Source organism: Canis lupus, chromosome 16, assembly GCF_048164855.1.
Source record: "Canis lupus baileyi chromosome 16, mCanLup2.hap1, whole genome shotgun sequence".
NCBI classification, from domain to species: domain Eukaryota; kingdom Metazoa; phylum Chordata; class Mammalia; order Carnivora; family Canidae; genus Canis; species Canis lupus.
Genome location: NC_132853.1, coordinates 60,627,578 through 60,746,110, shown reverse-complemented (window position 1 = coordinate 60,746,110; position 118,533 = coordinate 60,627,578). Strand labels below are relative to the sequence as shown.

At 63.9% G+C, this 118,533-nt stretch overlaps 15 protein-coding genes and 1 long non-coding RNA gene across 41 annotated transcripts; 10 read left to right on the top strand and 6 right to left on the bottom strand.

The window, feature by feature from the left end:
• Positions 1 to 386: 386 nt before the first annotated feature.
• LOC140607341 (carbonyl reductase [NADPH] 2-like) lies at positions 387 to 2,782 on the top strand. Of its 2 annotated transcripts, none has more exons than XM_072782077.1 (8): positions 387 to 535; positions 1,055 to 1,152; positions 1,277 to 1,431; positions 1,524 to 1,566; positions 1,654 to 1,753; positions 1,884 to 1,948; positions 2,234 to 2,351; positions 2,449 to 2,782. In XM_072782077.1, exons 1-8 carry the CDS (start codon positions 484 to 486, stop codon positions 2,550 to 2,552), a joined length of 735 nt encoding a protein of 244 aa, XP_072638178.1. In that variant the 5' UTR covers positions 387 to 483; the 3' UTR covers positions 2,553 to 2,782. The 2 variants fall into 2 exon arrangements, with proteins under 2 accessions (XP_072638178.1, XP_072638177.1); XM_072782076.1 differs by having other exon boundaries at positions 429 to 535; positions 977 to 1,152.
• Positions 2,783 to 4,970: 2,188 nt separating this feature from the next.
• On the top strand, positions 4,971 to 7,030 carry DCXR (dicarbonyl and L-xylulose reductase). Its single transcript, XM_072782040.1, has 8 exons — positions 4,971 to 5,104; positions 5,403 to 5,500; positions 5,903 to 6,057; positions 6,153 to 6,195; positions 6,273 to 6,372; positions 6,463 to 6,527; positions 6,617 to 6,734; positions 6,861 to 7,030. The coding sequence occupies exons 1-8, from the start codon at positions 5,053 to 5,055 to the stop codon at positions 6,962 to 6,964; spliced, it is 735 nt and encodes a 244-aa protein (XP_072638141.1). The 5' UTR covers positions 4,971 to 5,052; the 3' UTR covers positions 6,965 to 7,030.
• A 1,745-nt stretch (positions 7,031 to 8,775) lies between these two features.
• Positions 8,776 to 10,945, bottom strand: RAC3 (Rac family small GTPase 3). Of its 4 annotated transcripts, none has more exons than XM_072782038.1 (6): positions 10,810 to 10,945; positions 10,485 to 10,556; positions 10,226 to 10,343; positions 10,026 to 10,088; positions 9,434 to 9,597; positions 8,776 to 9,289 (listed from the first exon to the last, which is right to left on the bottom strand). In XM_072782038.1, the coding sequence occupies exons 1-6, from the start codon at positions 10,842 to 10,844 to the stop codon at positions 9,229 to 9,231; spliced, it is 513 nt and encodes a 170-aa protein (XP_072638139.1). In that variant the 5' UTR covers positions 10,845 to 10,945; the 3' UTR covers positions 8,776 to 9,228. The 4 variants fall into 4 exon arrangements, with proteins under 4 accessions (XP_072638139.1, XP_072638136.1, XP_072638138.1 ...); XM_072782035.1 differs by having other exon boundaries at positions 9,438 to 9,597; XM_072782037.1 differs by having other exon boundaries at positions 9,438 to 9,587.
• A 428-nt stretch (positions 10,946 to 11,373) lies between these two features.
• LRRC45 (leucine rich repeat containing 45) lies at positions 11,374 to 19,153 on the bottom strand. The gene is made up of 17 exons (XM_072782025.1): positions 18,658 to 19,153; positions 17,917 to 17,978; positions 17,735 to 17,805; positions 17,301 to 17,479; positions 16,906 to 17,034; positions 15,791 to 15,903; positions 15,417 to 15,475; positions 15,075 to 15,152; positions 14,672 to 14,807; positions 14,512 to 14,589; positions 14,054 to 14,165; positions 13,881 to 13,951; positions 13,405 to 13,497; positions 13,073 to 13,165; positions 12,369 to 12,542; positions 12,141 to 12,288; positions 11,374 to 11,953 (listed from the first exon to the last, which is right to left on the bottom strand). Exons 1-17 carry the CDS (start codon positions 18,875 to 18,877, stop codon positions 11,757 to 11,759), a joined length of 2,013 nt encoding a protein of 670 aa, XP_072638126.1. The 5' UTR covers positions 18,878 to 19,153; the 3' UTR covers positions 11,374 to 11,756.
• A 112-nt stretch (positions 19,154 to 19,265) lies between these two features.
• Positions 19,266 to 22,621, top strand: CENPX (centromere protein X). Of its 3 annotated transcripts, none has more exons than XM_072782034.1 (5): positions 19,266 to 19,402; positions 21,519 to 21,570; positions 21,762 to 21,815; positions 22,060 to 22,148; positions 22,237 to 22,621. In XM_072782034.1, the coding sequence occupies exons 1-5, from the start codon at positions 19,373 to 19,375 to the stop codon at positions 22,249 to 22,251; spliced, it is 240 nt and encodes a 79-aa protein (XP_072638135.1). In that variant the 5' UTR covers positions 19,266 to 19,372; the 3' UTR covers positions 22,252 to 22,621. The 3 variants fall into 3 exon arrangements, with proteins under 3 accessions (XP_072638135.1, XP_072638134.1, XP_072638133.1); XM_072782033.1 differs by having other exon boundaries at positions 22,057 to 22,148; XM_072782032.1 differs by lacking the exon at positions 21,762 to 21,815 and having other exon boundaries at positions 21,891 to 22,148.
• Positions 22,622 to 23,620: 999 nt separating this feature from the next.
• ASPSCR1 (ASPSCR1 tether for SLC2A4, UBX domain containing) lies at positions 23,621 to 46,695 on the bottom strand. 5 transcript variants are annotated; one of them, XM_072782026.1, is made up of 16 exons: positions 46,531 to 46,691; positions 45,706 to 45,761; positions 44,154 to 44,268; positions 42,450 to 42,550; positions 36,095 to 36,152; positions 35,179 to 35,252; positions 34,612 to 35,023; positions 29,019 to 29,158; positions 28,731 to 28,812; positions 28,256 to 28,322; positions 27,514 to 27,576; positions 27,052 to 27,104; positions 24,316 to 24,367; positions 24,049 to 24,118; positions 23,796 to 23,971; positions 23,621 to 23,718 (listed from the first exon to the last, which is right to left on the bottom strand). In XM_072782026.1, exons 1-16 carry the CDS (start codon positions 46,630 to 46,632, stop codon positions 23,705 to 23,707), a joined length of 1,635 nt encoding a protein of 544 aa, XP_072638127.1. In that variant the 5' UTR covers positions 46,633 to 46,691; the 3' UTR covers positions 23,621 to 23,704. The 5 variants fall into 5 exon arrangements, with proteins under 5 accessions (XP_072638127.1, XP_072638129.1, XP_072638128.1 ...); XM_072782028.1 differs by lacking the exon at positions 46,531 to 46,691 and adding an exon at positions 46,039 to 46,394; XM_072782027.1 differs by lacking the exon at positions 27,514 to 27,576 and having other exon boundaries at positions 46,531 to 46,695.
• Positions 46,696 to 60,145: 13,450 nt separating this feature from the next.
• On the top strand, positions 60,146 to 66,893 carry NOTUM (notum, palmitoleoyl-protein carboxylesterase). 2 transcript variants are annotated; one of them, XM_072782024.1, is made up of 11 exons: positions 60,146 to 60,498; positions 61,425 to 61,477; positions 61,555 to 61,650; positions 62,064 to 62,124; positions 62,253 to 62,311; positions 62,643 to 62,745; positions 63,318 to 63,509; positions 63,603 to 63,703; positions 64,203 to 64,350; positions 65,266 to 65,313; positions 66,588 to 66,893. In XM_072782024.1, the coding sequence occupies exons 1-11, from the start codon at positions 60,161 to 60,163 to the stop codon at positions 66,772 to 66,774; spliced, it is 1,386 nt and encodes a 461-aa protein (XP_072638125.1). In that variant the 5' UTR covers positions 60,146 to 60,160; the 3' UTR covers positions 66,775 to 66,893. The 2 variants fall into 2 exon arrangements, with proteins under 2 accessions (XP_072638125.1, XP_072638124.1); XM_072782023.1 differs by lacking the exon at positions 66,588 to 66,893 and adding an exon at positions 65,536 to 66,164.
• Positions 66,894 to 71,311: 4,418 nt separating this feature from the next.
• Positions 71,312 to 73,372, top strand: MYADML2 (myeloid associated differentiation marker like 2). Its single transcript, XM_072782022.1, has 2 exons — positions 71,312 to 72,411; positions 73,183 to 73,372. The coding sequence occupies exon 1, from the start codon at positions 71,425 to 71,427 to the stop codon at positions 72,346 to 72,348; it is 924 nt and encodes a 307-aa protein (XP_072638123.1). The 5' UTR covers positions 71,312 to 71,424; the 3' UTR covers positions 72,349 to 72,411; positions 73,183 to 73,372.
• A 2,458-nt stretch (positions 73,373 to 75,830) lies between these two features.
• Positions 75,831 to 80,258, top strand: PYCR1 (pyrroline-5-carboxylate reductase 1). Its single transcript, XM_072782021.1, has 8 exons — positions 75,831 to 75,894; positions 76,283 to 76,399; positions 76,593 to 76,663; positions 77,376 to 77,555; positions 77,771 to 77,992; positions 78,175 to 78,267; positions 78,441 to 78,604; positions 79,433 to 80,258. The coding sequence occupies exons 2-8, from the start codon at positions 76,333 to 76,335 to the stop codon at positions 79,596 to 79,598; spliced, it is 963 nt and encodes a 320-aa protein (XP_072638122.1). The 5' UTR covers positions 75,831 to 75,894; positions 76,283 to 76,332; the 3' UTR covers positions 79,599 to 80,258.
• Positions 80,259 to 83,634: 3,376 nt separating this feature from the next.
• Positions 83,635 to 92,533, top strand: MAFG (MAF bZIP transcription factor G). 10 transcript variants are annotated; one of them, XM_072782011.1, is made up of 3 exons: positions 83,638 to 83,730; positions 87,635 to 87,697; positions 87,791 to 92,533. In XM_072782011.1, exons 2-3 carry the CDS (start codon positions 87,662 to 87,664, stop codon positions 88,241 to 88,243), a joined length of 489 nt encoding a protein of 162 aa, XP_072638112.1. In that variant the 5' UTR covers positions 83,638 to 83,730; positions 87,635 to 87,661; the 3' UTR covers positions 88,244 to 92,533. The 10 variants fall into 10 exon arrangements, with proteins under 10 accessions (XP_072638110.1, XP_072638112.1, XP_072638118.1 ...); XM_072782017.1 differs by lacking the exon at positions 83,638 to 83,730 and adding an exon at positions 84,098 to 84,259; XM_072782015.1 differs by lacking the exon at positions 83,638 to 83,730 and adding an exon at positions 84,646 to 85,045.
• Positions 92,534 to 92,587: 54 nt separating this feature from the next.
• Positions 92,588 to 98,804, top strand: SIRT7 (sirtuin 7). 4 transcript variants are annotated; one of them, XR_012009405.1, is made up of 11 exons: positions 92,588 to 92,746; positions 92,820 to 92,957; positions 93,033 to 93,137; positions 95,136 to 95,206; positions 95,315 to 95,387; positions 96,097 to 96,195; positions 96,271 to 96,507; positions 96,665 to 96,745; positions 96,913 to 97,019; positions 97,460 to 97,545; positions 98,160 to 98,804. XR_012009405.1 is itself a non-coding variant. In XM_072782007.1 (10 exons), exons 1-10 carry the CDS (start codon positions 92,654 to 92,656, stop codon positions 97,199 to 97,201), a joined length of 1,038 nt encoding a protein of 345 aa, XP_072638108.1. In that variant the 5' UTR covers positions 92,588 to 92,653; the 3' UTR covers positions 97,202 to 97,402. The 4 variants fall into 4 exon arrangements, 3 of the variants coding, with proteins under 3 accessions (XP_072638108.1, XP_072638109.1, XP_072638107.1); XM_072782007.1 differs by lacking the exons at positions 97,460 to 97,545; positions 98,160 to 98,804 and adding an exon at positions 97,168 to 97,402; XM_072782006.1 differs by lacking the exon at positions 97,460 to 97,545 and having other exon boundaries at positions 92,589 to 92,746.
• On the bottom strand, positions 97,583 to 98,931 carry LOC140607324 (uncharacterized). Its single transcript, XR_012009406.1, has 2 exons — positions 98,637 to 98,931; positions 97,583 to 98,559 (listed from the first exon to the last, which is right to left on the bottom strand). It is a non-coding gene; the product is annotated as an uncharacterized lncRNA (long non-coding RNA).
• Positions 98,932 to 99,127: 196 nt separating this feature from the next.
• On the top strand, positions 99,128 to 105,606 carry PCYT2 (phosphate cytidylyltransferase 2, ethanolamine). The gene is made up of 13 exons (XM_072782004.1): positions 99,128 to 99,281; positions 101,092 to 101,180; positions 101,628 to 101,789; positions 101,940 to 102,006; positions 102,536 to 102,620; positions 102,802 to 102,846; positions 103,493 to 103,631; positions 103,826 to 103,908; positions 104,182 to 104,259; positions 104,358 to 104,423; positions 104,503 to 104,568; positions 104,787 to 104,875; positions 104,961 to 105,606. The coding sequence occupies exons 1-13, from the start codon at positions 99,193 to 99,195 to the stop codon at positions 105,061 to 105,063; spliced, it is 1,161 nt and encodes a 386-aa protein (XP_072638105.1). The 5' UTR covers positions 99,128 to 99,192; the 3' UTR covers positions 105,064 to 105,606.
• NPB (neuropeptide B) lies at positions 105,393 to 107,822 on the bottom strand. Its single transcript, XM_072782005.1, has 2 exons — positions 107,585 to 107,822; positions 105,393 to 107,358 (listed from the first exon to the last, which is right to left on the bottom strand). Exons 1-2 carry the CDS (start codon positions 107,816 to 107,818, stop codon positions 107,230 to 107,232), a joined length of 363 nt encoding a protein of 120 aa, XP_072638106.1. The 5' UTR covers positions 107,819 to 107,822; the 3' UTR covers positions 105,393 to 107,229.
• Positions 107,823 to 109,394: 1,572 nt separating this feature from the next.
• ANAPC11 (anaphase promoting complex subunit 11) lies at positions 109,395 to 114,457 on the bottom strand. 3 transcript variants are annotated; one of them, XM_072782003.1, is made up of 3 exons: positions 114,304 to 114,457; positions 113,344 to 113,463; positions 109,395 to 109,719 (listed from the first exon to the last, which is right to left on the bottom strand). In XM_072782003.1, the coding sequence occupies exons 2-3, from the start codon at positions 113,450 to 113,452 to the stop codon at positions 109,574 to 109,576; spliced, it is 255 nt and encodes an 84-aa protein (XP_072638104.1). In that variant the 5' UTR covers positions 113,453 to 113,463; positions 114,304 to 114,457; the 3' UTR covers positions 109,395 to 109,573. The 3 variants fall into 3 exon arrangements, with proteins under 3 accessions (XP_072638104.1, XP_072638102.1, XP_072638101.1); XM_072782001.1 differs by having other exon boundaries at positions 114,399 to 114,448; XM_072782000.1 differs by having other exon boundaries at positions 113,742 to 114,313.
• Positions 114,458 to 114,549: 92 nt separating this feature from the next.
• ALYREF (Aly/REF export factor) lies at positions 114,550 to 118,291 on the top strand. Its single transcript, XM_072781999.1, has 6 exons — positions 114,550 to 114,832; positions 115,153 to 115,284; positions 116,793 to 116,940; positions 117,538 to 117,601; positions 117,704 to 117,881; positions 117,966 to 118,291. The coding sequence occupies exons 1-6, from the start codon at positions 114,596 to 114,598 to the stop codon at positions 117,978 to 117,980; spliced, it is 774 nt and encodes a 257-aa protein (XP_072638100.1). The 5' UTR covers positions 114,550 to 114,595; the 3' UTR covers positions 117,981 to 118,291.
• Positions 118,292 to 118,533: the final 242 nt, after the last annotated feature.

The window sequence follows — 118,533 nt, the reverse complement described above, 5'->3', positions numbered from 1 at the left end:
CCAGCGCGCCTTGGCCACTGTCTCCAACCAGCCAAGAACAGGCATGGCCCCAGTCTAGGATTTATTTTTATTTACTTTTCCAAAACTCAGCGTTGAGCTTTGGGCCAGCACCTGTGAGGTATGGGTGAGGAGGGCAGCAGATTCCTGTGAACAGTGGTGAAGCGTCTGCCTTCGGCTCAGGTCATGAACAAGGTCCTGGGATCAGCCCAGTGTCCTTGCTCAGCAGGGAGCCTGCTTCTCCCTCCTCCTCTGCCCTTCCCCCTACTTGTGCTCTTTCACACCCACAAGCTCTCTCTCTGTCAAGTAAATAAAATATTAAAAAAAGAAGATTCCTGTGAACAAGGAAACAGAGCTGCTGTGATGCCCCACCCCTGCCCTGTGCCCCCAGCCCTCCTTCCTCAACGCCCCCACAACGGCCCGCCCCAGGCCTTTAAAACCTCCATGCCTTCCTCTCCCGCTGGAGGGAGGCTCTGAGTGAGCACCATGCAGCTGAATTTCAGCGGCCTGCAGGCCCTGGTGACAGGGGCAGGGAAAGGTGGGTATGTGTAGAGCAGGTGAGGGTGCGGGAGGGGCTGAGCTGGAGAGGAAGGTGGGGTCTTCCCTGAAGCCTCACAGGCCTGTGTTGGGGATCCTGGGAGTCCCTGCATGCCTGTCACAGACCGCCCCGCCAGCAATTATCGCCCCCCTGCACTCCTAGCAGCCCCTGGACCTGAGCCCAGGCTGATGTCCACCACCTAGCAGGCTGTGTTGGAACAGGACACTGGCCACTCCCTGGTCAGTGCAAGCAAGTCCCCCGCCCCTAGATAGTGGCCCTCAGGCTCAGAGATCCATCTGGGACCTCTTCCCCCGGCCCAGTGGGAAGGAGCTGCTCTCCGGGGCCTCCCGTGGTCAGATCCTGGCTGGCAGAGATTCTGACTCAGACGGCCTCTTGCCCCATGGTGTCCATCCTCTGGCCAGCACCTTGTTCTTTCCTCAGTGAAAGGGGCTGCAGCCCTGGCCCTCAGCCTTGAGCTACATGTACTGAGCCATCTGCTCACCCACTGCACCCCTGCAGGGATCGGGAGAGACACTGTGAAGGCCCTGCATGGCCTGGGAGCCAGAGTGTTAGCCGTGAGCCGCACCAACACTGACCTGGTCAGCCTCTCCAAGGAGGTGAGGCACATAACCTCCACCCCACCCCCTCACCCCCAGCGCCAGGGCCAGAGCCTGCTCCCACACACCTTTGTGAGCCTGCTGGGACCACCTCCTTTGGTCACCAGCCAATGCTTCTCCACAGTGCCCTGGGATAGAGACCGTGTGTGTGGACCTGGGTGACTGGGAGGCCACGGAGCGGGCGCTGGGCAGCGTGGGCCCTGTGGACCTGCTGGTGAACAACGCTGCCGTGGCGCTGCTGCAGCCCTTCCTGGAGGTCACCAAGGAGGCCTTCGACAGGTGGGGAGTAGGAGAGCTGGTAGACTGGGGCAGGGTTGCTGAGATCGTGGGGCAGATGTGGCCACGCACTTGACTCTATGCCCCTCCCCCAGGGCCTTCAACGTGAACTTGCGCTCGGTGGTCCAGGTATCCCAGGTGAGCCAGGGGGAGGACAAGGCCCAGCGATAACAAGGCCCAGGTGGGAGCACGGTGGGGTCAGATTGCCCCTCTCTTGGCTTCTAGATTGTGGCCCGGGGCATGATCCACCGTGGAGTGCCTGGCTCCATCGTCAATGTCTCCAGCATGGTGGCCCATGTCACCTTCCCCAACTTATCTGTCTACAGTGAGTCCCTCTGCCCAGCCTGTAGCCCCGCCCCCCACATTCCATGCAGGAGATGCTGGGCTCCAGGCTTAGCCTCTGTGCAAAGAAGGCTGAATCCCTAAGTGTCCTCAGCACTGCCCTCCCTCCACAGGCTCTACCAAGGGTGCAATGACCATGCTCACCAAAGCCATGGCCTCAGAGCTGGGGCCATACAAGGTGGGCGTGGAAAGGGGGCCCTGAGGGACAGGGGTGGGGGGGGCCACAGGAGGTGGGTCTGCAGGCACAAGGTAGGTGCTGGGGAGTGGGGCTTGCAGCTGGCAAGGGTCATGGGCAGCATGGGGCGTGGGGTATGGGAGAGGCCTGAGGGGGATCCGAGGCTCTGGCAGTGGGGTCAGAGATTGGACACGGAAAGTAAGTTCTGCGGGGCGGCGGTGGGGGGGGTGGGGGGGGCAAGGGGGGCTCACCTACCTGCTGAGGCCGTCGTTGGCCCCCGGGCCCTAGATTCGGGTAAACTCCGTGGACCCTACGGTGGTGCCGACGGCCATGAGCCAGAAGATCCTGACGGACCCCGAGTTAGTCCGGAAGCTGAAGGAGCGGCACCCGCTGCGGAAGTTCGCTGGTGAGCGGGGCTGCGGGGAGCGGGCACGGGCGGGGCGGGGCCGGGGCTGCCGGGACGCGCCCCCGCTGACCCCGCCTGCCCCCGCCGCAACCCGCAGACATGGAGGACGTGGTCAACAGCATCCTCTTCCTGCTCAGCGACCGCAGCGCCTCCACCAGCGGCTCGGGCATCCTCGTGGACGGCGGGTACCTGGCCTCCTAGGGCGCCGGCGCGGGCGAGCCAGCGGGGCTCAGCTCGGTCCACCGGGCCCCGCCCCCGCCCGCCCCGGCCCCGCCCCGGCCCCGGCAGCCCATCTCCGGTGCAGGCTCCGTGTGTGGCCGCGCTCCGCACCCACAGCCGCGCCGCCGTGAAACTCGCCTCATCGCCCCCGCCCGCTGTGTCCTCCGTCGCTGGTGGGATTTGCCTAAATAAACGGAAGCCATTGTCCTGGATCCGGTGCTTGCCGGGTTTGGAGGGAGGCGCCGGGAGGTGAGGGGGCGGATCCCCGGCCGCCGGGACTCCCCGCGACCTGGCTCCTGGCTGCAGGGCTGCGCCTTGTTTGCACAGAGAGCCTCGCGGCCCATGCTCTTCCCCAGAGCAGCGCAGCAGCCCTGCGCGGAGGCCAGAGGGCAGGGCAGAGGGCGGCTGCGGCCACCTTCCCCACCCCGCAGCTCCGACCGCCAGCAGCCGGGCGGCTGCGGGTCTGGGAGCTGGGGAAGGTGCCCTGGACTGGACCAGGCCATCCCTCGGGAAGACGGGACCGGCCCCCAGCCGCTGGGACGGGGCGGTGCTGGAGCAGCCCAGTTTATCCCGCACACTTCCCTCCCCGCACCAGACCACTGGCCGGAATGGGTCCGCAGTGGGGCCTGCCTGCTGTCCCGGCAGAGTCCAGACCCAACAGGTCTGCGGGCCCTGTGGGGTTTCACTGGAGCTCGCCTGAGTGGAGCCCCCACATGGCAACCGCGGGGTGATGCAGCCTGTGGTGGTCCCTCAGCTAGACTGGGAAAGCGTCCCTCCCTGGCCCAGGAAGTGGGGAAGAGGGGTTGGGTGGGTACTGCGGGGCTAGGAGAGCCTCCGGCCCTGGCGGTGGTGGGCACAGCTCGGGGCATTTCTGGCCAACCTGCAGGGCCCTCCCGCAGCAGGGCTTGTGGCAGCTGGACTGACCCACTGGGGATCACAGGACAGGTCAGAGGGTTTGGACACCGTTCTGAGGTCAAAGGAAAGTCACAGAAGGGATCTAAGCTGATGTGCCTTCCCAAAAGGACCTCAGGTGGCCTCCGGCAGGCAGAGGACAGGGTTTGCTGGGAAGCCACAGGGTGTGCACCTCAGGGCCAGGCTGGGTGGGGAGGACTCCCTTGGCTGTTCTCCAGGGGCTTCTCAGGTCTGTGCTGTATGCTGCCCTGGCTACCGTCTCCTCCAGCCTGTCCACTCCTCTGGGCCCAAAGCCCCAGCGACCCAGAGGCCCTGCAATCACCGAGTCCCTATTCTTGACCACAGAAGGGACTCCAGGCAGTTCTAGGCTTTCTCACCATGACCCACATATCAGCTTTTATGGGTGAGGCAGTGCACACGCAGGCTCATATATGTCTGTAAATGACCCCACAGCCTCAGGAAGCAAAGCTTGCCATCGCTGGACACCACCCCGACAACCCCAATCCCATGTCTCCTTATCCTGCCCCAAGTGTTTTATTTTTTTTTTTAATTTTTTTTTATTTATTTATGATAGTCACAGAGAGAGAGAGAGAGAGAAAGAGAGGCAAAGACACAGGCAGAGGGAGAAGCAGGCTCCATGCACCGGGAACCCGACGTGGGATTCGATCCCGGGTCTCCAGGATCACGCCTTGGGCCAAAGGCAGGCGCCAAACCGCTGCGCCACCCAGGGATCCCGTTTTATTATTATTTTTTAAGATTTTATTTATTTACGAGAGACACACAGAAAGAGAGACAGAGAGACAGAGACAGACACAGGCAGAGGGAGAAGCAGGCTCCATGCAGGGAGTCCGATGCGGGACCCATCCAGGGTCTCCAGGATCACGCCCTGGGCTGCAGGCGATGCCAAACCACTGCACCACCGGGGCTGCCCTGCCCAAGTGTTTTAAACAGCTGGTGGTCTCGGGCAGCCCAGGTGGCCCAGAGGTTTAGAGCCGCCTTCAGCCCAGGGCGTGACCCCGGGGTCCTGGGATCGAGTCCTGCCTCGGGCTCCCTGCATGGAGCCTGCTCCTCCCTCTGCCTGTGTCTCTGCCTCTGTCTCTGTCTCTCTCTGTGTGTCTCTCAGGAATAAATAAAATCTTTAAAAAAAAAAAAAAAGGAGCTGGTGGTCTTAAGTGGGCAGGCCTTTACACTGGGGTTCAGCCCCCTGGAAGTTCGAGTGGACCTTTGCGGCAGTGGCTTCTTCAGGCTGACAGTTGTCCAAGTGAAGCGGCTGAGCCACGCCGGGGGCGGGGCAGGAGGGCCAGGCCGTCCTCCCGCGCCGCGGCGCCTTCTCCGGCCGCCACCGACCACCCCTGGGTCTGCAACCGCCCGCCGGGAGGAGACGCGCGGAGGTTGACCGGCCGCCCCGCCGCGCCCGCCCCCTCGGCCCGCCCCTCCCCCGCCCCGGGCGGTGCTCTCGCAATGTCCCCGCCCCACCGGACACCGGCCTGTGACTGGTCCCCCGCGCCCCGCCCCGCCCCGCTCCCGCCTGCGGTCGGGCCGCGCCGCGCGCAGAGTCGGAACCGCGGCCATGGAGCTGGGGCTCGCGGGCCGCCGGGCGCTCGTCACGGGGGCGGGCAAAGGTGGGCCTGCGGGGCTGCCGGGCTCCGGGGGTCCAGGGGGTGGCCGGGGTCCGGGAGGAGGGGTCTGGGGGTTGCCGGGGTCCAGGGGACAGGGTCCGGGGGTCCAGAGGGTGGCCGGGGGTCCAGGCCGTGGCTGGGGTCCGCGGGTCGGGCTCCAGGTGTCCAGGGGGTGGCCGGGGTCCAGGAGGAGGGGTCCGGGGTCCAGGGGGTGGCCGGGGTCCAGGAGGAGGGGTCCGGGGGTCCAGGCGGCGGGGGTCGGGGGGCAGCGGTGCGCCACACCCACCCACACTCCCTGCAGGCATCGGGCGCAGCACGGTCCAGGCGCTGCACGCCATGGGGGTGCAGGTGGTGGCAGTGAGCCGGACCCAGGCCGACCTGGACAGCCTGGTCCGTGAGGTAGGCTCCACCCTGTCCCCCCGCCACCCCGCCACGGGCCACGAGCCACGCGCAGGCGCCAGGCGCTGAGGCTGACCGGGGACCCTCAGCAGCCCCTCCCGGGGCACAACCGGATGTCCGTGGGTGGCCAAGTGTCGGGGGAATGGCGCTGCCGCCTGGGCTTGAAAGGAGCCAGAAACGGCTGCCCTGCAGCCTGGGGTGCGGGCAGTGGACCGGCCAGGGGCCCAGGGGCCGTGTTGGTGCCTCAGCCACCTCCTTCAGCGGCCTGGGGCGCCGGACCCTCCGGGACCTCTAACCCCTCCCGGTCGGCCTGGAAGGCCTCACGTGGCAGAGGCCCAGCTGTGCGCCCCCCCCTCCCCGGGCATGGAGCCTCCCCCAGCTGTGCCCCCCCCATACACACAGTGTCCCGGGGTGGAGCCCGTGTGTGTGGACCTGGGTGACTGGGAGGCCACGGAGCGGGCGCTGGGCAGCGTGGGCCCCGTGGACCTGCTGGTGAACAATGCTGCCGTGGCGCTGCTGCAGCCCTTCCTGGAGGTCACCAAGGAGGCGTGTGACACGTGAGCCGGCCAGGGTTGGGGAACCCTAGGGCAAGGGCTGGCCCCTGCGGCAGCAGGCCCCAGTCCCTGACCAGGGTCTCCCCATCTGCCTCCAGGTCCTTCCACGTGAACCTGCGGGCCATCATCCAAGTGTCCCAGGTGAGCTGCCTTCAGGGCAGGGGTGGGAACGGCCGGTGGGTGACTAGTTCTGCCTCACGTTCCCTCTGCAATTCCAGATTGTGGCCCGTGGCTTAATAGCCAGGGGAGCCCCAGGGTCCATCGTGAACATCTCCAGCCAGGCCTCGCAGCGAGCAATAGCCAACCACAGCGTCTACTGTGAGTAAGCCCCCCACTCCGCCCTCGCCTGACCCCACGGACCCCCAAGCCTGTGGCCAGCTCGGACTCCAGGCATGCCGCTCCTCACAGGCTCCACCAAGGGTGCCATGGACATGCTGACCAAGGTGATGGCTCTGGAGCTTGGGCCACACAAGGTGAGCCCTGTGGGATGCCTCCTACCACCCAGCCCACATACCCTGGGCAACTAGTCTGCCTTGCTGACCTCCCTATCCTCCTGGTGCAGATCCGTGTGAACACGGTGAACCCCACAGTGGTGATGACCCCCATGGGCCAGGCCAATTGGAGCAACCCTCAGAAGGCCAAGACCATGCTGGATCGAATCCCACTTGGCAAGTTTGCGGGTGAGTCAGGCAGGAGCCCAGCTGGAAGTTGCACCAGTAGCCCCAGTGCCTGCCTAGATGAGGGGTGGGAAGGGAGGATGGAGGAGCACCCCCTCACCTGTGCCCTGACTCCCACCCTGCCTGCAGAGGTGGAGAACGTGGTGGACACCATCCTCTTCCTGCTGAGTGACCGGAGCAGCATGACCACGGGTTCCGCTGTGCCGGTGGATGGGGGCTTCCTGGCCACCTGAGTCTCTACCTGACACCCCTCCCCCCCCGCCACCCAGTTTCTCCAATAAACATGAGTCTTCTGCTCAGCCTGCACATTGATTCCTAGGCTCTGGCAAGTGGCCAGACGATGCAGAGTCCCGGGCTGCGTGCAGGAGTGAGTCCCCGGTGGACTCACACCCCAGGCCGGGTGGCACGTGACTCCCTTGCCTGAGGTTTTCAGGCCTGGGAAGTGGGACCTTCCAGAAGGCCAGCTCTTAAGCCTGGTGGTGAATTTGACCAAGGATGACCTTTGGCCCTGTCCAGAGGCCTTTGGGGTACAGGCAGCGGAGTCTTTAGCAGCCGGCTCTGTGGGGTAATCCTGACGTAAATGTTGGTTGATGTTCCTCAGTTAATGAGTTAGACAAACGAGAAACGAGAAAGATGGACATGGGAGCTTCGCTAATTGTCAGGGATCTGAACAACTTCCTTGTTGAATTAGATGATAGTTCTCAGATACTGGAATAACATTTTTTTTCACCTTTTTAAGAGTTCCTCACAAAGTACTGAGCACATGGGACGCAGCACGGGAGCTTGATCTGCACTTCTCTGTTGCTTTCCGTCTAGACAGTTCATGGTAAATCAAGTCCCGTGGGAGAACCTGCCTGTTGCAGCCGTGTAGACACGCAGCCATTTGATGGCATTGAGGACAGGGCTGGGGAGAATTGCGTGGTCTCCCACTTTTTTTTTTTTTACTATTGACTTATTTTTTAAAAAATATTTTTTAAAAATATTTTATTTATTTATTCATGAGAGACACACAGAGAGAGGCAGAGACACAGGCAGAGGGAGAAGCAGGCTCCATGCAGGGAGCCCGATGTGGGACCGATCCTGGGACTCCAGGATCACGACCTGAGCCGGAGGTGTTCTCTCAACCGCTGAGCCCCCCAGGCGTCCCTTGATTTATTTTTAGAGACACAGTGTAGAGGGAGAGGAAAGGGAGAGAGGACCTCAAGCCCCCTCCCTGCTGAGTGCGGAGCTGACCGCTCCACACCGTGCTCGAGGTCATGACCTGAGCTGAAACCAAGGGTCAGAAGCTCAACCAACGGCCCGCAGGCGCCCTGAGGGCTCCCACCTTTATCCTTACCACAGGGACATGGACGATAGTGCTGCGTACGGGATCAGCTAGGGGTGTTTGCAGTATTCGGAGTTGATTTTGCTTTCAATTCGGCTACATGTAATCATACGATGATCAATAAAGGCTCTCTGGCAGCTGGCTAACTCCCGGCAGCCGCAGCTGGCCCTTCAGACTCGGCTCGGGCCTGCTCTACGCACTGTGGGGAGCGGTGCAATCACGTGTCTGCCTGGAGGTGCCCTGTGGCCTCAGGGTGAAGTCTGAGCGCCGGACCAAGGCCCCCCCACCCCCCCACCCCCGGCCGACCGGCCCCACCTCTCAGGATTTCTCAGCCCTGCCAGACTGTACCACCTGCCTCCCCTCTTGAGTGTTGCCCAGGCCCGGCGGGGGCGGGGTTGGGGGGTGCTGCTGCACAGTCCTGACGGGCTCTGTGGGGCTCAGTGGACCCCGACCACATCTGGCTGCTCAGTGAGTGTGCCCCTCTCAGGACCTGGAAGTCAGTACTGGGGGGACTGGCCCTCTTCACCCCAAAGGGGCTCCGTGCCCTTACTCCCACTTTGGTCTGGTCACATCCTTTGTCCCCGGACACAGCTGAGCGGGGTCTTCTTCTCATCTTGCCCAGTGTGTGGGGTCAAGCTTCCCCCTCTGTGTTCTCCCTGATGGAGGTGAGGGGCGAAGCACCCCGCGGAAAGAGGCGAGTACCCAGACAGGCGAGAGATGTTGGTGGAGAATGTTTATTGTATAAAAGAAGAAAGGGCCACCCCATCCTGGGGCGCACGAACAGGACCCATCCCCCCAACCCCCCCCATCAGGAAGCCCATCCTGGGGCTGCCCTGGACCCGCCCCTGCAGCCCGAGGGAGACCCTGCTCCCTTCCAGCCTCCCGTGGGGGCCAGGCAGAGCTGGAGCTGTGCCCCCAGAAAGAGGAGACAGAGCAGACAGGACTCTGGTGCCCCAGCCCCGTCCCCAGGAGCGGTGGCCGCGTCCCCATGCGTCTTCCCCCTCCCCACCCACACCACTCCCCCACAGCGGACTCAGAGACACCAAACATCTCAATACGACAGCAAACAGGGCCGGGCGGGGCTGCTCCTGCAGAGGCAGGCTCTAGAAGACCGTGCACTTCTTCCCCGGCTTTTTCACGGGGGGTGGGCAGAGCACAGCCCGGATGGCCTCGTCAAACACGGTCTTCAGGCCCCGCTGGGTGAGGGCCGAGCACTCCAGGTACTTGACAGAGCCTAGGGGGAGCGAGGGACGGGGGTCAGCGACGGAGGGGCTGGTGGCGGTGGGAGGGACAGTGCAAGCGGGGTCAGCATGGCGGGGGCCCGCTCTGTGCCCTCCAGGGCACGCCCCCGCCCCCTTCCTGCCCCTGTGGTGCCCGCTCACCAATCTCCCGGGCCATGGCCAGGCCCTGGGGGTAGGTGATAGGGGCCAGCTTCTTGTCCCGCAGCCGCTCGATGGTGTCCTTGTCGTCGCGGAGGTCCAGCTTGGTGCCCACCAGGAGGATGGGCGTGTGGGGGCAGTGGTGTCGCACCTCTGGGTACCACTGTGGGGATGGAGGCTCTGACCCCTACACCTGGGGCTTTGTCCTGCAGCCATGTCCACAGCAGGCCATGGCCCCCAAGGGTCCCCTCCTCTCAGCCCCTGCGCCACACTGAGCCCTTCCTGCTTCATGAAGTGGCCAGTGGGCTTGGTGGGGAAACCGCCAAGGACAAAAATACCCACCGGGAAGTTTCCATGGCCCTCGTAGTTGGCCCCGAGCGCCTCACCCAGCACCCCTACCCTGCCTCTGCCCCCTCATCGCTCCCCTGGGTCACCTTCAGATCCAAGCAAAACAGATCTCCTCTGCCTCCCAAGGACACGTGACCTAAGGTCTTCAGGCAACACTGTCCCTGCCCTGCCGGGAAGGTGCTCTGGGCACCCCCCCACGCCCCCTGCTCCTGCACACGGGTCCTCCCAGCGGCACAGGCCTACCTTGGCTCGAACATTCTCAAAGGATGCCGGGCTCACCAGCGAGAAGCAGATCAGAAAGACGTCCTTGGGAGAAAGGCGAGGGGGGCCCAGGTGGGAGCGGTCAAGGCCCTCCACACGGCCCCCATGACCCCCGGCAGGACCTCAAGCACCCCGCACCCAAGCGCCCCAGCCCCCCGGGGGCTGGCCCCGTTGTCACCTACAGTTTGGGGATAGGACAGTGGCCGCAGCCGGTCGTAGTCCTCCTGCCCCGCGGTGTCCCACAGCCCCAGGTTCACCGGCTTGCCGTCCACCATCACATTGGCCGAGTAGTTGTCGAAACTGCCAGGCAGAGCGGGCCTGTCGGCGGGGCCGGGCCGGGGCCACACACCCCGCGTGGCGCCGCCGCCCAGGGGAGCCCCGGGGAGGGAGCGCGCGGAGGGAGCCCGCGGAGGGAGCCCGCCGCCCCCGCGCAGCGCTCACACGGTGGGGATGTACTCTCCCGGGAAGGCGTTGGTCGTGTAGCTGATGAGCAGGCAGGTCTTCCCCACGGCGCTGCGGACACAGGCCGAGCCTCAGCCCCCGCCCCGCCCCCGCCCCGCACGGCGCCCCCTCCCACGGCCCCGCCGGGCCTCCGCGGGGGGCGGCCGCGGGGCTCCGTGCAGGTGAGAGGCCCGGCCCCACCCCCGGAGGCCGCACAGCATCAGGTGGGCCGCAGGCCCGCGCCCCCGGCCCCCGCCCGCCCCGCCCGCCGCGCCCGCCGCCCCGGGGTCCGGCGCCCCCGCCCCGCCCCGCGCCCCGCGCTCACCCGTCGCCGACCACCACGCACTTGATGGCCTGCATGGGCGCGGGCCGGGCGGGCGCGGCCGCGAGCCGAGCTGCGGAGAAATGCCCGGCGCCGGCGCCGCAGCGGCCGCGGACCCGAGCCGAGCGCCGAGCCGAGCGGCCGGAGACAGCCGAGCGCCGCCGAGCGCCGGGCGCGGAGACAGCCGAGCGCGGCCGGCGGGGGGCGCGGGGGGCGCGGGCCCGCCCCGAACCCGGCGCGCGCGGCTCGGGGACCGCTCGGTGGGGGGCGCCGGCGCCCAAGCCCCGGCGGGCTCCCCTGCGCCCCGGGACCCACGCCACCCGCCGGGGGCAGCGCGGGCGGGGGGGTCCTCGCCCCCACCACTGCCCCCGGGGCGCGCAGGGGCGTCCGTGTGCACGCGGCGTCTTGGCGGGAGAGCCCCGGGCCGCAGCCGGGACACCGTGTGCCCGTGTCCCACCACCCCCGCCCCCCGCAGTGGCCCCGGGGTCCTCCCGCCAGGGTCGGGGCAGAGGGTCCCCTCGGTGTGGGGCGCACAGACACGTGTGGGAAAAGGCACCACCCAAAATGTATCACAAAGTGTAAAAAGTGTATTTTAGAAGCAGGAGATGCGGGCCAGCCTCCCGCACCAGGTTACAGGTGAGAAGGGTGAGATGCAGGGGTGCAGCGTGGGCTCCCGCAGGTCTTTTACATTTCCTCGCCCTGGGGGTGGGAGGGGGGCTTTCCTGCAGATGCATCCAGCAAATTCCCCGGACTGGAAGGGCCTGGGAAGGGCCGGGGGTGCCCACTCCCCACCATATGGCCAGCCCGCCCTGGGTCTGACTGATCCAGCCTGGCCCCGGACCCCCGAGTCCCCAGCTGCAGACCCTGCCTCAACTGCCAGGCTGCATCTTGAGACGAAGGGACGGGCAGGGACGGGGCACGGTGTCTGGGAGACGCTGCCTTGCCGCCCTTCACTTCTGGGGGCTCGTGGCCCTTCGAGAAGACCCCTGCACATAAGCCAGGACAGCATTTTGCAGGAAGTTGGCCCTCTGGGCCTCCTCCTCCCGGATGCGGGCGATCTCGACCTCCTTGAGCCTAAGCTTCTCACGGAGGGAGGCGTTCTCGCTCTCCCTGTCCAGCAGCGCTTCCCGGTGGTCACCTGCGATCACTGCAGAGGGGAACACGGGCTGGAGGTCCACTCGGAGGCCTGGTGGGGCGCGGGCAGGCTCCCCGATTCCACACGATCCCACAGATCCCACACCACCAGGCACCGCTCAAGCCTGCAGCCCTGCAGCCCGGCCACCTGTCGGCTGACCCCCTGCGAGAAGGCCCCGGGGGCTCTGGGCCCAGCTCACCCTTCAGCTGGCGCTCCAGGGCCGCCACCTTCTCTTTCAGCGCCTCCTGGGCTGTCAGTTCGGCCTGCAGGCGGCCGTTCTGCTCCTGCAGCTCCACCCGCACCCTGGTCACCTCAGCCACCTTTTCTTGGTCCTTGTTGCTTAGTTCCTGCCAGACACGGGGGTGAGCGTATGGCTGGTGTGGGGGAGCCCGGGGCACCGTGGGGAGACCCTCAACGCCCCAGTCACCTGCTGCAGCTCCTCCAGGCGCCGGCGCAGGCCTTCCGCCTGCAGGCCCAGCTGGCTGGCCCGGGCCTGGGCGTCGGCCACCGTCTGCCTCTGCTGCAGGCAGGCGCTCTGAGCCTCGTCCCGAGCCTGCACTAGCAGCCGCAGCTTCTCCTCCAGGTGAGCCAGGCGCTGTTGCTGGGGTCACGGGAGAGGGGCTGGTGAGCAAAGTGAGGAGGACTCAAGGCCTGCCTGCTGCTGCCCTGCACGTCGCCCCAAGCACCAGGGAGCGAGACGGACACCCCACCCCGCTCAGCCGGAGTGGGGATAACCTGTGGAGACAGCCTCCTAACCCGAGTTACCCAAGTTACATGTGCATATTCTCAACAGGCTCAACTTGAACTAGCCTGTAAGTAGTACCCTTGCCGGGCTCCCCCCATCTCCCAGGCTGACCACTCTGTTCCGTGGTTCCGGCTTGGGCCAGGCCATCACAGGCTGCATGTGGGTGAACCCCTGCCCCCATGCCAGGGCTGGACGCCAGCAGCTCTCTGTAGTGGTTGGGATGTGATCCTGGGCCTGTCCTGCTGGGATCCTACCTGCCCCCGGCCCCTTATGGCTCCTGTCCCCCCACCTCCCCTCACTGAGCCGGAAGCCAGCCTGAGTCCAGCCTATGCACCTCAGCCCCCCAGGCCTCACTCCCTGGTGGGCGCTGCCAGCAGTGGGCTCACCTCTTCCAGACGGACTTGGTTCTTGGCCTTCATGAGCTCCTCCTCAGCCTGGCCACGCTCACTGAGAGCTGCCGCCTTCACTCGGCTCAACTCCTGTAGCACAGACGGTGACCCCCGGGCCTGTCCTCCCAGCCCTGGCCAGGGACCCCTCTGGCCCCACCCAGCTGCTGGGCTGGGGTGACCCCTGCACCAGCCTCCTGAGAGCTTCGCTCACTAGGCAGGGATCCCATGTCCCACCTCATTAGGTCCTCTGGCCTCAGAGGGATGTCGATGGGTGGGTCCTGATGAGGTTCTGAGACCGAGAGCCTAGCACCCAACCAGCATGTGCTCACCTCCTCCAGGGTCAGCCGCGAGGCCTCCAGCCTCTGTACCCTCTCCTGCATGGCCCTCTCACTCTCTTCCAGGTGGCGAGTCATGTGTTCCACCTGCCAAGGTGAGGGGCAGGAATGGGGCTGGAAAACTAGCGCCCCAGCTTACATCCCCCATGCAATCTCCACCCTGTGGCAGGCAAATCGTGGTGACACTTCCTCCTGAGAAGGGGCTGCCCCCCTGGCTTGGCAAGAAGTAAAGATGGAGGGCACGTCCCAGGGCCACGCCCAGACGGCACGGAGCACCTGGCAGCCTGTGCTATGGTCCTTTCTAGAGGCTGGTCGGGAGTTTCTGGGTCTGTCACTTGCTGGGGCTGGCCGAGATCTACCACGCAGCACCCCAAGGCTGCCAGGGAGCACAGCAGGGGTGTGCTTTGGGGACACCATGCCCCTGAGGTTCCCGTGGGCCCTAGGCAGTCACAAGGGACGGCAGGTGGCACCTCCTTGGCTCGCAGCTGCTCCAGGTCCTCCGAGCTCTGTCGGGACCTCTTCTTCTCCAGTTCCAGACGCTCTGGAAGCCCAGGGGAGACAGCGTGGGTGGGACTCCCCGGGTGCCCTCGCCACCCATCCTCCCCTCTCTGGGCCCCTCCACTGTGGGCTTGCATGTGCCCACCCTCAGCCTGGATGGCCCGCGCCTTCAGCTCAGCCACCGTGTTGGTCAGCTCCTGCCTGGCCAGGAACAGCTGCTCCTGCTGAGATCTCACCTTCCGCTCCAGCTCGTCCACCTGGGAAGCCAGCACCATGGACGGAAGCTCCGGTCTGGCCCCTGCCCGTGACCCTGTCCCCCTGTGGCCCTGCCCCCTGCCTGTGGCCCTGGCCCCCTGCCTTTGCCCCCTTCCCCGTGGCCCCAGCCCCTGCCCTGGCCCCCTGCCCCATGATCCTGCCCCCTGCCTGTGGCCCGGCCCCCTGCCTTTGCCCCCTTCCCGTGGCCCGGCCCCCTGCCTTTGCCCCCTTCCCCGTGGCCCCAGCCCCTGCCCTGGCCCCCTGCCCCATGATCCTGCCCCCTGCCTGTGGCCCGGCCCCCTGCCCCCCACCCCAGTCTCCCCAGGGCCCTGGCCCACACCCCCATACCTGGTTCCGCAGAAGCAGGTTCTTCTCATTGGCAGCAGATAAATCTTTGAGGAGCTTAGACTCCCGTTCTGCAGCCTCCTGAGGGGGAGATGGGGCATCGCTGGTCACCCCGCCTGCCCGCCCTTGCCCACCCTGTGCCCACCCAGCCCTCCCTGCTCACCTGCTGCTCTAGCCTGTGCTCCTTTGCCTGCCTCTGTGCCAAGCTTCTCTGCTCCTGCTCTGTGGTAGCCAAGAGCTCCCCCAGGCCCTGGGCCTTCTGCTCTGACAGGGCCAGGGCAGCCTCGGCCATCTGCAGCCTGGGAGGAGGGGAGAGCCAGCCCCGTCCCAGCTTCGCCTTGAGCCTCGCACACGCGGTGCCGTTCTCACTTTTGCCCACCACTCTTCACCTCAGCTAGAGCTCACCTCCTCCAAGACGCCTTCCGGGGTTACCAACCCAGGGATCTACTTTGTATACTGGGGACTAGTTCTTGTGTGTGTCACTTTTCTACCGTGGGTCCATCTCTAAAATGTTCCAGAGCCCCCCACTCCTGCCCGCCCCCACTCCTGCCCCCAGCCCCACTGACTTGGCCTTGAGGGCATTGATGATGGAATGTCTCTCGTTCAGGGCTTCCTGAAGCTGACCCATGCGTGCTGCTGACGCCCTAGAAGCAGAAAGGAAGGTCCGAGAAACCTCAGAGCACTCCCAGGCCCCCTCGCTCTGGCAGCAGCGGCTGCTCCTCATGCTTCCACGACGTCCCAGCCGCGGCTAGTGGTATTCTCAGCGGCCGCCCCGAACCCGCCAGCCCGTGTCCTTGGGAAGCACACGCCACCACCTTGGCGGGCAGGTGACGAGGCTTGGGGTCAGTCATCCCACAAGGCCGAAGCCAGGACCCAAACCGCAGGCGCACCGACGGGGCTGCACTCACCTGCTGCTCCTGGCCATCTCTTTTCGCTGCTTGTCGATCGTCTCCATCAAGTCCAGAAACTGGGGGCAGAGGTGGCCAGAGCCCTGTGAGGGCCCGGAGCCCGCCTGCTGGCCCTGCTCAAGCTGGAAGGGGCGCCGACGCCCAGTCAAGCAGCAGAGCGGAAGGGCACTGGCCTCACAGGAGGAAGGAGCTCCCGCACTGGGGAGCGCAGAGGCCCCAGGGATGCCCACCTGCCCGCCTAGACACGGGCCAGACCAAACTGGCCGAAGTGCTGGCCAGTCAGAGGAGCTTGGGGTCCTGCCGGCCCCCCGAGGCCGGCCCCTTGCCCCGGCGGCTGGCATGAGGCTCCGCGGTCAGAGCAGTGCTGTCCTCACCTGCCGGGATTTCTCTTCCTGGAGATGCTGCACCTCCTTGCTGAGCACCTGGGTGCGGGCCTGATTCTCCCGGGAAGCAGCCTGCCGCTGCTGACTGTGGGCTATGGCTTGCTCTGTGGAAGGAGCCCCGAAGGCCAGCATTAGCCCAGCCCCGGGCCCCGAACCCGTCACCCGTCACCCGACAGTCGACACTGTGGGCAGTCTTGCCCCACACGTCAGAGCGCGCCGTGAGGCCAAGGGCTGTGGAGGCATAGGGAGGGGGCAACGGTGGGGCCAGGAGCCCGGGAGGGGGGGCATGCCTGCGAGAGGGGCAGGGGAGACCGCTCAGCTGCCGCAGATGGGTATGGTCCTGGGGCATCTGGGCTCACCCCAAGGGTCAGAATCCACCGCATGACTTTCAAGAACTGAACGTCACGCTCAACTCCCGTGTTCTGGAGATCTGGGCAGCAGCTGGGGAGGAGCCAGCCCAAGGTGGTGCCAGAGGCAGTGAGGAGTGCTGGGGACGACACGGGCGGGGCAAGCCCAGCCAGGGTGGAGGCCACGAGCGGGACTCCTGCCCACATTCAGGCCCTTGGGTGCCTGGTGCTCCTGAAGGACAAGCAGCCGCGCTGAGTGGCAGGGTGTTCAACTGGGCCCGGGGCTGCGTTGTCGGGGTCACGGATGGCAGGGGACCACAGAGGCCGGGTGGCCCCGCTCCCACATGGCTCCCACGCACAGCCGTGACCTCTGGGGTGTCGGGGCAGGGCCAAGAAGCCCCTTTTCCAGCTGTGGCTGGGCCACCAAGGTATTGGCATAACCATCAGGGCAAGACCACATATGCCAGCACCTCTGCTGCTCCGTCTGCCACCGGTGACCCCCCACCTCACGGGCCTAACAAGCGAGTGCACACGGGACAGCTCAGAGCGCCACAAGCGAAGTCCCCCACGAGCTCCCCGCCACCATACCCTTCCCTAGACACCTTCTCCCTCTTCGTCCCATTTCTGGTTCGGGCCACCCTCCTGATGCTGTTCCATGTCCCCGTCCTGGGCCTGGAGCCGCCCCTCCCTCGGTGGCTAGCCCAGTCAGAAGGCCAGCTCCAAACCGTGCGGGCCATCGGCAGCCCCGGGTGCCCATACCCACAGCTCTGAGGATGTCACCGGGGATGTTGTTCCCAGCCAGCTCCAGCCTCCACAGGCCTCTGTTGCGGGGGAGACAGTTCACCAGGGCCCGGCCTCCCAGGAGGCCGATGCTGTTCCAGCGCAGGTCTGGAAGGAAACCTGTGGTCACCAGATGGGGTGCACCCGGACAGAGCTGGCCCAGCCTGAGATGCTTCCTTTGGGAAGAGTGCTCCCCGTGATCCCTAGCCAAGCAGGACCCCAGCTCCCCAGGCCCCTCCCCACACCCTTCCGCCCCCTTGCTTCTAGAAGAGGACAAGAGCAGCAGAAAGGCGGAGGGGAACAGTGGGATAGAGCCCCAGGTCTCCAGGACTGCAGATCTGGAGAAGGCCGGGGGGTGGGGGGGGAGGCCTCACCCAGCTGCTGGAGGCTGGTGTTGCATGCCAGGGCCAAGGCCAGCTCCTCTGCGCCCTTGTGGTTGATCTGGTTGTTGCGGAGGTCCAGCTGCTGCAGGGCACTGTTGCCCGCCAGGGCCCCGCAGAAGGTGGCAAAGGCATCGTCCCACGAGCCCAGATTGTTCCACTCCAGGGTGATACTGCAGGAAAGGCAGACCTGAGGTGTGCGGCCCCAGGGAGCACCCTGCTGCCACAGGAGCCAGAAGACAGGTGCAGGCTTCGGGGTCTTCGGCAGAAAGGCTGGAGCCTCGTGAGGAACTTACAGTTGCCAACACCCTGCCAATGGACGACTGGCCAGGAGATGACTCTCCTAGGCTGCAGGACGGCCCCTGGGCCAACCCCGAACCACTCATAGGGTGCTGGTGGACAGGGCGAGGTCCAGGATCACACCTCACCTCTGGATGGACTTGTTCTGTCGGAGGAGTTGTCCCAGAGCCTCAGCCCCTGCAGCTTGAAGGTTATTGCCCTAGGGCAGGAGGAGGCAGGCTGGTGACTCGCCATTGTTACAGGCTGGGCTCCAAATGCCCCATCTGCACCCCACAGGGCCCCGGCCAGGCAGCGGATGGGGCCTGCTCACCTTGAGATCCAGAAACCGCACGATGGTGTTGGCACACAGCCCCTGGAGCAGCAGTGAGGCCCCTGTGAGGGGGCAGGGCGGTCACTCCTCCCCGTGGGTGCCAGCGTGGGGCAGCTCCACAGAGGAGAGATGACTGTCCCAGTGGCCCCAACGGTCAGGATTTGTGCCCGAAGAGAGTTGCCCTGCTCCCTATTTGGTGCAAAACACCTGTAACCTCTGCTAGGCGCAGGGCCGGGCTGCTGACCTCACGCCCCCAGGGGAAGGGAAGGTCTCTCTTTCACAGAGAGATTGCCCGCTGCCGCCAGGGACGCTGCTGCCTGCTTTAACCACACGCAGCGCGCGACGGAAGCCTCAGAGGGGCGCCTGGGTGCCTTGTGGGTGAAGCATCGGTCTTCAGTTCGGGTCATGATCCAGGAGTCCTGGGATCGAGCCCCACGTGGGGCTCCCCGCTCAGTGGAGAGCCCGCTTCTCCCTCCATCCCTCCCCCTGCTCCTCCTCTCTAGTTCTCTCACTCGCTCCCTGTCTCTCAAACAAACAAAATCTTAAGGAAAAGAAGAAGACCCCTCACAAAGACGAGGTCTGGTGGAAGGGAACAGCTCTCCGCCAGGGGCTGCCGAGGCACCCGGACCCCGCGCAGCGCACCAGGCCGAGCGGAGCCAGGCAAAGGGCGGGACCCCAAGCCCAGCTCTCCAGTTGCAATGGTTGCAACCCCCGCGGCGCCCCGCAGCCCGGGGTGCCCACCTTCCTCGCTCAGCATGCAGTCGCTCAGGATGACCTCCGTCAGCAGCGCGTCCTTCGGCAGCAGCTTGCCCAGGGCCCTGCAGGTGTCCACGGTCAGGCTCTGCGCGGCCAGGTCCAGCCGGCCGCGGGGCAGCTCCTGCAGTCGCTGCAGGACGGCTTCCTGGGGCTCAGCCCCACCTTCCTTGCACAGCCGGCTGTAGGCGAGCCGGAGCTGCTGCATGGCGCTGCCGGAGGGGCCGGCAGCGGACGGAGCCGGGTCCCCCGGGTCCCCGGGGCCGAGCACAGGTCCCAAGTGCTCAGCGGCCGAGCGACGGGGCTCCACGGGAGGGACACCCGTGAGCGCAGCGGGGGCGGGAGCGGCGGGGTGAGGGCCCACGCGGAAGCGCTCGCCCGCGGGGGGCGTGACCCCAGGCCCCCAGCCCGCGCGCTCCGGACCCTCGCTCTCCCGCCGTGGATGCCCGCGGCCGCCGCGAAGCCTCAGTATCCAGGAAGAGCGAGGCGCGCCGGGAAGGGCGGGCGCAAACTGCAACTCCCAGGAGGCTTTGCGGAGGCGGGCGCTTGCCTCCGGCCAATAGGGACGAAGGGGCGGGGCCACGGAGGGCGCGCCGCGGGCTGATTGGCTGGGGGCGCGGGGGCAGGGCCACGGAGGGCGCGCTTAGGGCGGACCGGCCGGGGGCTCCGAGGGCTCCGGAGGGCGCGTGTCGGGGCCGCGGTCATGGAGGCAACTGGCGGCGGCTTCCGGAAGGTGAGCGGGCCGGCGGGGCGGGCCGGGGCGCGGGCGGGCTGCGGGGTGCACAGAGGCTGCCGCCCGGCCCCACGCGGCGCGGCACTCACCGTCCCGGGTCGCGCCCTCCGCGCGGGGCCCTGCAGCCGAGCGTCCGCGGCCCGCGCAGGGGTGTGTGCGGAGACCGTGGGGCCCCGCTCGCCGGTGGGCCCTGCCTGCAGACCCTTGGCCCGTTGTCTCGCGGGCCTGTGCTCGGGGCCCAACCGAGGCCCTGCTGGTGCGAGTTCCGGGGGCCCCGGGACCGGGGTGCGCGTGTGCCTCGCGTGGACCTAGACACCTCCACTCAGGCACACTTGCGTGCTCTTGGCAGAGGCTGATCGGTGAGGATATGGGTCTAGTACTATCCTCACTTACCAGTGGGGAAACTGAGGCCGAGTGAGGGCTTCATTCAGGCCATTCCGCTCTGGAGCGGCAGCCGTTTGAGGTTCTGGGTGGGTGGCTGGGTACGGAGGGCCCCGGCCCCCACCCCTGCAGGCTGTGAGTGGCTTCTGCGTCTCACTGGGTGGGCCTGTCCTCGGGTGAGATCAAGCAGGTGCACCAGGTAGGCCTGAGGGCCGTGCTCCACCCGTCCCAGGGCAGGAGTTTCGGCCTCACAGAGGCATCCATTCTGTGCCTCACCTGCCTCAGCCTCCTTTGTCATCCAGGACGGAGGCTGGGCCCTGGCCCAGAGGGGTTAATGACGGGAAAAGGGAGGTCACCGAGGCCAGGGTGACTTGACCAAGTGACCAGGAGAATCCCCCCATCATCACTGCTGCACAGAGGGTCCTGGAGGGCGCACCCCGGGGCTCTGCCAGAGCCGAGGCCATGATTACCCTTGGGCAGGGCTGTCCCTGCTGAGGGTGGTGGGGACGGAGAGACCAGAGCCCCTGCAGGCAGCGGGGCGAAGGCTGAGTGCATCCAGGTCCTGTCCTGCCCTCTGCGAGTTGAAGTCACTGGTCTGACTCCTTTGGGGTCACAGCCCTGCTCGGTAGCTCTGGGGGCAGGAGGGCGTCTCCTCCCCGGCAGGTGGCGCCAGGCTCTCACGGTCGCTGCCTGGAGGGCGAAGCTGCGTTCCAGTGGTCCCAGTGACCGGGTGGCAAGTTCTTACCCCCCTGAGCCTGGGCCCGTGGCGTCCACGCCCTCTCCTGCCCCTCTGCTCTGCTCCTGGGCTTTCCCGAGCTGCACCGGGCTGAGACGGCGAAGGCCCCATGGCTAAAGCTGCAGGGCTGGTCAGTCCCCAGTTCACCCTCCCTGCGTGACACCCCACTTCTGGGCTCCTGTGGCCACACTCCTGCCTCTCTGCTGGCTCCTCACTGACAGCCTCTTCCGGCCAAACCCTGCTCTCCGTACCCGCCCTTGGCCCGCTCCCCAAATCCTCATCATCCTTCCCCCACCTGGCAGCTCTGCCTGGGTGCCTCCCAGCCCCCAGGATCTCTCACCCACAGCCCTCAGCTCTGCAGAGGGGTGTTGTCCCTTATGGGTTCAAGCCCCCCCCCCCCCCACCTTGGGGAGTCCCGGCTAGGACCCATCCTTATTTGTCAGGAGGCCCTGTAGATGTGCCCAGGCTGTGCTCCCCTCCTCCTGCACCCACCCTGGCAGCCCAGCCCCCATCCAACTCTGTGGTTCCCAGTGTCCATCCCGTAACAGGAGGACTCCCTCCTGCACTGCAGCCTCCTGGGGGTGGGGGGCACACCTCCGATGGACCACCCACCACCTAGACCTGGCACCTAGCGCAGGGTCTGGCACAAGCTAGGCAGTGTTGCCAAATGTGTCCACACCAAGAGCAGCTACGTCCTGCCCCGCTAGGAGTGCCTCCGCCCAGGGGCGGGAGCACAAGACCACCCTGGATCCCGCGGACTGGAGCCCAGACAGCAGCAGGTGGGCGCCTGGACTGCTCCCGCCTGTCCCCTCCACGTGCCAGACTTCTGATCCTGGAGGCATCTCGGGGCTTCTCACTGCCCAGTCCCCCACCCTGGGAGAGGCCACACGGACGGAGGACCTTTCCAGCAACCAGAACTAAATGCCTGAGGGGTCTGGCAGGCAGGGTGCCATGCGGGCCACTGACCTCGCTCCCCCACCCCTTTCCTCCCACCCCCAGGAACTGGTAAGCAAGCTGTTGCAGATGCACTTTACGGACAGTAAGACCAAAGGTGCGTGGGCACCAGCCGGTGGGCAGGACCACACCTGGGGGCTGCCAGGCACCCGTGACTTGGGGGAAAGGGGTCACCTGTGTGAGGAGCTCCGATTAGTGAGGAGAGCTGTGGGGTGCAGGCCGGGCCTGGGGCCCCAGGGCAGGGGCGGGCAAGGCGTGGCCCGTCACCTGCTCCCTCCCACCTTGCAGTCAGCGGGGATGCGCTTCGGCTCATGGCGGAGCTGCTAACCATCTTCGTTGTGGGTGAGCCCGAGGGCCCTGGTGTGTCCTCCGTGTCCCACGGGGCTGGTCCTGACCCTGTTCCCCTGGCTTTCTCAGCGGGGGGATCAACACGCAGCTTGGAGCCATTTCCCCACCAGCCCTACGCCCCGTTGCTGGAAAACCCCGTGTCCCAGGGGCCCCCCCGAGCTCCATCCTCTGAGCTGCCAGCCAGCGCTTGGGGGAGGGGGACCTGGGATGCCCCGTCACTTCCCCCGTGTCGCAGCAGAAGCGGCTATCCGCAGCGTCCGACAGGCCCAGGCAGAGGACCTGGCTCTTGTGGATGTGGACCAGCTGGAGAAGGTGCTACCTCAGCTGGTAGGTGCCTGCGGCCCATCCTGCATCCTGCGCTCCCGGGAGCAGGGCTGGGGCCCGTGGGCTGAGTGCTGCTCTCCCTGCCTCACAGCTCCTGGACTTCTAGGGGCTCCCACCCCTACCGCGCCTGCTGTCCCAGTCAAGACCAAGCCCTGCGCACACATTTCTGTGGCCTCTGGCCCCAGCCTGAGGTCCTGGCAGATGCTCTGCTGCTCCCGGGGTTCTCTGTCCTGCTGCTGACCCACTGGACACAGCAGATGGGGTGGCTGAGGGGAGGTGGGGGGCAGGTGCCCTCCCCTCACCCCTCACATCCACCGGGGAGAAAGCAGGTGCGGAGAAGCAGCAGGCCTGACACCCCAACATCGAAGCTTCCCTGCAACCTCTTAACCACTCGCTGCCCCTCGGAAGACGCTTCCCTGAACTACGTGTTTGCTCTCCCAAGGCAACATCAATAAATCAAAACCGCCTGCCAGGCACACCTCCGTTGCCATTAATCACCCAAAGTCCGGTTGCTTCGAAGCCCATGGGCCTGCCTCTACCCTGTGGAAGGATGGCATGGAACTGTGTGCGAGCGCCCCGTGGAGGGCCACGGCAAGGGCCAGGGAGACCTGAGGCCCCACGCGTGGCTGGGAGCATGGATGGCGCTCCTGCCGCGGGATGCTCGGCTGTGCGGCTGCCACTGGCCCAGCAGCATCACTGTGGGCAGGGTCAGCGGGGCCTGGAGGCCGGAGGCCTGGCCTCAGGCCGAGCCCCCAGTGGAGATCCGGGGCTGCACGGGACCCTCAGGAGCTGGGCCGGGTGGTATGGCTGCCCGTGGATGCTCATGGGCCTGCCTGCCCAGCCCCCAGCTGCTCCCTCCGCACCCTGCAGCACCTAACTCGCTTCAGCTCCAAAACCTGCTCAGGGACTGTGCAGTCTGGACACAGCCGCAGGATGTCCACTGGGGAGGATGCCTCACCCACCCCGGGAATTGGGAGCAACCCTAGAGGACCTCCCGGGGGCAGCCTTGTCCACACCTGAGCAGGGCATGAGCTGCGGGGGCCAGCCTGCCCTCCCTGATTCACCCCGCTGGCTGGCTCCCCAACTTTCTCCTCCCGCCCAGCTCCTTGGGGAGTCGCAGGGGTTCAAAGTGCTGGAAGGACGTGGAAGTGATTAAACCCGGAGGGGCGGCTGGGAGAACCCGTGCCCCGAGGCCGAAAAGTGCTCAGAGGGGGCAGCAGCCTGCCTTCCCTGTCCCTCCCGTCCGGTGCCCTGGGTTAGGGTGGCCCTGCTCACCTGGGGCCTTTCCCACACGTGGGTTCTCGCGGGAGGGGTGATTCCTGGGGTCAGTTAGGTAAAGTCGCGGCTCACAGTAAGACCCATGTGCCTTTGTCCACAAGCATGAGACCTGGGCCGACACGTGCAGGCCAGCGGCAGGACCCATGGGCCCAGGGGACAGTGGGGCCCTTTGCTGTAGAAAGGACAACGGCGGGGGCGGGAGAGCAGCTCACACCTTTATTCCTGCTCGGGGTGGCGGGGGGGTCCTGTGGCGGCAGATGGTGCGTCCAGGCTGGCGGCCCTCACCTCTTGCCGGCTGCAACGGGAACACCAGGATGACCACGGGGCCCTGGGTCAGCAGCCCCTTCCCTCCGCCACGCCCTGCTACGGTACCTGGCAGCTTCAGCCACTTGGGCACCTTGCCCAGGTCCCTTCTGACCGGCTGGGCCGACCCAGGGCTGGGTTCAGGGAGCCTCACTGCCTCCGCCTCAGCCGCTGGCTCCAAGTCAAGGGGTGCAGGGTCAGGGGCCGGCATTGGGGGTGAGGTCCCAGCAACCCTGGACATGCACCTGTGGACAGAAGGCCGGAGTGCAGAACGGCCGACGCGCCACGGCAGGGGCTCCCCCTTCACAGCGCAGGCACTCACCTGGCCACCAGCACGTCAGCCGCAGACGGGGAAACCGTGTGTTCCAGCAGCCTCGGCGCTAGGAAGAGGCCTGCGGACACCCAGCCCACCGTCAGGCCACAGCTGCTGGGCCCTGGGAGGGGAGCGGCCCAGGCGGGGGGCTGTCTGGGCACAGACCTCCCTCCCACGTGTCCACATGTCCCTTATTCCAGGGCATACGACAAGCCAGGATGCTCGGGGCCCGGGGCTGGCCAGCTGCACTGGGCAAGGGGAGGGGCCCCTACTCACCTGTCGGTTCCTCAGCTCCAAGATGCACAAGGGCAGCAGGGAAGAGATTTGCCTGTGGGAGAAAAGGAGGCAGCTCAGGGGACAGGTGGGGGGGCTGCAGCCCACGTTTGTGGTGGCCTCTTGCAGGCTGCACGTGCAGCTACGTGCACTCCCCAGGACCAGGGCTCCGCTGAGAGGGGCCACTGCCCAGCCCCGCTCTACTAGCTCCCCCTCCCACCAGCCCTGGTGCAAGCTGGGGCGAGGTGAGACCCAGGAGTCCCTCCAGGAGCCCCTGAGCACTGGGTCCTAGAGCGAGCACTCTGGCATTTCTACTGACCTCTTCTCCCACCGGCCTGGCTCCCTGGGGAACCTGCCTGGAAGTCCCCCCCCCCCCCCCCCCCCCCCGCAGAGACTGCAAGGGGCCAACAGGGCAGGGACAAAGATGGACACAGGGAGCGGGAGGTCTGGGGAGCAAGAAGGGGCGGTGTTCCTCAAAGAACAGCCAACAGGGGTCTGCGGCAGTGGGGGGCACGCAGACCTGCTCACAGTGGGGACTCTCGCCACCGACCACGGTGCCCTGAGAGTCCTGCGCAGGGAGGGGCCACCCAGGTCAGCCAGACCCCGAACGCCCACACCAGAGTTCCAGTCCCCGCCCCCCCCAACGCGGCTCTGGGCAGAGACCTGGTAGGGAAAACTAGGACCAGGGAGGGCGCTGCACCGGGAGCCCCGCAGGGGTAGTTGGGGGGGGGAGGGGGGGAGGGGGGAGCGGGCAGGGCTCCCGCTAAGGTGTGGGTCAGGGTGGGTCTCGGGGCCCCTCACAGGCCCGGGAGGGGGGCGCGCAGACCCAGCAGGGGCTAAGTGGAGGTGCAGCATCAGGGCTGCAGGCAGGGGGCCCCAGAGTCCACTGGGCCTGCCTCAGCACCTGAGGAGTGGCTCAGTGGAGGGCGGAGGCAGAGGCCTAGGCTGAGGCCGGGGCAGATCCGAAAAGCCCTCTCGCCCCATCCTGACACAGGCCATCAAAGCCTCCTGCGGGGATGGCCTGCGGGGCGTGCAGGGTCCTGGAGGCACTAGAAGATGGGGAACAGGATGGGGACACAGGGATGGTGCTGCCCCAACCCCCGGGAGCCCCGGCTTGGCCGACCCTCCGGGCACCACGGCCCCTCTCAGCGCTGCGTATATGAGAATGTTCCAGTTCGTGGGACTTTGCCCACACCCGCCTGGCAGGGCGGTCTGGGGGCTGCAGGGCCTCAAGCCTCAAAGGCGTGCTGCAGGGCCCTTGAACCCAGCCCCCCACCAGCAGTCCACCCTCGCCCGCTGGCATCTTTGGGGCTCCAACCAGGTGAGGGGTGAGTGGACAGCACAGGCGGCCACGACCACCAGGAAGGAACGCTACCCCTCCGCTCAGGCACACGCCGGACCCTCTCTGCGCAGCGGGTGGGGGTCCCCTGGGCCCAGGACAGCACTGGCACTTGAGCCCACGCGACGGGCACCAGGGGCGCCCGCGCCCACCAACTGCACCCCCTCATCCCCCCTCACCTTGGCCCGGGCCCCACCTTCGCCAGCACGCACCCACCCCAGCTCCCCAGCCCGACACTCCCTGGGCTGAGCGCGGCCCCCGGTGGGCAGCCTCCGGGGCAGCCGGCGGCCAGAGCACGGCCTTGCCAGGGACATGAAAGCAGCGGCTTCCGCGCCCACGCCCACGCCCGCGCACCCACACGGGGCGGAAGGCTTCCTTCCCCGGGCGCTGCCAGCGCTCTGATCGCGGCGGGCGGGGCGGCCACCCCGTGCCGAGGCCCCGCGGCTCCAGCTGACAGATGAAAGGAGACAGCTGCTGGCGGCGGGGGCACAGTGTCACCGGGAAGCGGGCCGCGCCGGTCCCCCCACCCTGGGCATCTCCTAACTTCAATGTTTATCAACAGGCTGCCCGGGAGGGAGGAAGAGGCCCAGTGCCCCTGGGGCTCCCAGGCCAGGCAGGGAGCTGGGGGGCAGCACCCTGCCCCCGCCGTCCTGGCCTCTTTCCTTGCTAAACTCCCAGTCCCTGTGGGCCTTGCCCCGTGTCCCCTCCCAGCGGGGCAGCCGCAGGCAGCACGCAGCCCCCTGCCCCAGCTCAGACCTCGAGGCCTGCCAGCCATTTAACAAGGGCAGCCTCTGTTACTAATTAAAATATCTGAAAAGACTTTGAAGAGGAAACCATTAGGCCGCAGGGCTGGGGAGGCCCCAGGCTACCCTCCGGGGCAGAGGAACAGGACGTTCTTCCTCCTCTGGAAGGCAGGCCCCCAGGGCAGGGCAGGGCACCCCAACCCTGCTCCCCCCTCACCTGCAGGAGCTGGGGGGCCACAGGGAGCGGCAGCGGAAGCAGACCCAGCTCTTGGGGAGCGCACATTCCCCACAGAGGCCTCGGGGTGCAGGGGAAGCAGCAGGGGAGCAGGCCAGCAGCCGCCCCCGCAGCCGAGGCCACCCCTCAGGGGCCCGCAGCCAGCCAGCCGCCACCTGCAGGTGACGCCTTCGCCCTTCATCTTCGGGGCCCCCACAGCCCTGCCTGCTTGGCCCGTCACCCAGACCCCAGGGCGGCCACCAAGGCAGGCCCCACCCCACGGGGGCAGGAACTGGAGGCTGGAAAGCCGCAGAGGTGCTCCCCCCATACCCCTTCTCTGAGGCGTCAGATCTTCCCGTAGAGCTGCCAGGGTGCTCCTCCTCGAGCCAGCGGCCGCACCTGCACCCCCAACCCCCAGCCCCCCCCCCGCCCCAGGGCAGTACCTGAAAGAGGGTCAGCGTGTGGTCATCCAGGACAGTTTTGGGAGGAGTGATGACTGCAAAGAGACAGCTGTCTGGGCCACGGAGCACCTTGCCCCCCACCCCAGCTCACGGCCCCCTGCCCACCTCTGCCGCTATGAGAGCCCTGGCGGGGGCTTAGGGGCAGCAAGGGGGCCCCGGCCTCACACGTTCTCCGCGCAGCCCAGACACCCGGGAGAGGGGAGGCAGGCTGGAAGCAGAGGGTGCAGAGGCGCTGGGGGGGCATGAACCAAGCTCCCCTCCCGAGCCCCTGATCATCTGCCTCGCCCTCTGCCACCAGTGAGGCTCACACAGTCGGGACCCCCGGCAGGACCAACAGCCCCGCAACGTCATTTCTAGGGCAAGGCTGCTTCGAGCCCCAGTTGGGAGGGGTCAGGGGTCACCAAAGGCCACCCGCAGGTGTCCAGGGGGCCCAGGAGAACTCACACAGGTAGAAAGGCAGCTCAGGATTCCCCAGGTGGCTCCTCACAAAGTCCCGCAAGTCCCCCACTGGAGAAGTACAGGGAAAGCAGAGAGGCTCCATGGGATGGGCACAGGCCCCTAACTCAGACCTGGGTTCCACACTGCAGACTCCCCAAGACCTGCGGCCAGGGGCCACCCCAGGCAGCTGGGCACCCCCACCCTCAAGCCAAATTGAGGCCCGGGGGGAGGAACCCAAGCGAGTTTGTCCCAGAGTCCCGAGGTGCTCGGCCTGCCGGGGCGTCCCTCTCCTCACCTCTGCCCACCACCCAATCCTGAGCTCCGCCCTGGGGAGGCCGCAGCAGCACCCCAGGGACCTCAGGGCCCACCTACTGCACTCATGGCCTGGGGACAGGTCGCCAAGGACCCCACTCAGGATTGGCAGCACAGGCACCTTCCTTCTAGGTGAACTGCAGCCCCAACCCAGAGACCCCTCCTGGGGGGGCTGGGCCCACCCCTGCTCTGGCTTCTCCTGTTTCATCTGAACAGTGGGGGCACAGGGGTGCTCGGCACCAGGCCAGCCCTCAGCGCCGTGCCCACACCCCCAAAACTGCAAGCTCACGGCCTGCCCCACACGGGCAGCAGCAACTGGTAACACCCACGTCCCCCAAAGGCCAGGCAGCCACAGTCTCACGCCCTGGAAAAAAGAAGCCCAGAGGGGCTCAGAGGGCCCCCCACCCACCCCAGACGCCCAGGCAGGGCCGCTTACCAGTCTCGTTAGGGCGGAAGAAGCCCTGCAGGATGTAGCGGTCAGGGAACAGGACCCTCAGGACCACCTGCGCCGGAACGAGGCAACGTCAACAGAACAGCCAGCCCCGTCCGGCTGGGCCCTAGACCCTGGACGCCCAGGAGCCGCACCCAGGGCTGGGGCAGCAGAAGGGCCAGCAACCACCTGGGCCCGGGCGACTGGCACGCTCCCGGCCAGGGCTGCAGCCTCGGCTCGCCGCACACGAGGGCCCGTCAGGCAACCACCGTGCACGTTTGTGAAAATGTATCAGTGTCTGCTTTCGACACAAAATGAGGCTGATTGGCCACGACCCATGGCTAGGCAGGCCCCGTGAGGCCTCGTGTGAAGCGTGACCAGGCCGGCGGCCCCGGGGCTGTGTTTGCTGCCGGCAGGGCCCGTGTCTGCGGCAGGAGCCCAGAAGGCTGCGGCCCAGATGCGTCCCCAGCCGCGCTCCTACCTTGGGGTAGCGCTCCAGCTTCTCCCTCATCTGAGCCTCTCTGAAAGCCTTGGTCACTAAGGGCGCTTCTTCCAGGCGCTTCCTGCAGGGGTGTGGGTGGGGGCGTGAGGTCTGGGGTCTCCCTGGCCAGGCCGAGTGGGGGCCCCTCACGCCCACACGGGCTCCATGGGCTGCTCCCCCTCGGGGCCAGATGGGACCGGGGACACCCTGCCTGAACCCCTGTACCCTCAGACCTGCTACGGGGGCCGTGGGAGCAGGGCGGCACCGATGGGGCCGGGGCACACCCACCGCTCACTCTTGAGCTGGGCCAATCGTCTTCTCACATCATCCACGGTCACTTCAAAGAACTCGTCCGGCAGCTCCGCGGGCCAAGCCTGGAGCAGCTCTTCCAGGTCCGGGTGGCACACCACGGGGTCCCGATCCACTGGCTGGGTGGGCAGAGGGCTCGGCTGACGCGGGACCCCAGGGCCCAGCTCCTGCCTGTGGGGCTGGTGCGCCCAGGCCTCACGGCTGGGGTGGCCACACGGACCCTGGGGCCTGACGCTCACTGGCCATCCCGTCCGCCGCGGCCAGGCCCCGCAGGCACCCTCGCAGTGGGGGGCCTGGTGAGTGGGTGGAGCGACAGTGCGGCAGGGCCGGCCGTGCCCACAGCTCCCTGCTCGCTCCCTGTCTTGACAAGAGACCCCGATATCAGGCTCCCCCAAAGAGAGCAAACTCGGGGAGCAGCATCCTGGTCAGGGCCACATCGGGGATCCCAGGAGAGCAGGGGAACCGACAGCCCCCAAATTACAGGTCTGGCAAAAACCTGCCAGCCATTGGCCCCACGGCCCGGCTGCCCCCACCTCCCCTCCATAGGGGAGTAGCCCAGCCCACCCTCTCACCCCCGAGGAGGACACAGGAAGCAACAGCATCACTCCTAATTGGCAGCGAAAACAAAGGAAACGGGAGGCAAGGCAGGGCGTGCTTGGCTCGAGGTGCCTCCGGGGGGGTAAGCGCCCCTGTGAGTCTCCCGAGTGTGGGGGTGGGTTACCTCTCTGCGCCAAGGCTGCCGTGGGGCCGGGCCTGCCAGGGTGTGCAGGTCCCGCCGGGAGGCCGCCACGTCCTCTCCGTAGCAGGCGAGGGCCCGGCAGGCTCTGGAGGGCGGGCCACCCTGGGGACGAGCCCCGGCTGCTCCGCACGCCCGCTGTGCCCGCACGGCCGACTCCGCAGCCGCACCCCGGGCCGTGGCCGTCCACCCCGGGCCAGCGCGTGCCCGGCTGCCCAGGCAGGGAGGCGGGCTCCCATCAGGAGGCCCTCGGACCTGGGCTGCGGGGCGGAGCGGCCACGGAGGGCCGGCTAAGCCAGGGCAGCAGGGCCCGTCGGGGGCTGGCCGAGGCCCCTGGGGGCTGCCCCTTCGAAGCCACAGGATCCTGCACTACTGCGGGCGTCTACGCCAGAGCTTTTTTTAACAAGATGCCAGGCGCCAGGCTGCCCCCCACAGCCACGGCGCCTGCATTCCAGAAGGGCCAAGGGCTGGCCTGGGCGCCCGGGGCGGGCTGCGGTGGGGGCAAGGGCAGGACGCGGGTGCGCCCAAGCCGGGAACCGCCGTGTACACGCGTGCCAGGCCCCGGGCACTCAGGCACGAAGCCCGCAGGCTGCCAGGCGCCTCCGCGGCCTCTCCCGGGGCAGACCCAGTGCACACTTCGCCCACAGAACCGGCGACCCGGCGGCACGGCGTCCGCGGCGCCCAACACACCTGCCCGGCGAAGGCAGTCCCAGGGAGTCCTGCCCATTGGGTCCTCGCGGTCCTCCTGGGCGCAGCCCGTGGTGCCCGCGTCCCAGGCCCCTTCCAGGACGGGGGACCCCGGGGACACCCACCCCCCGCGCCACACTGCTCAGGGGCCACGACTCTCGGTCAGAAAACAAAACCAACCAGACCCTTCCTGGTTTGGGATCTGCCCTGCTTCCTTCTCTCCTCCCGCACCTCACGCCCTCCTGTCCGTCCCGCGGGAGCCAGGATGCCGGGCAAGAGCAGCCGGCAGAGCGCGGGGCCAGACCTCCCGCCGTCGAGGCCCAGGCAGGCCCTGCCCCGCGAGGCCACACGGAGGCCCGAGCTAGTGCTGGACACTGGAGAAACCGGCACAGCCCCAGTCGGCCTTCCCCGGGACAGCATGTCCCCCGCAGAGGAGGAGGCTGTGGGCAGGGGGAGCTGGGCCGAGCCCTGGCCCTGCTCATGCCCGACCCTGAGCCAACAAGCTCCCCCCCTGCCCCCCGGCGTTCCTGGTCCAGCGGTCACGCCACACACTCCCATCCTACGCGGATTCCCGGAGAGCTTTCTGGATGGAGAGCACACGGCTCCAGCATGACACCCTCAGGAAGAGGAGTACACTTGGTGGCCACCATGAGGGACAGTTCTGGCAGGACGGAGGACACGTGGGCACAGAGCAGGACAGCTCGACGGCTGTAACGCTGCCTGCAAGGTGGGTAACGCTGGCCAGGGGCCCAGGGGGGCACAGGAGAGGCCAAGAGCGCGTCTGCGGGGGGCCCGAGCTGCAGAGGCTGAGCAGGCCCGCAGCCACCGAGCACCCGCTGGGGCCGGCCTGCGGGAGGCGCCCTCCTTCGCCAGGACGGCCCGGGGCCTTGCCCACCCTTGGCCCCATGCCAGGCTCGGGGCGACTGAGGGCAAAGGTCAGCACCCCACGTGGAGGGCCGGGCGGGCCGGGCGCTGGGCCCACACCCTCTGGCAGCGGCCTTGCGAGTGGCTGAGCGTCCACTGGGCACACGGGTCCCCTCCTGTCGGAAGTGGCCTCACCGCTGCTGAGAGTTCATTTTCTTGACAGTAATTTTCCGGGACGTGATGACACACAGAGAAAAAATGTAAAAACGATTTGGGGGTGACCTCAACCCCAGATTTTCCAGCTTTCCTGTGAGGGCCCTTGTTTTTCTCCCCCAGTCCCAGCCCAGACTGTCCTCTGACAATGGTCTTTGGTCAGAGGGAATGTGAAGCGTTTCCCCTTGAGGCTTGGAGCTTAAATGAATCAGTACGCGAGGGCCGCGGGCCAAACCTCCCGAGTTACTCACAGAGCCGGCGCCCTCCGCCTGCCACCACCGGAGCCAGAGGGCGAGGCCAGCCCGGGCCCAGGGGGACTGCCAAGGGGGCCGCGCAGGACACCTCACCCCGGCCTGCGGCCCCTCCCGAGCGGAGGGAACAGCACAACCGGGAGGCTGAGCACCAGCAGTGAAGCTCAGGCTCCCACGTATCGATGGCGTGACCACACGTGTGTCACCGTGGAGGAGATGCCAGGCGAGGCGTGGGGCCTCCTCGTGCACAGGCCGGGCTGCTGCCCCCGAGGACCCCGGGGAGGCCACAGAGCGTGAGCTCCGCAGCCACAGAGCAGAGGCCCCCACCCTGTGGGAACAGTCCCGGCGGGGGGCCTCCACCTACACGGGCCGCCTGGCCCTGCCTGGCCAGCCCTGGGGGCCGGGCCACCCTGCATGCCCACTGTCCACCATGCTGTGTGCACTGGGCGTCTCTCCCCCACACTCAGCTGCAGCAGAGGCGGGTAGAGGGCACCTGCCGCACCACGTGGCCAGGACCTTCGGAGCCACGACCTCTCTGCCTCTGCGGCTGCTAGAGCCTGAGGGCTGCCACAAACAGTGGCCGCGTGGAACAAGGGCAAGTTCCAACCATGCCCTGGGCCCACACATGGGGGACAGTGGGGCGTGCTCGCAGGAGGGTGCTGGGGGGTGCCCGGGCCAAGAGGTAGGAGCAGAGGGCACTGCTCGAGGTCTGCTCTGACCCTCAGGCCCTGGCCGGGCTCCTCCAGCCCCACATGCTCTAAACCTGCCCACAAACCAGGGAGCAGGGACGGCCAGCGGCCAGGCTGACACCTGCCCCAAGACGGAGGTCGACGGCACCAAGGACGGCCCAGGTCGGTGTCTGAGGGAGGAGACCCAGTGCTGCTGGGTGAGGGGAAGGCAGGGGAGGCTGCCGCCAGCTGCCCGCCCTGCCCAGGGCACCAGGGCCTTTGATCAGAGCCCCCCATACCGGCTGGGAGGTGGGGGGCGCCTGCTGGGATCGTGGCCCAGCCGCACACAGGGCTGCGGGGCGGCCTCCTGGGCAGGCAGAAGGACTTCAAAGGACAGGCCAGGGGCCGCTGGGCAGCCCCAGCCTCTCCCTGCGCCCGGCTCTGATGGCCAGTAAAACTACCTTCTAATAATTAATGTTTTGACATCAAAGGCAAGAGCCGCCCGGGTCTGTAAACCATCCCAGTTCTCAGCCGAGGACCTGCCTATATTTTATCCTGTCTCTTCTGACTCTTTATTTAAATCCAAAACCACACACAGGCAAAACATTAATGGAAAACTTGGAAACTCTTTTTGATTACCAAAGTGCACCTTTGAAGTTCCCCCAAAAGTTCCGTTTTGTTCCCTTCTCCCCCCACCCCCCCCCCCCGGGGGCTGAAAAGGGACACAAAGCAGACACCATGTGGCCGGCCAGCCCTCTGGGTGTGGGGCTGTTAGTGACAGGAGGCACGAGGCAGACGGGCGGGCAGGCGGGGGACGCTCCACAATCAACCAGCTGCTGGGGCGCCCAGATCAAAGGCACCCGCTGCTGGCGGCCAGGCGGCCCCTCCCCGGGACTCCTCCCGCTCGGGGGCCCCAGGTTCACAGCCTGGGGATGCACAGGGGCCAGAGAGCAGCCCCCTCCGGGAGGGCACCAGGCCAGACCCCCCAGGTGCCCGCAGGGCCGTCTGCAGCTTCCCAGGACACCTAGAGAGCCAGGGCCTGCCCGGGGCCAGGGGGTGTCCCGGCCCACCAGCCGCAGGCCACGGTGGGGAGAAGACAGCCAGCCCTGGCCCTAGGGTCCAGCCCCCAAACCCAAGGAGTTCCAGAAGAGCAGGCCCAGGTGGAGCCAGCCCCTCGGGATGGGCTCACCCCAACCACACACGTGTGCTTTTAGCCACGGATGCCCGGCCCAGGTCACAAAGACCATGAACATGGGGACTGCGCATTAGTTTCTGAGACAGCTCAAACGTCAGCTGAGGGTCCAGGGCATCCCCACCGGCTCCCCAGGATGGCGGCCACGGGACTCAGGACTGGCTGCGGCCCTTCCCTATGCCACCCCCCCATCCACTCGGCAAGGACACAGTGAGGGTGGCTCACCCGCAGAGCAGGAGCAAGTCCCAGCCATCTGCCCCTGAAAGGATGCAGGCTCTGCCCCCGCTCTCCACCCCACGGGCACAGGCACCCCTGACCCTCCACCCCCAGATGTGCGACCTGGAAGTAAAGAGGAGGACCCCAGAAGGGACCGGATGCACGTGGGTGGCTTCAGCGACGCCCACACGCTGGTTTACCCGAGCTACTGGCGCCAAAGCCTGAACTACAGCATCAACTCCAACAGAGAGGCTGCGGGAGGACCCATGTCACCCAAACTGGGTCGCTCCCTGGAATGCAAGGATGGTGCAAGGCAGGAACCTACCCAAATCTTCACACGTGAACAAACTAAAGGAGAAAGTGGGCCTGCCCCCGTGCCCACCAAGCAGCAGCAGGAGACAGCCAACGAGCGCAGGGACCCCAGCTCGGGGACAAGCAACACCAGGGCGGCCTTCGGGTCCAACAGCTGGCGCGGGCACAAGGGTAGAGGGCCACGGCTCCCAGGCACCGCCTGCGCCCGGAGCACTCGGCTCTCCGCCAGGACGCCAGGACACCGGCCACAGGGCACACATTTTGGTCAAAACCCACCGTGCTGTACGTCTAGAATGTGCCTCGGGGAAGTTAACACGAAACAGCAGCACACAAACCACTCCCCAGAGAAGACGAACACGCGCCCATCGACCCCGCCACGCCCCCAGGCTCACTGGCCAGGAGGGAGGACCCCCCGCCCCAGCCCGCTTCGTACCGGCTCTGGCTCTGGCGGGGGTTCCTGGCCCGGCCGCGACTTCTTGGGCTTGGAGGGGCCTCCGGGGCTGGAGAAGGACTTAGGCAACTTGGCTGAAGGCGACACCACAGACTTGGTGGACCCGGAGGGGCCCCCCAGGCGCTGTCCCCCTCCTGAGAAGGGAACAAAGGGGGCGGGGGTGGGCTCCTTCGAGGTCGGCTTGGCTTGAGCATCCACATGGCCGGTCCCCGAGGTGGCTGCTTCATCGTGATGGCTCACGTCACCCTGGCTGAGCCCAGCTGGATCCAGCGGGAGCAGGGGGCTGCCGGCGGCCTGGTCGGCGGACAGGGAGGGGGTCGGGCTTCCTGGGGTTTTGCTCCGGGAGACCCCAGGGTCCTGCCCACCAGCCGAGCTGCATCGTTTCATGGAGAACCTGAGGCGCAGACCCAGGAAGCAAATGAGACCCCCCGGCGCCTGGCCCACCCGACCCCGGTAACCTGAGGGCCCGGCAGGAGCAGCCTCCAGCCAAGTGGGGGGGGTGCGTTCCCTCAGACCCGGTTCCCCCCGTGTGGACTGCAGGGCCCCCACCTGATGATGGCGCTGCCCCCAGTGAGGCCCAGGGACTGGAGCGTCGTGGCCTGCAAGGCGGCTCTGCCGGTCACCTGAGAGGACGGAACAGGACACGCAGCTGAGCCCACTGGCCGCCCCCAGTGAGGGCACTGCAGGCTGGGTCCCCCGGCCCGAGCATGGGCACCACTGGCCCCACGGGGGTCCCCAGCCACCCCCCGGGGGACACCGCTCCCCACAGGCCGGGCCCTGCCTCCCGCACCCCACCTGCACCCCAGCATCTGTCGGTTGGTCCACAGCTGCCTCCCCCACGGCGCCCCGTCCCACCAGGTCCCTCCCACTGATGGCCCCGGGGACCTGCCCTCACAGCCCCGTCCTGGGGCACCTCTAGCACGACAAATAGGTGGGCACAGCCCGTCCACACCGGGACTCCTCCCAGGGCCCCTTGGGGACAGGGGCCACCCAGGGCCAGGGAAGGGCACTTGGCCAGACTCAAAACAAAAAGCCCCTGTGAGCCAGGGGACCAAGTGCCAAGAGGGTCCCCGTCACGGGCAGGCGGGTGAGGACAGGCAGGGCCGTGGTGCCGGGCTACGCCTGCACCGTGCTGCCCTCGGTTTTGAAAAGATCAAAACACGGAGCAAAGCAAATATTTATTAAAATTAAACCACTTTTGTGACTCTCAGGCTTTGAGAGACGCTGGGAAAACAAACAGGGCGTCGAGGAGGTTTGGGGAGCAGCCCGGGCGGCCCGTGGTTAGCGCCAACCGAGCCGGCGCTCTGCTTTTTTCCATGAAACACATCACGCTTTCAGAGGCCGCTGCTTTGAAGGCGGGCCTGAGAGTGAATTTTCCAGATTGGAAAGCGGGGCCGGGCCGCGTGGTGACTCGGGCCAGGCGGGGGGGGGGGGGGGGGGGGGGGGGGGGGGGGGGGGCACCTACCTCGTCCCTCATGTACACACAGACCGGGCTGGCCTCGCTCGGCTGCTCCAGGCGCTCCCTGCGGGGGAAGGACACCTCACAGGCCGCTGCCACTGCCCTCAGACGGCTCGGGCGGGGGGGGGAGGCAGGATGGCGGCCTGGGCAGGGTAGCGGCCAACGGCTGGCGAGGAGCCACCTGCCACGGGGCCCCGGGCTCCCAGACAAGCCTCGGGCCACCGTCCATGCCGGGGTCCACAGGAAGGAGCCCTGCAGCCCCCGAGCTGGGCTCCCGTGGGAAGCCGTCCCCGAGAGCCCCAGGCCGGGAGGGCAGACACCCTGTCCCCCTGGGGGCTGTGGCCTCAGTCCTTGCCCCAGCCGCGTGGAGGGCAGCAGGGGCCCCCTGACCTCGGGCCGTGACGCAGAGGCCTGGCCCACACAGGGCCCTCCACAGCCCCGCGAACCACTGTCACCGAGAGGTAAAAGTACAGGCTGTGGAGGGGCACGGGGTTGGCACGTGGGGCAGGACGCACGCCCTAGCCACTGTCACACGGGCCGGGCACCGGGGCGACACGAGGGCACACAGACCAGAAACACCACAGACGCTCCACACAGACATGTCTCCATCATCCGGACCCAGTGTCCCCCTCAACATGTCCTCCAGGTCGCCCAGGGCCATACCACCGCCCCTCTTCTCCACGCATCGCCTGCACCAGACCAGACATCCTCTCCCCTGGTCCACGCACCCCGTGGGAGGAAAGGGCCCCGGGCAGCGCAGCTGGACAGCTGAGGGACGGCAGGTGTGCAGGTGCGCACATGACACACACGCTCCATGCACAGCCGTGTAGCACCTGACGCCGACCCCTGCTCCACCGCCCTGTGCTGACACTGGAGGTTACGGGACGCAGGCCGAGTCCAGGCCTCGGAACCCTAAACTGCTGCTGGCAAAGCGGCGGGAAGCTCACTGCAAGCGCCCACTCGAGACCACACCTGGAGCGGCCTATCTGGTTGTCCTCACCCTGGAAGGGCGAACCAAGGGGTGGGGCCCACCCAGGCGGGAGGCTGCTGCCCACGTACACGCGGCTGGGACAGGAAGACCCGGCAGCAGGGCCCCCGGCTGCCCACGGACACTCGGAATGCACGGCTGCCGGGGCCCGACCTCAAGACCCCTGGGTCTTTCTCCTCTTTACTCTCAGGTTTTGTTTTTGCACCCGCCCAGAGGTGAGACCCCCAACCCGGAGCCAGAACCGGACCGTGGAGGATGGAAGGCCCGACCCCTGCCCCACCCCCGCCCCCGCCCCCGCCCGGCCAGTCCTTTTGCTCCCAATATCCCCACAGGAATATGGGAGGCCCCTCAGTGAACAGCCCCCCCGTGGGGCTCACCCTGTCCCCACCGTACACCTACGCAGACAATGGAGCTGCACCCCAGAGCCGGCTGCCAGCCTCAACCGAGCAATACAGGGGGCTGGCCGTGACCTCATGTGCACCGCCCCAGCCTCAGGAAAAGAGGACCCCAAACTCCCAGAGTGACGCCCCTGGCCAGACCCACATGCTCTTCTTACTGAACGTAAGACAGAAGACGTGTGGAGGAATCTCTCAAGGAAGATGCGTCCGGCAAACAGGACCCACCCCAGATCCAAGGACCAGGAGAAAGGGGTTCCAGGACCAGCGAGACTCAGAGGGCCTGCCGACACCCACCACGTCCAGGGGGTCCCCTCTGCTCTTGGCACCTCTGGCCAGGCCTGGGGGCTTTCTCCAAGCCCCTTCCTCTGGGCACCTGAAACCCCGACGGGGCTCACAAATCACAACCCCACGAGAGCACAACAGTGCCCGGGAAGGCCTGCTCACCGCTGTGCCCTCCAGGCCTCTGGACATCAAACGCCAGCCGGGCTTTGATGTGCGGCTCCTCCAGAGGGATCAGATTCCCCTGTGGATCTGAGGGAGAGGCTGTAAACATGCCAGGGGAGGGGCGGCCGCAATGGCTTCCAGACCTTCCCGGCCAATGAGCAGAGCTCTCCCTCCAAGAACAGTGGACCCGGACGTTCCAGGGTATTGGCCGCTGCCCCCTCAACAGAGACTCACTGAAGTCCCCAGACTCGCGGGGGAGCAGGGCCACGGGCCTCCTGAGGACGAGCCCTGTGCCCAGGCTGCTCCCACACCACACCAGGCAGAGCCGCTGGGCCTCGTGCAGGCCTTCCGTGGGTGCCGCCCGCCCCTCAGACGTGGCCTCAGTCCCGCAGGAGGATGCTAGCTCCTCTGAGGTTAGCAAACCTGCTCTTCGGTCGGGCCAGAGGCCAGTGGGGATGGCCGGGCAGGGCAGAGGTGCTGCCGCTGGTGGCCATGCAGACGTCCTCACTCACCACAATCGTGCTGTCCCCACAGGCGTGAGACGTTGTCTCCCGGGCCAGCTCCTGGCGGGGCACCGTGCTGGGGGCGAGCCAGGCATCTGGAGACCCTCCTATTTACCTCACCTATTCGGGCCTGAGCAAGACGGGCCGGCACAAACACAGGCGCTGCCAACACAAGCCACTACGTTCCCTGCGCCAGAGCTCAACGGGCAGGGCCCAACCCAGACCAGCAGAGCCATGACTTCAAGCTCAGCAGCCACAAGGAGCCCCCCACCCCGGGCAGGGCCACATCCCCAAGGGCCAGGCGACTCGTCCCCCGACACAGAGATGGGGTCAGGGCTGGAGACAGCCACACAGCCCCCTCCTCCTGGGCGGTTCAGTCCTCAGCGTGACTGTGGGCTGGTCCCCAAGCTCACCCGCAGCCCCTCTGCAGCCCATGGCGCCCCAGGGTCGCACAGCTCTGAGCGAGACCCGCAGACAGCCTGCCCTGCACAGGGACACGGAAGCCCTGCATGTCCCACCAGGGAGATGACGGCGCTGAGACGGGGCGGGCTGGGCCGCGGGGCCGGGGAGAGCAGAGTGGCGGGGGCACTGGGGCAGCACCCCGGAGCCCCTCCCCGGTGCCCCCCCCACCGTCTCTGGCGGCTCCCGGCCTCGGGCTCCGAGCACACACGCGGCTGCGGCCACAGGGGCCCGTCCAAGCGGGAGATGCGCCGGATTTCAAAGCCCTCCACCCAACAAAGGACTAAAAACATCTCGTTTCCCTACCAATCACGTGTTCAAAGCATCACGCTGGGGACACCCTGCGTCAAGCCGATCATGATCCTAAAATTAATCGCACCTGTTCTGACTGGTGTTTTGATGTGGCTGCCGACTCCCCTCCGCGGCCCACACGTGCGGCCCACGTGGCCCAGCCGGTGGCCAGGGAGCAGGGCCAGGCTGGGAGCAGGGCAGGGCCGCCCCCGACCAACAGCAGGCCCAGGATGCTGCGCTCCCCTCCGCCCCCCCCAACCTGAGTGAGAAAGGGCAGCCCCCGCTCACCCCACCCCACGCACACTCAGGACTCCAGAGCTGCCGAGTGGGCACCCGCTGTGCCTGCCACACGAGCGGCTGTGGGGGCCACGCCCACACGGACCCCACGGTGTCCCCACGGTGGCCGCCCCACCAGCTCATCAGGGGCCGTGACCCAGGGCTGAAGATGCCACCAGCCCTCCCACTCGTGATTCCTGCTGCGCGGCCCGTGGATGCCCGTGGAGCAAAGGCTGGGTGCCGGGCCTTTGAGGAACTCTGCGCGGGGCCTCCGTGCCAGCCCCACACCCTCCCCCTGGAGCGCACGGTCAGCGGGCACTGGGGGCTGGACCGACAGACGGTGGCCCGCTCCCGCTCTCCCCGCGGCAGCTAGCGGAGCAGCACCCCAACTGCCTGGAGCCGGGGGCCGCATCCACACAGCCATGGCCAGGGCGCTGGGAGGAAACTTCTAGACAGCTGGCAGATGCTCACAGGCCACACGTAGAGGATGGAAACTGCTCAGTGCACAACGAGGAAGCCCGCGCCCACACATTCGTGGGCGCCCCGCTGCTGAGTAAAGCGCCGGTGTGAGCCAGTTTCCTCCAAGAGCGGTCCCTCCCCTGGTCCTGCAGCGTCCCTCCCAAGGGGCTGTCCACCGTGTCCTCACCTGCTTCGTGCCCGACTGACCAAGGACCAGGTCCAGCGTCGCCGTGGGAGAGACTCGCCACTTGGGTTCTGATTTCTCAGGGGTTTGTTTCCAACACTGATCCTTCTGTTTTTATTTGTACCTACTGCTGCCTCCTCTGGAGGGAGCGTCCTCACAGCGAGGTGGCCCGCCTCCCTGCCACTCTGCTCCCCCAGGCGGGACTCCTGGCCTGCACCCACGTCCAGCTCCTTCTGGGGGGACCCTGCCTGCCCTTCGGTGGAGTGGTCTCAGCAGCTTCCTGAGAGCATGGGCAAGGGGTAAAGGTGTGACCCCCACCCCCCCACCAGCCAGGAGTGGCTCTGTTCCATCCTTACCTTCCACTGATACTTTGACAAATAGATAATTCTAGAATAAACACTTTTCCTACAGTTTTTGAAGGCCCTGGTCAGCCAGCTTCCCGGTGGGACCTGGGGCCCACGTCTGTCCCTGTCCTGTCCTGACACTCGGCCTCCTGGCTGTGTCCCCAGTTCCCATGCGCTCGGTCCCAAGCCTCAGCCAGAACAGCCGGGACCCGCACCCTCAGCTCCGAGGATGGCACTGCCGGGCCTCACATGCCCTGCTGCCACCTCGAGGTGCCCGGGCTACCAGCCGAGCTGCCCAGCCCAGCTGACACTCCACGTGAGCGGTATGGCGGGTCCTCAGACCCGGGAGATCTAGTGCCACAGCCCGGCCTGGGGCCTCCCGACCCACGGCCAGGCTGCCTGGTCCCCGCGGCTGCCACCTCCGGGCCGCTCCCACAGGAACCAGCCCCCCCCCCCACCCCACAGGAGCTGCAAGTGCTCTGGAGGCCACTGCTGAGGGCTCCACCCACATAATCCCCGTTCAGGAAACAGCACTCACAGCCTCAACCAGGCAGGCACCCGGAGCTGCACACAGTGGGGGAGCAAGAGACCCCTCCCCTCCTGCTCTTTGCCCAGCCATCGCCCACCTGCCCGCGACCTGGTGCAGCTGCATGGGTCGAGCTCTAACATTACAAAATCCTTCGGTGTTGGCTTCGGTGCCTTTTGGGAGGGGAAAGCATGACGCGCTGCACTCCCTGGTCCTTGCTTCTGCGGCACGGCCCAGAGGCTCCCCCCCACATCCTGGGCAGCTGCTCCCGAGACCTCCCGTGACCCAGAAAATGCTGCCCTTCCTCCCTGTGACATCTGCTTATCCGCTCCGCGCCATGCGGTGAGCTCCAGGAGGCCCTGGCTGCTCACTGCAGCCCACCTGGCCCGAGCGCTCCAGACGAAGGAGAGAAGACAGACAGACACAACAGCAAAAGGCAGACGCCCACGGCCCCTGAGCGCTGAGGAGCCCTGAGCAACTCCAGGTGTCCTGTCCTTCTTCCAAAAATCAGGATAATAGAAGCCTGGCCTCACCCAGCTGATGGGGGGCCCTGATCAGACAACAGGTACCACCACTGCTGATGGCCACCGAGGCGGGGGCCACCAAGTCCTCCCCAGGAGCGCCCACGGAGGGAGCAGAGGCAGCCCTGGCTGCCAGGGCCCAGGCGCAGGCAAGCAGAAGGGAGCCAGCTGGTCAGGGCATAGCAGCCCCCGCAGCCACGTCACCAGTAGGACCAGCACAGCAGGAACGGGAAGAGAACAACTCCGGGCAGGGGGAAGAAGTCGGCTGCTGGGACGGGGGCGAGGGGGGCAGTGGGCCCCGCCATCCAACCACTGTGGGCTGTCCTATGGCGGGGCCCTGCCACCCGGAGGGCCCTACCCAGAGTCCCCTCTCCCACAAGCATGCCACCCTCACATCGCCCTGGGGAGGCCCAGAGGCAGCGGGCAGCAAGCCCAGGGCCACACAGCGACCACCACACCCTCCCGTGGGCGCTTCCAGGCCAAAGCAGAAGACCAAAGAGTAAAGCGCTACCATCACCATTGCGACACATTCAGAAATGAGATTCCAACCGTTAATTATCGGACGGAACCTGGCATGTGTAAAACTCCATTATGACTTTCTTTTCAAATGTGGCAGTTACCACGATAAGGAAGTCTACGCCTGAAGCCCTGGTCCACTGAGGAGCCCAGAGGCCCCTGTGCCCCTCACTGCTCACCAAGCCCCTCATGACGACAGAGGACAGCTTCGCCCTCCAGGAGGACAAGGCCCCGCTGTCATGACAGAAAACTCAGTAAAAAGGATGAGCTGCTGGCAGCCAGCACCTGCCGGGGGCAGCCAACGGCCGGCAGACTCCTCAGCTCAAAGCAGGCCTCTTACCAGGATCACAGAGCTGAAAAGGCACGGGCTCCGACCACAGCAGCCCTCGGCGTTGTGGCTCTGGGCCAGCCGCACCGACCCACGGTCCTCACCAGAACTTGCCAACACCCACCTGGTCTGTGCAAAATGGCTGAGAAGCTCCCAGAGCGTCTGGCCCGAACAGAAGGTGTCTTGCAACCGAGAGCCATCATCCAGCTGCAGAGCGATGCGGACCTGAGGAAGGCAGACACAGGAAACCAAGTCAGGGAGAAAAGGAGCTGTCCTGCGCTGTGCAGGGCCCGAGTCTCAGGGCACAGGTGAGAGAGCGCTGGCCTTCGGGGCTCCCGGGACCTCCTGGGAAGCTGGCTCCAGAGGTGAGCGCTGCTTCCCAAACACTGCTGATGGCCACCGAGGTGGGGGCCACAAGCATCTGTCTGTCCCTGTGTTGTAAGCTGCTGTATCTGGGGTTCACCTGTCGTGTGGGCAGAGATTAGGAACGTGCTACGTCTCCTGAGCTTCCTTCACAGACGAGCACAGTTAACAACTTCTGCAGCTCCACAGTTAACAACTACGGCCCACAGTTAACAACTACGGCCCTAAGTAAGGACGTCTATGACCCAAAAGAACTTCCTTCCTGGTCCTTCCGCCAAGTGACAGACACACAAGGGCACGTGTGCACAGAGCTCGAGGCCAGCATGTGTCCGACACCCACGTGCACCTCACTGGGCGCCTGGTTGAGGCCGGGGGCTGGTTCTGCGGCCTGGCATGCTGCGCTCTGGCCAAGACACCGTGTCAAGTGCACATCTGCACTGAATCCCAGTAACAAGAGAGGGATGATGTGTGTGCAAGAGAATCTCCCCCTGCAGCCTCAAGGAACCCCCAAGGGAAGTCAGGGTTCCTTCTGAGTGAAAGTTTGAGAACCACAATCATAACAAAAAGAGGGGTGCTGGGCCAGTCCCCGCTGCCTGATTCCTGGTGAGCCCCAGAGAGGTGTCGTCCTCAGGACCGAGCTTCCTTATTTCTTTATCTCTCTACGGGGATGGAGACCCCCTTCCCTAAGGTATCTGCAGGACCCACAGAGACACACAGAAGTGGGCAACCAGCACTGCAGTCCTTCCCACCCACACAACCGTGGGGTCGTCCACTCCATCTCTAGAACCTACAAGTTACTGAGCTGGTGGACAGCTGCAGGCCTTGGTCAAAGACATGGGCTGTGGTCCAGGCAAGGCCTGTGAAGTCTAGGGTGAGGCCTGAGCCCCTGGGCCACATGTCCTCCTCCCAACACTAGGCTGCGCTCGACATCCCACAGGACTCTGCAGGTTCCCATTGCTCAGCGAGTCTACGACCAGAGTCATGAGGCTGAGCAAGTGCTGCTGACAGACGCAGCACAAGTAACCTTCCCCCAACGATAAATTCGGAGGGAAGGGATCCCTGGGTGGCGCAGCAGTTTGGCGCCTGCCTTTGGCCCAGGGCGTGATCCTGGAGACCCGGGATCGAATCCCACGTCGGGCTCCCCGTACATGGAGCCTGCTTCTCCCTCTGCCTGTGTCTCTGCCTTTCTCTCTCTCTCTCTCTCTGTGACTATCATTAAAAAAAAAAATTAAAAAAAAAAATTCGGAGGGTTCCTTTCCAATCCACAGCTGCCCCTGGAAAGCGGTGCAGGTGTGAGGACACGGGTCTCGCCTGACACATCCCTCCATTTACCCTCACGCTCCTCCGACCACTGCAACAGACCATCCCATCTGCTTAGCATGCTGAGGCCTCCTGTGGTCCAAACAGCTTGAGTCAAAGAGCCAGAAGAAGCAGTCCTGCTGGCCCCTCCCTGAGAGCCACCTACCATGTTCTCGGGCCCCTCGCGGCTCCGGGAGACAGGCACCATCTCCAGCTTGGCATTATTGGGCAGATTGGCAAACCTCCACTGGAGAGACAGGTCGAGCACATTCCTCTGAAACCTGCAAAGCAAGCCACAGCTCATGGGCTCCCCTGCAGATCCTGACACAGCCCAGCTAGGAGCAGGGTATTAGCCGAGTGATGTCTGTGTCCATGCAGCAACTCCCCCAGCCAATGCCCCCAAGGCTGCAGGAACAGAGGTGCAGCCTGCAAGCTTGCAGAGGCACAGCAGGTCCCTGTCTGCAGTGGATCTTCCAATGGAAAGAGAAAGTGGGCATGGACTCAGCGTTGACCAAATGAGCAAAGAGCAAGAGGGAGAAACCAGAAACAGGTCACCCTCTGAGGCAGGAAAGGAGCTGCCCGCCCAGGCGTAAAGCAGCAACAGGTCCGAGTACAGACTCAGAAAATAAAGACACATCCAAGGGGCGGCTGAGGGGAGTGTACCTAACTCTGCTCTAGAAAGTTCTAACCTGCTTCTGGGAGGTTGGGGGGAACAGAAAGAGCATGAGGCTCTGTAACAGCAAGCCGGGGACAGGCAGCATGGAGCACGGCCCTGAGTTCTCAGGGGCAGCAGGGCCCAAGAAAGCAGGCTCCCCCACCAGGGGCTCCTCTTGTCCCCGATGTGAAGACGGCTATACCACTAAGACACACTGCTAAGGTGAAGCGCTCCTCAGGTGGCACAGAAACCCACACCTACCGTGGCAGGGTTCTGACCCTTCTGCTGTTCTAGACCACCTAAGAATCTGCTGAAAGCCCTCCCCCTCTTTTTTTTTTAAAGATTTATTTATTTATTTTTATGACAGAGAGAGAGAGAGAGAGACAGAGACACAGGAGGAGGGAGAAGCAGGCTCCATGTCGGGAGCCCGAAGCGGGACTCGATCCTGGAACTCCAGGATAGCGCCCCAGGCCAAAGGCAGGCGCCAAACCCCTCAGCCACCCAGGGATTCCCCAAGCCCTCCCACTCTTTAGAGAGATACCCAGAGACCCATGCATGCAAGCCCAGGGCAGTGAGACTGCCAGGCCCCACGCACACACTGTGCAGGTTTTTCCCCGTTTCTGCATGACCACTTCCTCCTGCCCTCAGAGCCCCCACAGGAACTTATACAACCAAATGCACAAATACCATCTGCAGAAACCCCTAAAAAGACACATCCACAGCCTGACCCCCAGAACCTGGAAATGAACTTTGCAGATATAACTGAGTTAAGGATCCTGAGATTAGGGCATCCTGGATTTGGGTGGGCCCTAATTCCAATGACAAGTGTCTTACAGGAGACAGAAGAGGAAAAAACAACACAGAGGTAGGCGGCCTCGTGAGGATGAGATAGAGGCTCAGTGAAGCCACCAGAAGCTGGAAGTGATAAGGCCCTCTCCTAGAGTCTTGGAGGGAGTGTGGCCCTGCCACACCTCGACCTGGGGTTTCCGTGAGACAACACACTTGTTGGTTTAAGCCCCCAGGCCGGGGAGGGGTGGACGGACTTGGATCCTAGCAAACTCACTTCAGATCGTATTCGCTGGGGTTGAAGTCCTGCCGCCGGCATGTGTCCTCCAGAACCTAGGAGTCAGACGACAGGACGGTGAGCCACTGTGGCCTGGCCTGGTCGCTGGGTTGGCAGGCACAGAGTCCACCTCTTGGTGAACTAACTGGCTTTGCCAGACCAGGCCTAGTACAAGCCACACAATGGACTGTCCACCCGACAGATCCACACCCTCCGCTGCAACTCCCAGGCTCTCGGCCTGTCCTCGCTGGGGCCGCCGTGCCCACCGCCCCCCGCCCCGTGCCCCGTGCCTGCAGGACAGGACAGCCCACGGCCACAGACGCCCCAACACACCTTTGGGACCCAGTCCCCACGCACGGGGAGAGTTGTCTGCAGTGCTTCCCCGTCCTCTCCACCGGCCGCCACCGCCCCACCCTGGGGGCCGCTCCCGGGACGCAGCAGCCCCGGGACCGCGGGGCCCAGAAGTCTCTAACGCAACAGCTGCCCCGGAGAAAGTGCAGCGAGTGACTCAGCAAATAGTCTCCAGGCGCCAAGGCCGTACGCGCAGTGGACCCCGGGCGGGCACACAGCTCGGGGCTCGGCAGTGGACTCGGCGGGGTGCACGGAGGCGCGGACCCCGACCCCCGCCGGCGCGACCCCAGCCCCGCAGGGTCCCGCGGAGCCCGGGGGCCGGGAGCCCGGCACGGAAAGGGGCGGGCCCGCCGCGCCACGAGGCCGTTCATTGGCCGCCGCAGGCCCCGCCCCCGCAGGCCCCGCCCCCGCGGCCCTCGGGAGCCAACCGCAGGCGCGCGCCCCTCGCCGCCGCCGCCGCCGCCGCCCCCGTACCTGCAGCAGCACGGTGCTCGGCGTCACCTTCACCGTGTGGCGCCGCCCGTTCGGGGCCAGCACCGACACCGCGGAGCCCCCGCCGCCACCCGGGGCCGCCATCTTCCGCTCACGTGACCCGCCGCCGCCGGCTCGGCGTCAAACCACTTTCTCGCTAACAGCCGGGACGCAGAGCCACGCGGGGGCGGGGCGGGTTCTGAGGGGCGGGGCGCGCGCGCGCTTCCGTTCCCGCCCCCAGCCTGGCCCCGCCCCCAGCCTGGCCCCGCCCCCAGCCTGGCCCCGCCCCCAGCCTGGCCCCGCCCCGCCCCGACGCGTTCGCGGAGCACCTGAGCACTCGCCGCGCGCGGGGTCGCCCGCGGACCCCCCACCCGGCGCCGCGCGCTACCAGCCCCGCCGGCCTGGGCCCCGCTTGCCCTTCGCCCCCGGCTCCAGCGCCCGCCCACTGTCCCCGGCCCCTGGGGCCGCCTGTGGACCGGAGAGCGTGCAATCAGTGAAAGTCAGACCAGCCCTCTGCCCGCCGGCTGCCGGGCTCACTGCGCCAGAACTTGTCCCCAAACCCAGGCTGCCCTGTGGGAGTCTGGGATCCTGCTGCCGTTTTGTGTGGGTGCTGCCCCACGTCCACCTAGATGTTGCACCCACGTACTGACCAACGCAGACCCTGCAAGCCTGTGACAGGAAACCAGGAAAGGTCGAGGGTGGCTGCAGCTCCAGGGACACCTGTGCTAGTCCAGCCTGATGGCGCAGGTGCAGCCCAACACTCAGGGGGACCTGGGTGTCTCCTTGAGCCCTCTCCCCAGGGTGAGCCCCTCCCTCGAGGCCGCGGAGCATCACAGGACATTGGAGATGTCGCATCTCCAGGAGATGACCTAGGAGGTCATCTGGTCAAGCCCCATTACCAGCCACTGCCAGGTCTTCAGTGGCTCAGAGACAACGCCTGCTGCCCTGTCCCTTCCTCACTATCGCCTTGCCCTGCCCACTCCTGTCCTCAGCTGTCTGTGTGTAGCTGGGCACACTGGGGTTTGGAGCAGACACTCGGGCATTTGTGGTCACTGCCCTGTCAAGCTCTCCCGCCCCAGCCTTCAGCCCATCAGGGCCCCCACAGGCAGTTCTGTGGCAGCAGGGCCACAGGTCGTCCTCAGCCCAGCCTCTTCCACATGGCAGCCTGCCGGGGCTCCCTCGATCCACAGGGACAGGCCGTTGGCACTTGTTCACTTGGCTGCTCTTACCACCTGTGGGGCCCTTAGCTGGGACGGCTCGCAGAGCAGAGCCGGGCATGGGGCAAGTGTTTGGCAAACATCTGCTTGACCATTGATGGTACAGCAAACCCAGCCCCTGAAATGTGCCTTCGCCTCCTGCTGCCGACTCTCACCTGGCTCTGGCGGTGGGAGGTGGGACAGCCGGGGGACCCGCCCCCCTCAGTGGCCTGGCTGGTGAAGACCAGGGCACAGTGAGGCACCTGTGGACAAGCCCTGGAAACGACCTCCGGATGCCTGCTTGGAGCCAGCGTGCTGCACCCACCGCCTGACAAGCCTCTCAAGGAAAGAAACACCCAGCAGTGCCCCCACACCCCGGGACAGGGGTGTACTTCAAGCCAGAGCCAAAATTTCAGGTCCTGGACATGCCAGATCCCCGCCACAGTGGGAAGGCCCCTCACCTGCCTTTGGGGACTTTGCATGCTCGGGGTTGGCCACCCACACTGGGACCGTGCGTTTGCTCTACTGAGAGGCCTGTCCCCGCACCTGCCTTCCTCAGCTCCTCTCTGCACCTCAGCAGGTTCACTGCCGCTCCAACACCTCCTGCAGGCATTTCAGGCACAGCCTCCAGCTACCCAGATTCCAGGATGTCACACATCACATCAGAGGCCACCGGAGACCACGGGGCCAAATGTCATCTTTGGGAGGTTTGCAAGGCCTTAAAGGAAAGTTTTATTTTTTTTTAAGATTTTATTTATTTATTCCTAAGAGACACACAGAGAGAGGCAGAAACACAGGCAGAGGGAGAAGCAGGCTTCCTGCGGGGAGCCGATGTGGGACTCGATCCCGGGACCCAGGATCATGACCTGAGCCCAAGGCAGATGCTTAACCGTTGAGCCCCCCACGTGTCCCGAAGGGGGTCTTTGCTTAGGTGTTTGTTCAGTGTCTTTTTGCAGCTCCTGTTTTTCATTTCTGATTTGGTATCTCAAAAAAGGACAGGTCTGTACATTAACGTACACAGCAGCTTTATTTGCAATACCAAAAAACTGGGATGAGCCCAGATGTCCTTCGACAGGGGAGTGGTGGAACACACGGGCACAACGATCTGAAAGAACAAAATACGGGAAAAAAAAAAAACAAAACACCAAAATATGGAGCAACCTGGGGGCTCCCTGGGGGAGTGCGCGGGGGCATATAAAGGCACTCCCCGACGGCTGCAGGCATCTTGTACAGCTCCAGCGACAGAGCTTTATGGAAACAGTATTTTTAGAAATGGTGGGCAAGGGACGCCTGGGTGGCTCAGTGGTTGAGCATCTGCCTTCAGGTTAGGTCATTATCCCGGGGTCCTGGGATCGAGCCCTGTGTTGGGCTCCTTGGTAGGTAGAGGGTCTGCTTCTCTCTCTGCCTCTACCCCACCCTCCCTCATGCTCTCTCTAGCTCTCTCGCTTGCGCTCTCTCTCTCTCTAATAAATAAAATCTTAAAAAATAAAAAATGACATCTATAGGGGCACCCAGCTGGTTCAGTTAGAGGAGTGTGTGACTCTTGATCTCAAGGGTCATGAGTTTAAGCCCCAGGTTCGGCTTAGAGATTACTTACTTAGGGATGCCTGGGTGGCTCAGTGGTTGAGCATCTGCCTTCAGCTCAGGTGATCCCAGTCCTGGGATCGAGTCCCATGTCGGGCTCCCCGCATGGAGCCTGCTTCTCCCTCTGCCTGTGTCTCTGCCTCTCTCTGTGTGTCTCTCATGAATAAATAAAATCTTTAAAAAAAATGACATCTAGAGAAAAGCTAATACTTAATACATAGGAAGTTACTACTTTCCAACACTTCTGTATACTTTTCTCTAGATGACCACTGTTAACATCTCGTCATATGTCTTTTTTCTGTGCATTTATATTTGCGTATGTATTTATATTTGAAAGTCAGTTGATGATATCCTGGCACTTTCTCTCCAAATAATTCATCAGCTCCTCCTAAGAACCAGAACCTTCTGTTACTTCTCTGCATGCACCCAACGGGCATGCAGTCATGGATACAATGACATTATTTAACACAGGCTTCACTGTAGCACTGCCCTTGTCCCAAAATGGTCCTTTACAGCTGGTTGTCACATTGCCTTTGGTCGTCACATCTGCTTGTGCTCCTTTAATCCACAACAGACGCTCCATCTTTTGTTTTGCTTGTTTTAATTTTTCATGACACTCGCATTTTGTGACAAACCCAGACCCATTTTCTCTAGACTGTTCCATAGTCTGGATCTGCCTTTTGGGGCTACACATTCAGAGCAGCGAGGCAGGGCAGGCGACAGCCCATTGGGAGATCTAGGACATCGACTTGTCCTGTTAATGGGCAGTGCATTCTGGACCCTCGGTCCAAGTGAGTCTGCCAGATTCCTCCATGGCTAGGTCCTTTGTGGAGTGAACAAGCCATGTGGGGGCAATTTTTTGACACTGTAAATATGTTTTTCCAAAAGCCATTTACCCAGGGTGTTAGCCTCCCATGAATGGCTGTTGTCTGAATCCTTCATTACGTTTATGATTGCAAAGTCATGACTTTCTAACTTTACCAATTCCTTTACATGTAACAGGCATTTTGTGGTCAAGAAACACTTCCTCTCCATTAAAAAAAAAAAAAAAAAAAACCAACTTAAAAAAATTTTTAAAGATTTTGTTTATTTATTCATGAGAGACACACACACAGAGAGAGAGAGAGAGAGAGGCAGAGACACAGGCATAAGGAGAAGCAGGCTCCATGCGGGGAGCCCGACGTGGGACACGATTGCAGGTCTCTAGGATCAGGCCCAGGGCTGAAGGCAGCGCTAAACCACTGTGCCACCTGGGCTGCCCAAAACTTTTTTTTTTTAAGATTTTATTTATTGGGATGCCTGGGTGGCTCAGCAGTTGGGCATCTGCCTTTGGCTTGGGCATGATCCCAGGGTCCCAGGAAAAGAAAGATTTTATTTATTTTAAAGATTTTATTTATTTATTCATGAGAGACACACATAGAGAGGCAGAGACACAGGCAGAGGGAGAAGCAGGCTCCCTGCAGGAAGCCCAATGTGGGACTTGATCCCAAGACCCTGACATCACAACCTGAGCCAAAGGCAGATGCCCAACCGCTGAGCCACCCAGCTGCCCCCCAAAAAAATTCTTAAATGTTAATATGAAAAAAAATGTTAATATGAATTCATAGTTTTTTTTCCTTCAATTATTCTTTTTGATGCTCAAACTGATCAAAATTTGGCCAATGAGACCCCCTTCAAGCTGGCTCGTATGGGAGAGGCTGATTTTTATTTTCATATTACTTTAAACTTAGAAGAATGTCACAAGAACAGTACAAGAAACTCCTGTGTCCTCTTAGACTCAGCAGTTGTAACATGTCACCCAGTTGTTTTATCATTGGGAAATCTACCATTGATACCAACCTCTAGTCCACAGGCACCTTTCTCAGTGACCTCTTCCCTGCATCCCTTTGACCTATTTCCATTATTCTCTGAGTACTTCTTTGCTTCTGTCACTTCAGATGTCCTAGGCTTATCCAGAATGTTCCATCCCAGCCCTGAATCCACCATTTCTCAAGGAAGCCCTAGTCTCCAAAAGAGGAGAACGGGTTTTAGAAACCAAGGCCTGGAGCTAAGTGTGCTCAGTGCTATGGAGTGAGTGCCCCTGTCTTCCGCGGCCTTGCCAGGGACAGAGCCAGCATCCTGAACACATTGAATGTCTGTCTCCCCAAACCAGGCCCCGGCCAGATTTTCCTCTTCCCTCATCCCATATTTGTATTTGGTTGAATCATACGAAATTGCCAACGTTCAACCATTTTTGTTCTAAAAAGGAAAGAAAGCAAATCTACATGGTCCAGGCAAATATCCCTTTCTCCACAGTGAGGTTTGTTTTCAGTAACATCAGTATATTTACTAACATTCTCTGTCCCCACATTCCCTCCAAATAGCTACAGAATTACTACACCAATCTATTGACTACTGACCTACTCATGAAATTTGGAGATCTCTTTGTAGTAATTTTTGTCCTTAGAATGTATACCACTAAAGAAATACAGATTATTGTGTGGGCGCCTGGGTGGCTCCGTTGGTTAAGTGTCTGATTCTTGGTTTCAGCTCAGGTCACAATCTCACAGGTCATGGGATCAAGCCCTGCTTGAGCTCCACACTCTGTGGGGAGTCCGCATGAGGATTTTCTCCCTCTGCCCCTCCCCCCACGTGCAGTGTCTCTGTCTTTCTCTCTCTCTCTCTCTCCCTCTCCCCCCCTCCCAAATGAATAAATCTTAAAAAAAAATACAGGGTACTGTGTTCAAATTTTGTTTGAATCAATTCTCTTTTTCTGTGTAGTTGTATTTGTCTGCTACATAGATTCACTTATTTCTGAATCCTGGAGTCGTTTTTCATCTTTTTTGATTGAATGTTATATTTGGTTAGCAAAATATTCATGTGATTCAAATGTTATAGGTGTAAAACAAGACAGCCAGAAAGGGTCACTCCCTCTTGGTCCATTCCTACTCACCCCAGAGAAAACCATTTTCTTTTAGTTCTGGGGTAGTCTTCCTGCGTGTCTGTTTGCAAAGACAAGCGTGTGCGTCAGAATCCTAAGGAGACACAGGTGTGAATTCTGTCTCTCCCTCCTTCTTGCACAACGGATGGCACAAATTGTGCCCTCGTCTGTTCATTTCCCCGTGGCCCACCTGACCCGCTCTGGGACCGCCTCTCCCTCCGCGTGCGCTGCATCCAGAGCACCAACTGTCCCGATTGGACGTTTAGGGGATGTCTCAGCATCTGGGCAGCCGAGGGAGCGGCCGGGGCTTGTCGTCCTGGCTGCCTGGGTCTCGGTTCACCGCTTGTGGAAGGAGACCAACAGCGGCAGTCAGCACTCGGGAGACGGAGGCTCGGCGCTGCTGAGCTACAGACAGCATCACAGGCAGTGGGGGCCCCACAGTGCGCCCCCACAGGACCCCAGTCTGGCCAGAAGACCAGGTGGGCGGGTCCCTGCCCAAGCTGCACAAGTCTCTTCAGGATGGCCCGGCCCAAACCGAATGCTGAGGAAGGAGGTCCGCGGGGGGTCCTCTTCCTGGGCCTGCGAGTGGGGCGAAGGCTGTATTTTTCAAAGCAATGATGCTCCAAACTGTGGTCCCATTAGGACCTCGGGCTATATATATTCTGGGTAAGAAGCTCCTGGCTGGCCTGGGAACCGAAGCCCCTATTACCTCAAGGAGCAAGTGGAGGGGGAGGCACAGCCCTGCCCCATACCACACTTACCATTCGGCAAACTGCATTTAACACATACGTATGTATTTATTTTTTATTTATTTTTTTTTATAAATTTTTATTTATTATTTATGATAGTCACAGAGAGAGAGAGAGGCAGAGACATAGGCAGAGGGAGAAGCAGGCTCCATGCACTGGGAGCCCAACGCGGGATTCGATCCCGGGTCTCCAGGATCACGCCCTGGGCCAAAGGCAGGCGCCAAACCGCTGTGCCACCCAGGGATCCCCATACGTATGTATTTAAGTGCATTTATATATACACTTACGTGACTGCGGTAACATCGCACTTTTTAAAAATATTTTATTTATCTATTTACGAGAGACAGAGACAGAGACACAGGCAGAGAGAGAAGCAGGCTCCATGCAGGGAGCCCGACGTGGGACTCCATCCCAGGTCTCCAGGATCAGGCCCTGGGCCGAAGGCAGCACTAAACCACTGAGCCAAAGGGGCTGCCCAACATTGCAGTGTAACTTAACCAACCTAATCTACTTTCCAACACAGACCTTTCTAGAAAATACCTGTATTCCCACTAAGGCAGGGATTTCCCATTGCCAAAGAATGAAACACAGGCAACCCCCTCCGCACCGCCGCTCTGGTCCACTTTCTTGTTTTCTCACCTCTGGCGTCCCCCCCCCCGCCCCCCGGGGACAGCTTGGGGCCAGGGCTTCACAGAGCGGATGGGATGTGGCGGGAGGGAGGCAGAGGCCCAGGCAGGGCAGAGGCCCAGGCAGGTAGGAACCTCAGCTCACCCGGGCACCGGCTACTCTGATCTAGTGTGGATGTCACGAAACAAGTGGAGTTTCCAAGCTGCCGCCCTCCTGGCCGCCAGAATAACCCACAACCCGGTGCCACCCCAGCCGTGGAGGGGGGCCTCGGCGGGGCTGACGGTGCCTCGGGCCCCCCACCGGGCCCGCGACCCTCCAGCGGCGCCGCGCAGCAGCAGCCAAGGCAGTGGGCTCCGGGACGACAGGGACTGCTGCCTTCACTCCTTCGGCCTGTCCTCCGTGCTCTGTCCCAGGCGGTAGCTGGACAGCTGTTCGCAGGATCTGCTTTGCATTAAAGAGTGGTGTGGTCCTTTAAGAGAAGCATCTGCCGCCCCCGCGCACCACGGCCCCTTTGATGTCGCGCTGAGAGGTTCCCAGCCGGGAGATCTGAGGGCTGCTTTCTGCCTCCCCAGGGGCCACGTGCAGATCACAGGGTGGGAGGGCGGCGGGGCCGAAGGTCACATGGCCGGTCTCCCTGGCCTGCAGCCACGACTGCCGCCGCGAGGGGACCGCAGGCCGCGCGGACGGGGACCAGCTGGCCCCAAGCTCATTAGGGTGTGGAGGAGCCAGCAGCTGGGAGGGCCAAGGAGGAGCCGTCTGGGGCTCTCCGCACCCGGCCTGGGACAGCCTGACCTCCCCGACGCCCTCCCTCACCCGGGCGGTGAGGCTCCGCATGGTGGGGACACTCCCGTGACGCCCCAAGGAGCCCTGTCTCCACGGATTTTCAGGAAGCGCCTCCCACCCCATGCCCTTCCTCCTTCCAGCTTTGGAATGTGGACCCTGACCCTCCAGAGTCAGCCCAGGCAAGGCCAGCCGCTGCCAGCACGCAGGAGGGTCCTTCAGCCAGGACGATCCAGGGACCGGCTGAGGCCCCGCGGGGAGGGCACGAGGGGGCAGGGGTGCCGAAAGGCCAGCAGGTCCTGACAGGCGACCGGTGGGATCCAAGGGTTGAGCTTGGGACCAGAGACCCTGCACTGATCCTCTGCTCACTGGCATGGGGGGTAGGGAGGGAAGATCACAGCAGGATGATGGGGTGCAGCCTCCTCCTGTGGCCCTGGGGGCTCTCCCTGCTAAATGAGAGGGTACAGGGTATGTATGGTCCCCCTGTGCCAGGTGACCCCAGGGCTGCTCAGGCTGGGCTGTGAATGGCCACCTGATTCCCAGAAGAGGACACGTCCCCGCTTCAGACCCAGAAGTATCCATAAGGGCCTCCCGCCCCGACTGCACCAAGCAAGTGGTATTGCTGATCAAAGTCCCAGGAAACAAGGCCAAAGGGCATTGCCGATTGGATGGGGTGGGGGGCTCTGGGGAAACAAAAGGGGGTTCAAATTCTGTGATCGCAGGCTCTGGCTTGGGGTCCCTCCCCAACTCATAGCTAGAGATGGGCTCTTGACCGGCTGGGAGCAGAACCTCCTCTCAGAGCTGGGGGGAGCGGGATCGTCTGCCCTGCTCCCCTGCCTCTTGGGCCTCAGCGGCCAGCAGCGGGGTGCGGTGCGGAGCTGCCCAGGTGGCTGCGCGTGGTGAGGTGGCCGGGCGGCAGGCAGCAGCTGGGGCCCAGACGGTGGCCACAGCTGGAACTCAGAAAAGCCCTCCCGTAGAGCCAAACCCGCGTCCAGGCCCTCACGGGGCCCCAGGGGGAGCCAGCGTGTGGCGCAGGCCATCCCACATCTGGGCCATAGCACTGAGCCCACCGCTTCTAGATGGCCTGAGTCCCCACAGGCCCGGCCCTCTGGTCCCATTACTGGTGTGAGGGGCCCTACACGGGACTCCAGGTGGGACCCCCGCACCGCTGACGACCCTGCACCGTGCCCATGCCCTCCCCCTGTCCCCGATGCCTCCTCTGGCCAGTCTAGGCCCTGCGCCTGCCCCACCTGGGGCCCTTGCTTTTTTTCTGAAATATTCCATCTCTGTTATCCCCAGGAAATGGGCACGTGTTCACAAGTGGGTCACATGTCAACTGAGCTCTTTGGCTCCCTCCCCCATATCTTTCTCCCCAAGGGCCAGCCCTTGCACCCCCAAACCGTATCTGGGGATATTCCTCCTAAAGAAATGGAGCTCCCCCCGCTCCCCAGCCAGGTTCCCATTTCCCCAGCTTCCTTGCAGCTGGGCAGACGCCAGATCTAAGCTTAGCCAGAAGCACCTGCTGCCCACCCGAAAGGGAGCCAGGAAGCCGAGGGGCGGGAATAATGCAAAGTCTACTGCATGTGGCAGTGGGCAGAGGGCAGAGAAGGGCGAGCCCCGCGCCCAGCACGTGTGGTGTCCCTGGTCAGGGGGCCACCGCCGCAAGGCGATTTGGGACATTGTTCCTGCTTCTTGTCCCCATACCTCCTCTAGACAATCCACGAGCCCTTCGTACCCAGGCCCTCGATCTCCCCTGGTCCTGGAGAGATGGCCAGCAGCCACACCAAATAACAGCCATCGTGTAGCATGTGCTCACTGGCCTCTGCAGGTCCTGCCTCATTTCACGTTCCCATAACCCTGGGAGGCAGGTCCTGTTGTCGTCCCCACTCTTTAGATTATGAACCTAAAGATCAGAGACCCCACCACAGGCTGGGGAATCAGGCCCCCTGTCCTGCCGCCATATCCCCCACCGTGTGGGTCCCCTAGACTTCCGTCTAACGAGCAAATGGGGGTGTGCACATCCCACGGCCCAGAATTCCCAGAGCTTGGGTGGCACCCCCCTGTTCCAATTCAGGTACTCAGTTTACCTGGCGCACAGCTTCAGTCACCCGGTGTCCTACGTCCAGCCTGGTGACCAACGTGGGTCAGACGCAGTGGCGCTTTAGGGTTTGTTTTTGTTTTTGATTTCGTTTTCAGGTAAAATTTACAGAACATAAAATTTAGAGCATAGAATTCCATGGCACTTAGTACGTTCACCAGGTTGCACAATTACCACTACAGTCATTTTGGAACATTCTCATCACCCCAAAAAGAAACCTTGTACCCATTCCCTATTCCTCCCACTGTCTGGCAACCAGCAGTCGGCTGTTTCTGTGGATTACCCATGGTGGACACCCCGCAGAAGTGGAATCGTACACTACGGGGCGCTTTGTCTCCGGCTTCTTTCACTCGGCGTGATGTTCCTAAGCTCACCCGTCTTGGGGCGTGTGTCAGTACTTCGTTCCCTCCTACGTCTGAATACTATTTTATTACGCGCAGCATAGACCACAATTTGTTTATCCGTTCATTTGCTGATGGACATTTGGGTTTTCCACCTGCTGACGACCATACACGACATTGCCATGAACAGTCACATACAAGCGTTCGTGGGGACCCCTGCTTTCAATGTTTTTAAGACCACACCCCGGAGTGGAATCACTGGATCATATGTTCTTCTGTACAAACTACCGAGGGGCCAGCAGACTGGCTCCCCGCTCCCCCCCGCCCCCCGCAGCTGCCCCATTTTACATTCCCGCCAGCAGCACCCAGGTTCCAGGTTCTCCACACCCTCACCGACACCTGTCCTTTCCATTTTCGACCACAGTCATCTTACTGGCTGTGCGGTGGGACCTGACCCATTGCTGCTCAACTGTGGATCTCCCTTCCTCCCACCCGTCATGGCCACGGTGGCCGTCGCTGGGCTGCGTGCGGACAGCCTGGAAGCAGAGGCCCAGGGCCGGGTGGCTGGACAGAGTGGCTGTCCTGGGAGGACCCAGCAGATTCCAGGGGTTGAAAACTCTGAGTGGAGGAGTATGAGGCGTGGAAGGTAAAGCTGGCCTGGGGCGCGGGGGGGTGCAAGGACACACCTCCATCTGATGAGTGTGAGCAGCCCACCGCCACACCAGGGTCGGGGCTGCTGCTCTAAAGGAGCAGGACTGGGGAAGGCGGAGACACAGATGGACCGGGAAGCTCTGGGGAAAGCATTTCGATTTTGCTAGTTATGTTGAACAAACCAAAACAGGAACTCATTTCGGTCCAGTACGCAGGCTAAGACACACTAGGGCACACATCAGCGACTATAATATGCGTGCTCTTCCCGTGTCCTGGAATTTCGTTGCCAATCGTGACCGCCATCCCTGCCGCGAACCATGCTGAGCACTTTCACGCATGGGCTCCCGTAATCCCACAAAAGAACCACTGATAGAGGCACGGTCATTACCCCGCTTTAAAGAAGAGGAAACGGAGGCACAGACAGAGGTCACAGGCCTTGCCCTGAATCGCCCAGCCAGGAAATGACTCAGAGCCAGGTGAGTGTGAAGCAAGCACAACCCAACGTGGTCGCGCCATCCGGCTGGAGGTAGCACTTCCCGCCTGGGACTTGGAATAGTAGGCTCCTAGAAGGAGAGGGCTCCTTGGGCAGGTTCTCCCTGAAGCCAGGGTCAGCGGGGGCTGGGTGGGGAGGTTAGATACCTCTGGACAGGACCTAAGTTTGAAGCTACTGCCTCTGGCTGGCCAGTCCTAAGCACGGCCTCTAAACAGACCAACGACAGGGGGACGGCCAGTGTGGACTTTGGGATGAGGAGAGCTCATCGTCAGCTCTTCTGTTAGCTTCTCTGAGTCTCAATTCCCTTCATCTGGAACATGGGCACACGGCTGCCCTGACGGTGCCTGTGGGGAGGACCTGCGCTTGTGACACAGCCTGCCCCCTCCTTAGCTGAATGACCCCAGCCCAGGTCAACCTCCCGCGCACCTCAGACTCATCCTAGGCTTCAAGGGCTCTGCCACAGCATCTCTCACCCCTCAAGTGCCCCAACACCGGCTTGTAAGGACCCTCTGGGGTCTGGAGCGCAGCCAGAGTGGCTGCTGTGTGCGCAGCTCCACGCCCAGCCTCAGGCCTCCCGAGAAGGACAGAGGGCGCTGGGGCCAGCAGCAATCCGGGAGGCTGGGTGCGGAGCTGGGCCAGAGCCCCCAGCAGCCGCTGAGACCCTGCCCCACCAGGGGACACCGCCTCCCCACTGCCCTGATTTAGGAAAGGGGCTCAGTACCCCCCCCCCCCCCCAGTTCTGGATCCCTGTCTTTAGCGCGGGTGTGATGCCGCCGCTGGACCGCCGCGGGGAGGGGTAAGGAGAGTCCTGCGAAAGCTGTCCGTGACACTTTGTGGGTGTGGATGGAGGGCGAATAAATGCTCTTTTTCTCTCCCCACCCACCCCGCCTAGCAGCCTCCTAAGCAAACACCTGCCCCCCTCCCCGTTTTGATGTCTGAGCATCTCATTCTGTCCTCAGTGAGGAGATGAGCGATGGGACGGAGGAACTAGGTCGGGAGGAGGTCAACGAGGGAGACCAAGCCCGCTGCTGCTCCCGGATCCGGGCCCCCGCCCTCCCTGCGACGGCGGGGCAGGGAGAGATTCTGGGGGTCCTTGGGGTGCCGCGCTGACGGGGTCAGGCCGGGGCGCTGCAAGCCCCACCCCAGGCCCGGTAAGCGGCGGCCCCCACGGGTTCCAGGGCCGCGCAGAGTCTGTGCATCCGGCGCGGGGACCGGCGACTCCCCCGTGGCGCCGCGCAGGTCAGCGAGGGCGCCAGGGACCGCGCCACACCTGTCCGCTCCTCCCGGAGGCCCCTCGGCGCGGGGCCCCGTGTCCGCCGTCGCTTTGATCCCGGGGGCCCCGCTGGATAAAAGTCTCGGCGGCTCCGCGCCAGCGCCAGCGCCAGAGGGGGAGCGCAGCCGAGCCGGCGTCCCAGCGGGCGAGCCGAGGAGCCGGGCCGCGGGGCAGCGGCGGTGAGCGCGGGGGCGCGGGCGGGGCGGGGCGGGGGAGGGGAGGGGAGGGGAGGGGAGGGGCGGCGGCGCAGGTGAGCGCGGGGGGCGCGGGGGGCGCGGGGGGGGAGCGGCGGCGGCGCAGGTGAGCGCGCCCCCCGCGCCCCCGCCCGTCGGCCCGGCCCCTGCGCTGCGGCGGAGTCGGGGCGCCGAGGAAGCCCCGCTGGCCGCGCCCCTGCAGCCTCCCGCGGGCGGGGGCGGCGGCGCCGGGCGGGCCGCGGGGCACGGGGCTGCCGGGACGGCGGGGCCGCGCTGCCCCCCACGGAGCCGGCCGGGAGCGCCTCCGGCGGCCGCGGCGGGATAGGCCAGGCCCCTCCGTCAGGCTTGCGGTTTGGGAAGAAAAGGCGATGCCTCCGCCAAGAAAGGAGCGAGCGCGCCCCCCTCCCCCTCGGCCGGGCGGGCGGCGGCGGCGGCACATCTAAGGCGCGGGCACCCGGGCCGCCGCGGCCCCCGCAAACTACGCCCAGGCTCGGCCCCCGCCGCTCATTGGCGCGGGCCGGAGCCAGCGCACCCGGACCCTGCGCTGCCCTCGCCCGCCGCGCCGAGCCCCGCCGCCCTCGACGCCGAGCCGGCAGCAGCGCCCCGCGCCCGCGCCCGCGCCCGCGCCCGCCCCGCCCGCGCCCCGCCCGCCCCCGGCCCGGCCCGGCCCCGCCGCCTCAAGGCCGCCCGCTCTCCGCAGGTGGCCGCGGGCCCGAGCGGCGCGGCCATGGGCCGAGGGGTGCGCGTGCTGCTGCTGCTGGGCCTGCTGCACTGGGCCGGGGGCGGCGAGGCCAGGAAGACCTGGCGGCGCCGCGGCCCGCAGCCGCCCCCGCCCCCGCCCCCGCCCCCGCCCCGCGCCGAGGCCGCCCCCGCGGCGGCGCAGCCGGTGGAGAGCTTCCCGCTGGACTTCACGGCCGTGGAGGGCAACATGGACAGCTTCATGGCGCAGGTCAAGAGCCTGGCGCAGTCCCTGTACCCCTGCTCGGCTCAGCAGCTCAACGAGGACCTGCGCCTGCACCTCCTGCTCAACACGTCGGTGACCTGCAACGACGGCAGCCCCGCCGGGTGAGGCCTGCCCCCGCGCCCCCGCGCCCCCGCGCGCCCCGCGCCCCTGCCTGCCGCCCCACCTGGCTGCTGGGCGCCCGCTGCCCCCTCCCTCGGCGCCCCGGCGGAGGGCCCGGCCCTGGGACCCGCGGGGGTGGGGCAGCTCGCAGCGCGGGCGGGCGGATGGGCAGGCGGGGGCACTGACCCCTGGGTCACCGTGCCCGGCCCCTCTGCTAGCGTCCTTCGGGCTCTGGGCGGGCAGATGCAGTCCCCGAGCGGCCCGCTCCGGCAGGAGGAGGCGGCCCAGCGGGCGGGGAGAGTCCTGCTGTCCCCCCCAGTCCCCTCCGCGCTGCCACCGGGACTGCCTGGGATCCCAGCCAGCCGGAGGGACGGGAAAGGGGCGCAGGTGGGACCGGAGGACGGGGGAGCGGCGTCCACCCCTCTCCAGCCCTGAAGTGTGCAGAGGAAGGATGCTCGCCTGACAGTCAGGGAGGGCCCCGACGGCCGGAGGACCAGAGGTTGGGTCGAGCCTCGGTGACACCCGTGACCTCGCACGCCCCACTGGCGGGTCAGGCCCTCACCCCACACACACGTCTAGTGGGGGCCCTTTTCGGGCTCCGAGCACCTTGGCGCGTTCCGGGAGATCCTGAGCCCAGCGAAGACTGCCCGGCTCCTGGCACCGGCGCCAGGGTTACAGCGGTCCCGCGCGGGGCGGGCCGTGGGGATTTTCCACGGACCACACAGCCCCTCGCGGCCCTTCCCGCCCCGCCAGCGCCACCTCTCGGGACGGTCGCTGCCGGCGGCGCCGCGCACGGTCCACGGGGCCTGGTCACTGGCGCCCTCGTGCGGCCCGCGCTGCCCGGGCAACAGGTGGAACGACCCTTTCCTTCCCCAGAGCTGGGTCCTGCTGACCTCACATTCCTCCCGTCCCCGCCCCCCCTTTGCAGCTACTACCTGAAGGAATCCAAGGGCAGTCGGCGGTGGCTTCTTTTTCTGGAAGGTGCGTCCGGGAGCCCAGGCGGCGTGGTGGGCAGAGGCCCCTGCGCACAGACACTGACAGGGTGGCTGTGCCCGCAGGTGGCTGGTACTGCTTCAACCGGGAGAACTGTGACTCCCGTTATGACACCATGAGGCGCCTCATGAGCTCCAGGGACTGGCCGCGCACCCGCACAGGTCAGCAGGTCACCGACTGCCCCCCCCACCTCCTGGGGGGTGGGCGGGGCAGGGTGGGGCTCACAGTTCCAAGTTCCCAAAGAACTCCTGCCCTTTGCTTTCTAGAGCCCTGGGGAGCCCCCCACCCAGTTCTCTCCCCCTCCTAAGGTCAGCGGACACCCACTTATCATTCTTCATTCTTATTCCGCAGGTAACCTCAGAGGCTTACCATGGCTGCTCTGCGCACCAGTCCTCCTTGGGCCAAGGCAGCCAGTGCAGGGTGGAAGAGGGCAAGGGTCACGTCCGAGTGATTGGCCTGGCCTGCCTGCCTTGTTGTGGCCAAATAAGATGGCCCACATCCCACACTGTCCTGGAGCCCCGGTCGCTGCACAGCCCTTCCCCCCAGAAAAACCCCTGCCTCTGTCCTTCCCCAGGCACCGGGATCCTGTCCTCCCAGCCAGAGGAAAACCCCCACTGGTGGAATGCCAACATGGTGTAAGAGGGAGCAGCGGGGTGCCTCCTGAGGGGGTCCTTCCCTGGGGAGTCTGTGGGGGGTGGTCCTCCTTGGGGAGGGTTCCTGTTCCTGAGGGTCTTGGCAAGCTCACTCTGTTCTCCTGTTGCAGCTTCATCCCCTACTGCTCCAGCGATGTCTGGAGTGGGGCTTCGTCCAAGTCTGAGAAGAGTGAGTCCCCTCCGTTTCCTGCCCCCAAAGCCCAAGCGGGGAGGACAGGGCTTCTGTCTCATAACTCCCTCTAATCCCCTGACGCCACGTCCCAGGGTGCCTGCCCCGAGCACCTGCTGTCAGTTGTCCATGGCTGGCTTGGCCGCTGCAGGGATCCCGCTCCTGCGTGTTCCCTGGGGAGGGGCCCCCAGCTTAGCCTGGGACACCTGACCGCCTCCCTCCGTTCATCCCAGCCCCCTCCCCTGGAAGAATCTCCTCCTTCCAACCTGGAGGTAGGAGGCCTTGCTCTCTGTCCAGGCCCCCCTTGAAACCACCCTCCTCCCCCACGCAGACGAGTATGCTTTCATGGGCGCCCTCATCATCCAGGAGGTGGTCCGAGAGCTCCTGGGCAAGGGGCTGAGTGGGGCCAAGGTGCTGCTGCTGGCAGGGAGCAGGTGGGCCAGGCGGGTCAGGGCCAGAGCGTGCAGGGTGGGGCGGGAGGGGAGGGCAAGGAGGGACCCAGCCTGGGCAGGAAGCGGGAGGGTTCTGCTCCAGGGTAGCTGGAAGCCTCCAGAGGACGCCTCTGGGCTCTGTGGGTGCGCATGCGAGGGAAGCTTGGACTATGGGGACCAGGGCGCCCTCTCTAACGCCTGGGGTCCCTGTGAGTGGGATAGCACCTGGTCGCTGTGCCCCTGCAATGTGCGGGGGCCCAGAGGACATCTGTAGAGTAGAGGAAGGGGCCTGAGGTCGCATATCTCGCCATGGTTTGCAGATGAGGAAACTGAGTCAGAGAGTGAGAGAGAAGGGAAAGAGGAGTGGGAGCAAGTGGGATGGCCTGCAACTTGGCTCATTGCCGTGGGCTCAGGGCCAGGGGCTCTGCTAGCCTCTCCTGTGCCTCTGGGACCCCAGAAGGCCTGTGGGTCTTCCACATGATCCGGAATGTGTGGGCAGTTCAGGACGCGCCTGTCCACGGCCGTGGGCCTGGGGCCGGCGGGCTCTGGGACCTCACGGGCTGCTTCCTCTGCAGCGCGGGGGGCACAGGGGTGCTGCTGAACGTGGACCGCGTGGCCGAGCAGCTGGAGGAGCTGGGCTACCCGGCCATCCAGGTGCGGGGCCTGGCGGACTCGGGCTGGTTCCTGGACAACAAGCAGTACCGCCGAACAGACTGCATCGACACCGTCACCTGTGCGCCCACGGAGGCCATACGCCGAGGCATCAGGTGCCGGCCGCCGGGGGACCGCTGCCGGGCTGGCGCGGGGCCTATGATGGGCGGGGAGGGGGCGGCGCCGCCTGACCCGCAGCGTGTGCCCAGGTACTGGAACGGGGTGGTCCCGGAGCGCTGTCGGCACCAGTTCAAGGCCGGCGAGGAGTGGAACTGCTTCTTTGGCTACAAAGTCTACCCAACGCTGCGCTGTGAGGGGCCGGCCACGGTCGGGGTGCACGCGGCAGGGTGGGGGGCTGGGAGCGTTGGTCTCGGCTGCGGCCAGCCCGGAGGCCACTGCCCCCTCTGAGGGAGCTGGGTCGCAGCTGGCCAGGTTTGCCTGGGACTGGCCTGGGTTTAGCATCACAAGTCCACTGGGGCCCAGGCCGACCGGGACAGTTGGTCACCCTGTCCACAGTCGCGGTTGGGAACGTGCTGCCTTTGGGCGGGGCCTTGGCTGTCCTCCTCAGGTTCACGCCTGAAGGGACATGGTCACCAAGTTGTGGTCAAAGCGGAGACCCTGGGAGCCAGGCCAAGACGGGCTGGGAGGGAGAGTAACAAGGGTGCCGCGGGGGGCTGGCGGCCAGCACTCTGAGGGGAGAGCTCAGCTGGCCTGTGAGCCCACCAGGGAAGGGGCCGGGGCCTCAGGCGCCCCGAGCCTGGGGTGGGGCAGAGTGCCGAGGCAAGGCCCAGCTGAGCTGTGCCCCCCAGGCCCGGTGTTTGTGGTGCAGTGGCTGTTCGATGAGGCTCAGCTGACCGTGGACAACGTGCACCTCACGGGACAGCCTGTGCAGGAGGGCCAGTGGCTGTACATCCAGAACCTGGGCCGTGAGCTGCGGAACACGCTCAAGGATGTGCCGTGAGTGTCCTGGGGACCCCCGCCCCCGACTCAGCCCTCTAGATACGGGGGGAACCGTGAGTGGTCTCCCAGGCGTCCAGGTGTCCAGCCGTCCAGCCGAGGGGTGTTTCCCCAGCTAAAAACAAGAGCTTTCAAACCATGGGAGGCCGTGGAGGAAGCGTAGCTGCATGTTACCAAGAGCAAGAGGCCGATCTGGAAAAGGCTGCAGAGTGTACGATTCCAGCTCCGTGACATTTGGGGGGGCGGGAGGCAGGCACCAGACAGTGAGACAATCAGGGATGGAGCTGGGGAGGGGGTGGTACACAGAGCAGTGAGGAGTTTTAGGACAGGGAAACTATCCAGCCCAAGAGGGTGGACGCACATCGTCACACATGTGTGCAAACCCGTAGAGCGCACAGGAGCAGGGCAAGCCGTGATGTGCGCCACGGGCTCTGGGTGACCGTCGTGTGTCCGAGCAGGTCCATCCGTGGTGACAGGCACACCTTTGGTGTGGTGTTGACAAGCGGGGGAGGCTGTGCGTGTGGAGAGGGCGTGCGCGGGAAATCCCTGCTCAATTTTGATGTGAACCTAAAACTGCTCTAGAAATAAAGTCTATTAAATGAACAAAGCAAAATACTCACACATCCGGGTCAACCTGCCGCCACTGCCCAGCCGGCCCTCCCTGGAGGGGTGGACTCTGAGCAGGGTCTGGAGGCAGGAAGAGACGAGCGTGAGCAGGGAGCACGTGGGTTGCTGGGGACAAGGCCTGGTCCAGAGGGCAGCTGGCTAGGCGCAGCCATGGAGGGGGGATGGGAGCCAGGGACAGGAGAGGTGCCCGGGGGAGGGGGCTGGAGCTACTGTGACCTGCGGGCACGGGGGTGGGGTGGGGAAGAGGCCCAGGGGATCGCTGCAAGCCTGCTGTCTCCTCCCCAACAGGGCCAGCTTCGCCCCCGCCTGCCTCTCCCATGAGATCATCATCCGGAGGTCAGTGTTCCTCCCCATGCCCGGGATAGATGGCATCTGGGTCTCCTGCAAACACCCACGGCCCCACCCCCACTTGCTCGTCACCGCTTCCCCAGCTCTGTAGAAAGGGCTTCCTTCCAGGGCTTTCAGTGCCAATTGTACAACCAGCCACGTGGCTGAGATGGGCCTGCCTCCACCTGGTCAGGCCACCCCGCGTGACCCCACCTGGATTTCTGTCTGCAGCCACTGGACGGACGTCCAGGTGAAGGGGACCTCGCTGCCCCGGGCGCTGCACTGCTGGGACAGAAGCCTGCATGACGGCCACAAGGCCAGCAAGGCCCCGCTGAAGGGCTGCCCCGTCCACCTGGTGGACAGCTGCCCCTGGCCCCACTGCAACCCCTCTTGCCCCACCATCCGGGACCAGTTCACCGGGCAGGAGATGAACGTGGCCCAGTTCCTCATGCACATGGGCTTCGACGTGCAGACCGTGGCGCAGCAGCAGGGCCTGGAGCCCAGTACGCTGCTGGGGATGCTGAGCAGCGGGAGCTAGGGGTCCCGCCCCGGGGAGCTGGCGCTGGGGCCGGCCACGCCATGGGCTCCACTGCCCCTCCTAGGACGGACGGGGCCCCGGCTGGCCCCACAGCTGCCTTCACTGCCCCTCTACCACTGCCACCTGGAGCCCAGCCACAGCCCCCAGCCCTGCCTCCTGCCCACGCTGGGGAGCCCCAAGCACTGGGCTCCAGCCCACCAGCCCGGAAGTCCCCCGAGCCCAGCCCCAGCCTCTCTTGGCGTTTTGTATTATTTTATAAAGTGACTTTTTTATTACTTTAATTTTTTTTAAAAGGAAAATAAGAAATATATGATTAATGATATTGTTCTGTAACATATTTTTTTTAAATAATGAAAAAGAAAAAAAGACAACAAAAGAGCCTCACCCTGCAGACGTGTTTATTTGAATGGGTAGCTTGGCCACTTGACACACCCTGCGCCCCATCCCCAGGGAAGCAGGGGTACTGGGCGCGACCCCCGGACGCACAGATCCTGTCCGTGGCCCCCACCCCACCTGTCCCATCCCAAAGCCTCCTTCCGTCCATGCGCTCAGCAAACACCAGTCATGGGCACAGCACAAGCAAGGCCCTGACACAGCGGTCACAGCCAATGCTTCTCAATCTAGTGACATTCACACAGCGCAAAATTTCACCATCCCCAGGAAAACACTCCTTAGCCAGCTAACCTTTTCTTTTCTTTTCTTTTCTTTTCTTTTCTTTCTTTTCTTTTTTCTTTTTTTTTTTAAGATTTTATTTATTCATGAGAGTACAGAGAGAGAGAGAGAGGGAGGCAGAGACACAGGCAGAGGGAGAAGCAGGCTCCATGCAGGAAGCCCGACGTGGGACTCGATCCCGGGTCTCCAGGATCTCGCCCTGGGCTGAAGACAGATGCTTAACTGCTGAGCCATCCAGGCGTCCCCTAACGTTTTCTTAAAAGTTTGCATTCGTACCTGTTCTTACCAGGTCACCTGGGCATATTCTAAGATGTAGATTCAGGGCGAAAATCCCCCTGGGCCCCGCCCCCACTCTGACATGTTTGGTTTTTATTTTTTATTTTTTAAAGATTTTACTTATTTATTCATGAGAGACGCAGAGAGAGATGCACGGACACAGGCAGAGGGAGAAGCAGGCTCCCTGCGGGGAGCCCCATGCGGGACTCGATCCCGGGACCCCGGGGCCACGGCCTGAGCCGAAAGCAGATGCTCAACCATGGAGCCACCCGGGCGTCCCTCAAGTAGGTTTTGTTAAGGCCCGGAAGGACAGATACAGTTGCTGCGGCCTGCAGGGTGTGACAGGGAGGTCTCCGCCGGGTCAGCCTGGGCTCCACACCCTGCTCCCCAGCACAGATGTCAGGAGCCGGCAGGCCTGTGCACAGAATGGGGAGCTTCTCAGAGACCCCACACCCTCACTCCCAGCAAGGTCAGGGGCCGTGCCGTGGGGACGTCAGAGCCACCGTGGGCCTTAGAGGGACCCAAGCAGACCCCGAGAGCGCCAATGTCGTCTGCAGAGGGGTCTCCTCCCCGCCACCTGTGGCCAACTCGTCACCGTGTTGGCATCCCCAGGTGGCCCTGAGTGGAGACCTGTGGTGTCCTCCACGGGCCGCTGCTCCATGTACCCTGTGGGACCTGTGCAGTCCAAATGGCCCAGGGAAACTGAGGTCAGGGATGGGGCGGCCAAAGGCTGCAGATGAAAACAGGTGTACACGAGAGTGCCGCTAGCTTGGGGGGCAGCCTCTTCCTGGGGCCTCCCGGAGGGCCACGGACAGTGGGCTTCCGGGGAGAGAGGGGCTGGGAGGGCCCGACAGCAGAGACTTCAGGGGAAGGGGCCTGCCACGGTCACCTGGGATGTGGGGGACTCAGGTGCTGCTGCCTGAAGACCAGCCCTGTGCGGAGAAGGGTGGTGGGCGGTGACACTGGCACCGTTAGACAGATGTCCCACCGCGCCTGAGGCGGGCCGAACGGGGTCAGCGGACAGCTTTGCGTGTCTTCGAAGCCCGGGGTGCGTGGAGCGTTCATTATACCTGTGGGCTCGGGCAGATGGGATTTCTCCACCAAAGGAATACACGCTTTCCCCCTGTGTTCCTGACAAAGAAGGAAAGAGGCAGGACCCAGCCCAGGGCCTCGGGGTCAGTCCTTGGTGCACTTTACTGCCAGACCAGTGACAAAATGAGCCCAGGACACGCAAAGACAGTGGGTGCCTAAGCCAAAGCCATAGGACTCAGCGAGGCCGCCCCTGGGACCTGCAGACCTCTGCACGCTCAGGGCCCCGCTTTCCCAGAGATGTTGCTACTTTACACCTTCCGTGTCACGTGAGTCCTATAGGAGCAAAAATGCTCAGCACATTCTTGTAAAGTGGAGGGGGGCACCTGGCTGGTGCGGTCGGCTAAGTGTCTGACTCTTGATTTCAGCGGCGTGAGTCATGATCTCAGGGGTGTGAGTTTGAGCCTGGCAACCCGCCCCTCGCTGGGCGTTGAGCTTGCTTAGGACGCTCCTCCCCCTCCCTCTGCCCCCACCGCATGCTTGTAAGCCGGAGTTCTCTCCCCCACCGTCTCTCCCCCCAGCACCGTTTCTCCCCCCTCTCTGTCTCTTCCCCCCCCCGCCCCCCCTCTGTCTCTCAAAAAAAAAAGCCAAAAGATCCGAGTGCCGAGTGCCAGAGCAAGATGCACACCACCTGCTGCCCCTCTTCCCTCTGCCCTCAGAGTGGCTGTGACCTCCAGGCCCTGCCCGGCTGTCCCACCCGTGCCACCAACCCCAAGCCCCCGTGCCCCTGAGAGCAGACACCACACCTGCCTTCAGCCCCCATTGACACCTGCGCCCAGCCCGGCCCTCAGCCTGCTTAGTGTCATCACTGAGCTCACAGCCAAATTGTTTCCTCTCTAGAGGGCTTTCACAGACTTCCCCAGGAAGGCTAAATTCACTTAAAATTTTGTTGCCATTTCTGCACCGTGAGGAGCTAGAATCGCAGGGTTTCCGAGGGTGACACGTTAGCGGAGGCTTGAGAACAGAAGACATGGCCCAGCAGCCTTGGACCGAGCACCTGGGGACCCAGGGTCTGGAATGTGGAGCAGGTCCCATGTCAGGCCCCAGGTCCTGACCGCCGTCCCCGCCACCAAGCAGCCGCCTCTGCTCCCAGGGTGGGGTGACCAAGCAGACAGGGCCGAGGACGTGGAGGCTCCCGTGGGCGCTGCAGGCGGGCAGAGGCCAACCGGCCCAGCCCAGGGAGTTGATGCAGCTGTTGTCTTAGATCAAGGTCCCTTGCAGACAGGGAGCCGGTAAGAACCGAGAAGGGGGAAACGGGAAGGCCCTGGGCCTGGGGCCACCACTGAGCAGACCCCCTCGGCCTCCGCCTCCTTCCTCCTTCCTCCTGGAACTCAGGGCTTGGCTCTGCCCCCAGGGCCTTGCGAAGAACTGGGGGTCCAGCAGCCAGGGGGCTGCACCCGGACTCGGGCACAGCAGGCACGAAGTGGTCAGGAAAGGCAGGGCCCAGGGCAGAGTCTGCAGACCTGAGTCTGGGCCCGGCCCCCAAGCTGGCTGCTGGCCAGAGGCACCAGTGCCGAGTGGGGGGACCGTGTGGCTGCGGGGAGCCTGGTGGCTCGGGTCAGGGGTCTCCGTTTTGTCACAGATTGAGTCCCATATTGGGGTCCCTGCATGAAGCCTGATTCTCTGTCTGCCTGTGTCTCTACTTCTCTCTGTGTCTCTCAGGAATAAATAAATAAAATCTTTAAAAATAAGTAAATAAATAGAATAGAATAAATTTCCCAACTGAAGTTATTGCATACAGGTTCTTTTTTTTTTTTTTTAATTTTTTTAAAGCTTTTGGGGATCCCTGGGTGGCTCAGCAGTTTAACGCCTCCCTCTGGCTCAGGGCCTGATCCTGGAGACCCGGGATCGAATCCCACATCGGGCTCCCTGCGTGGAGCCTGCTTCTCCCTCTGCCTGTGTCTCTGCCTCTCTCTCTCTCTCTCATGAATAAATAAAATCTTTATAAAAAATTTTTTAAAGCTTTTATTTATTTATTTATTCATGGCAGAAAGAGAGAGGCAGAGACACAGGCAGAGAGAGAAGCAGGCTCCACGCAGAGAGCCCGATGCGAGACTCGAACCTGGGTCTCCAGGATCAGGCCCTGGGCTGAAGGTGGTGCCAAGCCGCTGAGCCACCCGGGCTGCCCTGCATTCAGGTTCTATGGGAGAATGGCCTCCTCCTTAGGAGATGTTTTTGGAAGTATCTACTGACAAATTGTCATATCTGCATAATTAATTAGTCCCATGTCGGGCTCCCTGCATGGAGCCTGCTTCTCCCTCTGCCTGTCTCTCTCTCTCTCTCTCTCTCTCTCTCTCTGGGTCCCTCATGAATAAATAAATAGGATCACGCCCTGGGCTGAAGGCAGTGCCAAACCACTGAGCCACCCAGGCTGCCCTTTATTATTTTTTTTGTATTACTAATTATTAATGGTGTACAGGAGAGAGAACACAAATAGGGCAGACTATTGATAATTCCTGAATCTAGGTGAAAGATATCTGAGTGTTCATTGTGTTATCTTGCAACTCTTCTGTAAATCTGAAATCTTTCTAAATGAAAAGTGAAAAGAAACATGCATAAGGATGTATAGAGATGCACAATGTTCATAGAGCTGACTTGGGCAATAGCGTTACAGGCAAATTTATTACTCTCTTCCTGTGGTGACTGGGCCTCCACATGGACAACTTTTACAGTCAGAAAATTGGTTTTCATTTTCCTTTTTTTTTTTTAAGATTTTATTTATTTATTCATGAGAGACACAGAGAGAGGCAGAGACACAGGCAGAGAGGGAGGAGCAGGCTCCCTGAGGGGAGCCCCACGTGGGACTCGACCCCAGGACCCCGGGGTCACCCCCTGGGCCAAAGGCAGACCCTCAACCGCTGAGCCACCTGGGTGCCCTGTTTTTCATTTTCAAAATCATTTCACATATTATTAATATTTTAGCCTAAGGAGGGGAGACCCGAGTTTTTTCTAGCCATTATCATAAGTTGAGGAAAGGGAAGTGAAGAGCCCCATAATGAACCCCTCATGACAGCGAAAACTCTGCACCCCAAGGTCAGTCCCGCCACCTCCAGGTCGGGGGTGGTGGGGGGACAGCCCAGGGGACTGGGCAGCAGGGGCCTGAGATCCCCCTCCCTCCTCAAGGAGGGGGCTGGAGGCGTAGGTCTCCCCCTCCCCCTGCCCATCTCCCTCCCCTCCCCGCAGGCAATGGGGCAGCCTACCGCAGACAGACCAGACAGACGCTGGGCTAGACGCAGGTGCTTTGGAGGCGGGAGGCGCCAGCAGCCAAGGGGTTAACGGTCCTGGCGGGGGTTGGCGGCGGGCGCAGGGGTCAGATGACCCTCCGGCCCGGGGACAGACGCTCTCAGCTGCTATTCCGGGGCTCCAATTGAATCGTGAGCACCTATTTATAGTGTGGGGGGGGCGGGGGGGGGCCTGCGCCCCACAGGCGCGGAGAGGCTGCCCGGCTGCAATGTCAAGCGGCGGCGTCATCGCTACTGCAGGCGCCCGGCACCTGTCACAGCCACCCCAGGAGGCACAGGGCCCGCGGCCCGCCAGGGAGCCGGATGGGCAGCGCCATGGAGCCCCCCGGGGGCGGGTACCTGCACCTGGGCGCCGTGGCGTCCCCCGTGGGCACGGCCCGGGCGCTGCAGCTGGCCTTCGGCTGCACCACCTTCAGCCTGGTGGCCCACCGCGGGGGCTTCGCGGGCGTGCAGGGCACCTTCTGCATGGCTGCCTGGGGCTTCTGCTTTGCCCTGTCGGGCCTCGTGGTGGCCTGTGAGTTCACCCGCCTCCACAGCTGCCTGCACCTGTCCTGGGGCAACTTCACAGCAGCTTTCGCCATGCTGGCCACGCTACTGTCGGCCACGGCCGCGGTCATCTACCCGCTCTATTTCACCCGGCTGGAGTGCCCGCCCGAGCCCGCGGGCTGCACAGCCAGGGACTTCCGCCTGGCGGCCAGCGTCTTCGCCGGGCTGCTCTTCCTGGCCTACGCCGCGGAGGTGGCCCTGACCCGGGCCCGGCCAGGCCAGGTGACCAGCTACATGGCCACGGTCTCAGGGCTCCTCAAGATCGTCCAGGCCTTCGTGGCCTGCATCATCTTTGGGGCACTGGTCTACGACAGCCGCTACGGGCGCTACGTGGCCACCCAGTGGTGTGTGGCTGTCTACAGCCTGTGCTTCCTGGCCACGGTGGCCGTGGTGGCCCTGAGCGTGACGGGCCACACGGGGGGCCTGGGCTGCCCCTTCGACCGTCTGGTGGTGGTGTACACCTTCCTGGCCGTGCTTCTCTACCTCAGCGCCGCTGTCATCTGGCCTGTCTTCTGTTTCGACCCCAAGTATGGTGAGCCTGGGCGGCCCCCCGACTGCCCAAGAGGCAGCTGCTCCTGGGACAGCCAACTGGTCGTGGCCACCTTCACCTACGTCAACCTGCTCCTCTACATTGCCGACCTCGCCTACTCCCAGAGGATCCGCTTCGTGCCCACCCTGTAGCTCTGCAGGAAGCCGCTGCCCACCCGCGCTCTCCAGGGGCTGCGGCTCCGTGAGGGGACCCAGGTGAACCCAGATCCCCGGGTAGCAAGCCGGAGGGAGGCAACCAACTGAGCACTCCTGGATTTCTGGCTCAGCAAGGGGAGGAGGGGGAAGACGAGCGGATCAAGGCCTGAGCAGGACCCAGGCGAGCACCTCCCCGCCGGCAGCTCCCTGCCGCTGTCTGCCTCTCTCCTGCTGTGCACATCTCGTCTCTGTCTGTACCCCCCCTCTGTCTCTCCCCATGTCCTGGCCCTCCCTGGCTCCGTGCTACCCACTGTAATGTGAGAAGCCTTTGAAGCAGATGCTGTTGTGACCCACTTTATAGGTGGGGACAGCAAGGCAAGGGTTTTGGAGGCAGCCCCACGTGCCCGGAGACCACATTCGGGTGTCAGCAGGGTGCTGCTGGGGCGGGAGTCCGTGCCAGCTCAGAGAGGAGCTGGGACTTGGGACCCAGCCTGCCCACCTCTGAGTGGCTGTAACAAGAGCAGGACTCGTGGTGTGGTCGCACAGGGCGGCCTCAGCAGGCTGGGGACAGTGCCGGGGGCCGGCAGGGGCCCGCCGCAGGTGGGCAGCCCCACGATGAGCCCAGAGTGCTGAGGGGAAGTAGGGCGCCCGCCCCGGTGAGGGAGTGCCCACCAGGCGCCCCCGTCAGCCCTGCCAGCAGCTCCTGCGGTGCCCGCTGTGGGCCCCGGGGAGGCCGGCTGGCGCAGGGCAGCCCTGACCGGGGAGGGCCCAGCCTGGGACAGCCACGGGGCCGCAGAGCCCGGGCACCGAGCACCCCTCTGGTACTCACAGGCCCGTGACCTCCGAGCAAGCATCGTTCACCCGGCCACGACCACCAGGGCCCATTGGGCTGTCACCCGCCCCGCTCCAGCCAGCCTCTCCCGCTCAAGAGCTCAGACGGGGCCACCCCAAAGCAACCTGCAGGAGGGCCCCTGAGATGGCAGCAGCCTTGAGCCAGAATAAACGCCAGTGTTGACTTGCACCCCGGCTCTGGTGAGCAGTCTGTACCGAGGGGCGATGGGCAGCAGCAGCCCCTGGGCCGTCCCCCAGTGTGAGCAGAGCAAAGGCTGGCGACGGGCCCCAGGGAGGGGCGGGGGCTGCGGCAGAGCCGGGCTCCCTCAGGCCGTGGGCGGCCTCCAGGGGAAGAAGCAGGCAGTGGGCAATGTGGGCGGCAGGAGAGGAGGGTGAGGCAGAGCTTGTCTCGCCCCCTGCGGCACCCCACACTCCTGCTGGGGCGCCAGGGGCATGGCCATGGCAGGCGGGGCTGCTGTTCCCAGGGTGCCTGAGCCCAAGCAGCTCGAAGGCGTGGGCTCCGCAGGCTCCCTGGCCCTTGAGCGGGCACCACACAGACCAGGGGAGCAGGGCTCACCTGGCAGGTCGGAGCGGCACGATGACACCCGTCCTTTACCTGCAGGGTGCGGGCATTACTGGCTCCACAGCCAATCACCAGAGGGACCAGGAGCCACGGGGGCCTGAGGTGTCCCAACGGCCCTGGCTGGCTGATGGGGAGCGGGGGCCAGGGGTACGTCTCCGGGTGACAGAGGAGCATAGGGGCCACGTCCTTCGTTGCTCACAGGGGGGCCTGGACACTAACCAGTCTTCCTTCCTTCTCTAGCTGAACTTCTGAAACGCTTATCTGTTGCCAGCTCCCCAATCTCCTCATTGTCCAGTAGCTTGGTGCCCCCAGTGGCCCTACATTTGGCAGAAGTCCTCCAGGACGCTTGTCTTGGGATGCTCCTGCTGACAGTCACTCCCTGGGTCAGAGGACTCCTTCTTTTTGGAGGAAGGAGTTATTTGCTCTTATCAGTGAAAAACAGGACTTTTTAAAGAAGGGGTCATGGCCTTTGATTATGTATCGTCAGGCAAAACTCAGTGGGGCTGCTGGCCTTGATGTGTATGGGTTTGAGTCTGGGCCACTCCCCAGACAGTCCACTTTGGACAAGTGGGGTGGGGTTGGGGGCAGGTTGGAGGGTAGGGGCCTCGGGGGGAGGGGCACTTGGGTCGTGAGGCTTGGTGGGCATGGATCCTGGGGGTGTCAACTGGGGTAGGGCCTCTTGCTACGGCCCCTCCCCCCGAGGGTAAGGACTAAATGCTCAGATGCACCTAAGTGGGGGATGCCAGGAAGTCGCCCACACCGTCACTACCCAGTGGTCTGATGGTGCTGGTGGCCACCAGCGTGTCCACAAGAGCTCACAGCCCTGCTTCTGGGGCATATCCACCAGAGGAATGCTGGATCCCGTCTGAGGGTACCTTGTTACCATTTAAGTTACAGAACTGAAAAAAATAAACCATATCCCCTGGGGGAGAATGGGTTCTCCATGACTATTGCTTCTTACTTTGCCCTTAACCGTGTTGCTGACGGACCCTGGACTGTCCTGAAACCCAAATGCAAACTCAACTCCCATGAGCCCTGAGCATGTCCACAGCGAGAAAATGACTTTTTCTCCCAAAGGTAGGGCCCAACATTTCCATGCACGCTGCAGACAAGATGTCAGTAGACATGGGGTGTTCCACGGGAGTGGGAGGGCACTATGGGATCTCTCCTCTATTTACCGGTTGATCACTACCTACCCCAAGCATCTGTTTGGGGAGGTTTACATGGTAACAAGCCTATGGCCTCAGTCACTCCTGAGCCTGGGTAAAGACTTGCAGGGGGACGCCTGGGGGGGCTCAGTAGCTTGGTGCCCACCTTTGACTCAGGTTGTGATTCCGGGATCCGGGATCGAGTCCCACACTGGGCTTCCGGTGAGGAGCCTGCTTCTTCCTCTGCCTGTGTCTCTGCCTCTCTCTCAAGTCTGTCTCTCCTGAATAAATAACTAAATCTAAAAAACAAACAAACAACAACAACAACAAAAAAAACACTTGCAGATAAAACCTCACTTGGGAAGAAGAGGGTCTGGATCTCAGAGGGGACTGAACTACGCCTCCTAGGTGCCCCCCAATTTTGAGATTCTCAAAAGCTTAGAGTACCCTCTCCAGTGTTCAAGCTTCTTGGTACAATAAATTTCAAAGAGACAAAACACAGTATCAAAATGGTGTTATTTTTGAATGTTTCCATTTTGCAAATTGTTTTCAATCCTCCCACAAAAAAAAAAAAGGTGGGGGGGAGGAAAGAAAGAAAAGCAAGCAAGCAAAAATCTTACAGTTTGGGCTTCTCCAAACAGGATGACCACGTAGCCGCAAGCACCGGCCCCGCGACTGAGGACACCCGCGTGTCCGTGTCCGCGTGTCCCCCCGCCAGGCCCCGCGCGGGGACCCCTCGGCCGCAGCCCCCAGCACAGTCCCCACGCGCGGTCGCGGGGGCGCGGACCGGCTGGGCGGGGGCGGCGCGGGCGTGGCCCCGGGAGAGCGGATGATGCAACCGCCCCCCGCGGCCCCCGATTGGCCGGCGCCTGGCGGCCGCGCAGCCCATTGGCCGGGGCGGCGGGGGCGGGGCCGGGAGGCTGGGGTGCCGCGTGGCGGGCGCGGCTCCGCGGGGCCTGGGCGACCTGCGCGCGGGGACCGGTGAGTGGGGTCGGGCACAGCTGAGGTCGCGCGTGAGGGCGGCGCAGGGGAGACGCGCATCCGCGTCCCGGCTCGGGTCTGGGGGGGCCTGGGGGGGCCCGGGCTCCGATGCGTCGCCCCCGCGGAGCTCTGACCCGCTCCGGGGGCCGGCGCGGCCGCCCGCGTGTCCTCCGTGCGGGATCCCCGGGAGCAGGTCGGGGACGGCTCCGCGGGGCGGGGACGGGGGTAACTGCCCGGTCGGAGCTGGCGGGCGCTTGGGGGAAAGTTGGACGGGGCGGGAGGAGACGGGGGGAGCCGGGGGGAGCCGGGGCGCGGGGCCAGGCCTGGCACTGCCCGCCCACGTCCTGCCCTGGATCCTGCCCCGGATCCTGCCCCGTCTGGTCCGCAGTTGCTCTGCAGCGCCGGTGCCGGCCTGGAGCTGTGGGCGCGCCCGACACCATGAGCGTCGGCTTTATCGGCGCCGGCCAGCTGGCCTTTGCCTTGGCCAAGGGCTTCACGGCGGCAGGTGGGTCCCTCAGCCGGGCGGGCGCGGGAGCTGGGCGCCTGGAAGACTCGCCTTGTTTGAGTCCTGTGGGACTGGGTCCTTGTGATGTTTGGGGTGGGCGGGGGCTGGCTGTCCTGCTGGGGGTGGGGGATCTCCACTTCCCTTCCTGGGAACTGGATGGGGGGCAGGCCTTGAGGAAGGGTGTTACCTGCAGGCATCGTGGCTGCCCACAAGATCATGGCCAGCTCCCCGGACATGGACCTGCCCACGGTTTCTGGCCTCAGGGTAGGTGCGGGGTGGGAGGGGGCAGTCCCCGAAGGGGCTAGTCCTGTGCTGGGGAGAGCCGCGATAGCCTGGACCCTGAGAGCCAAGTGTGAAGGCCCCAGGGGGAGACAGCTCGCCGCCCCCCACACAGGAGGAGGGCCCGGGCTACAGCATCCCAGAGCCTGCCTCCTGGCCTGCTCACAGCCCCTCTTGTTCAGCTCTTGGCCTCTGGGTGACAGGTACACAGGCGGCTAGCAGGGAAGGTGTGCTGGACTGGAATGGGGCCCCCCAAATGGAGCCCCCCCCCCGGGGCCGCAGGAGCCAGGCAGACGGGGCCTCGGGATTGGGGCCAGGTCAGACACATCCAGGCACTGAATACAGCTTCGCTGCCAGGGCTGAATTAGGGCCCCAGGTGCGAGGGCGGGGCGGGCCCCCAGCTTGCAACTAGCCCCCCCAATGCCACGCACCCCTGGAAGACAGCAGCCCCCCAAGGCGGGGATGCACATCTCTTCTTTTCTTGCGGAAGGATCACATTCCCAGAGCAGCGCTCCTTCCACTTCAGGGTGGAAGGGTGGCAGGGGGCTGTCAGAGCGCCATACCGAGCCTCCAACCCCGGCTGTCCAGTCTCAGCAAGCTCTGCCCTAGTCCACGTGTGGGGCTCTTAGCTTGGGGAGGATACTGGGGGGCCAGCCAGCTGCGGTGCCAGGCTGAGCCCACGCTGCATTCCCTGCAGAAGATGGGAGTGAACCTGACCCCCCACAACAAGGAGACCGTGCGGCACAGCGACGTGCTCTTCCTGGCCGTGAAGCCACACATCATCCCCTTTATCCTGGACGAGATTGGCGCCCACATCGAGGATCGGCACATCGTGGTGTCCTGCGCAGCTGGTGTCACCATCAGCTCCATCGAGAAGGTGGGCACTGTGGCTCTAGGCCAGGGGCACCTGTGGAGGGGACGCGAGTGTGTTCTGTACAGCGCTCAGGAGCTCTGGCTGTGAAGTGGGCCCAGCGGCCCAGCCCGTAGCTGGAAGTCAGGAAACGCTTAGCTGGGTGAGTGGGGGCACCCTCACGCCCGGCACGCTGCGCCGGGCAAGGGGCAGGACAGACACACAGCTGGTTTCTCCTCCAGAAGCTGATGGCGTTCCAGCCAGCCCCCAAAGTCATCCGCTGCATGACTAATACGCCGGTCGTGGTGCGGGAGGGGGCCACCGTGTACGCCACGGGCACCCACGCCCAGGTGGAGGACGGCAGGCTCCTGGAGCAGCTCATGGGTAGCGTGGGCTTCTGCACGGAGGTGGAGGAGGACCTGATTGATGCCGTCACGGGGCTCAGTGGCAGCGGCCCAGCCTATGTGAGGCCTGGGGATGGGCGGCGGGTGGTGGTGGTGGTGATGGATGGTTCCAGGGCCTCCGGGCACATCCTCCGCCCTCCTCCCTGCTCTGGCTGCTGTGGGCAGAGCTGCTGGACCCGCCGGTGCCAGAAGGAGGAGGAGGAAGGGCCCAGGGTGGGGCCTTAGTTGTCCTCTCCCTGCAGGCATTCACAGCCCTGGAGGCCCTGGCTGACGGGGGCGTGAAGATGGGGCTTCCCAGGCGCCTGGCAGTCCGCCTCGGGGCCCAGGCTCTGCTGGTCAGTGTTCTTCCCGATCCTTTGGTGGGGGCTCCTCCTGGCTGGGCCTGATGCTGTTGCATGGGGGCAGGTGGGTGGAGAGTCAGTGGGTGCACGGTGCCCGGGGCTGGGGGCAGAGGCCTGTGGGCCGGACAGGCGCTCCCGTGGCAGCCAGCTGCTCTCTCTGGCTGTAGGGGGCCTCCAAGATGCTACTGGACTCGGAGAAGCATCCCGGGCAGCTCAGGGATAACGTGTGCTCCCCCGGCGGGGCCACCATCCACGCCCTGCACGTCCTGGAGAGCGGCGGCTTCCGTTCCCTGCTCATCAACGCCGTGGAGGCCTCCTGCATCCGCACACGGTGGGCCCCAGCCGCGCGCCTCGCTCCCCAGAGCCCCTGCAGATTTTGCTCAGCCATTCACCCAACAGACGTTTATCGAAGCCTGGCAGTGGTGCCCTGGGGTCACAGCTGGCAGCACCCTTCAGCAGCCATGGCCCCTGGGGGGACGGCTGCCCTCTGGGCTCACGCTGTGCTCCCCCCATAGTTTCCCCAGCTGTAGCCCGCAGACCAGGCTGGTCACCCAAGCCGGGGAGGCAGGCCAGCAGGTACAAGAGGGAACCCCAGGTGGGCCCCACCCTCCTCACCCCCTCCCCGGTCCTGGGGAGATGAAGCAAGTCAGCTGGCCAGATGCTCAGTGTCCCCAGCTGGGTGACAGCAGAAAGAAAATCCAAGAGGGGGGACAGCAGAGCTTGGTGGCTTGGCTTGGAGCCGTGGTGCCCGGCTCAGGTCCGCAAGATGGACAGGCGGCACTGTCACCTCCCTGCCTGCCCCCCAGTTGAAACCCAGAACTTCTCCAAGTGCCACAATGTGACGGCAAGGCTGCCTCGGATGCCGTGCTGCCCTCCTGGCGCCAATCCTCAGGGCCTGCAGATACGGCCCAGGGCCCAGTGGGGTGGTGATGGGTTCTGGGCCGGGGGGCTGCTAGTAGGTTCGGTGACCCGAGCTGATCTGAACGAGGGGAGAGGAAGGCAGATGGCTGTCTGGGGGAGGAGTGGCTGGCAGGAGGACATGAGACGGGAGTGACAGCACAGCAACCCAGGTGGGCAGGTGCCCCCTCTGCCCTGGTGGACCCTTGGGCTCAGGAGGGAGGCAGAGGCCTGGAGCCAGCACTCCTCACTGCCCCCCCAGGGAGCTGCAGTCCATGGCTGACCAGGAGAAAGTCTCACCAGCCTCCATCAAGAAGACCATCTTGGACAAGGTGAAGCTGGAGTCCTCTCCAGGGCACTCACTGGCCCCTTCTGGCCACTCCAAGCTGTTCCCGCAGAGCCTGGCCCCAGCAGGCAAGGAGAACTGAGGTGTCCACCAGGCTAGCCTGGCTCCCCACCTTCTGTCCGCCCCCCCTCCCCGGGCTTGGAACTCCTGCGCCGGCTGTCCTTAGCTCCAGCCACACGGGGTGTCCCCGTAGCTGCCCACTGCCCGTGACTTTGGTCACATTGGGTCAGTGGGGGCTGTAACCAGGGCGGGCCCACATCTCTGCCCATGGGAACCGGTGCAGTCGCTGAGCGCTTCCTGGCCCAGCGCCGAGATGGATTCCGACCCTCAACCTCCCCCTTCCTCTGCCCCCAGACGAGGTCAGGAGCACTTCCTCCAGGAGGCCCTCAGGAGGCCTGGGGGTCTTTACTCCCCATGGCCCGCTGGCTTGGGGCTTGGCCTCTTCTTGGGTACAAAGGTCAAAGTTCCCCTCCCATGAAGGCCCAGCCAAGGAGGGAACCCCTTCCCACCCCTGCTCCTGCTCCAGCCTCCACTTGGGGTGAGAAGGACCAGAGGGTCCCAAGCATCCTGAGCCCAGGCCAGACCACAGCTGCCAACTATGCCTTATTTTTGGCATTTGAGGAAAGGGCTCCTTGGGTGGTCCCAATCTCTGAGGGCCTTACTGCCCATTCCCGACCTGACTTACAGAGTCTATCACTCTGTCCCCAACCTTTTCGGTGAAATACATTAGTTTCCAACCCGGTGCCTGTTTCTAACTTTGTCACCTCATGTTGCGGGGACCCCAGCTGCCCTAGAAGGTCCTCGTTGAGTGTAATCGAGACGCCACCCGCAGCCCGCAGGTCCTGAGCCCTTTCCTGCAAGGCGTTCTGGGCCTCAGTGAGCAAGGCTACAGGGAGCTTCCAGGGAGGAGTGCGGTGCTCTGGGCCATTCTTAGCTCCAGCCACACGGGCTCTACAGGTGTGATCAGAAGCTGGCACCATGGGCTCGGTGTGCCCTGCTGGGGGAGAGGCACCGCCTCTGCACCCTCCGTACCTCCCAGCTCGGGGGGCGGTGGGGGGGGCAGATGGCTCCTCGACTCACGCAGGCAGGAGGCCAGGAAGGAGCCCCTAGGGCTCTCCAGAGAAACAGACCCAGTAGATGCGTATGTGTCTGGGCCTGGAGTGCCTGTGCCCTGCTTCTCCGTGTGGATGGAGGTGGGCACGAGGGTGGGCAGTGAGCAGCCAGTCACCCCTTCTCTCATAGAGCCCTGGGAAAAGGGGTTCCCAGAAGAGGTTAGGCCACCGGCCTTTCCAGGACCAAGCTGGGGAGCGCTGCAATGCTACCACCTAGAGAAGCCACCACAGGGGTTGCGCTGGGGAGGGTCAGCTTGGCCAGCTTTCCTGGCTCCCATGGTGCCAGATCTGATACCTCCCATGTCCTGGACCTCCCCAAGGGGACAGAGCCTGGAATGAACTTCCTGCCCTTTGCTCAGTGGGCCAGGTGAGCCTGGTGGAAGAACCAGCTCCCTCTGCTTGGTCCAGCTTCTGCCTCAGTTTCCTAACTGGAACCTTGCCCTCGGCTCCTGCCTGCCTAGATGGGGCCTTGCCCTGCTTCTCTCTGCCAGTCCTTTCCTGTACCAGGCTCACCTTGTCCTGTGGCCCCCATGCACGCTGGGCTCAGGCTGCAGAACAAAAGGACCAGCAGCCCTTGGCTAGTCAGAGAAGGAAGAGGTCCATCCTCGGAGGGCCCTGGCCTGGACACCTGTGGGAGCAGAGCCAGTCAGTCAGTTTGGACAGCAGCCATATCCCGTGTGCCCTGAGTCTCCGTACGAGGTGGGGGCCTGCTGAACTCCAGGAGAAGCCAGTGGGGTCCCAGGATCTGCTGGTGGAGGGTGCAGGCTGAAGGGGGGTTGTGGAGTTGGGAGGACACCTGGGGGGGCACCAGCAGGAGGGCGGCATCCAGCTGCAGCAGGAAGCAGAGTGCTGGAGGCCCAGCGAAGGCCAGACCAGGCCAGAGACCCGGGTCTGAGCGTTGGCCCTCAACAGGCAGCTCTGGAAGCTGGTCATGGTGACTCTGTGTGGACCAGCAGGGATGTTGAAACCTGTGGCCCTGTCTCCTTGAGGTCTCACTCCCAAGCAAGGCCGCAGTGCTGTTCCCGGGGACAACCGTCCTGGACCCTGGGCGGGAGGCAGCCAAACTTAGGGCAGCTGAGACCCACCATGGACTCCCTCGGGCTCTTCAGCTGGACCCAGAGACTGCTCCTGGAGGCTTGGGTATCTTGGCTGTTTCAACGTGGCACGTCCTCCTCCTCGATGGCCTCCCCCAGACATGCAGACAAACCCACTGTTACTCTATAGGTGATCAGGACACTGTTCACATATTCTGCCCACGCCCCTGGAGAAGAGTCTTGGGTGAGAGGGCAGCAGGGCCTGGGTTGTCTCCTGGGACATTCCCCTCCACACAGGTCCCAGAGATGAGAAGGTGGGCAGCACTACATCCCATCACGTGTCCGGAGGGCTGACCTCAGGGCCTGGGGCCATCTGCAGGAAGCAGCCCTAACATCCTCTCACTGGCCTCCAGGTGCATTGGGCCCCAATTCACTTCCCATCGACCTCTCTGGTGGCCCTGGGTGGGCGCATCCCCCTGCCTCCCTGTCCCCTCTTCCAAGATGGAAGAAGTGGCCAACTGTGTTCCCAGTGGGGGGAGGAGGAGGAGAGTCCTTCCTGAGAGTAGGAGCCTCCTTGGGGAGAAAAGCAGAGCAGCAGGTGGCTGATAAAGCAGCCCCTCAGTCACCTCTCGTGTATAAATGGCAGCCAGACTCCATCCTGTGAGGACTGAGGAGTTGGGGGTGTGGGAACGTGAGCGGATTAGCCAGTGAGCTTGCACCCATGGTGGTCCCAGCCCCGGGGTCAGTTGCTTCTATTTTCTGATGGCATCGTGATTCCCGGCTTGAGCTGGGCGGCACCAGGTCAAGCCTGCGTGGCCTGCCAGGGTCCTGCTGTGTGGAGTGGCCCCTGGCCCAGCAGTCGGTCAGACTCTACGTCTCCACCAGGTGTGACCTGGAGAACTGAGCTGGTGGTGGCGGTGGGGAGGCTGGTGGAGCTAGAGGCCACAGGACTGCATTTCCGTCCTCAAGGGCAGGCCTTCGTTGTTGCTAGTATATCGAGTTGGCTATAAAAGTCATGGCCCAGGGACACCTGGCTGGCTCAGTCTGTAGGACGTGCCATCTTGAGTTTGTGCGTTCGAGCCCCATCTTGGGTGGAAAGAGTACTTACAAACAAAATCCTCAAAGAAAAAGAAATTGAGAGTCACAGCCCAGATGTCTTAGGGCCCTGGAGTCTCTGAGACTGCAGCCACGCCCCGTACGAGGTCGCGCCCTGGCCTTAGCACTTTGGGACAGACAACCACAGGGAAACCTCCTCCTGGAGGGGGCGGGGGTCCTGCGGGTGCCCTCGCGCCCTGGCTTTGGGGACCTCTGCAGATGGCCTTCCTCAGGCGGTGGCACTGAATTCCCATCAAAACCCCGCCGCCGGCCTCTCGCTGCGCCTGCGCCAGCTCACCTGGGTGCCCCGGGCCCGCCCGGCCAGGTGAGCCGCCCTGCTCGGCTCTACACCCGAGAAGGGAAGTGCAGAGGCGACGGGATCCCCCCGACGTCCCTTCTTCCCCCGGGGGCCTGTTTCCCTGGGAGCCGAGCAGCAGCCAGAGGTCCCTGGAGGGCGGGGGCAGACGCGGCCTCGCGGGCCCGGAGCCCCGACAGCCCCGACGGCGCGGGAAGGGTCTCGCCGGCGGAGCGGGCCGCGGCGCGGGCGCCTCCAGGACTGGGCGCAGGGCAGCCCCCCGCGCGGACGCTGGACGGCGCTGCGGGGCCCCTGCGAGCCGGGGGCGGCGGGGGCGGCGGCGGGGGGAGCGCGGGGCAGGGCGAGGCCGCGGGCGCGGCTCCCCGCGCAGGCGCAGTGCCGCCGCGCCGCCGCTCCGGCCCCTTTAAGCCGCGGCCGGCCCGTCGCCGCTTCATGAATGGAGCCCACGTGACCAAACATCATGTGACGTCTGTGGAGCGGCGGCGGCGGCGGCGGCGGCGGCGGATCCCGAGCCTGGTCCGGCCCGGCCTTCCCAGCGCGCTCGGCCCGGCCCGCGCAGGCGGCGAGCCCCCACCCCGGGCCCGGAGCCCCCGCGCGGCCCCGACCCCCGCCCGCCGGCCGCCCGGCCTCGGCCCGCCCGGGCCCGCAGTGTGCTGGGTGAGTGCGGCGGCGGCGGGCCGGCGGCGGGGGTCGGGCCCGGGCGGGGGCGGGCGGGCGGGCGGCGGCTCCCCGGGCGGCGGCGGCGGCGGGCGGGCCGCGCGCTCCCCGCTGCTCGTTTGCCGGCGCGCTCCCGGCGGCCCGTGCCTCGGTTTCCCCGCGGGTCGGAGCGGCCGCGGGCCCTGGCGCCCGGGGTGCCGGGGGTGGGCCGCGGGGGCCGGAGGAGGGCGGGGCGGGGCGTCGGCGGGGCCCGCTCGGCGGAGCCCCGGGCGCCCTGGTGGGAGGGGCGGCCGTGTGGCGGGAGGAAAGGGTGGGGTGGAGCGGGGCGCCCGCGGCTCCGCGGAAGAGCCCGGGGCCCGGCTGCTGATTCATCAGGTGTCCGTGCCCGCCGGCCCGGGCGCTGGGGTCCCCGGCGGGCCGCGGGGGGGGCGGCACGTGGCGGGCCCGGGAAGACCCTGCCCGCGCCGGCTTCGCTCCGTCACACGCGTGCCAGAGCCCGGAGGGAGACTTGCTGAGTCATCAGCATGAGGTCACTGGATGCTCGTTCTAATGGGGGGGGGGGGCCGAGCCAGGGGCCTGGGGTCTGAAAGGCCGGGGGATGAGAGCGGGAGGGGAAGCGGGGCGGGGGCCAGGCCCAGGGCAGCGGCTCAAGTCTGGGCTTCTGGGCGAGCTGAAGGCTGGGCGAGGACGAGGTGCAGGGGCCTGCGTGCAGGTGTCGTGTCCCGGCCGAACATGAAGCCCCCGCCCGCCCGGCCGTGCTCGCCTCCGGCGTCCGGTCCCCAACCGGCGTCTGGGACACTTCCCCAAACTGGGAAATAGTTCTGAGTGAGAGGAGGGGAGGAGCTTAGGGGGGCCGTGCTTGCCAGGCTGGGAAGCAGGCTTTCCCTGTGACTGGTCTAGTGGGCTGGGCTGGGCAGCCCCTGGGCGGGGAAGGGAGGGATGCACCCTGGCCGGAGGGAGTCAGTGGCAGAAACAGGGGTGCCTGGATTCTCCAGTCCCGGAGGACAGTGGACAGGGCAGGGGCGAGCAGGTGCAGCTCTACCAGGAAACTCCAATGAGACGGGGCGGCAGGACTTTGGCACCTGGGGAGTGAGGTGCTGGTGAGCAGGCCCTGCCCCTTTGGCAGACTGGCCTTGGGGTTTGGGTCCAAGCCCCGCAGGTGGCGGCCACAGCCGAGGGCGCCTGGTCCTGGGGCACAGCCGGTGGGCTGGTGTGGGAGGCACGCGGAAGGCACTCCGCTCCCCATCACCCCAGAGCTGTCCCCCTCCAGGCTGGGCTCCGTGCTGTGTGGGTGTTAGTGAAGACTGTGGCCCCGGTGAGTGTCGGGATTGGGAGGGGGCAGCCTGAGGGTGGTGTGGCCTGGGCTACCTTTCCTGACTGTGGATGGCTCCTGGCCTCCAGGGGCGGGGGTGTGGTTCATGGCTAGGTCTGGCCGGCCTTGTGGTCTGTCTTCAGGGATCCCCCTCCCCCCCACACACACACACACACACACACGCGCGCACTCACAGACACACGCATACTTAGCTTTGGGCTCATCGATGCCAGATGTTTAACACCTCAGCTGATCTTTCCTTCTGCGGCAATGTTATACCTGAGGAATGCAGATTCCCGAAGGGCTGGTTTTCTAAGTCTTCTTCTTTATTCTTAGTGGAAATTGAGTCGTTGGCTTTTTCCAGAATGGCTTTCAGCGGCTGGGGGATCTCGGAGGAGGTGGTGAAGGCCAGGCTAGGTTGAGGCCACTAGAATTTGGGGCCAGGCCCAGGAGCAGGGGCTGGCTGGCTGTGTTGCTCTTGCCACCTGTCCACATCCTGGTTTGGGCCCAGGTAAGGGGTGGCACTGTTTGAACCCGTTTTTCCCTTCCCAGCTGGCTGTCAGCCTGAGGAGGTGGCCCAGCATACCCTGGGGATTCCAGGCTGTTGGGACCACCCGAGCCCTCTCTACGAGGTGGCTCAGCCTCTGGGGAAGGGGAGCGGGGAAGGATGACAGAGCCTGTGGGACGGGGGAAAAGCAGAAGCTTCTCCTTAATCCGGCCTCCCGGGTACCCTTTCTTTGGCTTCTAGGGGTACCCTGAGCTGTCTCTAACAGTCCCTCCCCAAAGGCTATCACTGTCACACCTGTGTGTGTCCCAGGTGGGCAGAGGCCTGGTCAGGAGCCTGAAGCACAGGCTTTGCAGAGACCTGCCCCTCCCCCACCACACGCAGACACACGCTACACCTTTGATTAGGAGGCGAGTGGCTGCACTTGTGCTGAGTTCAGGCCTTCTGCAGAGGGTGAAATCTGTCGAGGAGGCACTTTTCAGCTTCCAGCCGCCACACTCGGCACTTCTCTGTGTGATCTCTTCAGGAAGTCACCGTTGTGCTCAGCATTCGGGGGTGGAGGGAGGATGGCTGGCGGGAAAAGCTGGTGCTTGGGCTGTTCCTTTGGGCTGACAACGGTTAGACCCAGGGGAGTGTCCCTGTACCCTGACTCAGACTCGAGGCTGGGGGAGCCCCCTGGGTGGGTCTGGGGCTCTGGGGATCTTCTGGCCTCCAGCTGGTGTCTTCTCCATCCTCTGCTCTGGAACAGCCATGGGACCAGCCTCAGGGTCTGCCTCAGAGCCCTGGGGAACCCGGCTGTGGTGAGGCACGTCCCGGGACTAGGACGGGGCTAGGTGAGGTGGCCGCTGTACCCTGAAGCCGCTTTGCACTTCCACCTCCCCCACCTGTGCTGTATCTCCCCAGTGAGGGTGAGAAAGCCCCCAGCCCAGGGCTACCTGCAGAGCTTGTGACCTCCTGCAGCAGGGAGACCACGGTCCTTCTTTTTCTCCAGCCACTTACCTTTCTGTGCCAAACCTGGCAAGTAGGGGTTTGAGAGGGAAGCGTCCTTGTTTAAGGGTTTGGTGGGGGGCTGGCTGGGCCAGAATTGCAGGATTAGGTGCACAGAAATGTCCTTGGCAGGGCTTGAGAAAGCATTGAGGGCCGGGTATGGGAAAGGCAACTGAATGGCTGCGAGGGGGCCCTTTGGTCTGCACCCCCCAGTCCTTTTGTTGTTCTCTGAGCTGTGGGCATTGACCCCTGGTGGGGGGGAGGGCTGGAGGAGGCTGAGCGGGTCCCCCGGTTGGGTGGCTAACCGGGCACTGTTAGGAAATAGCAGTGATGGGGTGGGGCAGGGGCACAAGATGCCGCAATCCAAAGCCACAGGAAGGTTGCTCCACCAGGCAGCGGAGGTGGGCTGAGCCCAGCCTCTGCTGGGGTGCCTGCCACCTGGGGGTGGAGGGGGGGGCTCCCACCAATGCTGAGGACGGTCAAGCTCTTCAAAGTGAAAAGTCTGACTCGCCTGCATCCTCGTCTTGGCCCCGAGGCCTTCACGGGAACCCCCCCCCCCAGGACCCCCGTACCAGGGCAGCTAAGGGGAGGGGGCTGTCGGAGGTCGGGCCCTGGAGTGCACAGGTGTGGGGGCACTGGCCCCAGCAGCGCTCTGCCCAGGCTGCGGGTCCCCGGGCTGTGCTGGCTGGCAGCCCTGGGGAGCGCCAGGCCAGGCTGGTGAGGGAGCGGGAGCGATGTGCTGAGTCAGCGTGACTCGCCAGGAACAGCCATGCTCTGGGGCGCACACTGGGGTTATTTTTAAAGCTCCCGGCTTCCTTCTAGGCTGGCCCCTCCTGCATCCCTTCCATCTCTTCCCGAGGCCCTTTTCTAGTCTCTGCCGTTCTCTAACAGCCGTTCATTCAGTTTCCCTCCCCTGATCTGGCCCACTGGGTTCCTGGGCACAAGGTGCACGGGGAGCAGCCTAGCCAGAGGGTGGCAGGTGGTCCTCTGGGCCAGGTATCGGGAATGGTCAGGTGAGAGGCGAGGCTGGGGGCTCTGCGGCCTGGGGAGGGAGAGGAGAGTGGGCTGTGGGGTCCTGACCTCTGCTCCCTGTCCCGCAGAGTGCCTGCTTGCCGTGCCCCCGGGTTATGACGACCCCCAATAAAGGAAACAAAGCCTTGAAGGTGAGCGGACAGAGGGGGCGGCGTCTGGAGCCGGGGAGCACCGGGGTGGGCGTCCCCCCTCCGCCCCCACCTCACGCCCTGTCGCTCCCCCAGGTGAAGCGGGAGCCGGGAGAGAATGGCACCAGCCTGACCGACGAGGAGCTGGTGACCATGTCGGTGCGGGAGCTCAACCAGCACCTGCGAGGCCTGTCCAAGGAGGAGATCATCCAGCTGAAGCAGCGCCGGCGCACGCTCAAGAACCGCGGCTACGCTGCCAGCTGCCGTGTCAAGCGCGTGACGCAGAAGGAGGAGCTGGAGAAGCAGAAGGCGGAGCTGCAGCAAGAGGTGGAGAAGCTGGCCTCGGAGAACGCCAGCATGAAGCTGGAGCTCGACGCGCTGCGCTCCAAGTACGAGGCCCTGCAGAACTTCGCCAGGACCGTGGCCCGCAGCCCCGTGGCGCCGGCCCGGGGACCCCTCGCCGCCGGCCTGGGGCCCCTCGTCCCCGGCAAGGTGGCCGCCACCAGCGTCATCACGATAGTAAAGTCCAAGACGGACGCCCGGTCGTAGGGACGCGCGCTTGCCCGGGCGGGTCTGCGAGGGGCCACTAGGCGCATGGCGAGTTTGGCAGCCCTGTCCCTTCTTTCTCCTCTCCTTTCTTCCTCTCCCGCCTCCTCCCTCCCCTGCAAAGCACAACCTGCACCCCGGGGGCGCCGGGCTGAGCCCCTCTGATCTCGTCGTTGTCATCGTGTGTTTTGTACGTTGGGATTGGTCAGTTCGGCGGTGGTGTGGGGTCGCCCCAGTCCCCTTTGTACCAAGGCCGTGCAGGCTTGGAGTCTAGGGCTGGCCCCGTGGGAACAGAGGAACACCGGACGCGCACTCTGGGGCTTGCGAGTTTGAGCAGGGAGGGCTCCAGGGCAGGGGGCCGCTGGCCACTCCTGGTGGCCCACAGCCCTGACCGCTGCCGGCTGGCAGGGGGCTGTGGTTCACTCTCAGTGCGGCCAATGGGCATAGATGGCCTCTGCTCCTACGAGTAGGGTGTCCTCGAGGGCCCTGCATGGGCGGGCCACCAGCCTGGGCGCTACAGGCGCTGGGAGGGACAGGGCGTTCTGTGGCTTTGGGCCAGGGGCCACGGCGCTCCAGCCTGACACATTGCACTGAACAAGACCAAATCACTGGTTGTGAGCATACGTGAAGGGTGTGTCCCGTGTCCTGCGATGGGTCCCGTGTCACTGTTTACATGAGCTATTTGTGTGGTTACATAGCCCTTTATTTAAAAGAGAGGAGTTCCTTTTACGAAGTTATTAAATTATATGTTTAAAAGCTAAAGAAAAAAGAGCTGCAGAGTATTTATAAAACTGTCTTTTTAAAAAAAAAAAAACAAGCAAGAACATTTGACCGTATATATGGACAAGGAAGGAAAGTATAATAGAAACTTTGCTAGTTTAACAAAAGAAAAAAACAAAAAAAAAATCCCTTTCTTGTAAACTTATGGACAAGTCTTTGTGGCTGTTGGAGTTTAGTTTTTATATACACAGAGTTATCAGACGTTATTTATAAAACTTAGTTTTAAAAAAGACAAAAAAAAAAAAAAAAAAAAGCCAAGCCGTGAGCGACCACAAGGCGCGTGCTGGCGCCCTCTTTGCTATCTCTTTTGCAATTGTACCGAAAGTGACTTACTCCCTTGCCCTTCCTGCTTCCGTCTCTTGCCGGTGCCGTGCCGTAGTGCTGTCGTCTGAGCCTGGTGAGGTCTTGTGCAGCGTCCCGTGCTGGTGCTTCTGGTGACCTTTGACCTGTGGGTGTCACTTCTTGTGTCTGTTATTCCCGTGTCTGTTTTTTGGATTTGGTTGTGTTTTTGCTTCTGCTGGCATGCTGGGCCTGCACTGGGTGCTGGGCAGCTCCTGCTTCGGCAGGGCCTGGGAATCTGCCCGCCAGCCCGGCCCCTCTGCCTCGGTGCCTGACCCAGGACCCCAGAGGATCAGATACGGGGCTCTGCCGCTCTCACCTCTGCACAGCCTTGGCTTCGCATGTCTCTGGAAGGCTTGGGCTGAACCAGTGGCCGGGTGGGTGAGACCAGGGGCCATCCCAGAGCGCCCCCCGACCCCACCGCTTCCGTGCCCACCGCTTCTGGCCATGGGTGACAGACTAGCAGGGACCAAGAAGTCACTAGGTGCCCCCAGGTGTCTTCCTTCTGGCCTCTCATCAACACGTGTGGGCTCTGGCCGTCGAGCGCAGCCTTGTTCCTGCAGGTGTCACGTGGGCCCCATCCGGGGAACCCTATGGCCCATGTGGGAGTGTCAAGGCCTGCTGCCCACCTATCCTAGCCGTGTTTCCATGCTGTGAAGGGATACTTCCCGGGAAACCAGGTGGTTTGGGGCTTGTCTGGGGTGGCCCCTCTCCCTGCCTGCGGGCCAGAGTGGGGGGGGTCTCCACCAGTGTCAGACAAGGGCTACAGTCTCCAGGGCCAGGTCCTGTCCCTCACCTCGCCCTGAATGTGCTCCGGCTCTTGGCTGTGGGCCACTTTTTGCCTCCCTTTGGGATCTGTGTCTTCCAGGGATGCGCTGCTCAGCTTGTGGAGGTGCATCTCTCCGGGGCTGAGCCCACCTCCCCATGGCCCCTCGACAGAGGCAGCTAGTCTTCCAGCCCTGGCTCGGGAAGCTCCTCCTAGGCCTGTGACGGGAGCTGCCTGCGGTGCCTGCCCTCAAGAGGCTACTGCCCTGTCTCTGGCCACATGGGTCTCGGCTTCTCCTGGAGGTCGCTGGGCAGCTTCTCTGGGGGCTTGAGCCCCTATAAAGCACAGAGGTGTGGGCTGGTGAAAAGAATCTCACTGCAGCCTGGTGGGGCATGACTTTGGGGGCAGCAGGGTTTCCCTCCCTGGGTGTGACCCCGGGTGCCGTGGGATAGGAACAGGGCCATGCTGTCCGATTCTATCTTCTCTTGGTCCTAGATGCTCCCCGGTCCCGGTTGGACTCGGGTCGGCCTGCCGTGGAGATTCTGACTGTTGACTCTCAATACTTAGTGGCTTACTGCCCCTCCCTGCCATGTGGCTTTGTCTACCTAGGGTCCAGATGAAAGTTGTCGATGTTGGTCGTAGCGGCACTGATTTGGAATCCCATCCTAAGAGTCTCTGAAGAGAGGGAGAAGCCTGTGCCCTCCATATCCACTTCTGGTCCCCACTTTGGTCCTGGCTAGGAGGCAGTCATCCATCTCCCAGGCTGGAGACCTGGAGAGCAGAGGAAGGAGACAGGCTTGGAAGGTGAGAGGCAGGCTGTGGGGGTGGGCACCCGGAGAAGACCAATTGCAGATCTGATTTAGGTAATAGAAGAAGCTTCTAGAGTTAGTGAGGCCATGTTTCCTTTCATGGTTTTTGGATTTGGAGCAACTGTTCCTTGGGTCTGGGGGAACATCCCGTTCCTGTCAAGCCCGCCCAGCGGGGCCACTCCGCACTCTGCCCCTTCCCTCCCATCACCTTGGTTTCTTGACAGGTACAGCCTGTGTCCACATGTGACTGCTTTGGTGTCTTTCTGATTCTTGTTAATTTAGTTTTCCTACTGTGACGGTGTCGTGTTCTTTTTCCCGACTTTTCTGACACAGCGAATCGAGGGCTTTGGCAGAGGCCAAGTCTCCCAAACTTGCCCGCTAAGTAAACCATGATGTGCACCTTCCTTCCCATCTTGCCCTCACTCCTCCCTTATCCCAACACGGACACTCAGATTTCAGAGGAGAGCCCTGTGGGAACAGGTCAGCTCCTGCCCTGAGTATGACCCCAGGGAGACCTCCCCATGGCCCTGGCTTGCTGCTCTGGGTGGCACTGCTGTTTGTCCAGGTGAGGAGATGTGGCTGCTCAGCCGTGTGGTGCTCTGGTTTCTGCCGGATGCCAGGTCTCCCCTGGAGGCTTTTCTGCTCTTGCTCCAGGTCTTTGTGCACACCGCTGATGGTCAACAGCAGCCTCTGTGGTCAGCGCGTGAGCCCACAGCTCTGATTGGCTGCGGCCTGCTTTGGGACAGGTGGTCAAGCCCCCTCCTGTCCCTGTCGCCTCCCCTCTCTGAGGTGGCCAGTTGGCTCAAGCTCCCATCCACCACTGGGCAGCCCAAGCCACAGCCTGCAGCACCGCTTCCGCTCTGGGATCTTGTAAGTTGCTTTTTTAGGCTGTGGTTTGGTGAAAGGAACCAACACGGTAACGATCCCCCCCCCCCCCCCAGAAGCCACTGAATAATTCGTTTTGGCGCGTTTTTGCCTTCCTGTTGGCCGTCTAGTTTTGGAGCAGGCGGGGAGACGTGGAGGGCACACGAGGCAGGGCTGTGGCCTGTCCTCCTGCAGGCCTGTGTGTTTTGAGCATGTGCTGTCCCCGTGGGCCAGTCACCGGGTCTCCACCCCGCGCTGGGGCAGCAGCCTTGGTGCGTGGTGCCTGGGCAGCCCGAGCAGGAGGGGAGCGTGCCGGGGAGCTTCGAGGGGCCGGCCCTCCCTCCCCCGCACCCCGCACCCCGCACCCTGCTGCTCCCTGAAGCCTTTAACCAAACGGGAGTGGGTGGCGCCGCCGTTTAGCCCGGTGCCCGGCCCCGGGGCCGCCCTGGCGCTGAGGGGCTGGGTGCAGGGAGTCGCCGAGGGCTGGAAGCAGGGGCGGGGGTCCGGGGGCTGCCGGGGCTCCCGGGCCGTTGAAGATCCAGGCGAGGAGGGGCCTCCCTGGGCCGCGGCGCAGCGCCCCGCCTGCCCTGTGCAGTATTTATTGCTAAATTATTGTCCAGGGGGGGGCGGCACTGGGCCGGACCCCGGGTATTTATTGCTGTACATAGTGTATGTTTGTGATATATAAGGTTTTCTTTATTTTGTATATGACCAATAAACACCTTTTAAAGAGACCGTCAGGTGCCTCCTTTGCGCGCGGCGTGGGCGGGGCCGGAAGGGCGGGGCGCCTGGCGCGCATGCGCGGTGCGCGGCCTGCCGGGAGGCGGAAGCGGAAGCGCGGGCCTCCCGGGAGCGATGGCAGCCGGGGGTCCCAGCCGCTCGGAGCGCAAGGCGGCGGAGCGGGTCCGGAGGCTGCGGGAGGAGCAGCAGCGGGAGCGCCTCCGCCAGGTACGCCGCCGCCGCCCGCCCCGCGCCGCGCCCCCGGCCCGCGCCGCCCTCACCGCCCGCCCCGCGCCCGCAGGTGTCGCGCATCCTGAGGAAGGCGGTGGCCGAGCGCAGCGCCGAGGAGGGCCGGCTCCTGGCGGAGAGCGAGGACCTGGTGACCGAGCTGCAGGGCCGGAGCAGGCGGCGCGAGGGCCTGAAGCGGCGGCAGGAGGAGGCGAGTCCGCGGCGCGCCCGGGGCCGGCGGGGCGGGGCGGGGCGGGGCTTACGACCGGCCTCGGCGTCTCGGCAGGTGTGCGACGACCCGGAGGAGCTGCGCAGGAAGGTCCGCGAGCTGGCCGGCGCCGTGCGCAACGCCAAGTACCTGGTGGTCTACACCGGCGCGGGGATCAGCACGGTGAGGCGGCCCTTTCCAGGGTCCGGCCGCCCGCGCGGGGCGGGGCGCCCCCTGCCGGGTGACGGGCCCCAGGACCCGGCAGAGCCCTCTGCGCGCCGGCCCTGACCCGCAGGAAACGCACCTTCGCGCAGAGCAGCTCTGCTGTGCTGTCTCCAAGCCGTTGCTTGGTCCATTTTTAAAAGCAATTTCTACACCCAGTGTGGGGCTGGGACGCAGGACTCAGATCTAGAGCTTCACGCTCTTCCGACTGACGCCGCCAGGCACCCCACTGTTTTCTCTCGTCATTTTTTAAAGTCTTACTTATCTATTTGAGAGAACGTGCACAGGGCAGAGGGAGAGAGACTCTCGGACAGACTGCCCCCCCCCCCCCCAGCGCAGGGCCCCACCACCCGGAGATCAGGACCTTGGGTGGCCACCAAGCGCCCCCTACCCATGTGGTTTCCCAGAGAGGCTTGAAATGATTCCACTTCAAACTTCACTGGGGAGATAAGCATTTATCAACGTATGCAGTTTTTGCGATGCCTGTTTAGACACAAGAAAGGAAGGAGGCGTAAGAGGGACTGAAACCTCAGTGCCTGCGGGCAGCTCCTCACTTAAAGTCAAGGTGGTTCATCACTAGCCCAAGGTTAGGTGGGCAGAGTTAAGCCCAGAACTTGTCTCCAGGTTCCCCATTCACCGGATTTTCTACGTGTTGAAAGTCACTAGGAAGCAAGGCAGGACGAACGAGAGTACACCAGGGGAAGGAGAGAAATGCGTGGGGTTTGGGCAGGTTTTATTGGGAAGCTGTCTCGGGCCACAGAACATGGGTAGCTTTGAGAGTGTCATTGTCTACTTAGCGGGTGCATGTTGAGTGTGACGCAGTGTAGGCCCAGCACAGGGGAGCCTGAGGATTTCCAGCCTCAAGATGCCCGCAGGCGATGAGAATATGGCGTGTAAGCAGACAGCTAAGGCAAAGCTGGTTGTGCTAGGTTGCTAGAGTGGAAACGCAGACAGCCACCTCCCCATCCCACCCCCTCATGGCTTCAGCAGCAAAATCCATCTGGTTGGCTTTCTGTGCGATACAGCATTGAAGCCAGGCCTTGAAGGTTGAGTAAGGTTTTACGGGCAAGGGTGAGAGTAAGAGCCTCCAAAACAAGAATGTGTAAGGAGCACTGAGCACCCTGACTTGCAGACCCTGGAGCCCTGGTAGTGGGGTCTCCTGCCTCCAGTGACGTGTGCGTTCCTGTCATTTGTGGGGGTGCTGCACAGGGTTACGGACAGCCGTGTGCTGCTCTGTAGTTGAGCATTACTGATTGAGGTTTCTCTTCAGTGTCATTCAGAACCACGCTCTTCAGGATGGGCATTTTTCCAAGCTTCAGCTGCAGGAGGGAGACAGGGCTCCCCAGAAGGCAGGTCACTCACAGCCTGGGGAACACAGGAGTCCTTGATCCTGGCCTACTGTCTTCTCTCATGATGGTTTTGTTTTGCTGGATCGAGAACTAGAGAAGTTCAGTGGTGCTTATCTTGTGTGGAGAGATTGGCTATCTTTGTGAAGGGAAGACAGCAAACACTACCAGGATACAAGAATTAGGACAGTTGAGTGCTCTGACCTGAGGTTTCACTATTTGCTAAACCTTCCCGGAGCACTGGCCGGGCCCTGGGGACCCACAGATGAGCCTGGCCAGTCCTCTGCCTCGGTTTAGAGGACGGGTGTGGCTACATAGCCTGGGCTATTCCCAGTGCTGGAGAGGTTCCCAGAGTCGGCAGGATCCTTGAGACCTGGAGGGATGAGCTAGACCAGGTGGGAGCAGAGGTGTGGGCAGAGGGAAGGAGCCCCTCTGTCTGGGTGCAGGCAGGTTATGGTAGGAAGTGCTGAGCCTCCAGAATGGATAGAGCCTAGTGCGAGGACAAGCCTGGAACACCACGTGAAGAGGAACGTTTGCTTTTCACTCTTGCAAATTGTGCCAGTTCCTACAGTGATGCATTGTCACCGGGTTTATGTTCTTTGTGGACGTGCAGGCAGCCTCCATCCCAGATTACCGGGGCCCCAATGGAGTGTGGACGCTGCTCCAGAAAGGGAGGAGCATCAGGTAAGCGGCCTAGCGCAGCCCTCACACAGCCTTCGCACACGGTCCAGCCAAGGCAGCGTGGGCCTGACCTCACAGCTTCCCACCCCTGTGCTCCCTTCTACCCGGCAGTGCCGCTGACCTGAGTGAGGCTGAGCCGACCCTCACCCACATGAGCATCGCCCGCTTACATGAGCAAAAGCTGGTAAGAACCCGAGGTGGCTAGCTGGGTCCCCAGTACAGGACCTGGAGGGCCACCTCTGTGCCCGAGCAGCAACTGCGTCATAGCTTGTCAGCCCTTGGACGCTGAGATGAGTGCCTACCGCGGGTTTGAGACTCCGGGTTCGAATCTCTCTCATGAATCATCCTGTACGGGACCGATCTCAGGCCCAGAGCTGCTGGTGGCTCTTTCCCCCTGTGTTTCTATCACATTGTCCCCACAGATCTCAGAAGGCATCTACATACAGGGGAAGCTCGTGGGCAACCTCTGGAGACCCTCTGCTGAGCACTTTGAACCATGTGGGGAAGGGTCAATCCTTCTGGTCCTTCAGCTACCTGAAATGTAATGAGCTGAGCCCTTCCTAGCTGAGAGCAAGCATCTGCCCTCTTAGCTCGCCAAGTGCTTCAGAGCTGTTGGGGTGGGGGAGATGCCGGGGGGGGGGGGTGTGCCTGGGGCCTTTCCCACCCAGGACCCTCCTGAGTCGAGCTAAGACCGGCCTGCCATTCCAGTTTTGCCTTTGAAGCTTCATGCAGGACTGGAGTCCCCCCTGGTTTGGGAGCTCTGGGTAGGGTTACGGATGGTGTCCTGGCTGAACGCAGCGCCACAGCACCAGCACGCACGCACACACACACACACACGCACACACACACACACACACCCCGACCCCTGCTGACCTGCCCCATCTCCCCTTCAGGTACAGCATGTGGTGTCTCAGAACTGCGATGGGCTCCACCTGCGGAGCGGGCTGCCTCGGACGGCCATCTCGGAGCTCCACGGGAACATGTACATTGAGGTGAGCAGCCCCTCTGGGGTTTCGGGGGCCGGTGCAGGCCGGCGGCTCCTGCCCACAGCGCCCTCTCCTTCTCAGGTCTGTACAGCCTGCACACCCAACAGGGAGTACGTGAGGGTGTTTGATGTCACTGAGCGCACCGCCCTTCACCGGCACCAGACAGGCCGGGCCTGCCACAAGTGTGGGGGCCAGCTCCGGGACACTATTGTGCACTTTGGGGAGAGGGGGACGCTGGGGCAGCCTCTGAACTGGGAGGCAGCCACTCAAGCTGCCAGCAAAGCAGACACAATCCTATGTTTAGGTTCCAGCTTAAAGGTACGTGAACAGCGCCATGGAGGAGGGAGTGGACGGGACAGAAGGGGAGGGAGCCTGCTTGCCAGTCCCTAGCTGGATCAGTGTCGGACCCTAGCTTCCTGTGGCTTCGTTTGCTCTTGTGCATGGGCTCTTTCTGTCTGTCCGTCCATTCGTGCAGGTTCTGAAGAAATACCCTCGCCTCTGGTGCATGACCAAGCCCCCCAGCCGGAGGCCCAAGCTCTACATCGTGAACTTGCAGGTAAGTTGCACACCAAGATACACCTCCTTAGATCTGGACCTTAGAGCAGGAGAACCAGAGAGTTCCTGGGGCATTCGTGTCCCAAACTTATGGGCCACAGAGGTCTGGCTGAGAAAGGGCCATTGCAAAGAAGTGAGATGTCCTCACTCGCCTCCCCCTGTTCCTAGTGGACCCCGAAGGATGACTGGGCTGCCCTGAAGCTACATGGGAAATGTGATGACGTCATGCAGCTCCTCATGGATGAGCTGGGCCTGGAGATCCCCCCCTATAGCAGGTGAGGGGGGCACGGGGGCACCCGCCCCTTCCCTGCCCCTGTGTGGATGGGCCGTGTCTGTCTTTACTCGTGAACCTGAGCATAGAGAATGCTCTGAGATGTTGCAGATGGCGTCTGAGGTGTGACTGCAGCTTGGTGACCTCTGCAGGGAGTGGCTGAGGCATCAGCGAAGGCTGATGTGACTCCCTGTGGGGAGAGGGAATGTGCCAGTGTGTGCCTGGAGCGCCCCCTTCTACCTTAGACAGCCTGGACGGGAAGGTGCCTCGAAGGGACGTGGTCTCGGCAACTCCAGTCAAACAGATTCTTGGTGCACCTGGTTTGGGGAGCTGGCATACTTTGGGGAAACTTAAACTGTACCTTAATACAGAATTTGTGATAATTTAGACATGGTGTATGTATTGAGCAAAAAGTTTACACTTTCTTTCTCTGTGAATTTTCAGGGTCTTATAGGGGAAATCAATAACTTCTTTTAATCAAAGGGTTCAAGAATTAAGGATCCCTTCACCTTCTGGGCCTGGCAATTCTTGTATGTTATGTTTGTGGTGTTCTGTAATGTGGGCCTATTGTGTACCGTACTTTTTTTTTTTTTTTTTACATTAACTTAGCTCATTTTCTTTATCAGTGCTTATCTGTATCTTAAGTTTATAATATGTGGTTCTGCATCTCAGACACATGATCTCTTCATGGTGTAGTTTATAGGCCACGCCTCCCTAGTTAGCTGGCCTCCCCACCCCCCAGCCCCCCACCATCAGGTCTTGCAGCCTGGGAAGAGGGAGAGGGTCTGGTCCACCTGCCCCTGGCCATACAAGTGAAAGGTGGGACCCAGAGCTGCTAGTGATCCGTCCCTCTCGGGGCTACTCCTGCCCCACCCTGGGTGTGCACGGCCTGCTCCATCGCCAGCACGGACACAGTTCTGCAGAGGCTGAGCTAGTAGTGTGAGCGCTGACCTTTGAGTTCCTGGGAGCTTACTCCTCTTGGCGCTGTTCTGTAGCTCAGGAACAGTGGAGCTGCTGCTAAGCCAAGGCTGGCCACAGTTAAGATCGGGAGGGGAGCAGGGCGACCTCAGTCAGCTTTCCCGCCCTGGGGCAGGTTGTGCCGAGGCCCCCAGGCACACCTGACCCAGCTTTCCCTTTCCGGTAGGTGGCAGGACCCCATCTTCACCCTGGCCACTCCCCTGCGTGCGGGTGAAGAAGGTAGCCACAGTCGGAAGTCGCTGTGCAGAAGCCGAGAGGACCCTCCGCCTGGGGACCGGGGTGCGGCCCTGAGCTCGGCCCCTGTCCTAGGTGGCTGGTTTGGCAGGGGCTGCGCCAAACGCACAAAGCGGAGGAAGATCACGTAACCTGGGGCTGTGGACAGGAACACTTGGCACTTTGCGGACGGCAGAAGTCTTACTCAGGGGCCGGCCCGGGGCCCGGAGCGTGCTCCCGGGGTGACGCGCTTAGCCCTGGGTCCCGGCGGGAGCCCCCTGCACTGCTGTGGCCGCCTCCGGCCTGGGCCTCCGGAGGATGCCTCACCCGTCCTTGGCGGCGGTCATGCCTTCCTGCGAGGACAGAACTCGGGTTATTTTGCGGCCGGCCGGCTGGGGAGGGGGGGAGGGGGAGCACGCGGCTGCCTTACCTGGTCCGCCGGGCTAGTCTCAGGGGCCTCAACCCTTTCTACTGCTTCTTACTAAAACATGGTAACTTTACAGCAACCTTTTCTGTGCTGGGTGTGCGGCGGCGGGGTGGTTCTGAGCCTGGGCTCTCAGCAGGCCTTTTTATTGTTATTAAACGTCTCTGCACTGTCTCGCGCGTGTCCTCGAATGACTGCCCTGCTGGCACCAGGACGGGGGCGGCACCGGCACCGGGCCGGGGGCGGGCGCCGGGATGGGGCTCCTCGGGGAGGCGGGCGGCGCCCCGCGTGGCCCTGCCCCGCCCCCTCGGCCAGGTGCGCGTGCGCTATTGGCCGCGCGCGCAGGGGGGCGGGGGCGGGGCGAGGCCCCGGCGGCTCGCGCCATTGGCGGCGGCTGGGGGCGGGGCCCCGGGGCGGGGCGGCGCTCGCCATTGGCCGCGCGCGGCGGGTGAGGCCCGCGTGACGGCGCGTGCGCCGGGCTGGGCGGGGCGTGCGCGGGGCTGGCGGGCGGCGGCCGCTGGGAGTCGCGGAGCCGGTCGGGCCGCGCCGCTGCTGCGGGGCCATGATCCGGAACGGGCATGGGGCGGCGGGCGGTGCGGAGCCGCCGGGCCCGGGGGGCAGGCGCGCCGTGCGGGTGTGGTGCGACGGCTGGTGAGCGCGGCGGCGGCGGCGGCGGCGGCGGGCGGGCCGGGGGGCGGGCGGGGGCCGCGGGGCCCGCTGCGCCGCCGGCCGAGACGCGCCCGCGGACCGGCCCTGGGTCCCGGTCCCGGTCCCGGCCCGTCCTGGGGACGCGGGTGCCCCGGCCGGTGGCAGCGCGAGTTCCGTGTCCGGCCCCGACGAGCCGGACCGCTCCAGCCCGGTACACCTCGCGCCCAGAGCGACTTCCCCGCGGTCTCGCCGTCGGTCCCCAGCCTGCCCGTCGCCAGGGCAGCACACGTGTGCCCGCGACCCCGGTGAAGCCCCCGCGACCCGGGTCCCGCCCAGGGGGCCACACTGCCCATCCGTTCTCTCCCCGGCGAGCCGGAGACCTGGGGTTGTTCCCAGAGAAGTTTGGGGCTGTCAGCAGACAGGAGGAGGACTGCCGTCTGAGGGCTGTCACCTGTGATGTTCCCTCGGGCCTTTACCTGGCGAATCACGGCAGGAATAGTCCCTACCTGGCCAGTTTACAGAGCTGGACCTTGGCGGCCCTGCCTGAGTCACCTTGGGGAGAGGGAGCACGGCTTCCCTTGGTGGACTCTGACCTTGGCCGCGGTCTGTCTGGGCCTCTGCCCCAGCAGGCCACCCACAGCCACAAGGCCCCTGTGGCTAGGACATGCCGCAGTCCGAGCTGCCCACCCTGGCCTGCCTGTCCAGGGAGCTCAGGGGCCAGTGGGGCTGCTGGATTTGGACTTAGCTCCCCTCTCCCCCCAGGGCCAGAGCAATGTGACCCACAGGCCTGTGTGCGGGGACTGGGTGGGCCGTGGTGGAAATAACAGGTGTCGGGGACTGCAGCGGCTCGTGCACCAGGTGGCCCGGGTCTCCTGGAGAAGCAGGGAGCATCTCCTACTCAGGAGACAGCTGGTTTGGGGCCAATTTGGGGTCTTCCCCAGCCCACCCAGGGAGCAAGTGGGCCTGCACCTGAGAAGCCACTCCTTCATCAGGCCCAGGTTTAAGGATAAAAGCTCTAGAACAAGGTGGCAGGGAGGTGGTTGTCAGCCCCGGAGAGCAAAGCCTCGCTGAGTTTCTGGAGGCTGTGGGGGAGCGCGCAGGATTTCCAAAGCTACCAACTACGTTTGCTCATTTGTTGGACTTTGTTTTGTGTTGGCCCCAAAGACCATCCACCTGTCTCAGGGTAGTACAGAGTCCAGCCTACTCCTTTTTTTTTTTTTTTTTAAACATTTATTTTATTTATGATAGAGAGAGAGAGAGGCAGAGACACAGGCAGAGGGAGAAGCAGGCCCCATGCACCGGGAGCCTGACGTGGGATTCGATCCCGGGTCTCCAGGATCGCGCCCTGGGCCAAGGGCAGGCGCCAAACCGCTGCGCCACCCAGGGATCCCCCAGCCTACTCCTAAGTTAACATCAGTTTACAGCTTGCAGGGACTTCCCCCCCACCCCACCCCCATGGTTTACAGTAGGGGAGAGGAGAGGGTGAGGGCAGAGGGCAGAGCTCCATGGCCCGGATGGGGAGCCGAGACTGTTCCTTGTGCTCACCAGCCCCGGGGACCGGCAGGCCTTGTCCCTGGGCACAGCCCAGCCCGTCGCGCTCGCTGGATCTGGCCCGGGGCCAGTGGTGGGGAGAGTGGAGTGCCCACCTCCCCTCTGAAAGCCCCAGCTCAGCCTGAGGAGCCATTCCCAGAGGCAGCTTCCCAGAGGGCTCCCTAAGGAAGCCCCAGAGGAGCCAGGCTGCCCCGCCCACACCCAGCCCCAGCTGCTCAGTCCCCCCCTCAGCACAGGGACTCATCATCCTTCCTTTCCACAGCTATGACATGGTGCATTACGGCCACTCAAACCAGCTGCGCCAGGCGCGGGCCATGGGTGACTACCTCATCGTGGGCGTGCACACCGACGGTAAGCTGGGGCTGCTGCCTTTGACTAACCCTAAGGGGCCCTGCAAGGGTTTAGGCCACGCTTATGGCCATCCCTCCCAAGAGCCCAGCGCGGCAGGTACACCCGCCGGGGGCTCTCCATCTCACGGCTCAGGTTGAACAATGCAGCCGAGGGGTCAAGCTTCTGGCCCTGGCATCCACTCCCCTTCCCCCAACAACCTGGGTCCCAGGGTCTTCGAGAATGGAGCGCCCGGCTGTCAGAGGACTTTGCCTGGAGCTCTGGTTGGGTGAGGGAACTGTGCAGTTATCCAGCAAGCACGTCCTGAGCACCTGGACTGGCCCATAGAGAACAGGATAGAGGCCACTGGGTGCGTTTCTGCCCCCGGGGGCTGAGGGCCCAGGGAGAGAGACAGCTGTGTGCCAGGGGCTCCCACGCCTACCTCGTCCTTGCTTTCTTCCCTGGCTCTAGAGGAGATCTCCAAGCACAAGGGGCCCCCGGTGTTCACTCAGGAGGAGAGGTACAAGATGGTGCGCGCCATCAAGTGGGTGGACGAGGTGGTGCCGGCGGCTCCCTACGTTACCACGCTGGAGACCCTGGACAAGTACAGCTGCGACTTCTGTGTCCATGGCAGTGAGTGGGTGGGCCTGTGGGCGGGCCGGAGGGGCCACCAGGGTGCTGGGGCCTCGTCACGCTGGGTCCTTGCCCTGAAAGAGTCCCTGCCCCCAGGGGCCTGGGATGAGGCTCACGGGTGCTCATTCTCACACATGTGTTGCTCCTCAGATGACATCACGCTGACCGTAGATGGCCGGGACACCTACGAGGAAGTGAAGGCGGCCGGGAGGTACAGGTGAGCCCCCGCGAGGACCCCATCTTGTCAAGGAGTGGGGCTCAAAGCGCCCCCCCCCCCCGGGCTCTTTCTGCCTGCCCAGGGGGCTGTGCGTGCGGTACATCCAAGTGGCTGTCGGGCGGGGAGAAGGACGGTGTGACTAGGAGCGTGTCATCTTGTTGAGGAACTCAGCCACTGTGGCCAGCGGCTCCTCCGGGTACAGCGCAGCCTGGAGTTCCCTTGGCAGAGGGCGCGTTGCAGGGCAAGGCCAGATCTGCAGTCCGTGCGCGCCGTGGGGCTGGTGGTGCCCGCCCCCCCACCCCCCGACTGGCCAGCCCCCCAACGCTGCACACTGAGCTGTGGCAGCACGCTCCCTCCATTGTAGTGGGTTCTGCAGTTGGTAAAGCACAGTGTTCCCCCACGCTCCTGGGCCCGGTTTTCTGTCCGGCCCGGAGTGGGCAGTGTGCGCACAGAGGCAGCCCCGGGGGGAGCTGGCGGTGGGCTCGGGAGCACGTCTGGGTGCGAGCCCTGAGCCCACGTCCGTCCGCAGAGAGTGTAGGCGCACCCAGGGCGTGTCCACCACGGACCTTGTTGGCCGCATGTTGCTGGTGACCAAGGCCCATCATAGTGGTCAGGTGAGCCTGGGGGGAACGGGGCGGGATCCCCAAGGTCCCAGGGCTAAGGACACTGCTGGGAGGGAGGGAGGGAGGGAGCACCCGATCTGCCTGGTGCTTACTCCTCTGCGGGCTCCAGGACAAGGAGTTTCGGGGTCTGGGGGTTGACCATGTCCTCCATGTCCCCCACCCTTCCATTCAGGAGATATCCTCTGAGTACCGGGAATACGCGGACAGCTTTGGCAAGGTGAGTGCGGCCCCCACTAGCCAGGCCAGTACCTGATGCCCCCAGGCCACCCCCGGGAGAAGGCTGGCTGGGACCCTCACCCTCCTCGGCTCCCCGGCTCCTGGGCACTGACTAGGTGGTGGCTGCCAGGCTTGGCAAGCTAGCAGGTCAGGTGGCCCCTGGAGAAGGAGCAGGGACTGGCTCTAGTCGGGCCGACTGGTCCTCTCTCCCTTTGTAGCCCTCTCACCCGACACCCACCCGGGAGACGCTTTCCTCGGGAGGCTCCTCCCAGGTGACCAGAAGGTGGCCTCAGGGTGCTGGGTCCCCACAACGGCAGTGTCCACAGGTGGGCTGGTCTAGGCGGCAGTGGTGTTGGCTGCAGTACCCACTGTGGTCACAGGGCAAAGCCACACGTCCCACTGGTCACGGGGCCCTGGCCCAGCCTGGCCCTGGCATGTTCCTGCCAGAGGCGCCTGCCTGTGGGCTCTGCGGGCAGGTGTGGGGGCGATGGGGGTCTGCAGTTCTGGTGTATCAGCCCGTAGCTGCTCCCAGAGCCGACAGGCAGGCGCAGGCAGCCCTAGGCCCAGAGGAGGGGCTCTGGGGTGGGAAGAGGCCAAGGACGTGCCTGACCGGCGTCTTGGCTGACCAGAGGCCTCTTGGCTTTCAGTGCCCCGGGGGACGGAACCCCTGGACGGGGGTGTCCCAGTTTCTGCAGACATCTCAGAAGATCATCCAGTTTGCTTCTGGGAAGGAACCCCAGCCAGGGGAGACGGTCATCTACGTGGCCGGCGCCTTTGACCTGTTCCGTATCCTCCGAGACCGTGTGGGAGGGTTGCCCTGCCTGGCCCCCTATGCACCCTGGGGTCAGGGGACCCAGAGCAGCCTCACTGACTCTTCGAGGCCCCCGGGCTGGGGCGGAGCTCGAGGGGCCCTGCTAGAGGCCCTGGTCCTGCAGGCAGCCACTCCCTATCTTGTTACTTGCTTCTTAACCTGGACACAGACATCGGCCACGTGGACTTCCTGGAGAAGGTGCATGGCCTGGCAGAGAGGCCCTACGTCATCGCCGGCCTGCACTTTGACCAGGTCTCGGATGGAGCGTGGGGCCCCCTTGAGTGGCTCCTGGGGTTGAGGTTGGGCACAGGTGGCCCACGGGGTGAGGCCTTGGGTGCTGATGGAAGAGGAGACAACCCGGGGCCACTTCCTGGGGACCAGGGCTTCCCCCCCCCGTGGGCACCCATGAGGAGCACCCATGAGGAGCACCCATGAGGAGCACCCATGAGGGGCTTTTGGGGGCGATGACAGCTCCGCCCCCACTGCCCGGGGCTGCGCGCTGACCCAAGCTCGCTCCGGCCCTAGGAGGTCAACCACTACAAGGGGAAGAACTACCCCATCATGAACCTGCATGAGCGGACGTTAAGCGTGCTGGCGTGCCGGGTGAGTGTGGGCCGTGCTGGGGTGCGGCAGTGAGGACCCTGGTGCACGGGCCCGACCTGGCGGAGTCCCGCTAATGGCCTGTGCTCCTGTCCCCGTAGTACGTGTCAGAGGTGGTGATCGGGGCCCCCTACGCTGTCACGGCAGAGCTCCTGGACCACTTCAAGGTGAGGCTCCTGGTGGGCCAGGTCCCCCCGAGGGCCTCTGAGTGCAGGGCGCCAGGGCCCTGACCCGCTCCCTTCGCAGGTGGACCTGGTCTGTCACGGGAAGACGGAAATCGTGCCTGACAAGGATGGCTCAGATCCCTACCAGGTGGGCACGAGGGTCCCTGGGCTCATGGCACCTGTGTGGGAGCCAGGCTAGGGGCTCGGTGCCCAGCTGACGCCCCCCCCGCTCAAGGAGGCGGCAGGGGTCTGCGCGTCCATGTCCTGGGCATCCGGGGGTGACGACCCTCCAGGCCCGGGGCTGGGCAGTGTCCTCGGGGCCCGGGGGACGGCCCTCACCCCCTCCCCCCCACCCTCCCCTTCCAGGAGCCCAAGAGAAGGGGCATCTTCTGTCAGATTGACAGTGGCAGTGACCTTACCACAGACCTCATTGTGCAGCGCATCATCAAGAACAGGTGAGGGTGGCGGGTGGGGCCTGGGGTGGTGCCCGCAGCCCCCACGGCCCCAGGCCTGGGCACCCCTCACACGGCCCGCCCCCAGGCTGGAGTATGAGGCCCGCAACCAGAAGAAAGAGGCCAAGGAGCTGGCCTTCCTGGAGTCCAGGAGGCGACAGGAGGCGCAGCCTGAGACGGAGCGACTGTGACCTGTGAGCGCAGGACGTCCCACGCCCGGCCCGCTCTGCTGCCCAGCCTGCAGGCCTCAGTTTCCACGGTTCTTAACTGCGGCGCTCCCCCTCGCCGCCCAGTTCCGAGGTTTCCAAGGGGCAGGCGCTGCCCCCACCCCCTGCCGGGTGGTCTTCCCACCCAGCACAGAGGGGTACCCAGCACAGCGGGGTGGCCCAGCACAGGATGAGCACGGGGTCCCTTCGGCCTGGGGGCACCGCCCCGTGCGCCACAGAAGGCCTGGCTCCCACTCCTCCCCCAGCCCCTGCAGACCCAGGACGCCCAACTGCCCAGCACTTTCTGCCCTCCCAGCCTCCCTGGCAGCCAGCTTCAGGGGAGCAGAGACCTGGAGGGGACACCCATTGGCCCTTCAGGTCACAGACCATGCCTCCTTCGCGTGGGCACATCTCCTGGGCCCTGGCCCGCTCCCCCCACTTCCTGGGCCTTGCTGGTCTCCCCACAGACTGTTCTCTCGACTTTGTCCAGTTGGCTGGCGTACAACCAAATAAACCTGGTGGGAGGTGTTCTGTGTCCAGCTCTTGGCCCCGCTCCCCACCGTCCACGCAGCGGGGAGGCGGCGGAGGGGTGTGGGCGGCCTGGCAGCGAGGAGTCCCTGGGTCCCGGAGACCCCATCCCAGGGAGCCCGTCCCCGAGACCCTGTCCCGAGGCCAAGGGAGCCACTCCCTGTGGCTCTGCAGAGCCCACACCTCCAGGAAGGACCGGGCTCCAGCTCCCTGACTGGACCCAGAGAATCTTAGGGCCCACTGGGAGCAGCCCGGCGGCTGTAGGGTGCTGACTCTGGTCACCTCATTGTTTAGGGCAGGGGGGAACAGCAGTAGTTCAGACGTGTTCAGAGGTGGGGACGGTGGGGGTGTTTTCAGCCCCCACCAAGGGCATCCGTTCCTCAGCAGCTGGTCCGGGTGAGGCCGTACCCTGCAGCCTGGCCCACGGAGCACAGGGCTGGGATCCTTTCCCTCTAAGACACGGCCTGTCCTTTTCTTCCCGTTGATGTAACTAGAACCCCGTGCAGGACACAGAAGGGAAGTGACCGTGGAAGTTCACATCCCCACCCTCGGCTGGGCAGCCACCACCAGCTTTCCTTTCCTCCTTCCCCAAGTTAGGGTAGAAAGTCGTGAGAGGCATGGGACCCCCAGCTTTGGGGGCGTGGTGGTGTCCGGCTTCCCCACACTTGAGGCTCCTGGTCCCCTGGGCTTCAGGGTCTCATGAGCGGAGGGACAAGGAGGGACCAGCCTGCCCTGCATGGAGTCGGATGGGGCAGGACGGGAGCAATCAGCCCTACACCTGTCCAGAATCCCCCCTTGTGGCCCTCAGCTGAGGACTGCGGGCAGCGGGGAGCCCTGTGGGACCGACGAAGGAGGCCCAGAGCCTGGCAAGCCCGTGCCCCTGGAGAGACATGCGCTCGGGAGCAGCGGGGCTGTGGGGCTCCCATAGCCTCTGAGTGCAGGGCCCTGCACGCCCACGGGGTTGGGGGACGCCCAGCACAGTGCCCACCTCGTTTCAGCCAGCCTCCCCGGAGGGCCCGGTCCGTGCCCAGAAGGGACCTCAGGGTCGGGCTCAGCAGGCTGGGGTTTCGAATGAACCCAGATTCCCCCCAATAAAGTAGGTGATTAGCCTGGAGGAGGGCTGAGTGCGGGCGCTGGGCCTGCGAGGGGCGGGGCGGCCTTGTCAGGCCTCCTGGGGCGCCGTGAGGTCCGCAGGCTGCTCCCCACCCCGCGGCCACTGCCCCGTGCTTACTACTTCGAGGTGTTTCAGGAGCGCCAAGAAAGGGTGACCCCAGGGGCTGCCCCTCCAGTAACAGCCTTGTCCCGAAGAGATCCAGGAAGCAGGGCGGAGCCGCCTGGGGTGGGGGCGGGCGTGGGGCGCCTGCGTGGTCACCGCGGAGGCCCGAGCTGGGCACCTTCTCTGCCCCAGGGTTTGGGGTGCCTCTGCCTGCCTGGGGGGGCTGGGACACCCGCTGGGGACCCGCAGTGTCTGGCGGCGGAGTCGGGGTCCCCAGGCACCGCCCGCCCCCACTCGGAGTCCAGCTGCGCTTCTCATTTATTCACTTTTTTTTAGTATATGTGCTGCCGAAGCGAGCACTGCTTCTCATTTATTCACGTGGCGGGTTACCGCGGGGGGCGGGGGGCTCAGGCGCTGCGGCAGTCGGCGGCGCGCAGCGACAGGAACACGTCCGCCCGGCACTGGAAGGTGGCGCGGCCGTCGGGGAGCCGCTCGCAGCTCCGCAGGTTCGGGGAGACTTCCTTGACACACGCGGCCTGGGGGCGGGAGGAGGCTGAGGGGGCGCCCGGGCCTGACCCCGCCCCGCCCCCGCCCCCGCCCCGACCACGCCCCGACCCCCTGACCCCGCCCCGACCCCACCCGGACCCCGCCCTCCCGATCTGGCCGCGCCCCGCCCCCGCCTTGACCCGGACTTCGACCCCGCCCTGACCCGGGCCCTGACCCAGACCCCGCCCCGACCCCGCCCCCCCACCCCACACTCACGAGGCTCCGCGGGCGGCGGGGCTCGGCGGCGGCCCGGCCCGGGGGTCCCGCGCTCCCGGGGGGCTCGGAGCGGCGCGCGTGCGGGGACCTGCGGAAGCCGGCCAGCAGCCCCGCGGCGCGGCCCACGGAGTAGGAGCTGGGCCCGGCCGCCGGCTTGTACCACGCGAGGCCGGGCGGCGCCAGCAGCAGGCACAGCGCCAGGGCGGCGGCCACCAGGGGGACGCTCGGGGCCATGGGGACGCGGGCGCGGGGCGGCGGCCTCGGCGGCGGCCGCCTTATATCGGCCGCGGGCGCGGGGGCGGGCGCACAGCGCCGTCGGGCCCCCCCCCGCCGCAGGGAGCCCGCTGGGTGGGGGGGGCCCCGCCGCTCCCCATAGGGCCTCACTGCCCCCAGGCGGGGGAGACGGCCCCGCCGCTCCCCATAGGGCCTCACTGCCCCCAGGCCGGGGGACACCTCTCGGGCCCTAAAGCGGGACCCCTGGCCCGACCCGGGGTAGAGGCGACATGGCTGTCGCGTGCGCCCGGGGCCTTACTCTGTTGCACACGCAGGACTACTCCTGGGGGTCCTTTGGGAAGAGGTGGGCAGCAAGGCCAGGCCTGAGCTCGGGAGAGCAGACGGAGGGACAGCTGCCAGGCCCTCCAGCCCCCCACTCCCTGCCCTCGGGCGGCCGAGCCTCAGGCCTTCTCCTGAGAGCATCTGTGGCCCCCAGGAGGGATCAGCCCGTCCGGGACTCAAACCACAGCAACTGGGAAAGCAGAGCTCCAGAGCCGGAGGGGGGGCAGCTGGGGGGGGCTGGGGGGCAGCCAGGGGAGAGTGATGGCAAAGGCAGGTGCTCTGAGCCTCAGCGTCTGGAAGGAGGGGGGGACGGCTGAGGTCCCAGAGGCCTGAGAGGACCTCGCAGGGGCCCTGAGCTTCCTGGGGGGATCCCTGGCCGGAGGAGGACAGGACCTGGCCAGCGGCCCCATGGTCGGCTTGAGGCCAGGCAGGCCCTGCGAGGACCATGCTGGGGCCCGGGAAACAGTGCGAGAGCCAGGGTGGCAGGGCAGTGCACGCAGCCTGCGGGAGGGGCCATGGGCAGCCCCTCTGGGGACGAGCACACCCACCCCACGGGGCAGGGCTGGAAGGCCGGTGCGGCTGCCCTCAGGGTCTGACACCCCAGGAGACCCCCCCCCAAGCAGGGGGAGTGGGCTGCAGAGCCCTCCCTGTGACTCCCCGGGTCCTGACAGTGTAGACACAAACATTCAAGAATACAGAGTAGCTGGCCTGACCCTGCAGCCGGTGTAAGCTTGTTTGTGGATGTAACTTTGTGGGGCTGCTGAGAGCACCCAGGAGGGGCTGCTGGGGGACCTGGGCCCTCAGGAACCCCTCCTTCCACTCATTGTCCCTACACATCCTGGTCACAACCCATCTCCCTTGGGGTGCATCCTCTCCAGGGCAGACACCAGCACAGAGGTGCCCTGTCTGGACACAGGGCATGTGGCCTCCAGACTGGGGAAAGGTAATGGTCCCCAGGGCTTTCTTCCCTCTGGGCAGTGTCCAGACACGAAGTAGGGTGCCACAGAGGTGGCAGACCAGGAGGCCAGCCCCCTGAGTAAATACACGTGCCCCAGGGCCCTTGCACCACCAGGCCTTCCAAGCCCCCAGAGCCAGTCACTCGCCCCCAGGCTCTTCCGGCTGACCGTCCGCTCCTTCTGCGGCTGTGACTCAGAGCCTTGGTGGCATTGCATCGAGATGTTTATTCATGAGTTTTCCTATCAAGACACTGTGACGCTGCATCGGGACCAGAAAACAGGCGAGCAGAGGCCTCCAGCAAGGTTCAGACAATTTAATGAGTTTTACTTATTGGATAAAAGTGTCACAATCTGAAGAAAAACAAATACAGCTCCAGTCCTTGTTTCAAGTGTGTCCCCACTGCCACCGGAGGGGCTGTCGCCAGGGAAGAGGGTGGCGGGGCAGCGGGGGTGGGGCGGGTGCTGGCACAGGGTGGCCTCACTCCTTGAACTTCCACTCCTGGCGGCACATGGGACAGTGCTGCTGCACCTGCTGCGCGTTGAGCCACTTGAGGATGCAGTGCATGTGGAAGCAGTGGGAGCACTGGCCCCACACCAGGGGGCAGTCATCGCCCGGCACCTTGCCTGCGGGAGGGGGACGAGAGGACCAGCAGGTCATACGGAGCCGGGGACCAGGACCCAAGGATGTCAAGCACCTGCGCCAGACGGCTGCCCGGGGGGCTCGTGTGCACAGCCTCACACCTTGTGTTTCAGGAAAGACAGAAACCAGGAGTGTGAGCACACGCTCTGCAGCGTGCCCCCCAACAGCTCCGCCCTGCCCTGCAACGGGTGCTTGACTGCAGGGGGCGGTTCTCGCCCAGCCCACATCCCCCTCCCCGCCCCCGCCCGGGGTGCAGGCCCAGCTGCAAACCCACCACTGAACCTGCAACACGGGAGGTACAGCACGAATGTGCTAGGCGCAGCCAGCCCCCTACCCCCACCCCCCACACCCGTGCCCAAGAGCTGCTATCTGAAGAGAGAACTATTTCTTTTGCTCAAGGGAAGGACAGCTGGGGCCCTGGGGCTGAGGTTTCTCTCCCAGGTGGCAGAGACTGAGCACGAGACAAGGGAGTGGCGCTTGTGGCCCCACCCGGAGCAGCCAGCGAGCAGGTGTGACCTCCCACCTCTCCCATTTCTGGCCTGAAGGGGCCCCACCACCAAGGCCCAGGGCTCATGCTGCTCACACTCCACTCCATGTGCCTGGAAATACGACCTCCGTGGACGGCTACAGGGGACATCCACGCTGCCCGCAACCACAAGAAACAAGACTTCCAAAACCAAGAACATCCCATCAAACAGCTGGCGCCAACAGAGCATAACGACCTCCCTCAGGCCCCGTGTCAGGGTCCCCGTCGGCATGGAGGTGCTGTGGCTTGCCGCCTCCACCTTTCCTGGGGTGTCACCCCCATCACTGCCCTGGGGTCCTCTACGCCTGCTGAGCGCCAGCTGTATCCAGCTGTCACTGGTGTACAAACAGCAAGAACCAGACAGACAAGCCAGGGCTGGGACTATCAGGACATCTTGTCCCGGCAGCAACTCCACTTCAGCACATCCTAAATGCAAGCTGGGTGCTCTGCAGGAAACCCAGACTGCCTTTGGACTTCTCTGACCACAGTCCTTACTCCTGACACCAAACACAGGATGCTCAGTCCTGCAAAACACCAGACGACATAAAGCTCCCTCCTGGCACCTGCTCCTCACCGGCCTGGGGCTGGGAAGCTGCCGAGCTCTCAGCCAATCTCCCCAGAGCAGCCCCTGCCCCACGGCAGTGCCCGCACCCCACCAAATCAGAACACACATCCGCCACGTCTTTTTAGTTGCTTGCTTTGGGGTAGTGTTTTTCAGTCTTTAAAAAAAAACTTTTTACAAGAAAACATCACTACCTTTCTGGAACTTTTATGACGAACCACCAAAAATTATACACTTGGCAAAAAAAAGAACTACCGCACTCACTCTGCTTCCCCAGCCACAGGGGCGGGGGGAGGGGAGACCCTGTGCCTGGAGCTGTGTGACACCTGAGATTACATCCCCCACCCCCACCCCAGAGCCTTCCTAAGCCCAGAACTCAGAACTCAGCTTGGAATCACCACTATGAGGTGGCTGGAGGCGGGGAGGCACTCAGTGGCTAAGGCGGCTGCCTTCAGCTCAGGTCATGACCCTGAAGTCCTGGGAATCGGCTTCCTGCACGGCAGGGAGCCTGCCTCTCCCTCTGCTACTCCCCCTGCTTGCCAGCGAGTGCGCGCTCTCTCTGTCAAAGACACAAAATAAAAAATCTTAAAAAAAGAAAAAGGAATCACACCTATGAAATCAGAGTCCCCTGCGAACAGAGGACACACTGGTGGGGGGGCAAGGGATGCCCAGGTGTCCCACTGATGGGGTTGTACCCAGGCCACTTGGTCCCTCTGAGGGAGGTTTGTTAGGAGAAGGAGCCACTTCCAGTAATGCTACCTGCAGGCAGGCCACCCGAGGCATGTGACGAACACGGGAGCACAGAACACGGGAGCACAAAGCGGTGACTCACCCAAGGGCTTGTTTGCCTCTCGATGGAAATCTTTAGTAAAGAAAACACCTCTCGAGAAGACTTACTCCCAAAGCCCTCTGGGCCTGGGAGCAGATTATTAGTCTTAGTCACTCAGGGTATTTCACAAGAGCTCAATTTTAGCAAGAGGAACCCAGTGTCACTTCACCTGTATAAAGGCTCGTCACACACTCTGCACGGTAGGATTGGCTCTGAAGATGAGGCTCCAAGCCCCCTACTCTCAGCCAACGGGTCCCCTTCCACAAGACCTGAGCACTCCGGCAAACACAGGTATGCCAGCCACAGGCCCAGCTGCAACGGCACAAGCTGGGCTCCGCAGGCTCCGCGCCAACGCCAACACACCGCTCACGCTCCCACGTCCAGTCTAGGGCAATGCTTTCCAAGACTTCTCTTTCCAGAAGCTAACAATCTGTGGCTCAAGAAGCTGCAAGTGTGCGCCCCTGCAGGCTCCCACTGCCTCTGCTGTGTCCCTAAGGACGCACCTGAGAGTGATTAAAACAGAATCAGTAAAACCAGATCGTGAGCTTTACTGCTAAGTAAAACTTAATCAAGTAGAGCCAATCAGTGACTTCCTACGGTCACATCCCACCTGACTGATTCAATCAGGATGGATTAAGTCCTGGGAGATGAGATTTTCTCTCGGCCAAAGTAAAGATCAAGGCCATAACAAAATAGTATTTGCACTAAAACTCAATAATTTGAATTTCACTGTAAGAATAACCCCGGTTATTCTGGGCGCTCTCCTGACCCCACAAAAAGCCTGGTCACTTACAGGCCAGAGGGGCCCCTCAGTCCCCCCAGGTCTCATTTTCCTCTTGGGACTGCCCCTGTCCCCCCAAGGGTCAACCTGCTTCTGCTTAAGTTCACTTTGGTTTGGCTAAAAACACAATTCGCTGATGCAAAAGCCTGTTTTTGACTTAAAAATACACTCAAGCAAAAATAAAAAAAGAAAATACACTCAAGCATTTCTACTTCACCAGAACGTGATGGGACAGAGGTGAGACAAAAACCACCAGAGAGGTCTGATAAAACCTGGCGGTGGGCACTCTGTGGCGTGACACAACCACTTTGCTGAAAGGTCAGATGCCTTGAAAAACGAGGGAGAGGAATGGAAGCGCCTGTTCTATATTCACGTTCAACAGCCAGGGCAGGGCTGAGCGAGCACACGCACGGACACCTGAGACAACGTGAGCAAGCACCAGGAATGGGGGGACACTGAGGGCTTATCGTCACGTCCGGTGTGACGGTGCTACACTTAGTGACTGGGCTGGAGGGGAGCCGGGCCCCAGAAGCCACTTCCAAGCCAGGACGTGAACACAGCCCTTAGCAGCGCTTAGCAGCGACGGTGGGCGCTGGCCGAGGGGACGGGCACCCCCACGACAGCCTGCGTGCCCGCTGGAGAATCGTCCCGTGGCGCTCCAGCGTCCCCCGGCCCACGGGCGTCACGGCTGACTGTGAGCACAGTAAAAAGCCACACGGTCCTCTCTTACAGAACTTTCCATGGGCTCCTCACACAATCATGGGCCCAAACCACCTGCCTTTCTTCTGTCAGCTTGTGTTGAGCAGAGTGACCCCAAAACCCAAGCACCTTGCGCAGGTGTTTCCGAGGAGATGCCCTGGCCAGGCCCGCAGGCAAAGCTCGAGGGGGAGGGAGCACAGGGCACACTCACAGTCTGGGCAGCAGCCATTAAAGGCCATCCGGCAGATGCCACAGTTCTCGTCGTTGGCCACCCAGAGCCAAGTAGCCACGCCGTTCCAGCACTTGATCTTCACCTTCATGGCCGCGGAGCCTACAGGGGGAGGAGACATCGCCGGGCCACACTCAGTCTGCACAGCTACCCATCTAGGCACCCAAGGGGCGCGGCTCCCAGCCGAGGGTCAGCCGGGGCCGGACCTGCTGCCAGAGCTCAGAAACCCTGAGAGCTCTGCACCAGCGGCAATGGCAGGGCCCGGGCCACCCTTGGGAGAACAGCGCGCCCCAGAGCCAGAGTTATCGGCGAAGACTGCAGGGTCCGCCCTGCGTCCCCAAAAGGGCACATGGGCTTCGCCAGTAATTCCAAAAACGTACCATACGGGTTTTTTTCAAAGAGATACGACTAAATCGGGGTTGACAAATAGAGACCCCAACCCAGGTGACCACGAGTTCACGCCAGGGAACCACCACCCAGCCCACTAGGCCTGCGCCACCACCCCAGGGTGAGGGTGCAGAGTGGGGGGTGCCGGGCAGGACCCGGGGTTGCGGGGGAAGGGGTGAGGGCAGGAGCATGCAGAAGGAGTGCGCAGAGGCCAGGAGAAAGTGAGGTGCAGGGAGGGACCAGGGTGTGTGGAGAGTGGGATGTGGGGAAGCGGTGGGGGGGGAAGGGCGGAGCGGAAGGCGCAGGGGTGCGAGCAAAGAGTAGGGGAAGGGGTAGGGGTGTGGGGAGAGGGTGGGGTAAGGAGCGGGGGTGCCTGAAGGGGGTAGGGAAGGCGCCGGGGTGCGGGGAGAGGGCAGGGGAGACGCAGGGGTGCGGAGGGAGGCGCAGGAAGTGGTGGGGGAGGTGCGGGAGCGCGGGGAGGGCGCGAGGCCGGGGCGCGGGGAGGGGGAGGGGAGGGGAGGGGAGCCGCCCGCCCCGCCCCGCGGCCCCGCCCACCTGCGCCCCCCGCCGGCCTCCGCGCGCCGACCCCGCCTTCCGTCGGCGGCGCCCGCGTGGGAAGGTATAAAAGCGGCCGCGGCCGCCGCCGGCACCTCAGCTGCGCCCGCCGAGCCCGCCGTCCGGCGCACGCGCCCCCGCTCCCGCCCGCCCTGCCCGCCCTCGCTCCCGCCCGCCGCGGCCAATCCCCGGCGGCCCCGGCCTCGGTCCCGGCAGGCCGCGCGCGGCCCCGGAAGTGACGCGCCGACGTGCTGACGCGCGGGCTCGAGCCGAGGCCGACTCCGCGCCCGCCATGGCCGACAAAATGGACATGTCTCTGGACGACATCATCAAGCTGAACCGGAGCCAGCGAGGCGGCCGCGGCGGAGGTCGGGGCCGCGGCCGGGCCGGCTCCCAGGGCGGCCGCGGTGGCGGGGCGCAGGCCGCCGCGCGAGTGAGCCGGGGCGGCGGGCCCATCCGGAACCGACCGGCCCTCGCCCGCGGCGCGGCGGGCGGCGGCGGCAGGAACCGGCCGGCGCCCTACAGCAGGGTGAGCGGGGCGGCGGGCCGGCGGGCGGGGGCGCGCGGGGGCGCGGGCGGCGGGCCGGGGGGCTCGGGCCGGGCGGGCGGGGGGGCGCGCGGCGGCCGCCCGGGGCGGCGGAGACCCTCCCGGCCTTTGTCTGGGCCGGGCGCTGGGCCTCGTGGCGGCGGCGGGCGTTGGGCGCGGCCGCGCAGGCGGCGGGAAGCGGGTCGGAGGGAGCGGCGGCGCCCGGGACGCCGGGGGGACGGCGGGCGGGGGCGTGCGGGCGCCGCAGGGTCCGCGGGAGACGCTCACGGGCCGCGTGCTCCTGTGCTCTCCTCCCCCCGCAGCCGAAACAACTTCCCGACAAGTGGCAGCACGACCTCTTCGACAGCGGCTTCGGGGGCGGCGCCGGCGTGGAGACGGGTGGGAAACTGCTGGTGTCCAACCTGGATTTCGGAGTGTCGGACGCGGATATTCAGGTGAGGGGCGGGCGTTCGTCGGTGAGCGGGTCACCCGCACCCGGTGGCCCCGTTGAGGACGCGGCCTGAACCGCCCGCGCCGCACCTTAGGGCGGGGAGCCCTCGGGGCCCAGGGGCAGCCGCCGGCCCTCTAAGGGCTGCAGGAGTGCAGAGCGGAGGTCCTGGCCCGGGAAGTGCGGCCGGCAGGTCGGGGTGTCGGAGGTCGGGCCCGGCCTAGCGGGACGAGCTGCCGCTCTTCCTGAGTCGTGCCCCGCGCGGGGGCGCAAACCCCCTGCCGGAGCCCTCGCTCCTGGCGGGAAACCTCGACCTAACCTGAGCGGTTTCTGTTCCTGCCTCGCTTAGGATCTGCGTTTTGTTTACTTTGTGCTTCTTTTAACGGTTTGCTGGGAGGACAGAGATCTTTTTCTGTGGAAGCCTACGGGCAAAGCACAGACGCAGGACGGCGCTGGGCATGCTTTTGTTCCGCTGGCCTTGAGCCCCCGGCTCCATGTCGTACAGGACCTATATCCTGTCTTTCTTCCCCTCTTTTTAGTGGCATGATTCTCAATCCCGACTTTGGTTGAAGCTTCTTTGTTTTCTTTTTGTTGCTGTTGTTGTTGTTTTGGTTTTTGGGGTCTTTTGGTTTTGTTTTTTTGGGGTGTTTTTGTTCTTTTGGGTTTTTTTGTTTGTTTGGATTCCAAAAGCATATAAACTTGTTTTTTGATTAAGTAAAGACATTTTGGGGATCAGTCCCAGAGATGGCTGGGTCAGGGTGCTGGGCCTTCCTGGGTTCAACTTCCCCAGAGCCCAGCTGTTTGACTACCGTGGGAGGACAGAGCAAGGCCGGTGAGCACTCACGGTGTCTCAACACTTTTTTTAAGGTGGTTTCTGGCATCCACTGGAAACCGCTTTTGGTGAACTCCACTTCCCGCTGTGTGCCTGCGGCCGGAGTAGCCCCACACTCTGGGTTCCCTCTCCAACTCCCAGCCTGCCTGAGGTCAGGGCAGTTTCCATGGCAGCGCTTGACTTCAGCCTTTGCGGCAGGCTTGAGTAGGAGGAGAGGGAAAGGTGAGCCAGAATCTGCCCTGGGGGAGGGGCTGGGTCAGGGCTCCCGAATCGACGGGCCCTGTGAGCTGGTGTCCACATGTCGGATAGCATCCCTTGCTCTGTGATCTTGGCCTTTGCGGTTTCTTGGTACAGTCCTTGGGTGTGTTGTCAGTTTTCCTCTGTTGAAGAAGATAGCGACTTAATCTTGTTCCCTTCACTGGCGGGTTCTGTGGTCCTTTACCTGCATCCTGGTACTGATGTAAGGTCCCCACACTGGCAGGAGCCCTCAGACCCAGCTGCTCCGGGAAGTGGCTGTCCCATCTGCCCCTCCCTCCCCGTGGTTTCCACTACCAGTGCCCTGCCCCAATACGTGTCTGCCTCCCAGGGAAATAACCCCCCCTCAGCAGCTCACCCTCCCAGGGACTGTCCTGGGCCACAGGAAGGGAAGCACCTCACTAACAGCTGCTCTTTCCGGCCCCCAGGAACTCTTTGCTGAATTCGGAACTCTGAAGAAGGCAGCTGTACACTATGACCGCTCCGGGCGCAGTTTAGGAACAGCCGATGTGCACTTTGAACGGAAGGCAGATGCCCTAAAAGCTATGAAACAGTACAACGGCGTCCCTCTGGATGGTGCGTCTGAGGTTGGACCCGGATGCTAGAGGGGCTGCGTCTCGTGGAGTCGGGCTGGCCGCTATCCGTGCAGGAGTATGGCTTACCCCTGTGGCTGAGGACACTTTGCATTCGCCCCTTTGTCTCTCTCTTCCATTCCGCCACCTCTCATGCTGCCCCACACATCCGGACCAACCTCTTGTGAACCCCCATCCAGCAAGCTACACCCTCCCCTCCTTCAGCTCCTTCCGGAAGACTCACTTCTGTGAAGCCTTCTCAGAACCGCCATAGTACACCTCTGAGTGCGGGGCTGTAGTCGTAAAGACAAAGGTACCGGTTCTTCTTCCGTCAGGCCACCCACACCTTTCCACCCATGAGCACCCCGGACACCTGACCAGACACCCAGCTAACTGGACTGAGAAGGAGCGAGGAGGTTTTGGTGGGGTTGTCATTGGCACCATCTCGTTCTCCCACCAGTAGTGCTCGGCCACTCCCCTTGTTGGGAGCATTTGGAGACACAGCCCCTTTCCAGTGCTTGCATGGAGACCGGGGTGTGGTGCCCCTCGGCGCGTTTCGAGCCCTCTAACTGCATGTGTCCTCTTGTATTCTTTGCCACAGGCCGCCCCATGAACATTCAGCTTGTCACGTCACAGATTGACACACAGCGGAGACCCGCGCAGAGGTGAGTTCTGGGGTCTTTGGGACGGTGCTGACCTGTGGTAAGTGGGCGCTCACCCCATGGGCCTTTGAACATCACGTGAGTGAGTCCCCTCTACCTTGGCAGCGTAAACAGAGGTGGGATGACTAGAAACCGTGGCTCTGGAGGTTTCGGTGGTGGCGGCGGCACCAGGAGAGGCACTCGTGGAGGGAGCCGGGGCAGAGGTCGAGGCACTGGCAGGAGTTCGAAGCAGCAGCTTTCTGCAGAGGAGTTGGATGCCCAGCTGGATGCTTATAACGCAAGAGTAAGTCACAGACGAGGGTTGGGGAGGGCAAGAATTGACTGGAAGCGTGAGGGCTCTTGTTGAGCGGAAGTTTCTGTGTTTCAGATGGACACCAGCTAAAGAGACCAGCAGATCCTCAAGTGGAGCAGGACCCAGATGTCTCCTCCGTGCTCCCTGGCGGGAGGGGGCGGTGGACTGGGGGCTGTGCAGCCAATGATGGATTTGTTTCTTTTATGTTTTAAGATAGGATTTAAAAACTCATGTAAAGGTTTTTTTTTTTTTTTCTCTCCTTTTTTTCTTTTTTTTTTTTAATTCTGAAGCAGCCCTGTTTTGTACCGAGTTATTTTTGGGATAAATGTTACCGGTTGCCGTTGTGGGGAAGGTGGCGTTTTCACCTTTGCCATAATAAAAGAGACATGTGTGGAACTAGAGTTCTGTGGCTCATCCCCTGTCGCAGTCCTTGCTTGGGCCACAGCTGTGGTGTCGGGGGCTGACGAGCGTGGGGAGCAGTCTCCCCTGGTAGCTGGAGTCTGCTCGGGAGGGAGATGGCTGCTGCTCCGCCAGGCCTGACTCCTTCCTCTCCCACCTGGTGGATGCGCCTACCTAGCTGCCTGTACCAGGAAGTGACAGGGTGGGTTGGGGCGCCCTGTTGTTGCCAGATTCATATGACTGG

Excerpts from the sequence above, each read along its gene's own strand:
- LOC140607341 (XM_072782076.1), top strand. The coding sequence starts at position 484 with ATGCAGCTGAATTTCAGCGGCCTGCAGGCCCTGGTGACAGGGGCAGGG. Across the intron at positions 536-976 it reads GGTGACAGGGGCAGGGAAAG|TGAAAGGGGCTGCAGCCCTG; the intron begins GTGGGTATGTGT and ends TTCTTTCCTCAG. Across the intron at positions 1,153-1,276 it reads TGGTCAGCCTCTCCAAGGAG|TGCCCTGGGATAGAGACCGT; the intron begins GTGAGGCACATA and ends GCTTCTCCACAG.
- DCXR (XM_072782040.1), top strand. The coding sequence starts at position 5,053 with ATGGAGCTGGGGCTCGCGGGCCGCCGGGCGCTCGTCACGGGGGCGGGC. Across the intron at positions 5,501-5,902 it reads TGGACAGCCTGGTCCGTGAG|TGTCCCGGGGTGGAGCCCGT; the intron begins GTAGGCTCCACC and ends CCATACACACAG. Across the intron at positions 6,196-6,272 it reads CCATCATCCAAGTGTCCCAG|ATTGTGGCCCGTGGCTTAAT; the intron begins GTGAGCTGCCTT and ends CTGCAATTCCAG.
- RAC3 (XM_072782035.1), bottom strand. The coding sequence starts at position 10,844 with ATGCAGGCCATCAAGTGCGTGGTGGTCGGCGACGG. Across the intron at positions 10,557-10,809 it reads TGCGTGGTGGTCGGCGACGG|CGCCGTGGGGAAGACCTGCC; the intron begins GTGAGCGCGGGG and ends CTGTGTCCGCAG. Across the intron at positions 10,089-10,225 it reads CACTGTCCTATCCCCAAACT|GACGTCTTTCTGATCTGCTT; the intron begins GTAGGTGACAAC and ends CTTTCTCCCAAG.
- LRRC45 (XM_072782025.1), bottom strand. The coding sequence starts at position 18,877 with ATGCAGCAGCTCCGGCTCGCCTACAGCCGGCTGTGCAAGGAAGGTGGG. Across the intron at positions 14,166-14,511 it reads ACCTGCTTCTGCGGAACCAG|GTGGACGAGCTGGAGCGGAA; the intron begins GTATGGGGGTGT and ends CTGGCTTCCCAG. Across the intron at positions 13,498-13,880 it reads AGCAGCTGCGAGCCAAGGAG|GTGGAACACATGACTCGCCA; the intron begins GTGCCACCTGCC and ends TCACCTTGGCAG.
- CENPX (XM_072782032.1), top strand. The coding sequence starts at position 19,373 with ATGGAGGCAACTGGCGGCGGCTTCCGGAAG. Across the intron at positions 21,571-21,890 it reads TACGGACAGTAAGACCAAAG|CGGGGGGATCAACACGCAGC; the intron begins GTGCGTGGGCAC and ends TGGCTTTCTCAG. Across the intron at positions 22,149-22,236 it reads AGAAGGTGCTACCTCAGCTG|CTCCTGGACTTCTAGGGGCT; the intron begins GTAGGTGCCTGC and ends CCTGCCTCACAG.
- ASPSCR1 (XM_072782026.1), bottom strand. The coding sequence starts at position 46,632 with ATGGCGGCCCCGGGTGGCGGCGGGGGCTCCGCGGTGTCGGTGCTGGCC. Across the intron at positions 24,368-27,051 it reads ACACGCTGACCCTCTTTCAG|GCAAATCTCTTCCCTGCTGC; the intron begins GTACTGCCCTGG and ends TTTCTCCCACAG. Across the intron at positions 24,119-24,315 it reads TGGAGCTGAGGAACCGACAG|GCCTCTTCCTAGCGCCGAGG; the intron begins GTGAGTAGGGGC and ends GGGTGTCCGCAG.
- NOTUM (XM_072782023.1), top strand. The coding sequence starts at position 60,161 with ATGGGCCGAGGGGTGCGCGTGCTGCTGCTGCTGGGCCTGCTGCACTGG. Across the intron at positions 61,651-62,063 it reads CTGGCCGCGCACCCGCACAG|GCACCGGGATCCTGTCCTCC; the intron begins GTCAGCAGGTCA and ends GTCCTTCCCCAG. Across the intron at positions 63,510-63,602 it reads GCCATACGCCGAGGCATCAG|GTACTGGAACGGGGTGGTCC; the intron begins GTGCCGGCCGCC and ends GCGTGTGCCCAG.
- MYADML2 (XM_072782022.1), top strand. The coding sequence starts at position 71,425 with ATGGGCAGCGCCATGGAGCCCCCCGGGGGCGGGTACCTGCACCTGGGC.
- PYCR1 (XM_072782021.1), top strand. The coding sequence starts at position 76,333 with ATGAGCGTCGGCTTTATCGGCGCCGGCCAGCTGGCCTTTGCCTTGGCC. Across the intron at positions 76,664-77,375 it reads CCACGGTTTCTGGCCTCAGG|AAGATGGGAGTGAACCTGAC; the intron begins GTAGGTGCGGGG and ends CATTCCCTGCAG. Across the intron at positions 77,993-78,174 it reads GTGGCAGCGGCCCAGCCTAT|GCATTCACAGCCCTGGAGGC; the intron begins GTGAGGCCTGGG and ends CTCTCCCTGCAG.
- MAFG (XM_072782009.1), top strand. The coding sequence starts at position 87,662 with ATGACGACCCCCAATAAAGGAAACAAAGCCTTGAAGGTGAGCGGACAG.
- SIRT7 (XM_072782006.1), top strand. The coding sequence starts at position 92,654 with ATGGCAGCCGGGGGTCCCAGCCGCTCGGAGCGCAAGGCGGCGGAGCGG. Across the intron at positions 92,747-92,819 it reads AGCGGGAGCGCCTCCGCCAG|GTGTCGCGCATCCTGAGGAA; the intron begins GTACGCCGCCGC and ends CCGCGCCCGCAG. Across the intron at positions 95,207-95,314 it reads CAGAAAGGGAGGAGCATCAG|TGCCGCTGACCTGAGTGAGG; the intron begins GTAAGCGGCCTA and ends TCTACCCGGCAG.
- PCYT2 (XM_072782004.1), top strand. The coding sequence starts at position 99,193 with ATGATCCGGAACGGGCATGGGGCGGCGGGCGGTGCGGAGCCGCCGGGC. Across the intron at positions 101,181-101,627 it reads CGTGGGCGTGCACACCGACG|AGGAGATCTCCAAGCACAAG; the intron begins GTAAGCTGGGGC and ends CCCTGGCTCTAG. Across the intron at positions 104,569-104,786 it reads ATGGCTCAGATCCCTACCAG|GAGCCCAAGAGAAGGGGCAT; the intron begins GTGGGCACGAGG and ends CTCCCCTTCCAG.
- NPB (XM_072782005.1), bottom strand. The coding sequence starts at position 107,818 with ATGGCCCCGAGCGTCCCCCTGGTGGCCGCCGCCCTGGCGCTGTGCCTG. Across the intron at positions 107,359-107,584 it reads CCCGCCGCCCGCGGAGCCTC|GCCGCGTGTGTCAAGGAAGT; the intron begins GTGAGTGTGGGG and ends TCCCGCCCCCAG.
- ANAPC11 (XM_072782003.1), bottom strand. The coding sequence starts at position 113,452 with ATGAAGGTGAAGATCAAGTGCTGGAACGGCGTGGCTACTTGGCTCTGG. Across the intron at positions 109,720-113,343 it reads TAATGGCTGCTGCCCAGACT|GCAAGGTGCCGGGCGATGAC; the intron begins GTGAGTGTGCCC and ends CCCCTCCCGCAG.
- ALYREF (XM_072781999.1), top strand. The coding sequence starts at position 114,596 with ATGGCCGACAAAATGGACATGTCTCTGGACGACATCATCAAGCTGAAC. Across the intron at positions 115,285-116,792 it reads TGTCGGACGCGGATATTCAG|GAACTCTTTGCTGAATTCGG; the intron begins GTGAGGGGCGGG and ends TCCGGCCCCCAG. Across the intron at positions 117,602-117,703 it reads CAGCGGAGACCCGCGCAGAG|CGTAAACAGAGGTGGGATGA; the intron begins GTGAGTTCTGGG and ends CTACCTTGGCAG.